This window comes from Lepidochelys olivacea, assembly GCF_965140295.1.
Source record: "Lepidochelys olivacea isolate rLepOli2 genome assembly, chromosome: 3".
In the NCBI taxonomy this organism is placed as follows: Eukaryota; Metazoa; Chordata; order Testudines; family Cheloniidae; genus Lepidochelys; species Lepidochelys olivacea.
Genome location: NC_140413.1, coordinates 85,434,042 through 85,578,220, shown reverse-complemented (window position 1 = coordinate 85,578,220; position 144,179 = coordinate 85,434,042). Strand labels below are relative to the sequence as shown.

The window sequence follows — 144,179 nt, the reverse complement described above, 5'->3', positions numbered from 1 at the left end:
CAGAAAAGGACCTAGGGGTTACAGTGGACGAGAAGCTGGATATGAGTCAACAGTGTGCCCTTGTTGCCAAGAAGGCTAAGAGCATTTTGGGCTGTATAAGTAGGAGCATTGCCAGCAGATGAAGGGACGTGATCGTTCCCCTCTATTCGACATTGTTGAGGCCTCATCTGAAGTACTGTGTCCAGTTTTGGGCCCCACACTACAAGAAGGATGTGGAAAAATTGGAAAGCATCCAGCGGAGGGCAACAAAAATGATTAGGGGACTGGAACACATAACTTATGAGAAGAGGCTGAGGGAACTGGGGATGTTTAGTCTTCAGAAGAGAAGAATGAGGGGGGATTTGATAGCTACTTTCAATTACCTGAAAGGGGGTTCCAAAGAGGATGGCTCTAGACTGTTCTCAGTGGTAGCAGATGACAGAACAAGGAGTAATGGTCTCAAGTTGCAGTGGGGGAGGTTTAGGTTGGATATTAGGAAAAACTTTTTCACTAGGAGGGTAGTGAAACACTGGAATGTGTTACCTAGGGAGGTGGTAGAATCTCCTTCCTTAGAAGTTTTTAAGGTCAGGCTTGACAAAGCCCTGGCTGGGATGATTTAGTCGGGGATCGGTCCTGCTTTGAGCCGGGGATTGTACTAGATGACCTCCTGAGGTCCCTTCCAACCCTGATATTCTACGATTCTATGATTCTGTGTTACTTTTCTTTTATGGACCTTATTTATTACATGTGAACCAGATATAACAAAGAAAAGTTCATAATTATACAGCCTGATAATAACACTAAGGTTTAATAATGCTTAAAGATACTCACATTTTGGATTTATAATGCTGAAATAATGACATTATTCTTTATTCTTTGGCACCAACAAACACAATTTTCCGCAGTATTCACTCGATTCTTAGCCATCTACCTGTGACGTGTGTTAAAATGACCATTTGACATGTATCAACTCATGATATCTCCATTCTACATGAATTTCCGACTATGCGATCTTGATGTATATTCGAGTTAGGTGTCACTAGTCTTGCTGCCGGCAGATGTGTTTCATTGTGGCTGAGTTGTTGCTTATCAAAATTGTGGAGTAGGTCATCTTGACCCTATGTCACAAATTGAAAAAAAATTTCGCTAAAATATTATTTATTTTTGCAGTAAATAAAATATTTGAATTATTAATAAATTCTCAGAAATATAGAGAAATTAATTATAATTCATATTCCCTCCATATGCACATGGGAATTGAAATAATGACATCGTCGTTATTTTATTTGTATTTTTTTCATCTTTTTCATTTAAAAATTTTTTTTTAAATTCGTTTTTTTTCCTCGAATTTGGTGCCCCATTTAACTTGGCACCCTAGGTGACCGCCTAGTTTGCCTGTCTGGACAGGCTGCCCCAATCATATAAGTATCTTAGATTAGAGGTGGGCAAACTATGGCCCTTGGGCCACATCCGGCCTGCGGGACTGTTCTGCCTGGCCCCTGAGCTCCTGGCCTGGGAGGTTTGCCCCCTGCCCCACCCCTGCTGTCTCTCATCCCCCGCAGCCTCACCTCACTGCACTGCCGCCAGCGCAATGCTCTGGGCAGTGAGGCTGCAAGCTCCTGGGGGAGTGCAGCTGCAGAGCCAGGCCTGACCCAGTGCTCTGTGCTGCGTGCTGTATGGCTGGCTCCAGCTGAGCAGCATGGCTGTCTGTCCTGGTGCAGCCTTGCCGCCAGCCACCGATGCTCCAGGCAGCACAGTAAGGGTGCAGGGAGCGGGGGAGGGAGGTTGGATAGAGAGCAGGGGAGTTCGGGGGGTGGTCAGGGGCCGGGGGTGTGGATAGGGGTCAGGGCGGTCAGAGGGCAGGGAACAGGGGGGTTGAATGGGGGCAGGGGTCCTGGGGGGGCAGTCAGGAAGGAGAGGAGGGGTTGGATGGGGTGGCGGGGGGCAGTCAGGAGCAGGGGTTCAGCGGGCGGTCAGGGAGCAGGGGGGGTGGATGGGGCAGGGGTCCCGGGGGACAGTCAGGAAGGAGAGGAGGGGTTGGATGGGGTGGTGAGGGGCAGTGGTGGGGAGCAGTTAGGGGCGGGAGGTCTGGGGGTGGTCAGGGGGAAGAGGTGGTTGGATGGGGCTGGGGTCCTGGGGGGGCAGTCAGGAAGGAGGGGGGGTTGGATGGGGCAGCGGGGGGCAGTTAGGGGCAGGAGGTCTGGGGGCGGTCAGGGGACAGAGAGTGGGGGTGTGGATGGGGCAGGAGTCCCGGGGGGGGGCTGTCAGGGGGTGAGAAGCAGGGGGGTCAGATAGGGGGCGGGGGCTGGGCCACACTTGGCTGTTTGGGGAGATAAAGCCTCCCCTAACTGGCCCTCCACACAATTTCTGAAACCTGATGCGGCCCTCAGGCCAAAAGGTTTGCCTGCCCCCGTCTTAGATGGATGGTGTTACATTGGGTAACTGAGATTAGAATTGGCCCTTGACACTTAGTATTTCACAGTGGGGGTTGATTTTTACTGGGGTGCATGTTCCTTACATGTCAGTGCAGTTTTTATTTTAATTTCACTGCACATCTGAGTATCACAGCATGTTTTTGAAATGCGGGTTCCAAGCACAGTAATTTAGAAGGGTAAAAAGATCCTGCTTTTTTCAGCTGTCTTAGATTCAGTTTCATTATATATATTTTTAAAGATGCTTATTTTAAAAAAGACTTCACTTTATCTAGTGCCATTTGCTCAAGAAGTCAGAGGAGGGAGGAAAAAAGGAGTCTTTCCTCTGGGGAGAAGGAAATTGTGTTGTACAGGTTTAGTGAAGAAGCAGACTACTTAATGACCATTCCAATACTTAGTGCTGAAAGCCTCTATGCCTATTTTTTCTAATCTCCAGTGTAACCAGGCAAACAGTTTAATTCTGCATCTCCTATCAGATGTACCCAGAGCTTCCTATGGAAATATTACATTCTAAGAAATGGTATTTGTGACAAAGAATGCACAGATTTTCATTAACTCTTTCCTAAACAAGGTTGCCATATATGTGGTCATCATGTTGTTAAAATCAACTACTGCATGTATTGATAGCCTGGTTCTTCAAATGTGGAAACAAATTTTCATTAAGCAATTTGTCTTTTGGCTGCAAAATGTTTGACTGCAGGAATGTTGTCTTTTGACTGCAAAATGCTGCTTATTTATGGCACGACATAAATTATGCATCATAATAACACTGATATTGATTGAGGTTTCCAATACTTGGTTTCCATAGATGCAAAAATATTTCTCTTGCCAACTCATTTTCTGCTTTTTTTTTGTTTTAGTCATGCTACAAAATGAATCCCCCACATTGCATTATGTGATTCAGAAGTTAGAGAGAAGTCACTTTTCTGCTGTATGACAGGTTTCAGAGTAGCAGCTGTGTTAGTCTGTATTCGCAAAAAGAAAAGGAGTACTTGTGGCACCTTAGAGACTAACAAATTTATTTGAGCATAAGCTTTCGTGAGCTACAGCTCACTTCATCAGATGCATTCAATGGAAAATACAGTGGGGAGATTTATATACACAGAGAATATGAAACAATGTGTGTTACCATACACACTGTAACCAGAGTGGTCACTTACCAAAAGAAACTACAGCATTTGCTCAAGAAACTCCCTGAAAAAGCACAAGAACAATTCCGCACAGACACACCCCTGGAACCCCGACCTGGGGTATTCTTTCTGCTACCCAAGATCCATAAACCTGGAAATCCTGGATGCCCCATCATCTCAGGCATTGGCACCCTGACAGCAGGATTGTCTGGCTATGTAGACTCCCTCCTCAGGCCCTACGCTACCAGCACTCCCAGCTATCTTCGAGACACCAGTGACTTCCTGAGGAAACTACAATCCATCGGTGATCTTCCTGAAAACACCATCCTGGCCACTATGGATGCAGAAGCCCTCTACTCCAACATTCCACGCAAAGATGGACTACAAGCCGTCAGGAACAGTATCCCCGATAATGTTACGGCAAACCTGGTGGCTGAACTTTGTGACTTTGTCCTCACCCATAACTATTTCACATTTGGGAATAATGTATACCTTCAAATCAGCGGCACTGCTATGGGTACCCGCGTGGCCCCACAGTATGCTAACATTTTTATGGCTGACTTAGAACATTGCTTCCTCAGCTCTCATCCCCTAATTCCCCTACTCTACTTCCGCTACATTGATGACATCTTCATCATCTGGACCCATGGAAAAGAAGCCCTTGAGGAATTCCACCAGGATTTCAACAATTTCCATCCCACCATCAACCTCAGCCTGGACCAGTCCACATAAGAGATCCACTTCCTGGACACTACGGTGCTAATAAGCGATGGTCACATAAACACCACCCTATACCAGAAACCTACTGACCGCTCTTCCTACCTACATGCCTCCAGCTTTCATCCAGACCACACCACACGATCCATTATCTACAGCCAAGCTCTACGATACAACCGCATTTGCTCCAACCCCTCAGAAAGAGACAAACACCTACAAGATCTCTATTAAGTGTTCTTACAACTACAATTCCCACTTGCTGAAGTGAAGAAACAGATTGACAGAGCCAGAAGAGTACCCAGAAGTCACCTAGTACAGGACAGGTCCAACAAAGAAAATAACAGAACGCCACTAGCCGTCACCTTCAGCCCCCAACTAAAACCTCTCCAACACATCATCAGGGGTCTACAACCTATCCTGAAGGATGACCCATCACTCTCACAGATCTTGGGAGACAGGCCAGTCCTTGCTTACAGACAGACCCCCAACCTGAAGGAAATACTCACCAGCAACCACACACCACACAACAGAACCACTAACCCAGGAACCTATCCTTGCAACAAAGCCCGTTGCCAACTGTGTCCACATATCTATTCAGGGGACACCATCATAGGGCCTAATCACATCAGCCACACCATCAGAGGCTCGTTCACCTGCACATCTACCAATGTGATATATGCCATCATGTGCCAGCAAAGCCCCTCTGCCATGTACATTGGTCAAACCGGACAGTCTCTACATAAAAGAATAAATGGACACAAATCAGACGTCAAGAATTATAACATTCAAAAACCAGTTGGAGAACACTTCAATCTCTTTGGTCACTCGATTACAGACCTAAAAGTGGCAATACTTCAACAAAAAAACTTCAAAAACAGACTCCAATGAGAGACTGCTGAATTGGAATTAATTTGCAAACTGGATACAATTAACTTAGGCTTGAATAGAGACTGGGAGTGGATGGGTCATTACACAAAGTAAACTATTTCCCCATGTTTATCCCTCCCCCACCCCCCACAGTTCCTCAGACATTCTTGTCAACTGCTGGAAATGGCCCATCTTGATTATCACTACAAAAGGTTCCCCCCCACCCCCGCTCTCCTGCTGGTAATAGCTCACCTTAAGTGATCACTCCCGTTACAGTGTGTATGGTAACACCCATTGTTTCATGTTCTTTATGTATATAAATCTCCTCCCTGTATTTTCCACTGAATGCATCTGATGAAGTGAGCTGTAGCTCACGAAAGCTTATGGTCAAATAAATTTGTTAGTCTCTAAGGTGCCACAAGTCCTCCTCTTCTTTTTTCTGCTGTAGTAAGTGGAAACACTTTAACAACTTCACCTGCTCTTATCAGAGAAAGTCAATCTAAAGTACCTCTGGCTACTGTGTAGCAAGCCCAGTTTAGACATTGCTTAGACAGCTTGCTTCAACATTGAAAAGGCGCTTCTAAGTTGTTTCCCTAAATACTCTTTTCCATTTGGAGTAAAGTAGCTGTCCTGTCTCAGATCCTATTTTAAGCCTGAAGACAGCTTCATTGAGTGTATCAGTTAAATTACATCATTCATCTATGCTCTACCATAGGAAACTGAGTTCTCATAGAGGATTATAAGAGGAATGACACAATGTCATTTCAAAAATAAGAGGCTGAGAAGTATTTCTTGCATGTAAGGAGCAAGATAACACCTAATTCAACGTACAGGGTCCTGACCAAGGGGAATTTTGAGAGAAAAGTAGACGAAGAATCTCTTTGCTTAGTAATAAGCGGGGGGAATTAAATTCCCTCAGACAGCGACTTTTGGCTTGGTGGGGAAGTAGGATTAGCACTAAAATCCTTTTATTCTACTTAACAAATCTCAAGCATTCCCAGTTAATTCAGGTAGGTTTATGGATTTTATTTTGTTGTTTGGATTGAAACTCTCGCAGAAAAGCTCCTTGTATGAAACTTTTAAAGATCAGGCACATTTTTACCCTGATGAGTTTTCAGTAGAATGTTCCCCAAGGAGTTAAAATGGCTACAGTACCAAATCAAAGGCTTCCCGGATTGCAGATATGGAAAAGAAAAATGCATGGGCCTACTTCAAGTTTTGCTCTTGAGTAGTTATTAAAGTTGACTGAAACAGGAAGGGGAACTTTCACTCTACCGGTGCAACTAGAAGAACTGTGGGGGTGCTTGCTTCTGCTTTTACCAGAGGAGCAAGAGTTGCTCTACAGTCTGTTTTCTCTTCTTTTAGCCCTGGTTCCTGAATTAGATAAAGAACAGTCAATCAAGTTGGTTTAATGCAGCTTTGCTTGGAAGGGAATAAAGGGGAAATGGTTCAAAAGCACCCAGGTGGAGAGGAAGAGTATTTCTGAAGCTGATGGTCTAGCACTGGAAGGACAGCTCTACTCTTTCTATTAACCAATTAATAATAACCTCATCTGCTGCTAGATTTGAAATGTTTCAGGGCCTGGTGGAATGTGCTGAGCATTTAGCAGATTAGGCCACTGCAGTCTTGGAAATTGAGACAGCAGATAGCTGTAACCACACAGGGTTGCATCCGATGAAGTGAGCTGTAGCTCACGAAAGCTTATGCTCAAATAAATTGGTTAGTCTCTAAGGTGCCACAAGTACTCCTTTTCTTTTTGTGGATACAGATTAACATGGCTGCTACTCTGAAACCACATAGGGTTAGACAGTTAAAGTTTTTCATCACCCTCAGGACTTCTTGGTCAACAGACCTTGGTCTCCTCCCTCTTCTGGAATTTCAGAGGGATGACAATGTAACTAATTAATCAGTGTATTATTGCATGTTTTGTCACTGCTTTGATTTGTCAGATTGTTTCCTTTTGCTTTGTGTTTTGAATAATCAGTAAAATATATGAAAACACAAAGGAAAGAAGTGGGGAGTGGCTCTCGGAGAGGAAGGGTGCCCAAAGCCGTAATTTTCTGTTTTGCTTTTTTGCCTGAAACCATAATCTGATATTTATCAAATAAATGGAAGAAAATCCCATAGCTTCAATACACAGTGCCACCCTCTGTTCTCTCTACACAGACTACAGTTGCTTAGCTTGTCTACAAGGGGCCGACAAAGCACAGCAGAAGGGTGTGATATGTAAAGCACTCAAACTACACCATATAAACCCCGCTGGCACACTCAAAAGGTACCTTGTTCATGTTAACATAGTCCTGTTTTGTTAATGCAAACGATCTACATTATTTAGAGCATTCCAGCAGGGTCTACAAGCGGCAGTTAGAGCATGCAGACAAGCCCTTAAGATGTTTTGGGCCTGATTCTCCTCTCATGTCAATATATATTAGGAGTAACTCTGCTGAAGTCCAGAGGGATGATATTTGAGATGTTCAGTTGAGAAATCTCATGGAAAAGTTTATCATACAGGTGAGTGTGCAAAATCCCTCTTCACTTGCAATAGGTGCTTAAATTACTTTTGTCAAAGATCTGTCTTTTGAAATTGAGTCCTTAATTTCCCCTTGTTTGTGCACTTTAAATGTCCTTTGAAAATTTAGCCTTCTGTTCAGTATCCTCCCTGCTCTGTTACAGATTGCTTAGTACCAAAGAGGTACTCAATACTCATACTTCACTGCTTTAAAAAATCATCTAGAGATTGTTGGAAATGTGTTAGCATACCCAGATCATCTTCAACCTCTACAAAGTTGGCCAAACAAATTCAAAACTAATAGCAACATTTACCCAAGTACAGTAGAACCTTAGAGTTCTGAATACCAGTTACGAACTGACCAGTTGTTAGGGTTCCCTCCCCACTTTGAACTTTGGGGTACAGATGTGGGGACCTGCATGAAAGACCCCCCCACCCCAAGCTTATATTCTACCAGCTTAGGTTAAAAACTTCCCCAGGGCACAAATTCCTTTCCCTTGTCCTTGGATGGTATTGTGCCACCACCAAGTGATTTAAAAAAAAATTCAGGGACGGGTCACTTGGAACCCCTACTCCTCCAAAATATCCCCCCAAGCTCCTTCACCACCTTTCCTGGGGAGGCTTGAGAATAGTATACCAACCAATTGTCTTTAATGTAAGTACAGACCAGACCCTTTATCTTTAGGACACTAAAATCAATCAGGTTCTTAAAAGAAGAACTTTATACAAAAGAAAAAAGTAAAAGAATCACACCTGCAAAATCAGGATGGAAGGTAACTTTACAGGGTAATAAAAAGATTTAAAACACAAAGGACTCCCCTCTGGACTCAGCTTCACAGTTACAAAAACAGGAATAAAACTACTTCTAAGCATAGGGAAAATTCACAAGCTAAAACAAAAGATAACCTAACGCATTTCCTTGCCTTACTTACAATTTTTGTAATCTTAGATGGATCATTTCAGGTAGGTTTTCAGGAGATGTTGGTACCTGCCTGCTCTCTCTCTCTGTCTGGAGAGGGAACAACAAAGAGAGGACAAACAACACCTCCCCCCCACCCAGATTTGAAAGTATCTTCTTTCCTTATTGGTCCTTTGGGTCAGGTGCGAACCAAGTTATTTGAGCTTCTTAACCCCTTACAGGTAAAGCGATTCAGTACAGCTGCAAGGAGGGATTTTATGCTACTCTTTCCTTTATATTTATAACATCAGTCAATCACACACCTCATTAGAAACCTGAAGTACGCACTTAAGCAGCAGCAGTGACAAAAAACAAATACAGCACAGTACTGTATTAAATGTAAACTACTAAAAAATAAAGGGAAAGTTTTAAAAGGCTTTGACAAGGCAAGGAAACTTTCTGTGCTTGTTTCATTTAAATTAAGATGGTCAAAAGCAGCATGTTTCTTCTGCATAGTAAAGATTCAAAACTCCATTAAGTCAATGTTCAGTTGTAAACTTTTGAAAGAACAACCATTCGGTCCCTAGTCTGAGGTGTTTGTAACTCTGAGGTTCTACTGTAATTAACATTTTCCACTCAATGTCATGCAGTCCAGTGTGATGGAGTGTAAAAGGAATACTAAGTAAACTGCTAATCCTAAAAACTTGGCAAGAACATTCTGAGACTACCTGCCTTACTGTGGTCTTTTAGCACATAGCAGACATTAATTAGCAGATCCAATAGCAGATAAACTAGGCCAAGTAAAACCAAAAGCTGCAAGACAAAATAATAAAAAAAACCCCTAAAAACTTAGGTAAGCAAGGTCATTTTCATTACAACATCACAGACCCAAGTGTATCAGAGAGAATGCAAAATAAACCTTTTTTGTCATGATGTTCAAAAAAGTATTCTCAGGATACTGGCTTTGCTAATGCTTTCGGTGAATAATACTTTGCACTTTCACCGCAACTTTCATCTGAGAATCTTCCAGCACTTTACAAACATTAAGGGATAGACACAATTTATTTCTGCATGGGAGCAAAAGTGGCCAGAGGAGCAGTTCTAAATGACGTTGACCTAAAACGTTAGTGCTAGCCATTTCAGAGTAGCTGTAAAGAGTGGAACAAAGGAAGCCACCAGCAATGAACAAGAAGTATTTTGGTCCTACAAAAGCCAGGATCTATGCTATATATTCTTGAGTGTCATCTACTGTCATCTTATCTTTCAACTATTTTAATATATATGCAGACATAGCCCTGGTCTACATTAGGACTTTAGGTCGCATTTAGCAGCTTTAAATCGATGTAAACCTGCACCCGTCCACACAATGAAGCCCTTTATTTCGACTTAAAGGGCTCTTAAAATCGATTTCCTTACTCCACCCCTGACAAGTGGATGAGCGCTTAAATCGGCCTTGCCGGCTCGAATTTGGGGTACTGTGGACACAATTCGATGGTATTGGCCTCCGGGAGCTATCCCAGAGTGCTCCATTGTGACCGCTCTGGACAGCACTCTCAACTCAGATGCACTGGCCAGGTAGACAGGAAAAGAACCGCGAACTTTTAAATCTCATTTCCTGTTTGGCCAGCGTGGCAAGCTGCAGGTGACCATGCAGAGCTCATCAGCACAGGTGACCATGATGGAGTCCCAGAATCGCAAAAGAGCTCCAGCATGGACCGAACGGGAGGTACGGGATCTGATCGCTGTTTGGGGAGAGGAATCCGTGCTATCAGAACTCCGTTCCAGTTTTCGAAATGCCAAAACCTTTGTCAAAATCTCCCAGGGCATGAAGGACAGAGGCCATAAAAGGGACCCGAAGCAGTGCCGCGTGAAACTGAAGGAGCTGAGGCAAGCCTACCAGAAAACCAGAGAGGCGAAAGGCCGCTCCGGGTCAGAGCCCCAAACATGCCGCTTCTATGATGAGCTGCATGCCATTTTAGGGGGTTCAGCCACCACTACCCCAGCCGTGTTGTTTGACTCCTTCAATGGAGATGGAGGCAATACGGAAGCAGGTTTTGGGGACGAAGAAGAAGATGATGATGATGATGAGGTTGTAGATAGCTCACAGCAAGCAAGCGGAGAAACCGGTTTTCCCGACAGCCAGGAACTGTTTCTCACCCTGGACCTGGAGCCAGTACCCCCTGAACCCACCCAAGGCTGCCTCCTGGACCCGGCAGGCAGAGAAGGGACCTCCGGTGAGTGTACCTTTTAAAATACTATACATGGTTTAAAAGCAAGCATGTGAAAGAATTACTTTGCCCTGGCATTTGCGGTTCTCCTAGATGTACTCCTAAAGCCTTTGCAAAAGGTTTCTGGGGAGGGCAGCCTTATTGCATCCTTCATGGTAGGACACTTTACCACTCCAGGCCAGTAACACGTACTCGGGAATCATTGTAGAACAAAGCATTGCAGTGTATGTTTGCTGGCATTCAAACAACATCCGTTCTTTATCTCTCTGTGTTATCCTCAGGAGAGTGAGATATAATTCATGGTCACCTGGTTGAAATAGAGTGCTTTTCTTCAGGGGACACTCAGAGGACCCCATTCCTGCTGGGCTGTTTGCCTGTGGCTAAACAGAAATGTTCCCCGCTGTTAGCCACAGGGAGGAGGGAAGGTTGAGGGGGTAGCCACGCGGTGGGGGGAGGCAAAATGCGACCTTGTAACGAAAGCACATGTGCTATGCATGTAATGTTAACAGCAAGGTTTACTCTGAAAGAGTGTAGCCACTGTTTTATAAAATGTGTCTTTTTAAATACCGCTGTCCCTTTTTTTTTCTCCACCAGCTGCATGTGTTTCAATGATCACAGGATCTTCTCCTTCCCAGAGGCTAGTGAAGCTTAGAAAGAAAAAAAAATACACTCGTGATGAAATGTTCTCCGAGCTCATGCTGTCCTCCCACACTGACAGAGCACAGACGAATGCGTGGAGGCAAATAATGTCAGAGTGCAGGAAAGCACAAAATGACCGGGAGGAGAGGTGGCGGGCTGAAGAGAGTAAGTGGTGGGCTGAAGACAGGGCTGAAGCTCAAATGTGGTGGCAGCGTGATGAGAGGAGGCAGGATTCAATGCTGAGGCTGCTGCAGGACCAAACCAGTATGCTCCAGTGTATGGTTGAGCTGCAGCAAAGGCAGCTGGAGCACAGACTGCCACTGCAGCCCCTCTGTAACCAACCGCCCTCCTCCCCAAGTTCCATAGCCTCCACACCCAGACGCCCAAGAATGCAGTGGGGGGGCCTCCGGCCAACCAGCCACTCCACCACAGAGGATTGCCCAAAAAAAAGAAGGCTGGAATTCAATAAATTTTAAAGTTGTAAACTTTTAAAGTGCTGTGCTTAAAGTGCTGTGTGGCATTTTCCTTCCCTCCTCCACCACCCCTCCTGGGCTACCTTGGTAGTCATCCCCCTATTTGTATGATGAATGAATAAAGAATGCATGAATGTGAAGCAACAATGACTTTATTGCCTCTGCAAGCGGTGATTGAAGGGAGGAGGGGCGGGTGGTTAGCTTACAGGGAAGTAGAGTGAACCAAGGGGCGGGGGGTTTCATCAAGGAGAAACAAACAGAACTTTCACACCGTAGCCTGGCCAGTCATGAAACTGGTTTTCAAAGCTTCTCTGATGCGTACTGTGCCCTCCTGTGCTCTTCTAACCGCCCTGGTGTCTGGCTGCACGTAACCAGCAGCCAGGCGATTTGCCTCAACCTCCCACCCCGCCATAAACGTCTCCCCCTTATTCTCACAGATATTGTGGAGCATACAGCAAGCAGTAATAACAGTGGGAATATTGGTTTCTCTGAGGTCTAAGCGAGTCAGTAAACTGCGCCAGCGCGCCTTTAAAGTCCAAATGCACATTCTACCACCATTCTGCACTTGCTCAGCCTGTAGTTGAACAGCTCCGGACTACTGTCCAGGCTGCCTGTGTACGGCTTCATGAGCCATGGCATTAAGGGGTAGGCTGGGTCCCCAAGGATACGTATAGGCATTTCAACATCCCCAACAGCTATTTTCTGGTCTGGGAATAAAGTCCCTTCCTGCAGCTTTTGAAACAGACCAGAGTTCCTGAAGATGCGAGCGTCATGTACCTTTCCCGGCCATCCCACGTTGATGTTGGTGAAACGTCCCTTGTGATCCACCAGAGCTTGCAGCACTATTGAAAAGTACCCATTTGCAGTTTATGTACTTGTCGGCTTGGTGCTCCGGTGCCAAGATAGGGATATGGGTTCCGTCTATGGCCCCACCACACTTAGGGAATCCCATTGCAGCAAAGCCATCCACTATGACCTGCACATTTCCCAGGGTCACTACCCTTGATATCAGCAGATCTTTGATTGTGTGGGCTACTTGCATCACAGCAGCCCCCACAGTAGATTTGCCCACTCCAAATTGATTCCCAACTGACTGGTAGCTGTCTGGCGTTGCAAGCTTCCACAGGGCTATCGCCACTCGCTTCTCAACTGTGAGGGCTGCTCTCATCTTGGTATTCATGTGCCTCAGGGCAGGGGAAATCAGGTCACAAAGTTCCATGAAAGTGCCCTTACGCATGCGAAAGTTTCGCAGACACTGGGAATCATCCCAGACCTGCAACACTATGCGGTCCCACCAGTCTATGCTTGTTTCCCGAGCCCAGAATCGGCGTTCCACAGCATGAACCTGCCCCATTAGCACCATGATGCATGCATTGGCAGGGCCCATGCTTTCAGAGAAATCTGTGTCCATGTCCTGATCACTCACGGGACCGCGCTGACGTCGCCTCCTCGCTCGGTATCGCTTTGCCAGGTTCTGGTGCTGCATATACTGCTGGATAATGCGTGTGGTGTTTAATGTGCTCCTAATTGCCAAAGTGAGCTGAGCGGCCTCCATGCTTGCCTTGGTATGGCGTCCGCACAGAAAAAAGGCGCGGAACGATTGTCTGCCGTTGCTCTGACGGAGGGAGGGGCGACTGACGACACGGCTTACAGGGTTGGCTTCAGGGAGCTAAAATCAACAAAGGGTGTGCCTGTACATCAAGGAGTATTTCAGGCAGGACTTCATGGAGGGTTCCAATAAGAAATGGTGCACCTAAGTTATTGTTCTTATTGGAACAAGGAGGTTAGCCTGGCCTCTGATTGATACATGGATAGATTTACCTCGCTGCACCTTCTCTGTGAGTGACTGCAGTGTGACCTAGAGGAATGAGTCCCCTAGACAGGGGAGGAGGCAAATGAGTACAAAACAAATCTGTTCTATTTCTTGTTCTGACCCACTCCATCTATCTTTTACATCTTTGGCTGGCAGCAGACGGTGCAGAAGGACTGCATGCCATCCACATCTCATGGCTGCTCGGCAGAAGATGGTACAGTACGACTGCTAGCCATCCTCATCTCTTGCCTGCCTGGCAGACGATGGTACAATACGACTGCTAGCAATCCTCATCTCTTGCCTGCCCGGCAGAAGATGGTACAGTACGACTGCTAGCAATCCGTATTGCCTGCCTGCTCACCATAAGACGGTTCAATAGGACTGACTGCAGGACTAAAGAGATGACCTGGTCAAGTCACTCCAAATTTAGTCCCTGCGCCCATGTCTGCCCAGGCGCTCCCAGCCTACGTGGCCAGGAGCACCTCGGACACGACGAGGACGACTACCAGTCATACTGCACCGTCTGCTGCCAGAAGGCAATGGGTTGCTGCTACTGTGTAGCAAAGCCATACCGCGTCTGCCAGCACCCAGGAGACATAGGGTGATGGTTACCTGAGCAGGCTCCATGCTTGCCATGGTATGGCGTCTGCACAGGTAACTCAGGAAAAAAGGCGCGAAATGATTGTCTGCCCTTGCTTTCACGGAGGGAGGGAGGAAATGGGGGCCTGACGATATGTACCCAGAACCACCCGCGACAATGTTTTAGCCCCATCAGGCATTGGGATCTCAACCCAGAATTCCAATGGGCAGCGGAGACTGCGGGAACTGTGGGATAGCTATCCACAGTGCAACACTCCAGAAGTCGACTCTAGCCTCAGTGCTGTGGAAGCGCTCCGCCGAGTTAATGCACTTAATGCACCTTAGAGCATTTTCTGTGGGGGGACACACACTCGAATATATAAAACCGATTTCTAAAAAACCGACGTCTATAAATTCGACCTTATTCCGTAGTGTAGACATACCCATAGAGCATTCTTGCAACATCTCTCTCCCTATAAAGGAAATCAAGTAATTAACTATATAGTCTTTGAAATAGCTAGGTAACTTTACTGTTCTTCCACTATATGTGGTTTTATTTTGATTCTTTTCCTCATCTCATGAGGGCAAACAGCAAAACTTCTGTACTGCAGGGTTTTCTGGCATCACCACTGCCAACTCACAGGAGGGTCATGGTCACTGCCAGTCTCCCCTGCACCTCATCCAGGTGAAGGAATCCACTTGAGTCATTCCTTGACTACTTGGTTGTTATGGAATAATGGTTGTGGCAATATAATTAACCTTTTATGAACATGTCAACGTGCATTGTCCGAGGTGGCACACTAAACTGCTAATGTGCAGAATTTTAGCCTGGAGTTGCTTTCCAGTAGTTTGGGGGATTTAACTTGCACAATTTTGCAGTAAGCATTAAATGTTGTTACGCTGCAAGTAGACCCACTGTCAGCAGAAGATTTGAATATCTGAGCTGGTGCTGTCTGAAGTTTTTGCTGTACAAAACACATTTTTCTTCGTTCTTCACAACCCAAATGCAATAGGTAGAGGTGAAACAAAATCACCTGAGAATGTATAATTGTTAGTTCCCTCCCCCCGCTTAGACTATATTGTAGGACTATTTCTGTCAACTGTTTGTAGACTTTTGAACAATGATTTCTTTTTTTGCAATAAGCATAATATGGCACCATATGATGGACATTGATCTCTTTCGTGTTCTCTCACAACACATGCATTAAATTTAACATCTTTGTAGGGGAGAAAATACCAAAGAAAACCATCACAATAGCATTTAACTTCAAAAAGTGGAATAACTCAAAAATGGGGAGGTTAGTTAAACAGAAACAGTCACAAGAGTCTAATACCTGCAAGCTGCATGGAAATTTTATTAAAATACCAAAGCAGAGGCTCAAACAATATGGATAGCCCAAATAAAAAAAAAGTAAGAGAACCAAAAAAAGCCACCTAGTTAAACAACAGAGTACAAGAGGCAGTTAGAGACAAAAAGATACCTTTTAAAAATTGGAAGTCAAATCCTACTGACGAAAATAAAAAGGAGCATAAACTTGGCAAGTCAAGAGTAAAAGTATAATTGGGCCAAAAAAAGAATGTGAAGAGCAACTAGCAAAAGATACGCACACTAACAGCAAAAAACTTTAAGTACATCAGAAGCAAGAAGCCCGCCAAACAGTCAGTGAGGCCACTGGGTGACCGAGGTGCTAAAGGAGCACTCAAAGAAGACAAGGCCATTGCAGAGAAGCTAAATTAATTCTTTGCACTGCTCTTACCCCGCAGAGGATGTAAGGGAGATTCTCGCACCTGAGCCGTTCTTTTTTGGTGACAAATCTGAGGAACTGTCCCAGACTGAGGTGTCAATAGAGGAGGTTTTGGAACAAACTGGTAAATTAAACAGTAATAAGTCACCAAGGCCAGATCATATTAACCGAAGAGTTCTTAAAGAACTCAAATATGAAACTGCAGAACTGTGGTATGTAACCCATCACTTAAATCAGTCTCTGTTCCAGATGAGTGGCTGATAGCTAATGTAATGCTGATTTTTAAAAAGGTTCCAGAGGCGATCCTGGCAATTACTAGCCAGTAAGCCTAACTTCAGTTTCAACCAATAGTAAAGAACAAAATGATCAGACGTATAGATGAACATGATAGGTTACGGAATAGTCACAACATGGCTTTTGTAAAGGGCAATCATACCTCAGCAATCTATTAGCATTCTTTTAGTGGGGTCAACAAACGTGTGGAAAGGGGTGATCCAGTTGATATCGTGTATCTGGTCTTTCAGAAAGCCTTTGACAAGGTCCAACACCAAAGGCAAAAAGAAAAATGGGCAGTCACGCTATAAGAAAGAAGGTCCTTTCATGGATCAGTAAACTGGTTAAAAGACAGAAAACAAAGGTAGGAATAATTGGTCAGTTTTCACAGTGGAGAGAGGTAAATAGCAGTGTCCCTCAGAGATCTGTACTGGGATCATTGATGTTCAACATATTCATAAATTATCTGGGGGAGAGGGGTAAACCGCAAGGTGGCAAAGTTTGCAGACAGTACAAAATTACTCAAGATAAGTCCAAAGCTGACTGTGAAGAGTTACAAAGGGATCTCACAAAACTGGGTGACTGGGCAACAGAATGGCAGATGAAATTCAATGTTGATAAGTGCAAAATTATGCACATTGGAAAACGTTCCATCTCTATATACAAAATGATGGGGTTTAAATTATCTGTTAACACTGAAGAAAGAGATCTTGGAATCATTGTGGATAGTTCTCCGATAAAATCCGCTCAATGTATAGTGGCAGTCAAAAAAGCTAAGAGAATGTTCGGAACCATTGGACAAGGGATAGATAATAAGACAGACAATACCACAATGCCACTATACAAATCCATGGTACGCCCACACCTTGAATACTGTGTGCAGTTCTGGTCACCCCATCTCAAAAAAGATATATTAGAATTGGAAAAATACAGAAGGTAACAACAAAAATGATTAAGGGCATGGAACAGCTTCTAGATGAAGATAAATTAAAAAGACTGGGACTGTTCATTATAGAAAAGAGAGGACTAAGAGGGGATATGACAGAGGCCTATAAAATCATGAATATGTGCAGAAAGTGAATATGTGGAGGGGTAAATAACACTTCTTGTTCTGTTCATTCCCTCTGAAGCAGTTGGCACCGAACACTGTCAGAAGACAGGATACTGGGTTAGGTGGACCATTGGTCTGACCCAGTATGGCCATTGTTATATTATGTGTTGCTTGTCTTTCTTTGCAGATGGTACTCTGTTTCTTGATTTACTCTGTATGTTTGCATATCTTCCACGATTTCTAATACTTTCAGTTTTTGTAGCTGTTTCTTTGCCTGTTTTGCTGCTGAAGCAAAGAGCAGCTTCGCAATTAAGTTCACTCTTGCTTCATTATCTTTGGTGCCTAAAACTACATGATCTCTAATAAGTTTGTCTCTAAGTATGCTAAATGTGCATGATATGTCTAACTGGCGTGACCTTGTTGCATATTAGTCTATAGCTTCTATTTCACTTTGATTATATACATTGAAAATACACCTCTGGTGATATTGCAATGCTTTTAAGCACAAATAATTTTTCTAGAGCATTTCAGATTACTTACACTTTTGCCTTTCTTCATCTGCTAGCTGTAAGTGCTGACAAACTAGGAATCAATCCTTACCCACTGCTTTATTCAGTGCATTATTCTTACAGCTACTTCCTACTTTATCCAGGAGTCCCTGAAGAAGTTCCAGTTTTCAGATATCTCCATTCATTTTCATCACGTTGATCACAGTCATTCCCAACATGATTCAGTGTCTCTAATAAGCTGCAACAGAGAATGAAAAGAGTAAAATGAATAGATTTTAAAGCTAGAAAAGGACCATGACATTATCTAGTCCTGAGGTGGGCAAACTACTGCCCGTGGGTAACATCCGGCCCACGGGACGGTCCTGCCTGGCCCCTGAGCTCCTGGTCTGGGAGGCTTGCCCCAGTCCCCTCCCCTGCTGTTCCCCCTCCAATGCAGCTACGCCACCGCGTGGGCAGCGGGGCTGTGAGCGCCTGCTGCTCTGAGCAGCATGGTAAGGGGGAGGTGATGGCGCACGTGCGACAGTGCGGGGTTGGGTAGCAGGTCCCGGGGGCAGTCGGATGGGGCGAAGGTTCTGGGGCAGTCAGTGGTCGGGGAACAGGGAGGGTTGGATAGGGCATGGGAGTCCCAGGGGGCCTGTCGGGGCGGGGGTGTGGATAGATCGGGACAGTCAGAGTACAGGGAGCAGGGGGGGGTTGGATGGGGGTAGGATCCCGGGGGGGTTAGAGTGGGGGGGTCCCAGGAGGGGGCAGTCAGGGGACGGGAAGTGGGAGGGGGCGAATAGGGGGCGGGGGCAGGGGCCAGGCAGTTTGGGGAGGCACAGCCTTCCCTACACGGCCCTCCATACAGTTTCGCACCCCGATGTGGCCCTCGGGCCAAAAAGTTTGCCCACCTCTGATCTAGTCTGACTTCCTATATTACAGAATTTCTATATATAGAATTTCATTCAGTTGCTCCTGTATTAAGCTCAATACCTTTTTTGACTACAGCACATGTGACCAAAGAACTTCTTGATGCCAACTGGCAGATGGCACAGAGGGTGAGTAGAGTTTTACAGGAAGCCCCTATGTCAGTTATATTTGTAACAATTCACTAAAAGGTGGCATGGAAGGTCTCCACTTAAAACCAGTAACAAACTTGTCATCATAACCATTGCAAAATGTATGTAAGGATAATATTTAAGAAGGTATGTGCCTATGCTGAAAAATATGTTCTTAAGTTTTACGGGTTAAAGCAGGTCACTAGGAGGTGACAAACATGCTTCTTTCAGACAGGCAGGAGACAATTATCTGTCTGATTTTATGAAAATTGAGTATTGTTTATTTCACGATACCTATTTTCTTACTATGCCACCAGCTAATCAAGATTAAGACATTAACAAGAGATTGTAAAATCTACAGGAAGGAATACAAACACGAGTGTTTCTAGTTTACGAATAAAGATCAAGATACATTTGGGATTGCAAAGGGACACCCTACTATGAAGTTAGCTGTCAGTGTGCTTGCTTCATGAACAGTAGATCACAGCCAAGCCAGGCTGTAATACACTACAAAGATTTAGAGTGAATTTTTGCTCTTATGACATTATTATGTCATATTGGTTAAGTTTAGGATCCAGTATGTGTGTTATGATTTTATTTTATATGTAACCCTTTCTTTGCAATATTCTGCTTGCTCTCATTTGAATCTCTGTTCTTTGTTAAATCAATTTATACTTGTTTTCTCTATAAACAAATCTAACTGCTGTGTGTTAAGCAGAGCTGTGTTCTGAGATAACTGTGAAGCTGGATGTACTGGTCCTTTGGGAACAGTGGATTTGGAAATTCTGTGAGGGTCCAATGTTGAAAAACCCTAGAGTAGACAGGGTTTAAGAGAATACTGCACATAAATGCTTCCCCTGATCCCTGCTTCCCCTGAGGAGGGTTTCTGATGATGTTCTGTCATCAGAGGGTGTTGGGTGATATGAAAGCCTGCCACAGGCAGGGAATAAACATTAAAAGAACAACAATAGAGATAAATATAAAATTTTTGAGGTTTTAATATGCCATGTTTGATAGTTGCTGTATTTGGGGCAATTTTTGGTTTCTCTTTGGATTAAATCTTTACTAACTGAGTTTTGTCCAAGAAGTCAATCACATTTCTCTTCAGGGGACTGAGAATGACAAAAATATCTCATTACTTACATAAGGCAGTCCTGGAGATATCTAATGAAGTGATTAAAGTATCCGGCCTCTGCTGCAGATAATCCTATCCTAGAGTGCCAGGGACAGTGTATGACAAAAAATATTATCCAGATAAGTTTCAGAGTAACAGCCGTGTTAGTCTGTATTCGCAAAAAGAAAAGGAGTACTTGTGGCACCTTAGAGACTAACCAATTTATTTGAGCATGAGCTTTCGTGAGCTACAGCTCACTTCATCGGATGCATACCGTGGAAACTGCAGCAGACTTTATATATACACAGAGAATATGAAACAATACCCCCTCCCACCCCACTGTCCTGCTGGTAATAGCTTATCTAAAGTGATCATCAGGTGGGCCATTTCCAGCACAAATCCAGGTTTTCTCACCCTCCACCCCCCCCACACAAATTCACTCTCCTGCTGGTGATAGCCCATCCAAAGTGACAACTCTTTACACAGTGTGCATGATAATCAAGTTGGGCTATTTCCTGCACAAATCCAGGTTTTCTCACATCCCCCCCACCCCCATACACACATGTTAATAAACTTTGAGTTAGTTTATTACAGGATTGGCTACACGTTTTGTCTTTGGTTTGAGATCTGAAGTGCAATTGACCTGGGATGACTGGTCATTTGGGACTGGCAGTAACCTGAATATTGGTGTGATTTTTGGTGTAAGTGATCATCTATCACAAGACCAGGTTGCCTCAGTGGCAAGATAGGCTGGAATGCCCAAAGGGACTGTCTGAGACTCCATGGTAAAACTGTTATAGTGTTTTAGGAGTTCACACCTGTTACTGGGTTGGTGAAATCTAATTAGAGAACATACCTCTGGTTTGGGGTGTCTGCCCTGCTTCTTGACAGTCTGCCCTGAGGTTGGCACTCAAGGTCGTGAACCACTCCACACAGCATGAAAGTGATGTCAGCTGGCATCCTGTTATTATTGATAATGTCAATGAACATGCATTTAGTTTTCACCACATTCAGGGATAGTCCATATTCCTCATTGACTGTTTTTACAGACTCCTACATTCATTGCATTGCATTGCATTGACGGTTGCAGCAAATAGTTTCGTATCATCAACATATCTGAGGTCAGTTAAGTGTTCGCCAATGGAAATCCCAGCTCTTTCCACTTTATCCAACTGTCCAGGCTTGCCTTATAATACATTCTGCATACATGTTGAAAAGACTTGGGCGGCACAGAATACACCATTGTCTCACACTGTGCCCGATGGAAAACCACTTGCTGGTTCCTGCTGCTGTCTGCACTGTGGTCTCTTGTTGACAGTTCAGAGTTGTGATGAGTTCAATGAAATGCTTTGGAATCTCCTCAATCTGCCAGTATGTTCAAGAGGCAGTGATGTTGGACAGTACCAAATGCTTTGGAGTCATCAATTCATAGCCAAATACACGACAGTAACTCTGAACTTTCTTGATCACTGAATATCTGTGACTTGAAGGGTGTTTCTGGTCCATGAGCACCTTGGTGGGGTAGCCATACGGCTGGATGCAGTAGCTCTGGAAGGCTTCTATGGTTGCTCTGGCTGTGATCTCCCCAAGGAGCCTGGCAACCAGGAATTTGGGGCATTGATCCGCAATGGTCAGCATGTAGGATGCACTGCTTTGGCTTGAGTTCATCCCCAAGTGATACAGTGCTTCCAATTCCGAGGGCGTGCTGGCTTCCATCATCTGGAGGGGGGGCCCTGTCTCCCACCCTGGAGTTCCTTCTGCTGGCGCAGACTGGACAGTTATCGTGCCACTCCTGAATGGCTTAGGCCATCCCCACCTAGTAAAACCTCATGTGAACATTCATATCAGTCTTCTTGGGGCCAAAGTGGCCCAAAGCATCATGATAGGCTTTGGAGAACCATATCGGCTGCCATGCGAGGCAGCACCATCTGGGTGATTTCTTCATTTGTCCTGGAGTCTACTTGCTCTCTCTCTATCTCAGGGGATAATGTGGGTCTCCGCGCTGACTGTGAAGCTTCAGTCCACCTCCAGCCAAGCCCCAAATGTCAGGTGTGGGTAACCCAATCCCAGCATGGGGGTGGCTGTCTAGTCCTGGCTCTCAGGTGTTTGCAACCCCACTCCCTCCACAACCTTCTCTTTAAAGTTCTCAAACTCCATATTGGGGTATTGGACTTGGAGGGAGCGCAAAGGCTGCTGAGCAACAGCATTACAGGTGCCTTCTGCCAATCATTGTGCCAGGTAATGTCCTAGGTCCTGGGCCAGGGAAGGCCTCATCTTTTTGATGGAGTGAAGGATCACTTGGAGGCTATTGCTGAAGTCCCTGAGTGGCTCGGAGGTTTCTGATCCTGAGCACAGAACAATTTCATCTGTTCGTGGGACTTGGGCCCATAAATCTGATCCAATTGCTTTAAAATATTTTCGACTGTACTTCTGGTCAGCTGGGCAGGTCTGTGCTTCCACTGGGAGACTCACCCCACATAGCCCAACAAGATCCGCACCATCTGGCGCTCAGTGAGGCAGTACCTATTAAATGTGGATTCCAGCCCTGCCTGGAAAGCTGTGAAGCTGATCTGGCCATTCCCTCTAAACTGAGGTAACTATAGGGTCTTCATGAGTGAAAGTCATTGGGGCAGGGCAGGCTTCCAGGAGGAGGGCAGGGTTTCAGGGCTTGCCTGAGAGCCTGTACTATTCAAAGATGTCCCTGGCCCTCCGGCTACTTGAGCCTCAGACACTGTCCCCAGGGATCCCTGTCTAAACTCCCCAAATCCTGTCAGGTGAGGGATTCCCAGAGTTGGAGAAGGGGTTCCAGGTCCCAGCCCTGTGCCTCTGCTCAAACACCAACCCTATATTTTAGGTGGGGACAGAGTTAACTTCTGTAACAAGCACCACACTTAACAGTAGAACACCATTTTTATCTAACCTAGGCAAAGTCCAGAGTAAACCCAGGGGAGGATCTCTAGCAGGGTTTACATAGACTTCCTGGCCCCTATTGCAGCATAGGGAATAAACCTTGTGTCTGGTGCAACATACAGTGTGCCCCCCATCTAGTCTTGCTACAGATGGAGCCTCTGTAGCTTCTTTGTTACACCACCAACCTTTACAGGTGAGGTCCCTGATCTGCCCCCTGGCATCAGCTCATTGGCTCAAAGCTTCCCAGTCTGTAGCCAATTCTGTGTCCTTGTTTTGGAGTGGCACTTGACCTCAGCCAATCAGGTTTGGTTGTCCAGGGGGGCAGGACAGGGGTAAGAAAGGGAAAGGAGCTCTAGTCCCACAATCACATCTGCACTGCATGTCTATCACTAAGGGTATGTCTACACTAAGGAATAAGGTCGAATTTATAGAAGTCGGTTTTTTAGAAATCGGTTTTATATATTCGAGTGTGTGTGTCCCCACAGAAAATGCTCTAAGTGCATTAAGTGCATTAACTCGGCGGAGCGCTTCCACAGTACCGAGGCAAGCGTCGACTTCCGGAGCGTTGCACTGTGGGTAGCTATCCCACAGTTCCCGCAGTCTCCGCTGCCCATTAGAATTCTGGGTTGAGATCCCAATGCCTGATGGGGCTAAAACATTGTCGCGGGTGGTTCTGGGTACATATCGTCAGGCCCCCGTTTCCTCCCTCCCCCCCGTGAAAGCAAGGGCAGACAATCATTTTGTGCCTTTTTTCCTGAGTTACCTGTGCAGACGCCATACCACGGCAAGCATGGAGCCCGCTCAGGTAACCGTCACCCTATGTCACCTGGGTGCTGGCAGACGCGGTATGGCTTTGCTGCACAGTAGCAGCAACCCATTGCCTTCTGGCAGCAGATGGTGCAATACGATTGGTAGTCGTCCTCGTCGTGTCCAAGGTGCTCCTGGCCATGTCGGCTGGGAGCGCCTGGGCAGACATGGGCGCAGGGACTAAATTTGGAATGACTTGACCAGGTCATTCTCTTTAGTCCTGCAGTCAGTCCTATTGAACCGTCTTATGGTGAGCGGGCAGGCGATACGGACTGCTAGCAGTCGTACTGTACCATCTTCTGCCAGGCAGGCAAGAGATGAGGATTACTAGCAGTCGTATTGTACCATCTTATGCCAGGCAGGCAAAAGATGAAGATGGCTAGCAGTCGTACTGTACCATCTTCTGCCGAGCAGCCATGAGATGTGGATGGCATGCAGTCCTTCTGCACCGTCTGCTGCCAGCCAAAGATGTAAAAGATAGATGGAGTGGGTCAGAACAAGAAATAGAACAGATTTATTTTGTACTCATTTGCCTCCTCCCCTGTCTAGGGGACTCATTCCTCTAGGTCACACTGCAGTCACTCACAGAGAAGGTGCAGCGAGGTAAATCTAGCCATGTATCAATCAGAGGCCAGGCTAACCTCCTTGTTCCAATAAGAACGATAACTTAGGTGCACCATTTCTTATTGGAACCCTCCGTGCAGTCCTGCCTGAAATACTCCTTGATGTACAGGCACACCCTTTGTTGATTTTAGCTCCCTGAAGCCAACCCTGTAAGCCATGTCGTCAGTCGCCCCTCCCTCCGTCAGAGCAATGGCAGACAATCGTTCCGCGCCTTTTTTCTGTGCGGACGCCATACCAAGGCAAGCATGGAGGCCGCTCAGCTCACTTTGGCAATTAGGAGCACATTAAACACCACACGCATTATCCAGCAGTATATGCAGCACCAGAACATGGCAACGCGATACCGGGCGAGGAGGCGACGTCAGCGCGGTCCCGTGAGTGATCAGGACATGGACACAGATTTCTCTGAAAGCATGGGCCCTGCCAATGCATGCATCATGGTGCTAATGGGGCAGGTTCATGCTGTGGAACGCCGATTCTGGGCTCGGGAAACAAGCACAGACTGGTGGGACCGCATAGTGTTGCAGGTCTGGGACGATTCCCAGTGGCTGCGAAACTTTCGCATGCGTAGGGGCACTTTCATGGAACTTTGTGACTTGCTTTCCCCTGCCCTGAAGCGCATGAATACCAAGATGAGAGCAGCCCTCACAGTTGAGAAGCGAGTGGCGATAGCCCTGTGGAAGCTTGCAACGCCAGACAGCTACCGGTCAGTTGGGAATCAATTTGGAGTGGGCAAATCTACTGTGGGGGCTGCTGTGATGCAAGTAGCCCACGCAATCAAAGATCTGCTGATATCAAGGGTAGTGACCCTGGGAAATGTGCAGGTTATAGTGGATGGCTTTGCTGCAATGGGATTCCCAAACTGTGGTGGGGCTATAAAAGGAACCCATATCCCTATCTTGGCACCGGAGCACCAAGCCGCCGAGTACATAAACCGCAAGGGGTACTTTTCGATAGTGCTGCAAGCTCTGGTGGATCACAAGGGACGTTTCACCAACATCAACGTGGGATGGCCGGGAAAGGTGCATGATGCTCGCATCTTCAGGAACTCTGGTCTGTTTCAAAAGCTGCAGAAAGGGACTTTATTCCCAGACCAGAAAATAACTGTTGGGGATGTTGAAATGCCTATATGTATCCTTGGGAACCCAGCCTACCACTTAATGCCATGGCTCATGAAGCCGTACACAGGCAGCCTGGACAGTAGTCAGGAGCTGTTCAACTACAGGCTAAGCAAGTGCAGAATGGTGGTAGAATGTGCATTTGGATGTTTAAAGGTGCGCTGGCGCAGTTTACTGACTCGCTGAGACCTCAGCGAAACCAATATTCCCACTGTTATTACTGCTTGCTGTGTGCTCCACAATATCTGTGAGAGTAAGGGGGAGATGTTTATGGCGGGGTGGGAGGTTGAGGCAAATCGCCTAGCTGCTGGTTACGCGCAGCCAGACACCAGAGCAGTTAGAAGAGCACAGGAGGGCGCGGTACGCATCAGAGAAGCTTTGAAAACCAGTTTCATGACTGGCCAGGCTACGGTGTGAAAGTTCTGTTTGTTTCTCCTTGATGAAACCCCCCACCCCTTGGTTCACTCTACTTCCCTGTAAGCTAACCACCCTCCCCTCCTCCCTTTAATCATTGCTTGCAGAGGCAATAAAGTCATTGCTGCTTCACATTCATGCATTCGTTATTCATTCATCACACAAATACGGAGATGACTACCAAGGTATCCCAGGAGGGGTGGTGGAGGAGGGAAGGAAAATGCCACACAGCACTTTAAGCACAGCACTTTAAAAGTTTACAACTTTAAAATTTATTGAATGACAGCCTTCTTTTTTTGGGGCAATCCTCTGTGGTGGAGTGGCTGGTTGGCCGGAGGCCCCCCCACCGCATTCTTGGGCGTCTGGGTGTGGAGGCTATGGAACTTGGGGAGGAGGGCGGTTGGTTACAGAGGGGCAGCAGTGGCAGTCTGTGCTCCAGCTGCCTTTGCTGCATCTCAACCATACACTGGAGCATACTGGTTTGGTCCTGCAGCAGCCTCAGCATTGAATCCTGCCTCCTCTCATCACGCTGCCACCACATTTGAGCTTCAGCCCTGTCTTCAGCCCGCCACTTACTCTCTTCAGCCCGCCACTTACTCTCTACAGCCCGCCACCTCTCCTCCCGGTCATTTTGTGCTTTCCTGCACTCTGACATTATTTGCCTCCATGCATTCGTCTGTGCTCTGTCAGTGTGGGTGGACAGCATGAGCTCGGAGAACATTTCATCGCGAGTGCATTTTTTTTTCTTTCTAAGCTTCACTAGCCTCTGGGAAGGAGAAGATCCTGTGATCATTGAAACACATGCAGCTGGTGGAGAAAAAAAAAGGGACAGCGGTATTTAAAAAGACACATTTTATAAAACAGTCGCTACACTCTTTCAGGGTAAACCTTGCTGTTAACATTACATACATAGCACATGTGCTTTCGTTACAAGGTCGCATTTTGCCTCCTCCCACCGCGTGACTACCCCCTCAACCTTCCCCCCTCCCTGTGGCTAACAGCGGGGAACATTTCTGTTTAGCCACAGGCAAACAGCCCAGCAGGAATGGGCTCCTCTGAGTGTCCCCTGAAGAAAAGCACTCTATTTCAACCAGGTGACCATGAATTAGATCTCACTCTCCTGAGGATAACACAGAGAGATAAAGAACGGATGTTGTTTGAATGCCAGCAAACATACACTGCAATGCTTTGTTCTACAATGATTCCCGAGTACGTGTTACTGGCCTGGAGTGGTAAAGTGTCCTACCATGAAGGACGAAATAAGGCTGCCCTCCCCAGAAACCTTTTGCAAAGGCTTTAGGAGTACATCTAGGAGAACCGCAAATGCCAGGGCAAAGTAATCCTTTCACATGCTTGCTTTTAAACCATGTATAGCATTTTAAAAGGTACACTCACCAGAGGTCCCTTCTCCGCCTGCTGGGTCCAGGAGGCAGCCTTGGGTGGGTTCGGGGGGTACTGGCTCCAGGTCTAGGGTGAGAAACAGTTCCTGGCTGTCGGGAAAACCGGTTTCTCCGCTTGCTTGCTGTGAGCTATCTACAACCTCCTCCTCATCATCATCTTCTTCGTCCCCAAAACCTACTTCCATATTGCCTCCATCTGCATTGAAGGAGTCAAACAACATGGCTGGGGTAGTGGTGGCTGAACCCCCTAAAATGGCATGCAGCTCATCATAGAAGCGGCATGTTTGGGGCTCTGACCCAGAGCGGCTGTTCGCCTCTCTGGTTTTCTGGTAGGCTTGCCTCAGCTCCTTCAGTTTCACGCGGCACTGCTTCGGGTCCCTGTTATGGCCTCTGTCCTTCATGCCCTGGGAGATTTTCACAAAGGTTTTGGCATTTCGAAAACTGGAACGGAGTTCTGATAGCACGGATTCCTCTCCCCAAACAGCGATCAGATCCCGTACCTCCCGTTCGGTCCATGCTGGAGCTCTTTTGCGATTCTGGGACTCCATCATGGTCACCTGTGCTGATGAGCTCTGCATGGTCACCTGCAGCTTGCCATGCTGGCCAAACAGGAAATGAGATTCAAAAGTTCGCGGTTCTTTTCCTGTCTACCTGGCCAGTGCATCTGAGTTGAGAGTGCTGTCCAGAGCGGTCAGAATGGAGCACTCTGGGATAGCTCCCGGAGGCCAATACCATCGAATTGTGTCCACAGTACCCCAAATTCGAGCCGGCAACGTCGATTTAGGCGCTAATCCGCTTGTCAGGGGTGGAGTAAGGAAATCGATTTTAAGAGCCCTTTAAGTCGAAATAAAGGGCTTCATTGTGTGGACGGGTGCAGGTTTACATCGATTTAATGCTGCTAAATTCGACCTAAAGTCCTAGTGTAGACCAGAGCTTACTAAGCTTCCAACATCCCGTCCCAGCATGAAGTGGGCTGAATATAAAACCTGGATAAATTTTCTTGGAGAGTCTCTCTTTCAGTTGTTCTAAAGCCCTGTTCAAGGAATCTGGGATGGCTGTAACTGTATTCATTTTTAACCAATAAAAGTTGTGATTAAGCATGGAAATCAAGTAGCTGTGCATGCAAATAGAAATGTATTTAACTAGCAAGTTGCCTGCATAAATATTCATTTACAAACACAATTATAGTCAGTCAGTGCACAGAAAATCATAGTAACCGCAACTGTGTACTTTTTTCTGCATGCATACTTTTTTTAAGTCAGGCCTGTAATGTCCCATTGTATGAACAAATACCATGCAAGAATTTTATTCTTGACCAGTGGTGTCTTTGATCCAGTCAGGCTCCCTGTGAGGTGGCCCACCAGACTGGTATGGGAGAATCCAGCCTCTGGATCCTTGGGTGTTTTAAGCCTTCAGAAGCTGAACAGACCCTAGGCTCTTTTCAGTTTTGGGGTCCCTAGGCATATTCTCTGCATGAAGACCCCCTCTCTAACCTTCCCTCCTGAAAACTGCAACCTCACGGTTACCTGTCCATGGTACCCCTGGAATCAATGCTGACCCATCAGACTCCCCCTTATCTTAAACACATCCTCTCCTAGAATCCCACCAAAGTTGTGAGCCTTCTGGTTTACCTCTTCAAAGGGCCACATGGTAGGGGTAGCAGTTAGCACACAGATGCTTAGCACAGAGTTCTCCATGCTGTTGCTCTTTACTTAATCCCATGAGAAATACAGAGATCTATGCAAAAATAATAAACCCTACACACAGTTTCCTGCTTCGATTTCCTCAGAGCATTCTTTGGACAGGGATCAGAGGCCCTTGGATCATTCAGGGTCCTTATGCTCTAGTGCATGACTTGTCCCGAAACATGGTAAGTTCTTCCTTAGCTCTGCTGTGCTCACCTGGACTGGTCCATGCCCTTCCTACCCAAACTTCCTGTGTCTCTCTTTTCCTCTTGCTGCCCGAGTCCTTATTTAAGCCCCTGATGGGTCACTTGGCATCCTTTCTGTGCCTGCTAAATTTCATCTCTCCCCTCCCCTCAGCGAGGTAGGGTAAAACCATTTTTTCCCCCTAGGCCTGCGCTTACCCATTATTCTAAAGTGTTGAGTTCTAATGATCCTCCATTGTACCTGGTCGAAGTGGACATGATACAGCCCCACAAGCCCAGGGGGTATACATAACTGGAGGTGTGTGATGAATTAGGGCTATATCCATACAACTTATGAATTCTGATTGATATTGTGAAATTGTATTATGAAAATCTGCTGTGTGATAAGTGCCCATATGCATGTGGACCATCACTATTAACAAGTCCTGTAGCATGGATACATCAGTTAGCTACAATAAGAAGGTACTTAAGACTTAATGACCCTATGTAGTCAGGTACAATCATCTGGGATGGTGGGTAAGCTGCATTCTTAGAAAACAAATTTAGCTGACTCCAGATAGGAAGAAGAAGGTAGGAGCAATAGAAAGTTACCAGATGGGAGTGCTTCACAACTTCTGCATGCCCCTGAAAGAGTTAAACTGTAAAGCAGAAGCTTCACACCTTTGGTATGGAGTTCTGGGAGAAGGGTGCGCTTAAGTACCAGGGAGTCTGAAGGGTCAGCTCTGTGCTCAAACGAGCTAGGCAGCTGGACAGAAGATTCCAATGCTCAGAGAGAGGTACCAGATAGAAGGTCTGCGCTCTGAGAGTAAGTCTCGGGACCCTGAAATTGGGGCACTGACTGGACCCATTCAGGCTCCAGAAACTGAATACACCCAAGGGATCCAGAGCATGGAGGCTTGGATTCCCTTCACATCAGTCCTAGTGGGTTGCCAAGAGGGGGTGCTTATGAAGATCTGTGACAGGGGGTACTTGCTCATAACACAGAAATTTGCATAGTAAACACTTCATAGTAACTTATAGTATCTACCACAATTCACAGATTGTACAGACATATTGGCAAATCTGGGAGGTTTTACCATACTGAAGATTTTAACAAATGAGACATCTGAGGGTCTAGTAAAGTGCTTATTTGCCTACAGGTCTCCAAGTTGAATGGTCAATAGGTGACTTTAAGTCACGGAGAAGTGACATTAAGCTCAAATCTCCTCTCAGTTGAATTAAGTGAATTTGCAGGACATTGAGGGCCAGCTTTTGCCTCATTGCTCTGCGCAAGTGGTGGAGGATGATATGAAAAGCCCAGCTCTTGTGTGTTTCTTTGGAGCGACTGGACACATTTCATACTGTGCTCCTTGAAATGCAGGAACTAATTCCTCTGTGTTCCTCCTTTATGGGTTGCAAGGCCCTGCAAAAGGAATGTCGAGTATGTGCAGCCACAGCCCTGCCCCACTTACGCATAGGCTAGCAAAGCTCTCTGGGCACATGGGTTTAACAAACAACAGGGAGCTCTAAGAGGAAAACTCTGTTACTCTCTGAGGCAGAATTCCTCCGGGAAAGGGGCAGCTTCATACATCCCTGAATGTGTGTGTGTGTGTGTGTGTGTGTGTGTGTGTGTGTGGTGGGGGGGTGTCACCATGGCTAATGACAATAACTGAAAGCCCTCCCTTTCAGCAGACTCAGAGGGAAGGAACACATACAAAGGCTTTGATGCAGGCAAAGGAGTGTGATACTGATGTTAGGTTTTGCTTGCCCTTGTATCAGAACTGTAGACAAGCATGCTATCCCTGGTAGAAAAAGATGTAACTAGTATTTATCCTGTTTGCAGATAAACATCTAATATAAGATAGGGCACGTCTACACTGGCAAAGTTACAGGGCTGGCACTTGCAGCGCTGCTCAGAGAGCGCAGAAGGGAAACCGCTGTTGTGTGTTCACACTGTTAGTTGCCTGTGCAATAGCATGTTCACACTTGCGGCACGTGCAGCGGTATTTGGAGTGGTGCACTCTGGGCAGCTATCCCACAGAGCTCCTCTTTCTCTTTTGCCGCTAAGACTTGTGGGAAGGCGGAGGGGGTTGCAGGGCATCCTGGTTCCTATCCCAATGCCCCATGATGCATTGCTTCGCATCCCAGCAACCCCTGTGCTTCCATCTGCATTTGGTGCCATCTTTCAACGGTTTGTGTACTGTGTGCCCTGCCTCTTTGGGCTGCAGGAATGGATCCTGAACTGTTGACCAGAATGCTGCTTGCTCTGACCAACATATCACGAGTGGCAGTGGAGTTATGCCTTAAACTACAAAGGCAAGAGGAGTGCGACATTGATCTTGCCACACGTACTAGCTACGACAAGAGATTGCTTGTGGCATTCATGGAGGCGCTGACCACAGTGGAATGCTGCCATTGGGCTCAGAAAACAAGCACTGAGTGGTGGGATCACATCGTCATGCACGTCTGGGATTATGAGCAGTGGCTGCAGAACTTTTGAATGAGGAGAGCCACATTCATGGGACAGTGTGATGAGCTTGCCCCAGCCCTGTGGTGCAAAGACATGAGAATGAGAGCTGCCCTGTCATTGGAGAAGCGCGTGGCATTTGCACTGTGGAAACTGGCTACTCCAGACTGCTACCAATCAGTTGCTAACCAGTTCAGAGTGGGAAAGTCGACCATTGGACTCATATTGATGGAAGTGTGCAGGGCCATTAATTGCATCCTGGTCTGAAAGACTGTGACTCTGGGCAACATCCATGACATTGTGGATGGCTTTGCATAAACGGGCTTTCCTAACTGCGGAGGGGCAATAGATGGCATGCACATTCCAATTCTGGCACCAGACCACCTAGCTACTGAGTACATTAATTGCAAGGGGGTATTTCTCAGTGGTTCTCCAGGTGCTTGTGGATCACCATGGACGTTTCACAGACATTAATGCAGGCTGGTCCGGAAAGATGCATGATGCATGCATCTTTCAGAACACTGGCGTGTTCAAGAAGCTGCAAGCAGGGACTTTCTTCCCAGAACAGAAGATCACTGTAGGGTAGGGGTTCCCAAACTTGGCTTGCGGCTTGTTCAGGGTAAGTCCCTGGTGGGCCACGAGGTGCTTTGTTTACCTGAGCATCCACAGGTACGGCTGCTTGCAGCTCCCAGTAGCTGCAGTTCACCGTTCCTGGCCAATGGGAGCTATGGGAAGCAATGGCCTGGCCTGCGCTGCTTCCCGCAGCTCCCATTGGCTGGAAACGGCGAACCGTGGCCAGTGGGAGCTGCAAGTGGCCGTGTCTATGGATGCTCAGGTAAACAAAGTGTCTTGCGGCCCACCAAGGGCTTATCCTGAACAAGCCACGAACCAAGTTTGGGAACCCCTGCCTTAGGGGAAGTCGAAATACCCCTTGTGATCCTGGGAGACCCTGCCTACCCCTTAATGCCATAGCTTATAAAACCATACATGAGGCAACTTGACAGCAGCAAGGAATGGTTCAACAACAGGCTGAGCAAGTCCAGAATGTCTGTTGAGTGTGCATTTAGCCATTTAAAAGCCCGTTGGCGATGCCTGTATAGGAAGCTGGACATGACTGGTGAAAATATTTCTATGCCTATAGCCACGAGCTGTATGATCCATAATATTTGTGAAGGGAAGGGTGAAAGCTTCACTTAGGGCTGGACTGCAGAGGCTCAGCACCTGGAGGCTGAGTTTGAACAGCCAGAGGCCAGGGCTATTAGAGGGGCACAGCCCGGGGCCATAAGGTTCAGGAATGCCTTGAGGCAGCAATTTGAAGCTGAAAGCCACTAATATTTGTTGCTATGCTCGGGATTGTAGTGCTTGTAATGCTAGGAGGTAATTGGTGCACATGATGCAGTAAGGGGGCTTAACATAATTGTACGTTGCTTTGCATTTTTGCTTTCACTTATTAGAATAAAGATTGCTTTCAAACCAACACAATTCTTTTATTAAAAGACAGCAGCCAGAGGAGAGAGTCATACGAAAAAAATACATCAGCAGGGAAGGGGATGGGGGAAGGGAAAGTCCCAGGAGGAAGAGGGGTCCCGGGACGGCTAAAGATTTGTGTATGTCCAGGGATCATATCCAACCTTCTCCTTTGGAGTACAATGCAGCAGGTACTGTATTTCAGCAGGGCCAAACTTCAGAGGGATGGGTGTTGAGTGCAGTGGGTAGTGAGAGTCCACAGTGCTGGACTGTGAGGAGGGAGGAGTGGAATGCTGTGGGTATAGAGTGAAGTCAGGAGGTTGATAAGAGTCTGTTGGCAGTGTGTGGGAGACGCATGGGAAAGAGTTTTGTGGCAGCGGCTGTAGGGGAGGGTGGGCACAGAGCTGCTCGGTTTGAAGAGCTAGTATCACCTGGAGTGTTTCCGCTTGGCACTCCATAACATTTAAGAGCTGCTCTGTGGCTTCTTTCTGGTGTGCCATGTTCTCCTTCCGGTCCCTCTTCTCGCTGTCCTGCCACTCATTCAATTCCTGTTTCTTGGTGTCGGAGTGCATCATAACCTCACGCAGAAAGTCCTCCTTAGTTCTTCTTGGCCGCTTTCTAATTCTGCGCAGCTGTTCTGCTGCCGATAACAAAGAGGGAGGCTGGGCTCCCAAGGTCATCACTGTGAAGTTTAAATGCAACATTTTACAGAAGCAGTATTGTTTGAAACATAAACAACACTGATTCAGTGCTTTAAAACACAGCCAATACTCACACACCTGTCACTACCTGGTTGACCCCAGGCAAGCACACATGAGCCACAAGACTCCCAAAATGGTGAGTTGCCACAGGGGCAAGTTAAATCACTGTTCCTGGATCCTGCTGTACACTGGGCACGTGGCTCTTGGGGAGAGCCAGCACTGTAGGGGAGGCTTGATAATCATTCCTGTCCCCACACTTTCCACAGGATGTGATCATAATGGAAGATATCTCGCGGCTGAGGTGAGCAGGGAATCAAGGGAGGGTCTTCTCCAAGTCTGCGGCTTCCACCCTGGCCTCTATGTGGCTCGCCTGTGTATAGTAATGGTGTCCCACCCCAGGACGGCACAGTGGCACGGGAAAGTTACCGTTTATGGGGCAAGAAACAAAGCAGCTCGCCAAAGAACCTGCGGCAGCGGATTGCCCAGTATCTCCACGAGAGTTTCCTGGAGATCTCTGAGGGAGATTCCCTTGAAGCGAGGGAGTCAATCAACAGCCTGTTTTGCCGCTCAGACTAGGCATGCAGTGGGAGACAAGCCTATTTTCTGCAACCCTCCTGCCCCCAACAACTCGTTTCAGAAATTCCCCAAATCAGATCCACTTACCAGGGGCCTCCTCTCCTGTTTGCGCTTTGCCAAGATCCGACAGCTGTGACTAGCTAGGATCCTCCAGTGTAGAAATGAACTCCTGGCTGTAGGCATCTCTGGCCTCCGAGTCATCCTCTGCCTCTGGGTCCCCTCCCCCTCCACATCCTCATCCAAAATTTAGTCCTCCTGGCTTGGTCCACTCTTGACTGGCACGTGAGCCAAAGAAGTATCCACAGGGACCTTTGCAGTGGAGGTGGGGTCACCACCGAGTATCATGTCTAGCTCTTTGTAGAACTGGCAGCTCATGGGCGCAGCATCGGAGTGGCGGCTTTCCTCCTATGCCTTGTGGTAGGCGTTCCGCAGCTCCTTCACTTTGACCCTGCACTGCAGTATGTCCCAGTCATGGCCCCTTTCTATCATGCACCGTGAAATCTTTCTGTAGGTATCATAATCCTGATGGCTGGAGTGCAGCTTTGACTGCACTGCCTCTTCTCCCCAAATGTTGATGAGGTCAAGTAGCTTGGCATTGCTCCAAGTGGGGGAATCGCCCGGTGTGCAGAGCAAGTGTGGCCACCTGGAAAGATGCGCTGAGACCCCTGCATGCATCACCAAGCAAACAGGAAGGGGACTTTCAACTCTGCAAAGGAATTTACGGGGTGAAGATGACAGTTGGTCACCTGAGGGCACGACAGTACAGTTCAAACCAATGATCAGAGAGATGAGAACAGGCATTGTGCAGCGCTGTAATCGCCATGGTGTCTACACTGGCATTGCAGTGCTGTACCCTCGGCACAGAAAGCTGTACACCTCTCATTAGGGTGTTTTTTTTAAAGCGCTACAACTGCGCAGTTTCTGCGCACTAAGGGGCTTTGCAGGGTGTACACCTCGGGAGTTACAGTGCAGAAAGCTGCTTTACTGCGCAGAAACTTGCCAGTGTAGACAGGGCCATAGAGACTATTAAAGTCCTCATGCTGTTGAGTGAAAACTCTGCTCAACAAGTCAGTCAGTACATCATCTTTCCATGGTAGATGAGACAGTGGATGCGTCCAATGAGGGTACTGAATTTTATGATCAAGGAATTTCTTGACACACCTGGCAGAGCATATATTTGGAATAATATTTTATTTATTTTCTTTGGCTTCTGGTAGTTTAATGGAAAATGTCTGGAATTTTTGTATAACCTTTTTTCATCCATGCTTTCTGAGAACAATAAAATGGTAAAGGGGGGAGAGGGTTAAATTGTGATTTGACTCTTTCTTTCTTTGGTGCTTTCCAAACAGTACATCTTTGGACAAGAACGCTGCTAGAGAAATTGAACTGAGAGCAAACACTGGACTATAGAGGTCTCCCTGAATGCAGCTTTACTAGTCATCATCAGGTCATTCAAAATTTATTATTTTGGCCTATGCTGGATTAAAATATAGAGTAAATTAAACTGAAATCAAAACAACACTATAATGACAGTATTGACAATACTCATGCAAATATAGAAAGTATTAGAGCTCTTTCTGGATCATAGAATCATAGAATATCAGGGTTGGAAGGGATCTCCAACATTATCCTTAAGAATAATGCTTTAGTATACTGCCAAGTTGAAAAACAGAGGTAAATTTAGTGTACTAGGCATAAGAAATGGAGCATATTATGAGAATCCTACTGAAAATAATCCTATTAACACTGGAAAATATTCAGGACAAAACACTGTTTTCACTTCCTTTAAATGAAAAATAGACTATTTTGTATCTTTATTAAATATATTAATGCCAGGAATATTTTAGAGTATTCTTTAATTCCACAGGAAGCTTATTAAGTATTTAAATATTTCCTTCAGTTCAGTTTGGCAAAAAGAATGGGTTATTAGCCTCTATTTTTGAATGTATCAATCTTCTTTCAGATTTTTATATTCCCAGCTATTGCACAAGTGACAAGTTTGGAAATGTAAACTTAACTTTTTAAAGAAAATGATATCTTTGTAGTACAGAAATTACAACTTTCTAAATTGTGTATTGTTTTGAAATGGCAAGAAGATATCTAGTTTGACTCTGAGAACATTAAACAGTCCTTGACTGCTCAACTACCAATGAAGTAAATAGACTATTTTTTTGAAAGTTCTTCACATTCAGAAAGAGATATCACTGCCAGCTTAAAGCAATGTAAATAATTTTCTGCTGTGTAATTAGTATGGGTTTCCACCACAGAGCTCTCCCCACCCTTGGGTTTTGGCTTATTTTCCTTTTCTGTGAAAGCATTGTACATTACAAACAACTGTGATTTTGGGTATGTTATTTAATGATCTTTTACACATTCTACTTACTTTAAAAGCTGTCATGCTTTTTTTCTTTCTCTGTTTTTAAGCTCTCACCCCCTTGTCCCACTAATACCTGTACGAAGTGAAAGCTGGTCTCCATTTTGGAAGAGAAGGCTAAAGGACTAGAGACCCAAGTATCAACCGTGTGTTGCATCAGAGAGAATGAAGACTTTCTGGATAGAAGCCAGCATTTGGTACTGCAGGCACAGCATGCTGAAGAATCAGAGAGGGCCGTGCAGAATAGGGAAGAATATTGGCAGCATGTGACCTCCAGAAGAAGAAAGAGGGGAAGCCATGTTTCCCCAATGCAGATAGAGGTAAGAAACTGTTTTCAGGTTCTCTGCACAGGTACTACAGTGGAGAATGGTTTGGAAGAGTTATCTGAGGGAAGGGATTAGAAGGACACCCCATTGACTGGAAGGCATGGGATGCATTGTCCTAGGAATGCGGATTCCATGACCACCAATCCAACGAGAAGGAGATGAATGGTGGTGGTTGGGGATTCCCTCCTAAAAGGGATGGAGTCATCATTCTGCCGTCCAGACCGGGAGACTCGAGAAGTGTGCTGCTTGCCTGGAGCTACAATTCAGGATGTGATGGAGTGTCTGCTGAAATTGATCAAGCCCTCGGACTGCTATCCCTTTCTACTTCTCCATGTGAGCACCAATGATACTGCCAAGCATGACCTTGAGCGGGTCACCACAGACTACATGGCTCTGGGAAGAAGGATAAAGGAGTTTGAGGCACAAGTCCTGTTCTCATCCATCCTCCCTGTTGAAGGAAAAGGCCTAGGTATGGACCATTGAATTGTGGAGGTATATGCATGGTTACGCAAGTGGTGTCAGAGAGAGGGCTTTGGATTCTTTGACCATGGGATGTTGTTCCAGGAAGAAGGATAGCTAGGAAGAGATGGGATCCACCTAACGAAGAGAGGGAAGAGTATCTTCACAGGCTGGCTTGCTAACCTAGTGAGGAGGGCTTTAAACTAGGTTCGCCGGGGGATGGTGATCTAAGCCCAGAGGTAAGTGCAGAAAAGTGGGATACCGGGAGGAAACACAAGGAGGTGGGTGCAACAGGGGAGGCCTCCTGATTCATACTGAGAAAGCAGGGCAATTGGCTAGTTAGGTGCCTGTACACAAACGCAAGAAGCCTTGGAAACAAGCAGGAAGAATTGGAAGTCCTGCCACAGTCAAAAAACTATGATGTGAATGGAATAACAGAGACTTGGTGGGGTAACTCACATGTCTGGAGCATTGATGCGTATAAACTATTCAGGAAGGACAGGTACAGGAGGAAAGGTGGAGAAGTTGCACTGTATGTAAGAGAGCAGTATGATTGCTCAGAGCTCCAGTATGAAACTACAGAAAACTCTTTTGAGAGTCTTCGGGTTAAGTTTAGAGGCGAGAGCAACAAGGGTTATATTGTGGTGGGCATCTGCTATAGACCACCAGACCAGGAGGAGCAGGTAGATGAGGCTTTCTTCGGACAACAAACAGAAGTTTCCAGATTACAGGCCCTGGTTCTCATGGGGAACTTCAATCACCCTGACATCTGCTGGGAGAGCAATACAGCAGTGCACAGACAATCCAGGAAGTCTTTGGAGAGTATTGGGGATAATTTCCTGGTGCAAGTGCTGGAGGAACCAATTATGGGTCATGCTCCTCTTGACCTGCTGCTCACAAACAGGGAAGAATCGGTAGGGGAAGTAGAACTGGGTGGCAAACTGTGCAGCAGTGACCGTGAGATGGTTGAGTTCAGGATCCTGACAAAAGGAAGAAAGGAGAGCAGCAGAATATGGACCCTGGACTTCAGAAAAGCAGACTCCCTCAGGGTACTGATGGGCAGGATACCCTGGAAGGCTAATTTGAGGGGGAAAGGAGTTCAGGAGTGCTGGCTGTCTTTTAAAGAAGCCTTATTGAGGGTGCAAGAACAAACCATCCCAGTGTGCAGAAAGAATAGCAAATATGGCAGGTGACCAGCTTGGCTTAACAGAGAAATCTTCTCTGAGCTTAAACACAAAAAGGAAGCTTACAAGAAGTGGAAACTTGGACAGATGAGTAGGGAGGAGTATAAAAATATTGCTCGAGCATGCAGGGGTGTAATCAGGAAGGCCAAAGCACAATTGGAGTGGCAGCTAGCAAGGGATGTGAAGGGAACAAGAAGGGTTTCTACAGGTATGTTAGCAACAAGGAGATCAGGGAAAGTGTGGGACCCTTACTGAATGGGGGAGGCAACCTAGTGACAAATGATGTGGAAAAAGATGAAGTACTCAATGCTTTTTTTGCCTTGGTCTTCACAGACAAGGTCAGCTCCCAGACTGCTGCACTGGGCAGCACAGTATGGGGAGGAGGTGAGCAGCCCTCAGTGGTGAAAGAACAGGTTAAGGACTATTTAGAAAAGCTGGACATGCATAAGACCATGGGTCCAGATCTAATGCATCCGACAGTGCTGAGGGAGTTGGCTGATGTGATTGCAGAGTCATTGGCCATTATTTTAGAAAACTTGTGGCGATTGGAGGAGGTCCTGGACAATTAGAAAAAGGCAGATATTGTGCCCATCTTTTAAAAAGGGAAGACGGAGAATCCAGGGAACTACAGACTGGCCAGTCTCACCTCAGTCCCTGGAAAAATCATGGAGCAGGTCCTCAAGGAATCCATTTTGAAGCACTTGGAGGACAGGGAAGTGACCAGGAACAGTCAACATGGATTCACCAAGGGCAAGTCATGCCTGACAAACCTGATTGCCTCTGTGATGAGATAACTGGCTCTGTGGATATGGGAAAAGCGGTGGACGTGATATATCTTGACTTTAGCAAAGCTTTTCATACCATCTCCAACAGTATTCTTGCTAGCAAGTTAAAAAAGTATGAATGGACTATAAGGTGTATAGAAAGATGGCTAGATCGTCGGGCTCAACGTGTAGTGATCAATGGCTTGATGTCTAGGTGGCAGCCGATATCAAGCGGAGTGCCCCAGGGATTGGTTCTGGGGCCAGTTTTGTTCAATATCTTCATTAATGATCTGGGTGATGGGATGGATTGACCCCTCAGCAAGTTTGCGGATGACACTAAGCTGGGGTGAGAAGTAGATACACTGGAGGGTAGAGATAGGGTCCAGCATGACCTAGACAGATTGGGCCAAAAGAAATCTGATGAGGTTCAACAAGGACATGTGCAGAGTCCTGCACTTAGGACGGAAGAATCCCATGCACCCCTACAGGCTGGGGACCGACTGGCTAGGCAGTAGTTCTGAAGAAAAGGACCAGTGGATGAGGAGCTGGATATGAGTCAGCAGTGTGTCCTCGTTGCCAAGAAGGTTAACGGCATATTGGGCTGCATTAGTAGGAGCATTGCCAACAGATCGAGGGAAGTGATGATTCTCCTCTGTTCGGCACTGGTGAGGCCACATCTGGAGTACTCTGTCCAGTTTTGGGCCCTGCACTACAGAAAGGATGTGGACAAATTGGAGAGAGTCCAGAGGAGGGCAACAAAAATGATCAGGGGGCGGGGCACAAGACTTATGAGGAGAGGCTGAGGGAACTGGGCTTGTTTAGTTTGCAGAAGAGTGAGGGGGGATTTGATAGCAGCCTTCAACTACCTGAAGGGGGGTTCCAAAGGGGATGGAGCTCGGCTGTTCTCAGTGGTGGCAGATGACAGAACGAGAAGCAGTGGTCTGAGTGGAGGTCTAGGTTGGATATTAGGAAAAAGTATTTCACTAGGAGAGTGGTGAAGCACTGGAATGGGTTACGTAGGGAGGTGGTGGAATCTCCTTCCTTAGAGGTTTTTAAGGCCCAGCTTGACAAAGCCCTGGCTGGGATGATTTAGTTGGGGTTGGTCCTGCTTTGAGCAGGGGGTTGGACTAGATGACCTCCTGAGGTCTCTTCCAACCCTAATCTTCTATGATTTTGTATATTAACTGTCTTACTAACTTGAGAATGTGATAGCATAGTAGTTGAAGTTTCTTTTTGTCCTTTAAGAAATGTTTAACTGTTGTTCCATCTCCTGGTAGCTACGATGTTATCTGAGAAAATTATTTTTTTTGTGGAAAAAATTCAAAATTTCCTGAATTTTCGACTACAAAAACCCAGCCTTTCCCCCCTCTTCCTCTCCCTATCCTTCTCCAGTGACAAAATGGGAAAAGGGAAAGAAAGTAAGGGAAAAATGAAAATTAAAACAAAACTATTTTTGGTTTTTGAATTTTTAATTTAAAGATGAAAAAATAAAAATGCTACAAATTTCAGTGACAAATTTTGTTTCCGAAAAAGGCCATTTTTTGCTGACAATGAATGAACAATTTCAATCAGCTTGAATTAAAATGTATAGAGTATATAAATCAATTAGTGATAATGTAATATTAATTATAAAAAGTATCCCAACGTGGCAACTTTTTAATTTTTGAGCTTTTATTTTTACCGTGAGAGTTTTAGATTAAACCTTTAAGATCAAGGTCCTGTCCCTCTGGACATAACTGTTTGTCAGAGGGAGAATTTTCTCCAATACCTTTGGTTCATGATGATTTTGATGGATTGCAAATTCCTTCCTCTCTTTCCCCTACCTCCCATTCTCCCTGTATCTTACTTTACACAAACAGATTAATTATTAATGGATGGTCACTGTTTCACTATACTAATTACACAGCAGAAAATTATTCCAGACTAGATAGCAAAAAAATTGCATGCGTCTGAGACTGCGCTTTCAAATGGTGCATCATATTTGCCTGAACTGTATTGTGTGTGTCAAATTTAGGTTGTAAGCTCTTTGAGGACAAGGATGTCCGCATTTTGGTGTCTTGTGCAGTGCCCAGAGCATTGTTGGCACTTACTAATGAGAACAGTCTGTACAGGGCCAAGCACACGGATGTGGCTCAGCAAATACAAATTAATTTCCAAATACAAATTAATGGCAGATAGAGCCTAGGTTCTTCTGAGAGAGGCAGGGCCGTCACTCGCTATTTTGGTGCCCTAAGCAGCGCCCCCGGGGGGGGGGGAAGGCTTAATATTAAATGATTAAATAACGGGTAAACTGTGATTTAACGAGGACCTCTTCCTGAGCTGTACTGTGGAATTGAGTTTAAAGGGCTGATAGCTTGTTGTACTTGATTAATGATTAGCATTGTTGCCCAAGTATGACATACACTATGGCTGCAAGGCCGTCCCTAGCTATTTTGGGGGGTGGGCTGTGTGGGGCCACAGGCCTCCATGGGGGAGAAGGGTTGGCCACTTCCTGCAGGAAGTGGAGTGACCCGGGCCCAGCCTGCTCTGCTCCCCCGGCTCCCAGGCTTGAGGGGACGGGAGAACCGTCCCTCAGCACTTGCCGGCACCGTGGCTGGGAGCCAGGGGAGCGGAGCAGGCTGGGGCTGGGTTGCTCTACTTACCAGTGAGTGCAGGGTCGACCGCTTCTGGAGTCCTTAGGGGAGTGAGGCTGGGGCAAAGCAGGGACTGGAGCTGCACGCAGCTGTGCAGGGCACCAGGAAATGTGGTGCCCCAAATTTCCTGGTGCCCTACCCAGTTGCGTACTTTGCGTAAGGATGAGGGGTGAGTGGGGAGCAACTCTGGGAACAGACGGGCATACCGGCCAAAAGCAGGAATGAATTATGTATACTGTGGTCATGCCTCAAGGCCTCATCCAGGTCAAGGGCCTATGTACATGTGTATAGTATGGTGACAGGTTTCAGAGTAGCAGCCGTGTTAGTCTGTATCAGCAAAAAAACTGAGGAGTCCTTGTGGCACCTTAGAGACTAACAAATTTATTTGAGCATAAGCTTTTGTGAGCTAAAATCCACTTCATCGGATGCATGGAGTGGAAAATACAGTAGGAAGATATATATATATATATATATACAGAGAGAATATGAAAAAATGGGTGTTGCCCTACCCACTGTAATTTGGTCTCCTTACACTTGGTATGGCAACACCCATTTTTTCATTTCATCTCTCTCTCCCCACTGTATTTCCCACTGCATGCATCCCATGAAGTGGGTTTTAGCCCACGAAAGCTTATGCCAAAATAAATTGGTTAGTCTCTAAGGCGCCACAAGTCCTCCTTGTGTACACTATGGAAAGTCCCTGCCCACCCTTGCTCACAGCCTGGCAGGGGCTCCAATGGACCCCTCACGGAGCGCAGGGGTGTAGAGGGTGCCCATCCCCGGGGTATCTGGCCAGGGCTATGGAGATCATTCGAGCGGGAAGCTGGAAGGCAGCGGTACAATTCTGTGGCAGCCCCTGGTGTCCGGGCGGGCTCGGGGGTGTCTCCGGCGCGGCGGTGCAGACCAGGGGGAGGAGTTAGCGGCGGCCGGGACCCGAGGCTCTGGTGGGCGGAGGAGCGGCGGGGGCCGGCCGGGCTGGGAGAATGACTCTCCCCGCGCCCGCCGCCGGGCCAGCAACGCGGCCCCTCTGCCCCCGCCATGGCTCCGCACTGGGAGCGCCTCTTCGACTCCGTGGGACACTTCGGCAGGTAGCGGGAGGGAACCCCAGCGCGGGGCCGGGCGGGTGTTTTCCAAGGGAAACTGAGTCTTCCTGAGCCTGCTCCCGGGCAGCGGGGGAGCTCCTGGGAGGCAGCGGCTGCCAGACCCACGGGCCAGGGGGAGCGTGGCGGGTCGCTGCCCTGCTGGCCCCCCTGGGGGCTGTCACGCTTCGAAATGCCGAGTCAGACCTACCTCCTACCCGCCCGGCTGGCTGCGAGCCGCGGGAGCGAGACCCTGCTGCCGCTGTGGTTCTTTTGGCATGTGGTCAGAGTCACACTAGCTCAGGTCAGGACCTCACAGGGATAAGGCCCACATTACAAAAACTTAGTAATGTGTTTTCAGCCTGAGCTATACACGTTTTCAAGAGGTTACAGCTGGAGAAACCGATAGTCGTGGCTTATTATGGCAGGTTTCAGAGTAGCAGCCGTGTTAGTCTGTATTCGCAAAAAGAAAAGGAGTACTTGTGGCACCTTAGAGACTAACCAATTTATTTGAGCATGAGCTTTCGTGAGCTACAGCTCGCTTCATGCTGTAGCTCAGGAAAGCTTAGGCTCAAATAAATTGGTTAGTCTCTAAGGTGCCACAGGTACTCCTTTTCTTTTTGGCTTATTATGGGTGTATAACCCCTTCCCCATAAATGTAAGTAACCTTTTCAAATGGTTTTATTATTGTTTTTAGGGTTGACATCATTGCCTAACAAGATTTTTTTTTTAACCCAAAATGATCTCCTTCATCTATCATGAAATGGCTGCTTTAATGGTGTGTTTTATTAGTTTTGAATCATGCATAGTACTACAGCTGAGAATCCTTGTTAGAAAATCAAATAGCTTCCTCAGTCAGCCTATTTTTATAAGCTCATATAAATCATGTGCTATATATGGTTGAAATAGTTCTTGCACAGTTAGATTCTGACCAGTCCAAATATGACTGATAGTATTTTGGAACTGGTTTGATTATTTTAAGCTCCAGATCATACAGTAAAGAATGGCCAACTGTTAATTTTTTTAAAAAATCACTTTTAGTTAAAAGCATTAAATTTGCCCAGTTAATGCTAATCCCTTTTTTTATTTGGCTCCCTTTCAAAATCTACTTTGGTGCCTACAGCCATTCAAATATTGGTTCTGTCATGTGCATACAAAATGTTGATATAAAAATAAATGACAATAATTTTCAAGCTATGGCATTTAACATTTCATTTAAAATATTTCAGCAGTTCCTCAATGTTTCATAGCTTTTATTTCCCCACCCCCCACTCCCGTTTGTTCAACTCATCCCAGTTTTTGTAAAAGTACGTTAATACACAGGTTTGTTATCACTGAAAAGTCAAAACATGGCTTTGTTCAAAGCCATTTCAAAACAAAATATGTCATTAAGGACGTAAAAAGATAATTTGTAATACCAATGTTAGAAAATTGCAATAATTAAAATAAAACATATGTTTGAAAAGAAACACCGAGCTAATACTACAAAAAAATTACATTTTCCCTGCTGCATATATGAATTATAGCAGTATGGTCTGCTGTTATCAACAAAAGGACTGTGTCCATTTGTGTTTGACTTGTGCCTAACACAATGGTGCTGTGATCCTGATTGAGGCTATCTGGCACTAACTGCAATAAAAATAAATAATAATAACCTGCATTCTCCCTTTCTGATGTCTATCAGTAATAGGAGAATCTGAAACCTATATTATGAAGGTGAGTATGTTATTGCCAGGGGGGAGTTGAGGTGGGGGAGGTTGTCTGTGGTTCATAAATTCAGGAAAGTTGGCTTAACAGTTGCTCTCTGGCCTGTATTTGGAGTGTGAAGTCTCTGATGGTTATTGGGAAGATAAATGGAGAAGAGTATGGTGTCTAGCCCATCACAGAATGGTGAATTGAGCCATGGTTTAGTCTGGAATAAATATAGAGAGTAATATATGAGCTATCCATACCAATAGGATGTATGAGAGTCAGGATTCCAGTCCCTAATCTGAACCACTAGTGGATGTGGGTTGCAGTTTACAAGTAGGTATGTAGAGCATTCTGTGGGGTTGTAGGGGAGTCTTGGCTTATACTTTAATTAAAACAGATGAGGAAAAATCAGGGCTGGCTCTACACTTTTTGCTGCCCCAGGCAGCGCGCCAAATTGCCGCCTGAAGAAGGGAACTGCCGCCTAATTGCCGTTGCGGGACTGTGAAGATACAAGCTGCCACGGCAAAAGAAACCATGCCGCTCTAACTACGTACGGACTGCCGCTCCTTTAAGATTGCTGCCCCAGACACCTGCTTGGAACGCTGGTGCCTGGAGCAGGCCCTGGGAAAAATGCCAGGGGAAAGGGGTCAGGATTTTCCCTATTTGTAGATTTCTTGGTGAAATATTTCTACACTTTCTGATGTATAGGTTTTTTTGAACTGCAATGATCTAAATTCCTGTCTTTCAAACACTTGATTTTAAATCTGACTCCAAATTTTCTAACTTTACGTTTTTTGCTTAATAAATGAAATGCTCTTACAGCATTCTTATCAATTAATAGTACAGTTGCTACCTTAGCTTTATTTTAACGAGATTTTTGGTTGATTTACTTCACTTAAAAAAATCTTTTTACACTGCTGGTGTGTGAAAACTTGTACTATGTTATGTGGAGTTGTTACAATTTGGAGCAAAGAGAAACCCAATGCAAGAACTACTCCAGTGTTTATAAATTCAGCAGGAGACTGTGTTGCTTATAAAAACTGCTTTGGACCAGAGATTCCTACATTGGAGCTCTGCCACATCCAGACCCCAGGTCTGTACTATTCCATCTAAGCTTTTATATGTGCTCATTGCCCTAGCAGCAGTATTTGAGTTCCATGTGCCAGGCCTTCCCTCTCCTTCCCACTTGTTGGGGCCTTATCTGTCTCCAGCCCATCCATTCAGTGATAGACTCTCCCTCTCCTTTTCACTCAGAGATTTTCTAGACTCCTCCTTCGCATATAGAGTCCTATATTCCCTCTCCTATGTCATAGCTCACAGATCTTGTTGTGGCCATATTCCCTCCTCTCCGCCCCCCCCCCCCCCGTTGTAAATTACTATATGTTCATAGGGCCTCATGGAATTCCCAATGTTCACAAAAGATTAATCAAATAACAAAAAAACCCAACCATCTCAAAAGTACTCAGACACCATTCCTTGCGTAGAGAAAAAGAAGATAATTGTACAGAGTGTATTTTTGATTTTCCAACCTCTCTTATCTCAAAAATGCCTTGAAAGATTACTTCCAGACTTTCTCAAAATACACAATTCTGGCAGATATGAATACACATGCTTAAGAAATTTAAGGACAATTGGTTTTGGTTCACTCAATTTACTGTGGAGAAACAGGTGGTCATAGTCCACTTTCTAACAGAGCTACACATAACCATAACAATGAAGAGACTACAGTCTTTCTATAATCTATATAATAAGATTCCAGGATTGTCACTGTGTGTGTCACTCTGAAGCTTAGAATGCCCATTGAGTCAGCGTGAATCAGTGGAAACAGCTACAAGCATCGTTCACAGCTCTTTTTGTTCAGAATAGATTGGATCATCACTGGATTTCACGGTCAGTTACCTTTCAGTTTTGAAGTTCTCAGCATTTTGACTTTATGAATTACACCTGTACGCCAGCATAGGCTTTCAGCTACTGTAAAGCATGTATCTATGCCATGCAAAGAGTCCTAGACCACTGTTTTCAGAGTAACAGCCGTGTTAGTCTGTATTCGCAAAAAGAAAAGGAGTACTTGTGGCACCTTAGAGACTAACCAATTTATTTGAGCATAAGCTTTCGTGAGCTACAGCTCACTTTATCGGATGCATACTGTGGAAACTGCAGAAGACATTATATACACAGAGACCATGAAACAATACCTCCTCCCACCCCACTCTCCTGCTGGTAATAGCTTATCTAAAGTGATCACTCTCCTTACAATGTGTATGATAATCAAGTTGGGACATTTCCAGCACAAATCCAGGTTTTCTCACCCTCTGCCCCCCACACCCTCCCCACAAACTCACTCTCCTGCTGGTAATAGCCCATCCAAAGTGGCCACTCTCTTTACAATGTGTATGATAATCAAGGTGGGCCATTTCCAGCACAAATCCAGGTTTTCTCACCCCCCCCACCTTTTTTTTTTTTCCCCAAAAACCACACACACAAACTCACTCTCCTTCTGGTAATAGCTTATTCAAAGTGACCACTCTCCTTACAATGTGTATGAAAATCAAGGTGGGCCATTTCCAGCACAAATCCAGGTTTTCTCACCCCCCCACCCCAAACACACACACACACAAACTCACTCTCCTGCTGGTAGTCGCTCATCCAAACTGACCACTCTCCTTACAATGTGTATGATAATCAAGGTGGGCCATTTCCAGCATAAATCCAAGTTTAACCAAAACGTCGGCGGGGTGGGTAGGAAAAAACAAGGGGAAATAGGCTACCTTGCATAATGACTTAGCCACTCCCAGTCTCTATTTAAGCCTAAATTAATAGTATCCAATTTGCAAATGAATTCCAATTCAGCAGTTTCTCGCTGGAGTCTGGATTTGAAATTTTTTTGTTTTAAGATAGCGACCTTCATGTCTGTAATTGCGTGACCAGAGAGATTGAAGTGTTCTCCGACTGGTTTATGAATGTTATAATTCTTGACATCTGATTTGTGTTCATTTATTCTTTTACGTAGAGACTGTCCAGTTTGACCAATGTACATGGCAGAGGGGCATTGCTGGCACATGATGGCATATGTCACATTGGTGGATGTGCAGGTGAACGAGCCTCTGATAGTGTGGCTGATGTTATTAGGCCCTTTGATGGTGTCCCCTGAAGAGATATGTGAGCACAATTGGCAACGGGCTTTGTTGCAAGGATAAGTTCCTGGGTTAGTGGTTCTGTTGTGGGGGCTGAAGGTGACGGCTAGTGGCGTTCTGTTATTTTGTTTGTTAGGCCTGTCCTGTAGTAGGTGACTTTTGGGAACTCTTCTGGCTCTATCAATCTGTTTCTTCACTTCCGCAGGTGGGTATTGTAGTTGTAAGAATGCTTGATAGAGATCTTGTAGGTGTTTGCCTCTGTCTGAGGGGTTGGAGCAAATGCGGTTGTATCGCAGAGCTTGGCTGTAGACGATGGATCGTGTGGTGTGGTCAGGATGAAAGCTGGAGGCATGTAGGTAGGAATAGCGGTCAGTAGGTTTCCGGTATAGGGTGGTGTTTATGTGACCATTGTTTATTAGCACCGTAGTGTCCAGGAAGTGGATCTCTTGTGTGGACTGGACCAGGCTGAGGTTGATGGTGGGATGGAAATTGTTGAAATCATGGTGGAATTCCTCAAGGGCTTCTTTTGCATGGGTCCAGATGATGAAGATGTCATCAATATAGTGCAAGTAGAGTAGGGGCGTTAGGGGATGAGAGCTGAAGAAGCGATATTCTAAATCAGCCATAAAAATGTTGGCATACTGACACTGGAGATAACTCAACTAATCACCACCTTATTCTACAGCTACCTGAACAGCACCTACCCTTCAGTACCTGTGTTCTAGTTATGACTACTATTCCATGTTTCTGTTGTCCCTATAATATCTGATTTCACTTCGTGCACCAATAGTCCTTGTTCCTCCATTTTGTTAACTCAGGCTTCTTGCATTGATGTACAGACATCTTATTTGTTTCTGCTTGGCTTCATGCGTATTCCTTGCCTAATTTAGGTAATCATTTTACTGCCATCATCACCTACCTGACTGTCACTGTCAGTAGTACTGGCTCTATCTTTCCTTTTGTTGTCTATTCTCCTACCCTCTGTTGTTCCTTTCTCTGTTGCTGTGCTCCTTTTACTTGATTTTCCTTCCACTCAATATTAGAATCGGGTGTGAAGATTACATGAGTATCTCCCAACCATCTCCCCTAAATTCTTAGTTTAAAGCTCTTTTAATCAGTTGTGCTAACCTCCATCCCAGAAATCTATTTCCTGCTCTACTCAGGTAGAGTCCATCCAATTAGAACCATTGTCTGTCTGTGAATGTCTCCCAACGGTTGAATATCCCAACGCCCTCCTTATAGCACTGTTGTCCGAGCCATTTGCTGATCATCATCATCTTGTCTTGCTTTTTGTTCTTCTCCTCTAGGGAAAGGTATAATCCCGCTGAAGATCACCTGAGCCTCCATTTCTTTAATTGTCTTCCCCAGCCTAGCACAGTCTTTTTTTAATGCATCCCAGGGAGAATCTAGCAGTATTGTTTGTTCCATCATGAAGAACAATGAGCGGATTCTTTCCTGTTCCCATTAGGATCCTCTTCAGCCTCATGTTCATATCCAGTATCTGTAATATTGTTCTAGTTTTTTAATCAAAAAGTTGTGCAGTAGCAAGTGAAACACTTTACAGAAGTTTAATTATATTATCTCAACATTATTGCCTTCATCAACCAAACTTCATATCTTTTTTTTATGAGACTACAAGTTAGTTTGACAAGATCTGTGTTCTATAAACCCATGTTGATTTCCATTAAATACATTACCCTCCTTTTAATTCTTTATTAATCAAGTCTCATATTGGACGCTCCATTACCTTACCTGGGATCGATGTCCAATTTACCCTTATTAAAAATTGGCACAGTGTTAGCTTGCTCCAAGACTTCTTCAAATTCAACATTAATGATCCAGCGATGCAAGTTATCCGGACCTGCTGATTTTAAAAAAACTGACTTTATTAGCTTCTGTTTAACATCCTCCAGAGATACTAGTGGAATAGAAAGAGTGTTATCACCGTATGATGAGACTACATAATTTATTTTTCCCCAAAATACAGAACAGAAATATTTATTGAACACTTCTGCCTTTTCTGTATTATTATTGATAAGACTTCCATTTTCATGTAGTAATGGACCAGTACCTTTGTCAGGATTCTTCTTGTTCTTAATATATTTAAGTAACTCTTTATTATCCTAACTCTGCTGGCCATAGATTTCTCTTTGAGTCCCTTTGCTTCCCTTACCAATTTTCTACAATTCCTAACTTCTGATTTATATTCATTACTATCAATTTCCCCTTTTTTCCATTTGTTGTATGTTGTGATTTTTTTTTTTATACCGGCTTTCACTTCCACTCTAAAACAGGTCATTTTTTCAACCAGTACCATCACCTTCCTTGATTGTGGAATTGTGGCTTTTTGTGCATCTAGTAAAGTGTTCTTAAATACTTCCCAATTATCAGTCACATTTTCCTGACTAAATTCTTCCTCCCAGTTGCTATGGCTCGTAATTGTTTTCAGCTTTGTGAAATTGGTCCTGTTAAAGCACTAAGTGTATATATTACTGTTCTGACCTTAATTCTGTGTGCACATTGTAAATGTGATCAAGTCATAATCACTTGTGCCTAAGCAACCGTTAATTTTTACTTCTGTGATCAGTTTCTCTTTATCTGTTAAGACAAGATCTAATAATAGAGATCGAAGAGGAGATACACAGTGCCAAATAAAGAGGTAATATAACCTTCTTACTCCTACTTGATATTTCCATTAATATAGCCAAGGATAACATTAGCCCTTTTCACTGCAGCATTGCTCTGGGAGCTATGTTCAGCTGATTATCCACCATGACCCCCAAGTCCTTCTGAGAGTCACTGTTTCCCAGGATAGAGTCCCCCATTCTGTAATAAGGATTACATTCTTTGTTCCTCAAAGTATGACTTTTCATTTGGCCGTATTAAAATTAAAGTTAAAAATATTGTTTGTTTGCACTCAGCTTATCAAGTGATCCAGGTCACTCTGTAGCATTTCTGTCAGTCTTCATTATTTACCACTCCCGCAATATTTGTGTCATTTGTAAACATTACCAGTGATGATTTTATATTTTCATGCAGGTCAATGATAAAAATGTTAAATAGTTAGGGCTGTGGGCTGTGTTTCACAGACTGGTAAGAATCTATAATTTTTACCAAACCCAAAAGCAGTTCAGACTCATGGGTAATTGGTCATGTACAACATTCACTTGAAAAAAGCCACAATGGCTGTCTCTACAGAATTATTAATTATTTTGTAATGTACGTGATAAGCTGCATCTGCAACATGGAACATGATGCAAATATTATATGAGCATGATGGATTATACCCGGTGCTGTATCTTAAGGGTGAAAATAACACAGTTTCCCTCAACATTTTAACCTGGTAGCTTCAAGAGTTTAGTATTGTTTCCTCTGATTTGCAGGAACTATTCCTATTTACTTGTATAGAGCTTTGGAAAATGCATATTTATGAACACCATCACCACATTTCTCTCAAATGATTGCTTCAAACCTTCTAGAAACTAAGTATCTCAAATCAGTGTCCACCTATGGGTTCTACTTGGGAGTGGATGTGTGACAGAAAAACTGCATCAGTGTAACATCTTAATTGTGCCAAGTGATAGCATCTGCACAGAACTGTTGCCCCAGCTCATATTGTCATGTAAAAAGTCAGTAGGACAAGTGGAACTTCAGTGATGATTGTTTCTTGTCTAGATGTCTTCTTATAAGGTCTATCTGCGTGCATTCATGTGTTTGATTCCTGTGGGGTACTTATTGTAGAAATGCCTGAATCTCATACTTGAAGAATTCTTCCAGATTGATTGAGCATGTTTGGCATGTGATGTCTGATGTGCCAGAGATACTCTAGTCATGCTGAATAGCTGCTGTGAGGATCTTCTCTGATGAATAATTCCCCTGAACAAGGGAAACTTGTTTTCTTTTTTTGGTTCTCTGATAGGTTCAAACAAAGCACCACATCTTTCTGTTATGATATAAATAGCTTCCCAGTAGGGGTCCCTTAGGAGCTGAGCAGGGAAACTTTGTTCCATGCAGTCTTCTGACTGACCTCTCTGGTGGATGCCTCTATCTCCTTCTGTCAGTGCCAAATTCATGGCAAACAGGGAAAGAAGGGAAAGGAGACCAGGGGACATGCCATGGTAGGGCGCATCTATCTTGTACATGGTTTCACTATTTGCACTTGTTCATGTACTTTTGGTTTGGAGATTTTTTTTTTCTTTAAGGTTCTGTTGTTACTGGTGTTTTGGTGTGGTATGGGCAGCTGACCGGCCTGCCAATAGGTGAATATTGCACTTTTCTAATACATGTTTATAAATAGAGTTTTTTATTTCATCAAGAAAATGTATTGCTATCAGTGCATTGCATCACACAATGAGTATTTAAAATCATAAAGGTAAACACAAGATCAGGGACAATTAGAAATTAGTATCTTCTGTAAAGTTAGCTAAATCAATCCATACTTCAATCACTTCCTTACATTGATCCATACTGTGAATCAGCACCCCACCCCCCATTTGATAAGCGGTCATGTCAATCATAAGTACATTGCCTGGCAATCAGTCACCCCCACAAGCACATTCATAAAGGTACTATTCTTCCTCTTCCATTGGGCCATGCAAGTCCATAATATGGGAGCACAAAGGGTCCTTGGCTTCTGTTGCCCAGGTGTATCCAACTTCAGCTGTGGCTGGTGCACTTTCTGGGCTCAGTGTACTAATTCAGCAGCCCCTTGCTGTCATAGGTCCATTCAGGAAATAATGGCTTACCTTTGGCTTCACAAAGATTGTAAAGAGCACAGGAAGTCTTAGTAATGTGGACAGAATTAATGTCACTCAAATCCAAATTGGTCCATAGACATCTACAGTGGGATTTCAGGTTTCAGAGTAGCAGCCGTGTTAGTCTGTATTCACAAAAAGAAAAGGAGTACTTGTGGCACCTTAGAGACTAACAAATTGATTTGAGCATAAGCTCTTGTGAGCTACAGCTCACTTCATCGGATGCATTCAGTGGAAAATACAGTGGGGAGATTTATATACACAGAGAACATGAAACAATGGGTGTTACCATACACACTGTAACGAGAGTGATCACTTAAGGTGAGCTATTATCAGCAGGAGAGCGGGGGGAAAAACCTTTTGTAGTGATAATCAAGGTGGGCCATTTCCAGCAGTTGACAAGAACGTCTGAGGAACTGTGGGGGATGGGGGGGGAATAAACATGGGGAAATAGTTTACTTTGTGTAATGACCCATCCACTCCCAGTCTCTAGTCAAGTCTAAGTTAACTGTATCCAGTTTGCAAATTAATTCCAATTCAGCAGTCTCTCGTTGGAGTCTGTTTCTGAAGTTTTTTTGTTGAAGAATTGTAACTTTTAGGTCTGTAATCGAGTGACCAAAGAGATTGAAGTGTTCTCCAACTGGTTTTTGAATATTATAATTCTTGATGTCTGATTTGTGTCCATTTATTCTTGTACGTAGAGACTGTCCGGTTTGACCAATGTACACGGCAGAGGGGCATTGCTGGCACATGATGGCATATATCACATTGGTAGATGTGCAGGTGAACGAGCCTCTAATAGTGTGGCTGATGTGATTAGGTCCTATGATGGTGTCCCCTGAACGGATATGTAGACAGAGGTGGCAACGGGCTTCGTTGCAAGGATAGGTTCCTGGGTTAGTGTTTTTGTTGTGTGGTGTGTGGTTGCTGGTGAGTATTTCCTTCAGGTTGGGGGGGCTGTCTGTAAAAGGACTGGCCTGTCTCCCAAGATCTGTGAGAGTGATGGGTCATCCTTCAGGATAGGTTGTAAATCCTTGATGATGCGCTGGAGAGGTTTTAGTTGGGGGCTGAAAGGTGATGGCTAGTGGTGTTCTGTTATATTCTTTGTTGGACCTGTCCTGTAGTAGGTGCCTTCTGGGTACTCTTCTGGCTCTATCAATCTGTTTCTTCACTTCCGCAGGTGGGTATTGTAGTTGTAAGAATGCTTGATAGAGATCTTGTAGGTTTTTGTGTCTGAGGGGTTGGAGCAAATGCGGTTGTATCGTAGAGCTTGGCTGTAGACAATGGATCCTTGGCTGTAGACAATGGATCGTGTGGTGTGGTCTGGATGAAAGCTGGAGGCATGTAGGTAGGAATAGTGGTCAGTAGGTTTCCGGTATAGGATGGTGTTTATGTGACCATCGCTTATTAGCACCATAGTGTCCAGGAAGAGGATCTCTTGTGTGGACTGGTCCAGGCTGAGGTTGATGGTGGGATGGAAATTGTTGACATCATGGTGGAATTCCTCAAGGGCTTCTTTTGCATGGGTCCAGATGATGAAGATGTCATCGATGTAGCACAAGTAGAGGAGGGGCATTAGGGGATGAGAGCTGAGGAAGCTTTGTTCTAAGTCAGCCATAAAAATGTTGGCATACTGTGGGGCCATGCGGGTACCCATAGCAGTGCTGCTGATTTGAAGGTATACATTGTCCCCAAATTTGAAATAGTTATGGGTGAGGACAAAAAGCACATTCAACAACCATTCTACATCTGCTGAGAGTGTAATTAAACTTTCTTTTGCCAGGTCCTCTGAATTCAGGGTACAGTTTCATAAGCCAAAAGCAAAAGAGGGTACACGAGGTCTCCCAGAATATAAAAGGGGACAGTAACTGTGTTTATGACCATATCATTTGGTGGGACTAGTATCCCAGCCTGTCCGTGAATGTATATGACCAGTGAAAAACTCTGGCATCATGGATTTTTATGTCTGCCGCCGTGGGGTAAACCACACCCCTGATTGCATCAGAAACTTCCACCAGCACTTCACCCCCAGTTGATTTTCCAAACCCAACCTGGTTGGCAATGGACCAATAGCAGTCTGAGGTAGACAGCTTCCAGATTGTTATAGCAACCTGCTTCTGGACCAGCAAGGCCTCTCTGATGCATGTATCTTTACCCTGGAGGGTTGAATCAAGTTGCTCACAAAGCTCCAGAAATGTAGCTTTCTTCATGTGAAAGTTCTGGACCCACTGCTGGTCATCCCAGGTCTGCATGACCATGTGATCCCACTGATCTGTGCTTGTAGCCCTGTGCCAGAAGCCCCAGTCTACGTAGGGGGGCATCAGCAGCTAAACTGAGTGTCATGAGCAGCATCAGCCAGTTCAAGTCTGCCACATCTCTGTCATCACCTACCTCTTTCTCCTTCTTTTCCTGCTTAATCATAAGCTCTGTCAGGTGCCTTTAGTGAGTCAGGAAGTGCCGCTGCAATGTCCACCAGTGCCTCATGGAAGTTCTGTCCATTTCCTGACATGGGAGTGAAAGAGCAAGCAAGAGAAGCTCTTCAAAAAGTTCCTCCTCCATGTTGCTGGCTCTGGGAGCTGAGAGCACACAGACCAAAAAGTCTGCTCAGCAGGATGTGTTGTCAGGCTGTTCAAACTTTCTGTAGTAGGCAGGTGAACTGTCAAGTTTTCCCACAGTGCACCACAGTCAAAGGGCTTTTGACTCAGATCTGTGTGCTACAGCATTGATGGCAGAGCCCCAGGTTTGAGACTGGTTTAGAAATTCTTACTGTAGGGTAAACAATCAGTGTAGATGCTCAAGCCCTGGGTTCGCTAACCAGGCTCAGGTGACTCAAGTCCCACTCATCCTGGCCTTGCATTGCAATGTAGACATACCCTTAGTGCCATATAGGCCACTTGGCCTTCCCTAGCCGCAGGGTCCGGGCTCCTCTGTCCCATCCTGCACCCAGAGCCACCATCTCAAAGATACCCTGGAATATAGTGGGGTCATCCATAACAGCCCATCTTCCAGGGCCCAGTCCCTGTGCACAGCTGCCATTCCCTACCAAGGGACTCACTATCCTTTGCAGTAACTGCTGCTGCACATTCTCTTGCTCTTTGATGACGCCCTGCAGACTCTTTTGCTGCTTTGCCTACCAGGCAAGCAATGTCGGCCTCTCCAGGTGGTGCTGGAAACCTTACAGAGTCTTCTGCATCTCCTCTTGCTGTTTCACTAGCCTTTGCAGGGTCTTCTCCAGTGTCAAGGCCACTGAACCCTCCTGCTGGCTATGACCCCAGACAAACCCCCCTTGTCTATCAGGGCATCATCCCGCTCATGTCTCTTTTCTAGCCACAAACTGCTTGGAGACCTTCTGGTCAAACACCTCATGCAATTTATTTTCAGTGTCCTTTCCACCACCCTTAGAGACTTGTGCAGCTCTGTATTTACAATGGCACACACTTCGCCAAGGAGTGGGAGAGACTGAAAGTATCTTTCCCCCTTTGAGATCTTTCCTGACTTCGACACTGAAGAGCCTGCCAATTTCTCTCCTCCCTGTCCCCTTCTTTGGTAATGGGATAATTAGCTTTTGGGGGCTCTCCTCAGACCATTCCAATCTATAAATTAGGCACAGCTTTCCTGCCTTAGGGATGACTCCTGAGCAATGTAATTGATGATTTAATGATCAGAGTGCTGGTACAGCTGCGGTTGGCCAGCACTCTGTCACAATTGCTGAAGTCACTGAACCCAAATTAAATGAACAGCACGTAGCCATTGAGGAGTCATGCAAGCTTTGCTTTTGCATAGACCCAAGCAATTGAAATAGAGCACTAAAAAGAGCTCAGTACAAATGCCTGCAATTGAACAAATCATGAGATCAATCTCATATGCCTTTCAGAAAGAGCCAGGGAAGTATATCTAATGTTGAATAAAACAAGATGAAATTGTGATGGACTGCAGTATTATACATGGGAAAACTTGCTGACCTCCCAAGGGCTACAACCTTGGGATAGATCGTAGTATTATAGTATTGGTGGGATAGCCAATAGTATTATTTCAGATCATGCCCCTAGAGAGGGACTATTGTACAATCCACTAAAAACGAGAAAAAACAAGGAAAGAACTCGATATTATACAATATCCTAGTGCAGAATACATAGGTAGTGACATTGAGTAAAAGAGAAATTCTGGAATATGTAAAATGAGATGATTACAGTACAATCTGAAGATAGAAAACAGGCTGTAATTTAGGGAGATGGCTTTAAATATCTAGCAATAAAGAAAAAAATTGTGAATTGGCTTCCTTGAAAGAGAAGAAACAAAAAGAATATCTGCTCTACATAAGGATACAAAAAGCCAAGAGCAATACAGAATATTAATAAATGTAAGGGGAAAATTCAGTTTTCTGCTGACTAAAGAGCCAAAGTCACAATAAAGCTAATCAAAAGATCCTGCTTTAGAAAGGTCAATAAACCTGATAATATTTTGTCTCATCCTCTTAGGAGAGTTCATGGGAAAGCTATCTGTCGAATTAAAAACCAAGGAAGGTATGACAAAAAATCCAATAGCTATTATACCAGCTTTCAGGATTTGAATACTAATTTATATGCATCACAATGTGTAAATCCCTCAGAACAGCTAGAGAAAAACAAAACACCTTTATTTTTGGAAGAAGATACAGTTAGTTTAGATGAACCAGTGTCTGGAGCTTGAAACAAAAAGTCCAGAACGAGACTGCTAAAAAGAAGCAAAAGCAAAACTTTTTAGAAGAACTCAATCATTTTATTGGGCAGGGTCTGTACTAAAATACAAGGGAAGGGTATATTCCCCGAAACTGTAGCATGCTATCACCACACCATTACACAAGAAGGAAAAACCAACAGTTGACTAAGGGCCAATTTCCCTTCTGAATGTACACATCACAAATTTTGCCAGTGTATTGCCAACAATAGTAGAGGCAGTAGTTAAACAATTGATAGATTCATAAAGAGCAGACATATTTAATCTCTGGAAAACAGTACTCAGACAATCTACGGTGTACATTAAATTCCATCCCCTCAGCCTGGATAAAGAAACAGAAATTTGATCTGAGTGGCCTTTTCTGAGGGCTTTCTTGAACTATATATTGATTTGGTCTAACAATTAGAAAACAAATATTTTATACTTACCCCAAAATATAATATCTTATAATAATAAAGGGCTCCTTTAATAAAGAAATATATAATGTAACTGGAATATGCTTCATCCAAAAAGTATCTTGTAAAGTATCATAACAAGCTTATAATCTGAGTGTGGTCATCCTATTTGTATAAATGTATCATTCTTGTATATGAAACTAGAAATATGAAATATAACTCTGTATATTGTAATTATGCAAAGTGTGGGCCATTAATGGTGGTTTGGAATCTTGATGGCTCCCATCAACTAGGACAACTGGTTGTAAATGGCTCCGTTTACTGGCAAGCCTATCTGTGAGTCAGGCTGGGAAGAATGAAGGCTTGGGGTCTCACAGGACATGTGACCATGTCACCTGGTACTGGAATTCATCTTAAACTTGGTGCTTTTCCACTTAGAAGGAGGGGTGGGAACCCAGAGAGACAAAAGATTCCCACCTTATGCCAAAGCTATAAAAGGGGGTGGAACAGAACAAAGGAGGCTGCAGTCATGAGAAATCCCCTAGTTACCACCTGAGCTGGAACAAGGACTGTACCAGGGGAAAGGATTGGGCCCAGACGAGGAAGGACTCCAGTCTGTGAAAGAAGCTTATTGGAACATCTCTGAGGGTGAGATTTTATCTGTAATCAGTTTCTTAAAGTATTAGGCTTAGAGTTGCATGTTGTGTTTTATTTTGCTTGGTAACTTTCTTTGTTCTGTCTGTTATTACTTGAAACCACTTAAATCCTACTTTTTATACTTAATAAAATCACTTTTGTTTATTGATAAACCCAGAGTAAGTAATTAATACCTGGGGGAGCAAACAGCTGTGCATATCTCTATCAGTGTTATAGAGGGCGGATAATTTGAGTTTACCCTGTATAAGCTTTATACAGAGTAAAACAGATTTATTTGGGATTTGGATCCCATTGGGAACTGGGTATCTGGGTGCTAGAGTCAGGAGTCCTTTCTAAGCTTTTTTCAGTTAAGTCTGTAGCTTTGGGGGCGCGGGTCAGACTCTGGGTCTGTGTTGCAGCAGATTAGCATATCTGGCTCCAAAAGACAGAGCACTGAAGTCCCAAGCTGGCAGGGAAAACGGGCTCAGAGATAGTCTCAGCACATCAGATGGCAGTCCCAAAGGGATCTCTGTGACCCAACCTGTCAGAACTAGTTTTACATGTTCCTAGTAAAAATACCAAAGATAATCTTGGAAAAATTAGAAAAAAATGCAAGTAGGGTTTTATGGATCTTTAAGAACCCTCAAGTCAAAAGGAAAATTTACATTTCTCTTCCATGCAGGGAGGAACTGGATTTCCAAACTATAAACAGTATTATTGGACAAAGTTCAGAATAGCAGACTGAAATAAAAATTAAAATAATTTACCCTAGATCCAAATGGAGAATGATTTGACTAAAACCAGATCTCCCTTTACTATACTATGGACAAAGATTAAGGAGCGTATTCTTAAGGGACAGTCTTTAATTATGGCAATACTAAGGCATAAGTAATTGGAAAAGTGTTCTTACAGAAAATGGATTGCTATATTATAACTTGTTTCAGAGTAGAGGATTTATATCACTGTCCAATATCAAAGAGAAGAGGGTTGGGGGTCTTCATAATATTTCTTTGTGCCTATATTTCCAGATGCATAGCTTTCCAATAGAAAAAAAATAAATAACTCAAGGCATCATGGACTTAGTTTCGTTTCAGGGTTCTCAGTGGAAAAAAGTTGCAAAGAGAATTTATTAAAGCTTACATAGTTTGAACAAAAATAATAAAATAAGCCATAAAGATAAACAGAAAAAGCATTCTACTAACCAAATAGAAAAGGAAGAATGAAACTAAATAATATTGTACACCTAAAGGAGTGCCTTATACCTGTAATTTGATGGAAACATGGTATAAACTCCTATTCTGTTAGACTCCTTTCAGTTTATGGGCCATGAAATTATTGCCTCATACACTGTGTTGGTGAAACTAGTATAATGTAAAGGGAACAGAAAATCTGGAATTGGGATGTGCTTCAAAATACAAACATAATGATAGAAAATAGTGTTACCAAAAGTAGTAGTAGTATTGAGTTCTCCCTGCAAGAAATAATATCTAGAAATAGATAATACAGAAGTAGCAAATGCTAAAACATAAATGGTTGTGAAAATGTAGTTCTTGTGCATAGTGGATGTTGGAAATGGAGCACTGGTTCTATTAATTTCAAAACAAATGGAAGAACTTTAAAGCTGTGCAGTTTCCTTTATTAAATTACATGACAAATATTCTCAAGATGTGTTATCTATAAGAGAGAGAAGTGGACAAATTAACAATTTATGATGAAATGGGACTGATTCCAGCTCTACCTTTGTGAAGTATTAGAGTCTTTTGTGGTTGCTTGCATATTAGTAGTGTAAGAAAAAATTATTTCATAATGATTTTCAAGTTTATCAAGTGCATGTTAGATATTTAATGTGTGCCATTAAATATTTGGCTTTTGGTTTTATGTTTGATATTTTCCCCCTTTTTTATTTTGTTTTTAGCTCTAACAGTTACAGAGCAGGTGTGTTATAAATAGGCTTGGCAGGATTTGAGTGAAATCGTTAGACATCTGTAAATGTCATTTTCACCTGACACACAGAAATAGACAAAAACAAATACATCGTTAACAGTCAATATGTACAGCCTCCCTCACGTATAGTGCCCCCCACCCCCAGGATCCAATGTCACTGGCTGCACAGGGAGCCCTCTGCAGCCCTGCTGTCATTGCCCTCATTCACCCACTGGCCAGGAGTAAAAGGTCTGTCTCTGGGCACGAGCCATTCAGCAGTGATGTGGCCAGTGGCTGGTCCTCCGCACTGCAGCCCTGGCTGGGGGTCTCTGCACCACTGGCCAGCACTACAGTCTACCCCACACCTTGCACCCACGTGTCTTGGGCCCCTTGATCACACTGGGAGCCCCCTGTAGTCTCACCTTCAGCACTGCCCTAAGCCCATCCTCCCTTATTTTCCAACAACTGTGAAATTTGAAATAGATAAAATTAGGAAAAAATGCTTAAAACCCATAATTTTGCACAACTGAGGAAATTAAAATAGTGTGACAGGGTCGGGCCAGATGGCTACAGGAGAGTAATAGAAGGCAGATATATTAGCCCCAGGTTAAGTAGATCCCTTTTCCCTGGGTAAGGTAACAGGGAAGGTTTTGTTTTTTTTTGAAACAGAAAGAAAATTTATTGGTAACGCTTACAGAATTACCAAAGGAAACAAAACAACTATGCAACAAAACAACGCAATCAGAAGGTATAACACAGCAGCTTTCAGGAGGGAGAAGTGTTCAGGCTAGCCTGGGCCCAGAGCGGGGGGGCTTCCTCGACACTCGTGGTCTTCCACCCTCCTGAGTTACCTGGTGGCCTAGAGCGGGGGGGCTTCCTCGACACTCGTGGTCTTCCACCCCCTCGAGTTACCCAGTGCCGCGCCCAGTGTCACCGATCCTCCCTCTCCTGAGAGTGCCCGGTAAGATGGGCACGGCTGCGGGGTGGGCGGTTTAGGGGGGGGGGTAGACACCCATGTATTATAGGACCCCTCCTAGATGACAGGAATGATGGTATCCACAGAGGCAATGGCTGGGGCTGGCGTCTCTCGCTCTTCCCCTCAATCAAAGGGTCAGACGGAGGGAACCGGACGGGGTCACCGAGCAGAGAACCCCAGACAGCACCCACCGCTCCTCAAAGGCTTCAAGGGAGTCGGTGGACACCGCCCAGAGGAACTCCGCTCGGATACGTGAGTGTACTGAGGATCGGAAAACGGCCCCACAATCGCAGGACGTTTCATGGGCCAACCTCCTCTCTCTGGTTTTATAAATGGCTGTTTTAGCCAAAGCTAGGAGGAGGTTGACCAGAAGATCCCGCGACTTTGTGGGGCCATGGATGGGAAGTGTATAGATAAAGAGGTGGGGGGGAAAATGAAGCCAGAAGCGTAATAGAATATTTGTGAGGAGCCGGAAAAGGGGCTGCAATCTGGCACACTCTAAATACACGTGCGCCAGGGTTTCCCTCACATTACAGAAAGGACAAGTGTCCGGAATGGGGGTAAACCGTGTCAGAAACACGCCCGTGCTCACAGCTCCGTGAAGGAGCCGCCAACTGATGTCCCCGACGGGCCTTGGGACCAGGGTGGAATACAGGCTGGCCCACCGAGGTTGCTCACCCTCCAAAGGTGGCAGGAGATCCCGCCACTTTGTATCGGGGCGGGACACCAGGGTGTGGGCGTGAAGGGTGTGAAGCGTAAGTGTATATAAATATTTCCGTGGAGCAATTTGAAAGCTAACCGGCTGCAATTCGTGCAGCCGGCTTGCAGTGAAAGGGTGAGGGGTTTGTTGGGATCTACGGGGTGGGGGCCCGATGGAAAGGTCCGGCGGGCCTGGGGTAAGGGATGGGCGGGGTGCGCCCTCGCACAAGGCTCGGCTAACATAAGCCCGAGCAGCGGGGGTCTAAATTTTGCCAGTTCTCCGGCGGAGAAGGGTGCGTGGCAGAAAGGTAAACGCCGAGATAGAGCAGAGGGCCGGCACTCCACCGGATGGTCTGAAGCGCGGGTGGGAGGGGGCTTACCTGCCGCCAGCCCCCCACCGCCAAGCCAGAGCTCTTGACCCAGTTGACTCGGGCGGAGGAGGCTGCCGAAAAGATGGCTTGGCATGCCTCCACTCGCGCCAAGTCGCCCGGGTCCTGGACCACGAGGAGGACGTCATCGGCGTACGCCGACAGGACCAGCCGCAGCTCCGGCTCCCGCAGCACCAACCCCGTCAACCTCCTGCGGAGGAGACAGAGGAAAGGCTCGATCGCCAGAGCGTACAGCTGGCCTGAGAGGGGACACCCCTGCCGCACCCCTCGCCCGAAGCTGACCGGTTCGGTCAGGGTCCAGTTGAGCCTAACCAGACACTCCGCGGAGGCGTACAGCACCCGGAGAAAACTCACAAACTGAGGTCCGAATCCAAACGCTCGCAGGGTGCTCAGGAGGTACCCATGGTCTACTCTATCAAACGCCTTCTCCTGATCAAGAGACAGGAGGGCGAACGATAGACCATCTCTCCGCCCGAGTTCCAAAAGGTCTCGGACGAGAAAGAGGTTGTCGAAAATGCTGCGACCCGGGACAGTATAGGTCTGGTCTGGGTGGACCACGTCCGCCATCACGGACCCCAGCCGCAGCGAGATTGCTTTCGCTACGATTTTGTAATCCGTGCTAAGGAGTGAGACGGGACGCCAGTTTCGTAGATCGCGGAGGTCCCCCCTCTTCGGCAGCAAAGCGAGCACCGCTCGCCTGCATGACAGAGGGAGGACCCCGCTCTGCAGGGACTCAGCCCAGACGGTGACTAGGTCTGGGCCGAGAATGTCCCAGAACGCGCGGTAAAACTCCACGGTCAGCCCGTCCATGCCCGGAGATTTATTGGTGGGCATGCGACGGAGGGCTTCCGAGAACTCGGCCAGGGTGAGAGGCAGCTCTAGTCGGTCTCGGTCGCCCACGCTGACCATGGGGAGTTCCTCCCAGAGCACCTCGCAAGCGTCAGGATCGGTCGGGTCCGGGGAGAAAAGGCTTGTGTAGAAGTCACGGGCCCTCCCACACATCTCCTCCGGACCCGTGAGGGGGGTGCCGTCTTCCGCAAGAAGGCAGGTGACGTGTTTCTTGGCCCCCCTCGTTTTCTCCAGGGCATAGAAGAAGCGGGAGCCGCGGTCCATCTCCCGAAGGAGGCGGATGCGGGATCGAACGAAGGCACCTCGGGCCCGGTGGTCCTCAAGGGCCCGGAGCTCCTCCCGCTTCTCCCGGCACGCTCCGCAGAGGGACGGGTCCTTGGGATCGGCGGCCAGGCGCCTCTCCATCTCTAAGACCTCCCGTTCCAGCTGCTCTATTGCCGCATTTCGCCGTCGGCTGGTGCCCCGAGTGTAGTCACGGCAGAAGAGCTTGGCGCGCACCTTCCCGAGATCCCACCATCGCCGCACCGAGGGAAAGGCACGCCACTGCTCTCGCCAGGCCAACCAAAACTCCCGGAAGGACATCACAAAGCTCTCGTCCTCCAACAGGCTGTTATTAAAGTGCCAATAGGCCGGCCCCGGTCTCTCTGCACGGAGGGAAACCGTTACAGCGACTAAATGATGATCGGAGAATGGGGCCGGCCGAATGGCGGAGGAGTGGGCCTGTGAAAGGTGGAAACGGGATAAGTAAATACGGTCCAACCGAGAGTGGTGTGACCGATGGGCCTCCACCCGGACAAAGGTAAACGTGGAGGTGTCATCTGGGTGATGGTCAGGCCAGACGTCCACTAGGGAATGATGGTCAACTATCCCTTGGAGAATATTCGCAGCGGCCGGACTCGGTTCGGCCCCTGAGCGGTCCCGTTCCTCGAGGGTGGTGTTAAAGTCCCCTCCCAGGACCAGGCACTCGTGCGAATCCAGGGTGCCGAGAAAGTCGGACACCTGCTGATAAAATTGTGGCCGCCTGGAGCTCATTTGCGGGGCATAGATGTTAACAAAATTAACCACGAGCCCCTCCATACGGACTCGAAGGTGCAGCACGTGGCCCGGCACGGCCTCATTGACCCCTAGCACCTCAGGCCGTAGGTTGGGGGAGAATAGGGTTGCCACTCCAGCCTGCCAGGTCACAAAGTGGCTAAAGTATACCCCGTCCCCCCACTCCAGCCGCCACCTGTCCTCGGCGGCCGGGTCTGTATGGGTCTCCTGCAGGAAAACTACAGAGTACCTCCCCTCCCGAAGGTAAGAGAGCACCTGGGACCTGCGGAGAGCCATCCTACAGCCCCTGGTATTCAGGGTCGCAATAATAAGAGGCATCATACGGAGGGCTGGGGGGGTGGGGGTCTTGTATTGGCGGGGGGGTTCAGGGCCCCCGGCGGGTTGCGCAGCAACCCATGACCCATCCCGTGGGTGAGTAGATCGCTTCGGAAGCTGCGGGCTCGCTCGTAGGCCGCAGCACCGCGCTTTCCTTGCCCCCTGCCCTCCTTCATAAGGGCCTTTGTGGCCTGGAGGAGTTGATCAAAGTCCCCCCATAGCCGAAGAGCCAGCTGTGCCCTATTGCGGGCGCCACGGGAGTGCTCTAGGAACTTCCGTAGCGCATGCCGCAGCTCATGGGGGGGTGGGGTTACAATTCCCGAGGTATTCCCTAATGGGCCTCTTAATACAGCCTCGTGGTCCGCTAAGGCAGGTAGACAGGGTGCGGACCACCGACGGGGCGTCTGACAGGCTGGGGTTATTAAATTCATTTCACGCCTTGGGGTGGAGGGGGATGGCAGGGGAAAAATTGCCACTCCTAATGGGTCGCGACTAGAAAGTGCAAAGACTGCTCCCTGGGGGGAGTCTGCAAAAGGCGGAAAGGAAATAACCCCAGGGGCGGCATTAACATTGCAGGAGGAGGGACCTTGGGCAGGGGCAGGGGTGGGGGCAGGGGTAAGGCTCTGGGGTGCAGGAGGCGAGCAGCTAAAGGAAAGTGCCTCCTGAGCAGAGTCAAGGGTTAAGGGGGAAGGGGAGGGGCTCCCAATAATGCTAGGTGCTGGCTCCATGGTGGTCTTAGCGGTCATGGCATCAGGTGGTGGACCGCCTCCTGCAGGGTGCTCACCCGGGAAGGCAAATAGGGGGAGGGAGCATGGGGAAAGGGAGGCTGGGGTAAGGCTGCCCAGCTCGAGGCCAGCCGGCAGCAAATCATCCCCTCCCTGGGTGACCGGGGTCAAATCTAGGGCCTCAATTTCCGCATACACGGAGGAGAGGCCAACTCCTGCCACCCCGGGGGCCTCTCCTCTAGGGCCCGCCTCAACGGCCGCCTCGGGGTCCGCGGGGGGTTCGGGTAGCGTCCAGGCAGAAGGGGTGTCCTCAGAAGTCTCGGAGGGGAGGGTCTCCCGTGGAGGGGGGATTCTGTCCTCCAATGCCAGTCCGTCTTCCCCTCCCAACACCGGCGGATGGATCTCGCTCGCGGCCGTGGCGGGAGGCTCGATAGCAGTGCCTCCTTTCCTGGTCTTCCGGGGGGCTTCCGCGTCGGGTGGATGCAGCGGAGCTCGAGCCTTCCGCTTGCCTCGCTTCCCCTGGACTAGGGTCCAGCCCTCCATAGCATCATCTGGGGGCTGGTTAGCAGGGGTCGTGTCGGGGGGCGGAGGCGACGGTTTAGGGGTTCGGGGAGGTAGCGGTGGGGCAACATGAGGGGTGGGGGCTTCTCCTTGGGGAGGGCCCTCTCTTGTACCCGATAATATCCTTGCCACACCCTCCTCCATGGGCTCTGTTGGGTTGGTACTAGCAAGGGTGGAAACCCCTTGCTCACCCGGGCATTGTAGGGAAGGTATCTCTTGGGCCCGGACGGGAGCAGCGATGGGTCGAGTAGGAGGAGGGTTGGTTTCTGGTACTGGGCAGCCAGGGGCGTCGGCAGCGACGGGGCCGATGTCCTGCCGGGTCTCGGGGGTTTCGGGTGCCCCTCCCCCCCGGGCCAAAGGGCAGTCTCTGCAGACATGCCCCGCTGAACGGCAGAGGTAGCACCGGGCCTCTCCGGTAGAATAAAAGACCCGATAGCGGGCTCCCTCGTAGGAGACTAGAAAGGACCCCTCGAGCGCCTCTCCGTCACGCGCCCCTGCCGGTGGTAGAAGCTGCACTTGCCGGCGGAACGAAAAAATGTGACGGAGGGTGGGGTCCTTGCAGCCCAACGGGAGAGGGCTGATGACAGAAACAAGTTTCCCCAGGGTGGAAAGAGCGGGTAACAGGGCAGCATTGGGTAAGAAGGGAGGAACGGAGGTAAGGACGAGGCGAACGCCCAGGTCTTCTAACGGTTCTAGGGGGACAAACACCCCCCCCACCGTCAGGCCCCTCTCCACCGCCTCCTGGGCGGCATCCTCCGAGGCTAAGAAGAAAACGACCTTCCCATACATCTTGGAGGCCGCCACAATAGCCGTGGGTCCTACCACCTTCGCCAACGCCTGCACGTATGTCTCCACGTGGGGCGAGGCGGGCACCAGGAGGCAACGGACGCCGTGCTTCCTGGTCAAGGCAGGGAAAGGGCCTTGGCCGCTGATGATGGTGGCGGAGGCAGGGGGGGGGCGAGATGACGAGGCGGCAGGCAGGGGGGAGCCCGCTGCCGCCCGGGCATACGTCCTGGGGGTCGGGGGAGGGACAATCGCAGAGCTGGTGGAGGGAAACGCTGGGAGGGGCGCCACGGTTGATGACGAGGCCGCAGCGGTGGGGGCAGCCCCTGCCATGGAGGGCTCAGTGGTTTTAGCGGGGCCCTTCCTTTCCACCCGCCCTGGCCCTTCCGGCGAACCGGGGGGGGGGTTTCCTAGAATCTGGGGGGGTGGTGGGTGCAGCAGCAGCAGCAATCACCCTGGTACCTCCTGCTACCGGTGCCCCAGCAGGGGGGGTGGCAAGTACCTGAACAATAGTAGTAGGGGAGGGACCTTGGGGGTCGGGCAGGGGTGGTGGTGGGGAAGGGACAACTAATTTTATTAAAGCAGTCTCGCCCCTCTCGTTCCCCGCCATTGTGAGCAGGGAGAGACAGGGAGACACCGGAAGGAGGAGGGGGGAGGGGAAAAGGCGGAATAGCCCCTCCTTCCGCTGGCTGCGGACGGGAAGGGAAAAATGCCGAGGGGGGGGGGCTGGGAGGAGGGGGGGGAACAAAATCGGGGTCCAGTAAAAGGGGCAAGTTGTGGGATAAGCAATCCGGGGGGGGGGGGTGCAGACCCACACACGTTTGTCCAAAGAGTCTCGGTTGGTCGGTTGTTAGGTCCGGTCCGGAAGGCAAAGTTCAAAGCAAACAGCTGGATCCGAAGGGAGATGGCAGGTTGCCAGCAGGGACAGACTGCGGGGGGGCCGTGACAGTTGTAATAACGATGGGGGGGTAGGGGCACCGATGGATCGGGGGTGGGGGTCTCCACGCCACACCCCCTGTGCCGCCACAAACGCAAGTAATCACAGTCAACCCCCCCCCCCACGAGAGTATAATTCAGAAAGTTCCTCAATCTTACGGCCTTCGTCACGATGATTTATATTATTTCTTCTGTCTGCTGAAATCTCCGTCTCCGGCTGTGTTGGCTGTGTTCCAAGGCTTCCGGCATGTTAAGAATGTTGTAAGGTCCGAGCTGCTGGCAAAACAGCTGGGTCTGGGGGTTTCCACTCCCCCCTCCGGACAGCAAAATCGGCAATCTTCCCCCCCCTCCTCCGGGGGCTCAGCTGAAGCAAATAGCTGCGCCCGAAAGCAGGCGTGGGGGGGATGGCCGGCAAAGGACGTAGACAAAAAAAAAACACAAAAAATGAAAAGAAAAAACAAAAAAGCATCTGACCCGGTCGGGGGGGGACTAAGGCAGGTGCAAAAAGTAAGAAAAATCCGGGCCAGGGGGCTTTAGGAAAGAACAGAAAGCAGATAGCTGAGGAGCAAGCAAAAGACGTTCCGTTTCCTAACAGGGAAGGTTTTTTTGAAACAGAAAGGAAATTTATTTGTAACAGTTACAAAGAATACAAAAGGATAAAAAAAAACTTAGCAACAAAACAACGCAATCAAAAGGTATAACACAACAGCTTTCAGGAGGGAGAGGTGTTCAGGTTAGCCCAGGCCCAGAGCGGGGGGGCTTCCTCGACACTCGTGGTCTTCCACCCTCCTGAGTTACCTGGTGGCCTAGAGCGGGGGGGCTTCCTCGACACTCGTGGTCTTCCACCCTCTCGAGTTACCTAGCGCCGCGCCCAGGGTCACCGACCCTCCCTCTCCTGAGAGTGCCCGACAAGATGGGCACGGCTGCGGGGTGGGTGGTTGGGAGGGAGGGGGGTACACCCATGTATTATAGGACCCCTCCTAGAAGACAGTAATGATGGTATTCACAGCAACTAACGGCTGTGACTGGCGGCTCTCGCTCTTTCCCTCAATCAGAGGGTCAGACGGAGGGAACCGGACGGGGTCACCGAGCAGAGAACCCCGGACAGCGCCCACCGCTCCTCGAAGGTGTCAAGGGAGTCGGTGGACGCTGCCCAGAGGAACTCCGCCCGGATACGTGAATGTACTGAGAGTCGGAAAACGGCCTCACAATCGCAGGACGCCGCATGAGCCAACCTCCGCTCTCTGGTCTTATAAATGGCTGTTTTAGCCAAGGCTAGGAGGAGGCTAACCAGGAGATCCCGCGACTTGGTGGGGCCACGGATGGGGAGTGTATAGATAAAGAGGTGGGGAGAAAAATGAAGCCAAAAGCGCAAAAGAATATTTGTGAGGAGCCGAAAAAGAGGCTGCAATCTGGCACACTCTAAATAGACGTGCGCCAGGGTTTCCCTCACGTTGCAAAAAGGGCAAGTCTCCGGAAGGGAGGTAAAACGTGTCAAAAACACGCCCGTGCTCACAGCCCCGTGAAGGAGCCGCCAACTGATGTCCCCGACGGGCCTCGGGACCAAGGTGGAGTACAGGCTGGCCCACCGAGGTTGCTCACCCTCCAAAGGTGGTAAGAGATCTCGCCACTTTGTATCGGGGCGGGACACCAGGGTGCGGGCATGAAGGGTATGGAGCGTGAGTGTATATAGATATTTCCGTGATGCAACTTGAAAACCGACCGGTTGCAGTTCATGCAGCCGGCTCGCAGTGAAAGGATGAGGGGTGTGTTGGGATCGACAGAGTAGGGGCCCGATGGAAAGGTCCGGCGGGCCTGGGGTAAGGGATGGGCGGGGCGCGCCCTCGCACAAGGCTCGGCTAACATAAGCCCGAGCGGCGGGGGTCAGAGCGGCCTCCACCTCCTGAAGCACGCGCCGGGGGGTGCGAAGGCTGGAGAGCCCCATGCGTCGAGCGAGCGTCAGGGGATCCAGCCAGTCCCCCCGGTCGTAGTCCAGGAGGTCCCCGACCCTCGTAACTCCCGCCAGGACCAACCTCTGGCGCACCGTGCGGGACTCCGCCGCCTGCACACAAAGTTGGGGGTTGTGTAGCAGGGGCTCCGTGAGGAGATCTGCCCCCACGATGGCCGCCACGGACCTGGTCGTTGAAAACAGTTTCCAGGCCCGGAGGAGGTCCTGGTAGAAATCCGGCAGCCCGGAGAGGTCTCGCGGAAAACCTCTCGGACAAAGATAAAAGAGCTGTCGGTCATAGCGGAGCCCATGGAAGCGGCGTAAAAAGGCATGCGCCAATATGCTCCACGGCGAACTACCTGCACTATAAAGGAGCCTCTGCAGGGCCTGGAGGCGGAAAACGCGGACCTGAGTGTACAGACACTTCAGGCCCTGCCCTCCTTCCTTCAGGGGCAAGTGGAGAACCCCGACAGGGGCCCAGTGCAATCCTGACCAAAAGAACTCCAGAATCAATCTCCGGAGGTGGGACAGGAAACCCGGGGCCGGGGCTAGGGTGTTGAGCCGGTACCAGAGCGTGGACAGGACTAGTTGGTTAAGCACCAGTGCTCTCCCCCGAAGGGAGAGACATCGGAGTAGCCTCGTCCATTTCCTGATCCGCTCAATCACGCCGCCTTCCAAATTTTGCCAGTTCTCCGGCGGAGAAGGGTGCGTGGCAGAAAGGTAAACGCCGAGATAGAGCAGAGGGCCGGCACTCCACCGGATGGTCTGAAGCGCGGGTGGGAGGGGGCTTACCTGCCGCCAGCCCCCCACCGCCAAGCCAGAGCTCTTGACCCAGTTGACTCGGGCGGAGGAGGCTGCCGAAAAGATGGCTTGGCATGCCTCCACTCGCGCCAAGTCGCCCGGGTCCTGGACCACGAGGAGGACGTCATCGGCGTACGCCGACAGGACCAGCCGCAGCTCCGGCTCCCGCAGCACCAACCCCGTCAACCTCCTGCGGAGGAGACAGAGGAAAGGCTCGATCGCCAGAGCGTACAGCTGGCCTGAGAGGGGACACCCCTGCCGCACCCCTCGCCCGAAGCTGACCGGTTCGGTCAGGGTCCAGTTGAGCCTAACCAGACACTCCGCGGAGGCGTACAGCACCCGGAGAAAACTCACAAACTGAGGTCCGAATCCAAACGCTCGCAGGGTGCTCAGGAGGTACCCATGGTCTACTCTATCAAACGCCTTCTCCTGATCAAGAGACAGGAGGGCGAACGATAGACCATCTCTCCGCCCGAGTTCCAAAAGGTCTCGGACGAGAAAGAGGTTGTCGAAAATGCTGCGACCCGGGACAGTATAGGTCTGGTCTGGGTGGACCACGTCCGCCATCACGGACCCCAGCCGCAGCGAGATTGCTTTCGCTACGATTTTGTAATCCGTGCTAAGGAGTGAGACGGGACGCCAGTTTCGTAGATCGCGGAGGTCCCCCCTCTTCGGCAGCAAAGCGAGCACCGCTCGCCTGCATGACAGAGGGAGGACCCCGCTCTGCAGGGACTCAGCCCAGACGGTGACTAGGTCTGGGCCGAGAATGTCCCAGAACGCGCGGTAAAACTCCACGGTCAGCCCGTCCATGCCCGGAGATTTATTGGTGGGCATGCGACGGAGGGCTTCCGAGAACTCGGCCAGGGTGAGAGGCAGCTCTAGTCGGTCTCGGTCGCCCACGCTGACCATGGGGAGTTCCTCCCAGAGCACCTCGCAAGCGTCAGGATCGGTCGGGTCCGGGGAGAAAAGGCTTGTGTAGAAGTCACGGGCCCTCCCACACATCTCCTCCGGACCCGTGAGGGGGGTGCCGTCTTCCGCAAGAAGGCAGGTGACGTGTTTCTTGGCCCCCCTCGTTTTCTCCAGGGCATAGAAGAAGCGGGAGCCGCGGTCCATCTCCCGAAGGAGGCGGATGCGGGATCGAACGAAGGCACCTCGGGCCCGGTGGTCCTCAAGGGCCCGGAGCTCCTCCCGCTTCTCCCGGCACGCTCCGCAGAGGGACGGGTCCTTGGGATCGGCGGCCAGGCGCCTCTCCATCTCTAAGACCTCCCGTTCCAGCTGCTCTATTGCCGCATTTCGCCGTCGGCTGGTGCCCCGAGTGTAGTCACGGCAGAAGAGCTTGGCGCGCACCTTCCCGAGATCCCACCATCGCCGCACCGAGGGAAAGGCACGCCACTGCTCTCGCCAGGCCAACCAAAACTCCCGGAAGGACATCACAAAGCTCTCGTCCTCCAACAGGCTGTTATTAAAGTGCCAATAGGCCGGCCCCGGTCTCTCTGCACGGAGGGAAACCGTTACAGCGACTAAATGATGATCGGAGAATGGGGCCGGCCGAATGGCGGAGGAGTGGGCCTGTGAAAGGTGGAAACGGGATAAGTAAATACGGTCCAACCGAGAGTGGTGTGACCGATGGGCCTCCACCCGGACAAAGGTAAACGTGGAGGTGTCATCTGGGTGATGGTCAGGCCAGACGTCCACTAGGGAATGATGGTCAACTATCCCTTGGAGAATATTCGCAGCGGCCGGACTCGGTTCGGCCCCTGAGCGGTCCCGTTCCTCGAGGGTGGTGTTAAAGTCCCCTCCCAGGACCAGGCACTCGTGCGAATCCAGGGTGCCGAGAAAGTCGGACACCTGCTGATAAAATTGTGGCCGCCTGGAGCTCATTTGCGGGGCATAGATGTTAACAAAATTAACCACGAGCCCCTCCATACGGACTCGAAGGTGCAGCACGTGGCCCGGCACGGCCTCATTGACCCCTAGCACCTCAGGCCGTAGGTTGGGGGAGAATAGGGTTGCCACTCCAGCCTGCCAGGTCACAAAGTGGCTAAAGTATACCCCGTCCCCCCACTCCAGCCGCCACCTGTCCTCGGCGGCCGGGTCTGTATGGGTCTCCTGCAGGAAAACTACAGAGTACCTCCCCTCCCGAAGGTAAGAGAGCACCTGGGACCTGCGGAGAGCCATCCTACAGCCCCTGGTATTCAGGGTCGCAATAATAAGAGGCATCATACGGAGGGCTGGGGGGGTGGGGGTCTTGTATTGGCGGGGGGGTTCAGGGCCCCCGGCGGGTTGCGCAGCAACCCATGACCCATCCCGTGGGTGAGTAGATCGCTTCGGAAGCTGCGGGCTCGCTCGTAGGCCGCAGCACCGCGCTTTCCTTGCCCCCTGCCCTCCTTCATAAGGGCCTTTGTGGCCTGGAGGAGTTGATCAAAGTCCCCCCATAGCCGAAGAGCCAGCTGTGCCCTATTGCGGGCGCCACGGGAGTGCTCTAGGAACTTCCGTAGCGCATGCCGCAGCTCATGGGGGGGTGGGGTTACAATTCCCGAGGTATTCCCTAATGGGCCTCTTAATACAGCCTCGTGGTCCGCTAAGGCAGGTAGACAGGGTGCGGACCACCGACGGGGCGTCTGACAGGCTGGGGTTATTAAATTCATTTCACGCCTTGGGGTGGAGGGGGATGGCAGGGGAAAAATTGCCACTCCTAATGGGTCGCGACTAGAAAGTGCAAAGACTGCTCCCTGGGGGGAGTCTGCAAAAGGCGGAAAGGAAATAACCCCAGGGGCGGCATTAACATTGCAGGAGGAGGGACCTTGGGCAGGGGCAGGGGTGGGGGCAGGGGTAAGGCTCTGGGGTGCAGGAGGCGAGCAGCTAAAGGAAAGTGCCTCCTGAGCAGAGTCAAGGGTTAAGGGGGAAGGGGAGGGGCTCCCAATAATGCTAGGTGCTGGCTCCATGGTGGTCTTAGCGGTCATGGCATCAGGTGGTGGACCGCCTCCTGCAGGGTGCTCACCCGGGAAGGCAAATAGGGGGAGGGAGCATGGGGAAAGGGAGGCTGGGGTAAGGCTGCCCAGCTCGAGGCCAGCCGGCAGCAAATCATCCCCTCCCTGGGTGACCGGGGTCAAATCTAGGGCCTCAATTTCCGCATACACGGAGGAGAGGCCAACTCCTGCCACCCCGGGGGCCTCTCCTCTAGGGCCCGCCTCAACGGCCGCCTCGGGGTCCGCGGGGGGTTCGGGTAGCGTCCAGGCAGAAGGGGTGTCCTCAGAAGTCTCGGAGGGGAGGGTCTCCCGTGGAGGGGGGATTCTGTCCTCCAATGCCAGTCCGTCTTCCCCTCCCAACACCGGCGGATGGATCTCGCTCGCGGCCGTGGCGGGAGGCTCGATAGCAGTGCCTCCTTTCCTGGTCTTCCGGGGGGCTTCCGCGTCGGGTGGATGCAGCGGAGCTCGAGCCTTCCGCTTGCCTCGCTTCCCCTGGACTAGGGTCCAGCCCTCCATAGCATCATCTGGGGGCTGGTTAGCAGGGGTCGTGTCGGGGGGCGGAGGCGACGGTTTAGGGGTTCGGGGAGGTAGCGGTGGGGCAACATGAGGGGTGGGGGCTTCTCCTTGGGGAGGGCCCTCTCTTGTACCCGATAATATCCTTGCCACACCCTCCTCCATGGGCTCTGTTGGGTTGGTACTAGCAAGGGTGGAAACCCCTTGCTCACCCGGGCATTGTAGGGAAGGTATCTCTTGGGCCCGGACGGGAGCAGCGATGGGTCGAGTAGGAGGAGGGTTGGTTTCTGGTACTGGGCAGCCAGGGGCGTCGGCAGCGACGGGGCCGATGTCCTGCCGGGTCTCGGGGGTTTCGGGTGCCCCTCCCCCCCGGGCCAAAGGGCAGTCTCTGCAGACATGCCCCGCTGAACGGCAGAGGTAGCACCGGGCCTCTCCGGTAGAATAAAAGACCCGATAGCGGGCTCCCTCGTAGGAGACTAGAAAGGACCCCTCGAGCGCCTCTCCGTCACGCGCCCCTGCCGGTGGTAGAAGCTGCACTTGCCGGCGGAACGAAAAAATGTGACGGAGGGTGGGGTCCTTGCAGCCCAACGGGAGAGGGCTGATGACAGAAACAAGTTTCCCCAGGGTGGAAAGAGCGGGTAACAGGGCAGCATTGGGTAAGAAGGGAGGAACGGAGGTAAGGACGAGGCGAACGCCCAGGTCTTCTAACGGTTCTAGGGGGACAAACACCCCCCCCACCGTCAGGCCCCTCTCCACCGCCTCCTGGGCGGCATCCTCCGAGGCTAAGAAGAAAACGACCTTCCCATACATCTTGGAGGCCGCCACAATAGCCGTGGGTCCTACCACCTTCGCCAACGCCTGCACGTATGTCTCCACGTGGGGCGAGGCGGGCACCAGGAGGCAACGGACGCCGTGCTTCCTGGTCAAGGCAGGGAAAGGGCCTTGGCCGCTGATGATGGTGGCGGAGGCAGGGGGGGGGCGAGATGACGAGGCGGCAGGCAGGGGGGAGCCCGCTGCCGCCCGGGCATACGTCCTGGGGGTCGGGGGAGGGACAATCGCAGAGCTGGTGGAGGGAAACGCTGGGAGGGGCGCCACGGTTGATGACGAGGCCGCAGCGGTGGGGGCAGCCCCTGCCATGGAGGGCTCAGTGGTTTTAGCGGGGCCCTTCCTTTCCACCCGCCCTGGCCCTTCCGGCGAACCGGGGGGGGGGGTTTCCTAGAATCTGGGGGGGTGGTGGGTGCAGCAGCAGCAGCAATCACCCTGGTACCTCCTGCTACCGGTGCCCCAGCAGGGGGGGTGGCAAGTACCTGAACAATAGTAGTAGGGGAGGGACCTTGGGGGTCGGGCAGGGGTGGTGGTGGGGAAGGGACAACTAATTTTATTAAAGCAGTCTCGCCCCTCTCGTTCCCCGCCATTGTGAGCAGGGAGAGACAGGGAGACACCGGAAGGGGGAGGGGAAAAGGCGGAATAGCCCCTCCTTCCGCTGGCTGCGGACGGGAAGGGAAAAAATGCCGAGGGGGGGGGGGCTGGGAGGAGGGGGGGGAACAAAATCGGGGTCCAGTAAAAGGGGCAAGTTGTGGGATAAGCAATCCGGGGGGGGGGGGTGCAGACCCACACACGTTTGTCCAAAGAGTCTCGGTTGGTCGGTTGTTAGGTCCGGTCCGGAAGGCAAAGTTCAAAGCAAACAGCTGGATCCGAAGGGAGATGGCAGGTTGCCAGCAGGGACAGACTGCGGGGGGGCCGTGACAGTTGTAATAACGATGGGGGGGTAGGGGCACCGATGGATCGGGGGTGGGGGTCTCCACGCCACACCCCCTGTGCCGCCACAAACGCAAGTAATCACAGTCAACCCCCCCCCCCACGAGAGTATAATTCAGAAAGTTCCTCAATCTTACGGCCTTCGTCACGATGATTTATATTATTTCTTCTGTCTGCTGAAATCTCCGTCTCCGGCTGTGTTGGCTGTGTTCCAAGGCTTCCGGCATGTTAAGAATGTTGTAAGGTCCGAGCTGCTGGCAAAACAGCTGGGTCTGGGGGTTTCCACTCCCCCCTCCGGACAGCAAAATCGGCAATCTTCCCCCCCCTCCTCCGGGGGCTCAGCTGAAGCAAATAGCTGCGCCCGAAAGCAGGCGTGGGGGGGATGGCCGGCAAAGGACGTAGACAAAAAAAAAACACAAAAAATGAAAAGAAAAAACAAAAAAGCGTCTGACCCGGTCGGGGGGGGACTAAGGCAGGTGCAAAAAGTAAGAAAAATCCGGGCCAGGGGGCTTTAGGAAAGAACAGAAAGCAGATAGCTGAGGAGCAAGCAAAAGACGTTCCGTTTCCTAACAGGGAAGGTTCCAGAACAATCAGGAACCTTCTGGAGACAATTAAGACGACAGGCTGATTAAAACACCTGCAACCAATCAAGAAGCTGCTAGAATCAATTAAGGCATGCTAATCAGGGCACCTTGGTTTAAAAAGGAGCTCGCTTCAGTTTGTGGTGCACGTGTAAGGAGCTGGGAGCAAGAGGCGCTAGGGGCTGAGGGTGAGAACGTGGACTGTTGGAGGACTGAGGAGTACAAGCATTATCAGACACCAGGAGGAAGGTCCTATGGTGAGGATAAAGAAGGTGTTGGGAGGAGGCCATGGGGAAGTAGCCCAGGGAGTTGTAGCTGTCGCACAGCTGTTCCAGGAGGCACTCTAGACAGTTGCATTCCACTGGGCTGGAACCCGGAGTAGAGGGCGGGCCCAAGTTCCCCCCAAATCCTCCCAACTCCTGGTCAGATGCAGGAGGAGTTGACCTGGACTGTGCGTTCCCGAAAATGGCCAAATTGAGGGCTGCCGTGAAGCTCCAAGGCGAGCAAATCTGCCAATAAGCGCAAGACCCACCAAGGTAGAGGAGGAACTTTGTCACAATAGATAAAAATTGAAAAATAATGTTTAAAAATAAAAAATCGTTCTCTGTGAAAACTACAAAAAAAATTTATTCTTGCCAAGCCAAGTTATAAAGAAATAAATGGTGAAGTTCAGTCAATATATGTAATGAGAGAGAGAGAGAACATATTTAAGATGCTTTTAAATATGCTTATTAACAGTGTGTGTTTATATATGACATATTGATAAGACTTCACTAAAAAGCTACCTTAATAAAACCTGTCAATCTGTTCATGTGCCTTACCAAGGGGTATAGGCCGAGAAGTAAGGTAATGTCTTGTGTGCAACTAAAGCTCTGTAATGGAACAGCTGACAGACCTAAAAATGCTTATCAGTTAGATTATCATTTGCAGGTGTTGCAGCACAACATTGGGAGCAAAGGCGTATTCAGGCCTGAGTCTATTCTGGTAATATGTAACAGCTCAGCATAAGCAGTTCTGCACACGTTTAAGAAATTGCAGAGTAATCATGGTTAGTGTTGTGTATGTGTAGGAGAGACATAGAGTAATCATGTTTGTGAGGACAACAGACGATGAAAGCAGTTAGAGAGCTGAAAAAGACCTGACGGGGTGGGAAATTATACATATTCATAAGAAAAGATAACAAAAGTTATAAATAGTCATGATAGGCAGAGCCTTTCTTGGGGGTCACACTCAGGCAGCTTCTGAGCCGTTCCCCCTTTCAAAGGTCTTTTTGGGTTTTGGTAAGTCTTTGCGGGTGGCTACTCTGTCACAAGAGTCAGCTCCTTCTAAGGCACAGCAGCTTTCCTCCTGGTTGCTGCCCCTTCCTGTGACCATATCTCCTTTTTCAGCTTTCTTCATCCAGCTGGAGCAGATTCTGCAGGTATGTTTGTTTGGTAGAGACTGAGCCCAGAGGAGCTCATTCGCCTTCTCCAGATTGGGATGGAGGTATGCCTCTTCACACTCAGCCTAACAAAGGGAAGCTAAAGCTAAAGCTGACTGGTCCTGGAAGTGTATGTGGTGGTGGTCTAGTGAGCTTCCCATGTGTAAAGTAACTGATCATTGCTTGCTTTGGTGTTTTTCCTTAGTAAAGATTTGTTACCCTGATCTGCTGAGTGGTGATTCTCAGTCTGCATAATTTGGGTGGCCTAGTACAAATAACTGTGTCATCAGTTATAAAAGTCAATTGATATGTGTGCATAGCAGAGGTGGGCAAACTACATGCGGCCCACGGGACCGTTCTGCCTGGCACCTCAGCTCCTGGCCTGGGAGGCTAGCCCCGGCCCCTCCCCTGCTGTCCCCCTCCCCTGCAGCCACGCCGCTGCATAGTAGCACTCTGGGCAGCCTGGCTGGCTCCGGCCGGGTGGCGTGGCTCCAGACATACTGCTCTGAGTGGCATGGTAAGGGGGCCGGGAGGTTGGATATGGGGCAGGGAGTCCTGGGGGTCAGTCAGGGGACAGGGAGCAGGGGGCGGTTGGATGGGGCGGGGAACGGGGGGCTGGATAGGGGGTGGGGTCCTGGGGGGGCGGTTAGGGGTGGGGTGTCCCAGGAGGGGATGGTCAGGGGATAAGGAACGGGGTTGGATGGATTGGGAGTTCTGAGGGGGGCAGTCAGGGGGCGGGAAGTGGGAGGGGGCCGATAAGGGCAGGGGCCAGGCTGTGTGGGGAGGCACAGCCTTCCCTACCCAGCCCCTCCATACAGTTTCGCAACCCCGATGTGGCCCTTGGGCCAAAAAATTTGCCCACCCCTGGTGTATAGATAAAGATTGCTTCATGCAGTGAATGCACAAACTGGAAAATGTTTAACATAATTAAAGGCAAGGTTGTCCATTAACTTTGTTAAAGGAAAGATTATCCAGTAACAAAACTCTCATGAGATACCAATCAGTGACCTGAAGTGCACTATCATCTTTCTCTGTAGTATCTAGATACTTGGCATGAATCTGCTGAAGAATGTACAAACTAGCATTGACAATAAATATGTAGGATGTTCAAATAAGAGGAGGTGTTTGAAGGAAGAAGTCCATTGTGCCTGTTGCTGTGTCAGCTTAAACTGTGGAGCTATGCAGCCACTATCTTTTGGTCAGCCACCAAGAGTCTTGAATGTTGCCATCTCTTAATGCAGACTGTCCAACAGAATCCCAAGGGCCTTGGCATGGCGAAATACTGAAATCATCACTCATGCAAAGCTCCCATTGACTTCATTGACCAATGAATCATAGAAGTGTAGGACTGGAAGGGGCCCTCAGTAGGTCTTCTAGTTCAGTCCCCTGCACTCAAGGCAGGACTAAATAATAACTAGACCATCCCTGACAGGAGTTTCTCTAACCTGTTCTTAAAAATGTCCAAAGATGGAGATTCTACAATCTCCCTAGGCAATTTGTTTCAGTGCTTAACTACCCTGACTGGTAGGAAGTTTTTCGTAATGTCCAACCTAAACCTCCCTTGCTGCGATTTAAGCCCATTGCTTCTTGTCCTTGCCTTAGAGGTTAAGGAGAACAATTTTTCACCCTCCTCCTTGTAACAACCTTTTCTGTACCTGTCAACTTTGTCTACACTGCGCATCTTACACTCTTTGTCAACAGGAGAGAGCTCTTCTGCCAACAAAATAAAACCACCCTCAACGAGGGGTGGTAGCTTTGTTGGCGGGAAAGCATCTCCTGCCGAAAAATCACTGTCCACACTGGCGCTTTTCATTGGTAAAACTTGTGTCGGTCGGGGTGTGGGTTTTTTTCACACTCCTGACTGACAAAATTTTACTGACAAAAGTGCAGTGTAGGCACAGTCTCAGTCTTCTCTTCTCCAGACTGAACAAACCCAGTTTTTTCAATCTTTGCTCCTAGGTCATGTTTTCTAGACCTTTAATCATTTTTGTTGCTCTCCTCTGGACTTTCTTGAATTTGTTCACATCGTTCCTGAAATGTGACACCCAGAACTGGACACAGTACTCCAGTTGAGGCCTTATCAGTGCTAATCTGCTTTTCTGTTTCAAAGACTGGCCAGTCCATTGTGAGGACTGGAAGCTGACTTAGGATCAGGTGCTTCCCAAGACTTTGACAACATAGTGTCACAGTTCAGGGCAACTGCACCTGTATTTCTACCCTGTGGTCAAGCAAAGGCATCCACTTTAGGCTTCCGGTTCCTCAGCTATCCCCTCTCTTGGGTGGAGACCTGTGTCTTTCTCCCTCCTGACCTGGGTTTTTGCAGGATGCACAGTTCCCTGTCTACACTGTGAGTTCCCTAGCAGGTCAGACTGCCTAAGCAAGCCTGCTTTGCTTTCTCCTAAGAGATTATAAGCTATGTAATTGCCCCCAGTTACACGTTTCCACTCACCTCTTTCTAAACAAGCGTGTTTATTCTTAAGGTGAAAACATTACAGGAAAAACATTTTAAAAACAATAAAAGAACCTACATGCATGCTAATAAGCTTACCAGTGATCACCCCAACCCCTCAACTCCAGAAGGGGTTCTGGTAGAGGATCAGTTCTTCAAAACTTTTAAGGATTGAGATCCCCCTTGGACAGAATGTCCTGTTTGTTTTCTGGATCAGAAGGAAGGCCCTAAATCAGTTTAAAGTGAGGCTGTTTTTCCAGAAGTCCTTTCTTTGTCTGTTGATTTCTGGAGAATCCAGTTTGAACTAGTAACCTGAATCAATTTGCCTAATCACGCTCCATTGTTCTTAATTCCTGGAGGGCTTGGCCCACAATGATACGTAAACTTTATATAGTACCATCTCCTAAAGGTACTGCAGAAAATTGCCATATCTGTCACACAAAATATGGTTGATCACTGTGAGTGAGAACTTCAGCTGTTCTAATGAATTCTGTTAGCAAGTTAATGATCAGAGGCTGACTGACTTGCTTGCTTCTTATTATCACAAAACTTATACCAGGTTGTTTCATGAGCTATGAGTACAGCATCAGTAGCTGACCCTTCACTGCGTCTTGATAAGTTTTTTTTATTAAGTTTATCTGCAACCCACTTCATCAACACATACATGCTTTTCAGCCAAGGATGTGTACCCAGCATTAACTTCCTTGGTGTTACATTTCACTGGGACATTTTTCAGAGTAACAGCTGTGTTAGTCTGTATTCGCTAAAAGAAAAGGAGTACTTGTGGCACCTTAGAGACTAACCAATTTATTTGAGCATAAGCTTTCGTGAGCTACAGCTCACTTCATTGGATGCATCTTAAATCACCTTTTGACAGAGCACTTCAGTCAGTAGGACAGGCTGCTATTGACGCAGTAGAGATAAGTACATGATGTGTAAGGTTAGACACCTAGCACTTCACTTTGGCAATACAAAGAAAAGATCTTCATTAATACAGACTCATATACAGGGCCCTTTTAAGGACTTCTGATTAGCTCTGACTAATTTTGGGCTTTCTCATGTAGAAAATAAGTAGTCAGTTGTTCTGGAGCAGGGCTGTTTTGTTTGTGCCAGGACATTTCTCGATTAAATATATTTTAAAAATCAAATGTTAATTATTCCTAGTATTAAGCAAATGTTTATGTAAAACATTAGTTTATTGGTTTAAGTACAAATGCATATGGTCCTATTAGCTTAAAATTTCACCTCTCCTATAGAAAGGGACAGAATTATTTTTACAGGGATTCAATGTTTTTCAGTGGAATTCACCTTGCAGAGCAGGAAGCCCCCATTTAAGACTCCAGGATTGCACACAACTACTTGCATTAGCCTTTTTTCTGGAGAGTCTGCAAAGTACATGACAAATGAGTCATGCAAAGATTTAAAAACATTAACCTAGATACATAGCATTATGATGTTGACTACTTCTACATCCTAGCTACCTGGAGACTTATTTCTACCTTGAGTTAGATGTTAAAGATCAAATTCTTCAAGTGCTTGTGCACATGTATATTCCATTGTTGGTGCCCGTGTACCCAATATATTCAAGACAGATTCTTTTGGCAGCAGTGTCCATTGGGGTAGTGCTGTATCCTGAGTGTCCTTGTGCTTTCAACTGAGAGCATAAAGGGTGGGACAACTCTAGTGGCCCCTCAGTTCCTGCTCACCATCCATTGCTGTAAGTTGGAGCTTGAAATTACTGTCACTTTCATATTTGTTTAAACAGATAGTTGGATATTTAGGCTACACCTAGGAAATAGGGGTGTGATTCCCAGCTCATGTACACATACTCATGCTGACTCAATGAGAGCTATTGCTAGAAATAGTAGCATAGTCATGGTAAGATGGGCAGTGGTGGCATGGCTTAGCCATGCTGAATGCAAACTCTCTTGAACCCTGTGGCTTTGTATTCGGCCATGGTAGGCTGAATTGTAGGAATTCTGTGAACAAGTAAAAAGAAGAGGAGTACTTGTGGCACCTTGGAGACTAACAAATTTATTTGTTAGTCTCCAAGGTGCCACAAGTACTCCTTTTCTTTTTGTGAATACAGACTAACACAGCTGCTACTCTGAAACCTGTGAACAAGTAGCAGACTTCATACAGCAAATTCTATTTCTGTTTACCCAATTAGGTCTTAAAGTAAACATGGACATGCCAATACTGATCCCACAACAAAAAAAAAATAGAATTCATTGGGGGTATTCTGGACTCTGCAGCACTGATGGTTTATCTACCTCAGACTTCAGAGCCATAGGTATCTCGCATCTTCATGACTCAGCATACCAGATTTCACCTGTGCTGCATGCGAAAAGGGTGGTTGAAGCCTTTACAACAGCCATGCAAACATCATCTGGGTATGCTAGTTCCCATTCCATGTGTTGTCATTAAAGTGGTGGATGGACGCAAAAATGTCTACTTTAGAAATGTTGACCCCAGGCATTCCCTTTGGCATTGGCCACAGTCAGAAGACAGATACGGGGCTAGATGAACCTTTGGTGTGACCCAGTATGACCATTCCTATGTTCTTATGATATGCACAAATCCTGTTCTATCAAAAGGAGTTTCTCAAACACTTCATTCCAAGCACACCAATTCAGATAAAACAAGTTTATTAACTACAGAAAGATAGATTTTAAGTGATTACAAGTAATGAGGCATAAAAGTCAGAATTGGTTAAAAGAAAATAAATGCAGCTAATACTTAACTTAACATGCTAAGTGAATTCAAAGCAAAAGTCTCTCTCACCACATGTTCTAGCATAGTGGTCACCAATTGGTTGATCGCAATAGACTGGTCGATCCTAGAGGATCTCCCCATCGTTTGCTATCTCTGTCAGTGAAGTGTGGCTGCCTCTAAGGCAGACTCCCTGCCTACCCCAGCCCCATGCCGCTCCCAGAAGCGGCCAGCGCAGCCCCACAGCTGGGGGGGGGCAAGTGTCTCCCTCCGTGCGCTGCTCCTGCCTGCAAGCACCACCCCCGCAGCTCCCATTGGCTGGGAGAGCTGCGGGGGTGGTGCTTACAGAGACCTCAGGCTCTCCCAGGGGCCACAGGGTTGCGTTGGCCCCTTCCGGGAGCCGTGTGGGGCTGGGGTAGGCAGGGAGCTTGCCTTAGCCTTGCTGCGCTGCCGACCAGGAGCCACTGAACATAAGTGCTGCTTGGCAGGAGGCTGCACCCCAACCCCCATCCCTGAGCCCTCTCCCAGAGCCTGCACCCCAAGCCCCATCCTGAGCCTCCTCCCAGAGCGAGCACCCTGTACCGCCTCCTGCACCCCAACCCCCTGCCTCAGCCCTGATCCCCTCCCAGAGCCAGCACCCCATACCCCCTCCTGCACTCTAAACCCCACCCTGAGCCCCCTCCAAGAGCCAGCACCCATGCCCCTTCTTGCACCCCAAGCCCCAGCCCTGACCCCCCTCCCAGAGCCAGCACCCTGTACCCCCTCCTGCCCCCCAACACTCTGCCCCAGCCCTGACCTCCTTCCAGAGCCAGCACCTTTAACCCCCTCCTGCACACAAACTCTCTCCTAGAGCTTATACCCCTCTTCCCTTCCTGCATCCCAACCCATTGCCCCAGGCTCCTTCCCACACTGCGAACCCCTCGGCCCCAGCCCAGAGCCCACACCCCCTCCTGAACCCCAAACCCCTGCCCACCCCGGTGAAAGTGAGTGAGGATGGGGGAGGGAAGGCGACAGAGAGAGTGGGGGATGGAGTGGTTGGAGCTTTGGGGAAGGGCCAGGGCCTCGAGGAAGGGGCGAGTTAGATGCTGGGTTGCCCTTAGATTCAAAAAGTGATCTTGGGCGTAAAAAGAGACCACTGTTCTAGCATGTTCTTACTGGCTGAATTCCTTTCTGCCAGGATCTCTCCCCAGTCCAATGATACTTCCTTTTTCCTTCAAGTGCTGTGGGTAGAGATGAAGGGAGAGATATCTTGGGGTTGATCCGTTCCCCATTCTTATACATTTTCTACTTCTTTGAGAATCATCTCCAGCTGGGGTTCAGGAGACATCACAGAAAGTATGTGGGGATGGGAACCTCCAGCTGTTTCTTTGCCAAGACGTAAATTTCTCACTCACACCTTTTTCTTGCCAAAGAACAGCCATTTAAACAGGTAATAGTCCATTTGATTTTGTTGACACCTGTGAGGTGTCAGTTTGCCTTTGTCTCTGAGGAAATGGTTTTTGGCTGCTTCCCCAGATGTGAACTGTGTCTGAGTAACATCATACAGTAATATCTTATAACTTTACATACAATAAGAAAAGGAGGACTTGTGGCACCTTAGAGACTAACCAGTTTATTTGAGCATAAGTCTTCGTGAGCTACAGCTCACTTCAAGCTGTAGCTCACGAAAGCTTATGCTCAAATAAATTGGTTAGTCTCTAAGGTGCCACAAGTCCTCCTTTTCTTTTTGTGAATACAGACTAACACGGCTGTTACTCTGAAACTTTACATACAATGTTGCCACACACATTTTACCAGGAGAATAAATCTCAGGAAATCATGAGTTTTTAGATGATACCTTAGAAGGTCTACTTTGTACACAATTTATCATAGTCTTAAAATGGGGGTGAACATAGGGATACACTGTCACACCCACATCCCCAGATCATCCCAACAATAACTCATCTCTGCCCCAACTTTCCTTTGAGAGTGTTATCTAATCAGTTTCTGAACATTTCCAGTGATGGCACTTCAGTGACCTTTCTTGAAAGACTGCTCCAATGTCAACTTGCTCTCTTAAAAAATGTTTTATTATATCGAATCTTGATGTCCCCTTCTTTAGTTTGAGGCCATTAACTTCTTGTAATACATCCTTGGGCAACCTTGAATAAATCTTTCCTCACTATCATTTCCATGTATGGTGCTATTAAATTTTCCCCTCTGCTTATTTCTTTCAACTGTATAAATTACAGTTCCTTAACTTTTCCACATTCTTCTTTTTATTCTGTAAAACAGCACCCATCTCTTTAAAAAGCAATAAAAAATTTACTTGAAATAGAAATTTGTGTCATTTTTCATTCCCTCAATCTTTCGAGAGTTTAAATTAGAACTGGATACAACTGATTCTTGTAAGTGGAAAGGGAATTTTCACAATGTATTATCCAAGCCACTTCAGTTTTAATAATAACAACTCTGCTATCATATCCTTTTTCAAAAAGAAAAGGAGTACTTGTAGCACCTTAGAGACTAACCAATTTATTTGAGCATGAACTTTCGTGAGCTACAGCTCACTTCATCGGATGCAACTTATTATTTTTATATCCTTTTTATAATTATTATCATCATCATCATCTATTTGGAGAACCCAAATGTGGAGTCTGCATAGTCAGGATAGTGGATAGATCAGGAGGTTGGTAAGGTTGGGATCCAGAGACTTTAAGATTTGGGCAGCTGGTCTATATTTACCCCAGATTGGTAACACCCAATATTTTTACCATCTAATGGTTGTTGAGAGAAGTGGCTCTCAACTTTTCCAAACTACTGTACCCCTTTCAGGAATCTGAATTGTCTTGCATACCCCCAGGTTTCACCTCACTTAAGAACTATTTGCTTACAAAATCAGATATAGAAATACAAGTGTTACAGCACATTATTATTGAAAAATTGCTTACTTTCTCATTTTTACCATATTATAAATTGATTGGCATATAAATAATTTACTTATATTTCAATGTATAGTATATAGAACCATTTAAAGTCATTATCTGTATGAAATTTTAGTTTGTACTGACTTCACTAGTTCTTTTCATGTAGCCTGTTGTAAAACTAGGCAACTATCTAGATGAGTTACCCCCTGGAAGGCCTCTGTGTACCCAGGAGTACACGTACCCCTGGTTGAGAACCACTGGTTTAGAGGCCTTTATAGTAGGAATTGGTGGCCCCAGTGTATTTCCTGATGCACAAGTGCCCAGAGTACAAAATAATACCAACATTTTTACAACCTTTTTGGCAGTCTTAGCAAAAAGTCAAATGAAATATAGACCATAAGGAAGTATATGTAATGTAGATAAGCTATGTCTTCATGGCAAAAAAAGGTGTTTTTACATCAAGATAACAATCTCAGTGTAAAATCCTAGAGGAGACAAGGCATTCCAGTTTTTAGTGTCAAGCTAGTCAAGAAGAGGAAAGAGGGTTGATCTCAACTAGCTATATTGAGGTGAAAACTACTTGTGTCTTGTCTCCACTAAAATTTTACTTTGAGATAGTTATAGTGTAAAAAGAAACTTTTATTGCAGTGAAGACAGAGGCATTGATGGCTGCAATTCAATGTTATGAAATTAACACTACAGATATACAATTTAAGGGCCCAATTCTGTGAAATGCTAAGTACTTCCTGTGATGCATTAAGGCCCCATCATGTTCAGTGAGAGTTGGGGAAGCTCAGCAGCTTTCAGGATTACTTCCTAAAAAGGTGTTATTGGGTAGTCAGTGACTACTGCCAGGTTCCCTCCTCTGGGTCTTATGATGTGTCCACTCTCATGTGCAGGATGGTTGTGGGATCCTCAGTAAATACAGCATCCAGTGCAACATAAAAGCAGCAGGTCTGGGGGCAGCTCCAGATTTTCTGTTGGCCTCCCTTATTTTTTGAAAGGGCTGCCAGAGTTCCTTACCCTTCACCTTGCTTTGCTGCTTATCTTGGCCATACCCGATGAGTTGTTGCATGCCTTCTGCAATGTCTGAATATACATCTTTATTACTGTGATTATTTCTCATCTGAGCTTGCACTGCTCCTTCTCCCCTACGGTGACCAGGGGGAATGAACAGAATAGGTAATCATCAAGTAATCCATCCTCCGTCACCCATTCCCATCTTCTGGCAAAGAGAGGCTAGAGACACTATCCCTGCCACATCTGCATGCAGTATTCAAGATGCGGGCGTACCATGGATTTATATAGAGGCAATATTATATTATCTGTCTTATTATATAGCCCTGTCTTAATGATTCCCAACATTCCATTCACTTTTTTCGCTGCTGCACATTGAGTGGATGTTTTCAGAGAACTATCCACAATGACTCCAAGATCTCTTTTTTGAGTGGTAACAGCTAATTTAGACCCCATCATTTTATATGTATAGTTGGGATTATGTTTTCCAAAGTGCATTACTTTGCATTTATCAACATTGAATGTCATCTGCCATTTTGTTGCCCAGTCACCCAGTTTTGTGAGATCCTTTTGTAGCTCTTCACAGTCTGCTTTGGACTTAACTATCTTGAGTAGTTTTGTATCATCTGCAAATTTTGCCACCTCACTGTTTACCCCTTTTTTCCAGATCATTTATGAATATGTTGAATAGGACTGGTCCCGGCACAGACCGCTGGGGACACCACTATTTACCTTTCTCAATTCTGAAAACTGACAGTTTATTCCTACCCATTGTTTCCTATCTTTTAACCAGTTACCGATCCATGAGAGGATCTTCCCACTTATTCCATGATAGCTTACTTTGTTTAAGAGCCTTTGGTGAGGAATCTTGTCAAAAGCTTTCTGAAAATCTAAGTACACTGTATCCACTGAATTCCCCTTGTCCACATGCTTGATGACCCCTGTCAAAGAATTCTAGTAGATTGGTAAGGCATGATTTCCCTTTACAAAACCCATGTTGACTCTTCCCCAACAAATTATATTCACCTATGTGTCTGACAGTTTTGTTCTTTACTATAGTTTCAACCACTTTGCCTAGTACTGAAGTCACGCTTACTGGCCTATAATTGCTGGGATCACCTCTGGAGCCTTTTTTAAAAATTGGCATCACATTAGCTATCCTCCAGTCATTTGGAACAGACGTTGATTTAAATGATAGGTTATAGACTTCAGTAAGTAGTTCTGCAATTTCACATTGGCGTTCCTTCAGAACTCTTGGGTGAATACCATCTGGTTCTGGTGACTTATTACTGTTTAGTTTATCAATTTGTTCCCAAACCTCCTCTAATGACACCTCAATCTGCGACAGTTTCTCAGATTTGTCACCTAAAAAGAGTGGCTCAGGTTTGGAAATCTCCCTCACGTCCTCAGCCATGAAGACCAATGAAAAGAATTCATGTAGTTTCTCCGCAATGGCCTTATCGTCCTTGAGTGCTTCTTTAGCATCTCAATTGTCCAGTGGCCCCACTGGTTGTTTAGCAGGCTTCCTGCTTCTGATGTACTAAAAAAAAATTGTTATTACTTTTTGAGTCTTTGTCTAGCTCGTCTTCAAATTCTTTTTTGTCCTTCCTAATTATATTTTTACACTTCACTTACAGAATTTATGCTTATTTCTAATTTTCTCTCTCAAATTTAACTTCCACTTTTTAAAGGATGCCTTTTTGTCTCAATTTGCCTTTTTTAATTTGTTGTTTAGCCACGGTGGCATTTTTTTGGTTCTCTGACTTTGTTTTTTAATTTGGGGTGTAAATTTAAGTTGAACTTCTATTGTGGTATTTTTAAAAAGTTTCCATGCAGCTTGCAGGGATTTCACTTTTGGCACTGTACTTTTTAATTTTTGTTTAAGTAACTTCCTCATTTTTGTGTAGTCCCCCTTTCTGAAATTAAATGCTACAGTGTTGGGCTGTTGTGGTGTTTTCCCCACCACGGGGATATTAAATTTAATTATGTTATGGTCACTATTACCAAGCAGTCCAACTATATTCACCTCTTGGACCAGATCCTGTGCTCCACTTAGGACTAAATCAAGAATTGTCCTCCTCTTGTGGGTTCCAGGACTAGCTTCTCTAAGAAGCAGTCATTTAAGATACCAAGAAACTTTATCTCTGCATCCTGTCCTGAGGTGATGTATACCCAGTCAATATGGGGATAGATGAAATTTTTATTTTTATAGCCTCTCTAGTCTCCCTGAGCATTTCACAGTCACTATCACCATACTTGTCAGGTGGTCGGCACTGTTCCCTCTAATTTTTTCCATCCATGTGTGGAATAAATTTTGTTATGTGAACTGATGTATGTGCCTATGTGCTCCACGAATAGAGACAAAAAACCTAGATATAATATATATTTTTTTAAAAGTTACCATCAGGATAATTACTGCAGCCAGGACAGGTTCAGCATTTTAGAACTCACTACGCAGAGAATTACATTTAAGTGTAAGAGAAATAAAAATTATGAAATGCATAGAATAGTCAAAACACTAAAATAACACTTCGAAAGAATAAAATTACAGAGAATATATGTGTACTGCAGGACGTACCAAGAAGTAACAACAACAATAATACAAGTATGTGCTGGGAGGGGAGTGCAAAAGAGACTCTGTGTGTGTGTGAGAGAGAGAGACAGACAGACTCTGTGTGTGTGTGTGTGTGTGTGTGTGTGTGGCTTTTGTAGTTAATAAATTTGTTTTGCTTTATCTAAACCAATGTGTGAAAATTATAACTCAGGGGCAGGAAGCTGTTGCATATTCCTCTCCACATTGAGGGGAGGGAGTGAATTTTGTGATCTTACGCTGTACTGTTCCCTGTGCAGCTCAAGACGGTATAATTTTGGGTTTATACTCCAGAGGGGGGGTGTGCCTGAGGAGCTGGGAGGTGCCCTAGCTGAAGCCTTCCCATGCAGGGGCTGGTCAAATAGCCTGCCTGCATGGAACTGCAGCTGGGTATGTCCCTACCTGTATGTATGCTGATGAAAGTGCAGGCTGAAGCCTGGAGGGCTTGTTAGCTTGTCACAGCAGTACCGTGTAAGAGGGAGCCCAGGCTGGTGAATCAGTGGTACCCCAGTTTCAGGTGGCACCGCAGAGGGAACCCATCACAAAAGTGTACTCTGATATTTCTTGGGAACCGAGAACATTACTTGTGTGGCACTCTGCTGGTGTTTGGTCTCTTGCAGGATTTAATTAATTTAGAGGAACCGCTACAAAACAAACCACTAGATAGCTAATTATGACTCCTTTTACAAATTTTTTAAAAATTACTAGATTCATATTAGCCACCAAAATTATTTAGTTGTCCTTTTCTTTTGTCTATGGAAATCTCAGGTATTTTTCCCTATAAACTTTTTTTTTCTCATTACAGATTCCAAGCATGTGTCTATTTTGCATCTGTCTTTCAATCTATCTCATGTGGCATTCATTACTTGGCTTCCGTATTCATGGCTGTTACTCCTAAATTTTTATGCAGTGTCCCTGGAAATGTGACTAGTATACTGTTGAACAATTCCTCTAGTTCAAGAATAGAGGATATTTGGACACTGTGGACATCAGCAAAAAATTACATTGTGGTCCAGCTGGAAAATGGAGAAATTTGGGAACTTGATCAGTGCAGCAGGTCCAAGCGGGAGGACAGTTTGTATCTTGCATATGAATATAGTGGCAACAAGTCTGTTTCTTCTTGTTCTGATGGCTATATCTATGATCACACAAAATGGAAGAGCACCATTGTTACAGAATGGGATTTGGTCTGTCACCGAGAATGGCTTGCAAAATTAACTCAGCCCACATTCATGTTTGGAGTCCTGTTTGGAGCAGTGATTTTTGGTGGTATGGCTGACAGGTACAGTGCCATCCTCTTAATACTGTAGTTTAAGAGTGCAATAACTCTGTATGTGCCTAAATGCTTTGCTCTTCTATTAGATATTAATTTAAAAGAAGTTTAATCTAATTGCCATTTTATTAACAAATGTGTTCTTCAACAGAGCTTACATTTATTTTTCTCTGATACAGATGATTTGTGTTTTTCTATCAGAAAATTTAAAAAACTGTTGATAGAAAATTAATTTTTTTTAAAATGCCCTGCTTTATATCAAATATAGGCTTTGATCCTGCAAGCTACCCCCTATAGGTGGAACCTTGTACCTAAGCAGAGCTTTCTGCAGGATCAGAGTCAAAGTGAGTTTCCCTGGTAATGGTTCCCTCTTCCCCCTACCCATTCTCCTCATCTTATAATAAAAAAGAGAAATGTTTATGATGGATATGATGAACAGTTAAAGCTATGCTGTAAGGTTAAAAAAATATAGTTTTTAAAAAACAGATTTCCTGACCTCTGTCAATACTACTACTTTATGGGACTGCTGCAAAGACTTCAGGATTTGAATCCAGTCCTGTATTACTAAAACTAAAAATCTACTGTATTTTTCACCATTATTGGTTTACCTTTTTTTTGCATTTCAGTCTGCATGAAGAAAGAAAATAGACCAATCAGTTTCCCTTTAGTTTCCTGTCAGTTTCACTTCCTCCAGCAGTAATAAAATGCTGAAATATTTCAGTTGTAAACACATTATGTAAATGCATAAAGTAGATCTTATTTTTTCAGTTGGATTTTATAAAAGTATGGAATTTGTTCTCTTAATCTAAGGTTTTGTAAAACTTTCTTTAATACAAAACCTGAATTTAGAGCCTAAATTGAACTGACAGTGTCTCTTTTTAAATCAGTTATAATATTTTCAGTTAATATGCAGACACAGATAATGACATTATAGTCACATAATTCTCAGTTAGATTAGCTCAAGCTGTAGACATCCATTTAAGAGAATAAACATATTGTATTTTATGGAGTTACAACTAAAAGTTTTACATCTGAAAGTTACTATCTGACAGCTTTTGATTGGTGGGAAATAAGTTGGTAATTTCAGTCCAACTTCCAGTCAACAGATGTTCCCAGCACAAGAATGACCACAGCTGGCTCTAATTAGCATCTCTGCTGAGAATCTTGACAGAGATTAAGGATTGAATGGGCATGAAGACAACTACCTCCTCCATTCTTCCGAGGCCTGGTCTACACCACATAGGTAGATGTAAGGCAGCTTACATCGACCTAATTATGTCAGTGTGCACATTATAGCCTTGTCCCACCTATGTAAGTGCCCTACTAATTGACATCATAATGCCAGCTCCATGAGAGGCATAGGGCTTAGGTTGGTGTAGTTAGGAAAACTTAGTGTCTGTGCAGACACTGCAATGCTTACATCAGCTGTTGGCTGTCTTGTCAATTTCAGGGCTCCATGCTGGAGCCGTGAAATTGACAAAAAAGCCAGGCCTCTGTTTTCCCAGTCGCAGCCGAGCTGTGCTCGCCTGGCTCCCCCACTCCGGCTGGGAGCGAGGAGGTGAGCTGAGCTGAGAGCTCTGGCTCCCCCCACCCCAGCCCCTCTTCAGTCAGTTGAAGTGATACTGGTGAGGACTCACACCACTGCCAGAAGGAGGGTAGTGTGGACATGAACCATTACTGCGGTGGCTCTAAATTGATCTAACATAAGTCTGTTGTGTAGACGTGTCCTAGGTCAGGGTTGAAGCACATTGGCAGGGCATTGTAGGGAAATTTGCAGAGCAGCTGTCTGGGCTATATCTGTTCTGTAAGACTTCACATTCCAGTATTATTTTAATGTGGTACCAAATTCATGTACAAACCCAAACCCAAATCTCCAAAAGCTGCTGCTGCTGAAGACAGAAATAATACATCTCTACGTTAGAGAATAAAAATGAAACAGGGCCTGTTCATTATTTAGTTGACACCTGAAACATACTCTATATTAATGAACATTGTTAAACAAAATAGGACAGAGTTAATTCATAAATAGATTTTATTTCTGTTAGAGTTTGTTTTCTCTTCAGTTGAATTTATTGGTGTTGACTTCTGGTTATTTGTTTATATACAGCATGTTCTGGTAGATCAACATGTTTTCTATCTGAGATGATATGGAAACTGGACAAACAAATTTAGGATTCCTTTTATGTTAAAGACCTTTGATTCAGAATGAGGAATGACACATAATTTAAGACCTGACTTGTAATATTTATAATAAGAAGATAAAATTTCACATAATTTTATTTCCCTGCTAATGTACTTATTGTATATGTGACATTTAACATGTGTGGGCATTCCTGGTAATGAGTTTGTGTGTACACTTATGAAATCAGAGAACTCTGGGGGAGTATCTGATTACCATTTATTAGATATTTTATCTTAATGTAATTGGAAGGAATTAAGGTAAAAAACCTTTCATTGGAATCCACGTTATATTTTGAGATAGCATGAGTTATTGCATGCTAACCTGTGCTGGAACATGTTAAGTAGCTGTTACTTAAAATAAAATGTCCAAGAAAGAGAGAAATAGAATGGAGTGAATCTGTGTAAAAGGGCAAATTACAGATGCGGAAGTTAAACGCAAAGCTCAATATGAACATACAAAGTGCCCTTTTCTATGGAGACCTTCCTTCCAGTCATGGAAAGTTGGGTGGGGTTCCCTTTCATCAGTACTACTTTTATATTGGTCACAGTGATAGGTACAGAAAAAATAAAAGTTTTTCCCTCACCTAGAGAACAATATATCAGAGCTAAGATCAAACCTGGGGCTACTGTGATAGTGCAGTGCCCTAAATACAGCACTAGTGATACTTTTCATATTTACTATAATTCTTATTGGTAAGATTTCCAAAGTTGCAGTTGCTTTTTAGTACAATATTTATCACATGCCACCCCATTGTTCACTCTGTGTGTTTGTTCTATCCTTCCCTCACCTTGTGTCTGTCTTATCTATCTCCATTATAAGCTCTTAGGGGTAGAGACAGCTCTGTGTTTGTACAGTGCCTAGCACAATGGGGCCGTGTTCTTGGTTGGCCCTCAGGCACTCTCATCATAAACATGGTTAATAATAAATAATGATGATGTTTTTGTTGTAATGTGCAGAGTGGGAAGACGGTATATAATGTGGTTCACAAGCACTGGTCAGTTTTTATTTGGTGTGGCAGTGGCATTCACATTTGACTACTACAGCTTCGTGATCATACGTTTTCTCCTTGCTATGGTAAGTATAGATGCTCATCCTAATTCTTTTTAAATGCAGTTTCCTAACCTTCCTCAGGAAAGCCCTCCATAATTTCTCCCTATTCCTTCTCTTCTCCAGTTTTTAAAAGCCCCATGTGTTGCCACAACACTCTGTTTAGCAAAGGAGTGAGAATTCGAACACTGCTTCTTCACCTTTCAGTGCCCTTCTCTTTGTTTTAACCAGAAAGGGTGCATATGAAGCAATATTTGGTGCTTCCTTCATCAGGGGCTGACAATGCTTCTTTTAGCACAGTCTCAACCCCAGCTAGGCTGGTAATTAGGTGAGAGACGAAGTATGAGTAGCAAACTCTGGTTCCTGCATTGCAGCTTGCATTGCACCGTTATTCAGGGTGTATTACTAGAAATAGACTTTATTTTTGGTAAAATGCAGTCATGGTTTTACCCCAGCTATGTTCATTGATAGGGGATAGTTGCCCTTTTTTCTCATGTTTCAGAGTGGTAGCCGTGTTAGTCTGTATCAGCAAAAAGAACGAGGAGTACTTGTGGCACCTTAGAGACTAACAAATTATTTGAGCATAAGATTTCGTGGGCTAAAACCCACTTCATCGGATGCATACACTGGAAAATACAGTAGGAAGATATATATATATATATATATATATATGCAGAGAAAATGAAAAAATGGGTGTTGCCATACCCACTATAATGAGAGTGATCAGTTAAGGTGAGCTATTATCAGCAGGAGAAAAAAAAATCTTTTGTAGTGATGATCACGTTGGCCCATTTCCAACAGTTGACAAGAAGGTGTGAGTAACAGTAGGGGGAAAAATAAGCATGGGGAAATAGTTTTACTTTGTGTAATGACCCATCCACTCCCAGTCTTTATTCAAGCCTAAGTTAATGGTGTCCAGTTTGCAAATTAATTCCAATTCAGCAGTTTCTCGTTGGAGTCTATTTTTGAAGTTTTTTTGTTGTAGTATTGCCACTTTTAGGTTTGTATTCGAGTGACCAGGGAGATTGAAGTGTTCTCCGACTATGGGTACCCGCATGGCCCCACAGTATGCCAACATTTTTATGGCTGACTTAGAACAACACTTCCTCAGTTCTCGTCCCCTACCGCCCCTACTCTTCTTGCACTACATTGATGACATCTTCATCATCTGGACCCATGCAAAAGAAGCCCTTGAGGAATTCCACCCTAATTTCAACAATTTCCGTCCCACCATCAACCTCAGCCTGGACCAGTCCACACAAGTGATCCACTTCCTGGACACTACAGTGCTAATACGCGATGGTCACATAAACACCATCCTACACCAGAAACCTACTGACCACTATACTTACTGACATGTCTCCAGCTTTCATGCAGACCACACCAGACGATCCATTGTCTACAGCCAAGTTCTATGATACAATTGCATTTGCTCCAACCCCTCAGACAGAGACAAACACCTACAAGATCTCTATTAAGCGTTCTTACAACTACAGTACCCACCTGTTGAAGTGAAGAAACAGATTGACAGAGCCAGAAGTCATCTACTACAGGACAAGCCCAACAAAGAAAGTAACAGAACGCCACTAGCCGTCACCTTCAGCCCCCAACTAAAACCTCTCCAGCGCATCATCAAGGATCTACAACCTATCCTGAAGGACGACCCATCACTCTCACAGATCTTGGGAGACAGGCCAGTCCTTTTACAGACAGCCCCCCCAACCTGAAGGAAATACTCACCAGCAACCACACACCACACAACAAAAACACTAACCCAGGAACCTATCCTTGCAACGAAGCCCATTGCCAACTCTGTCTACATATCCATTCAGGGGACACCATCATAGGACCTAATAACATCAGCCACACTATCAGAGGCTCATTCACCTGCACATCCACCAATGTGATATATGCCATCATGTGCCAGCAATGCCCCTCTGCCATGTACATTTGTCAAACTGGACACTCTCTACGTAAAAGAATAAATGGACACAAATCAGATGTCAAGAATTATAACATTCAAAAGCCAGTTGGAGAACACTTCAATCTCCCTGGTCACTCGATTACAGACCTAAAAGTGGCAATTCTTCAACAAAAAAACTTCAAAAACAGACTCCAATGAGAAACTGCTGAATTGGAATTAATTTGCAAACTGGACACCATTAACTTAGGCTTGAATAAAGACTGGGAGTGGATGGGTCATTACACAAAGTAAAACTATTTCCCCATGCTTATTTTTCCCCCTACTGTTACTCACACCTTCTTGTCAACTGTAGGAAATGGGCCATCCTGATTATCACTACAAAAGTTTTTTTTTTCTCCTGCTGATAATAGCTCACCTTAACTGATCACTCTCGTTATAGTGGGTATGGCAACACGCATTTTTTCATGTTCTCTGTGTGTGTGTGTGTGTGTGTGTGTGTGTGTGTATATATATATCTATATATCTTCCTACTGTGTTTTCAACTGAATGCATCCGATGAAGTGAGCTGTAGCTCACGAAAGCTTATGCTCAAATAAATTTGTTAGTCTCTAAGGTGCCACAAGTACTCCTTGCTGTTTTTTTCTCATGTGCATCCTGTCTGTCTTTTAAACTATATCTAAAATACTGGATTTATTTGTAAATAGCTAGGCTTGGTAAACATCCTAAAAGCTTCTACTATACTTGTATGTATGTCAGCATATTTAATTTTTTAGCAATCAACTTCAAATTCCTACCCTATATTCAAAGGTATGCGTTTTGTGGATTTTGCTTTTAGAATGCTTTGACTAATGAGAAAGATGGTGGGAGAAAAATGAAATAAGTGGTTTAAAATAGTTTAGAAGTCAGAAACTAAAATTCACTCAAGAATAAAGCATCAAATATTATTCTCTTTACTTGTTGCTGGCAAAGCATAAAGCAAGAGGGGTCCTTGACTCTGGAATTCACTTCCCTCCTTTGCCTGCCAGAGCTTCGATTTATTCACTACCGGGAATGCTGCAAAGCCTATCTTTTCTCGCAGGCCTTAAGAGCCTGGTCCAGTGCACAGTGATCAGTGTGTAATGTGTGCCTGGGTGTGCCATGTCTGAGTGCCGGCACCTCCAGGCTTGGCAGTTCATTGCTTTGGTACCTCTGGGCTTGCTTAGTCAGAATGTAAAAAAATTGCTTGAGCCCTGGCACCTCTTTCACTACAAATTAAATACTGCCAGTGATGTCAATAGGAGTCTCTGTAGTGACTTCACGGGGCATTGGATGAGGTTTGAGCGAGGCTGAGGGGGTTTATAAATGGAAGTGCTGGAGATTAAGACTCTGCTCAAACAAGTAGACTCTGCGTGGGCACAGAGCCACACTGAATTCAGTGAAGCTCTGCAGAGGCCTAAGTATCTGGCCACAGGAATCCACTTCCAGGACTGGGGCTTAAAAACCCTAATCTTACACCATTGAAAACAATGGAGGCATTCCAATCACCTCCATTGTGTGCAGGATCAGCTCTTAAAGGATGATTTAGATGGTTGAGTATAATGCATATATATTTTTCACTTTTGTATGGGAATTTATTAATTGGAGTTTTTATAACTGGAGATTTGATTAATCAAAATATTATATGGGAAGCATCTTTAGATTTTCTAATTGTGTGTTTTGAAATGTTTTCAGATGCCTAAAGCCCTAGATATGTGCCAGAGAAATAGAAATAAGTATATTCACTAAATAAATACTTTAATGTAGAACATTAGTATGGTTAGAAAACTTATGGGAGCCTATAAAAGTGTAAGGAAGATTCTCTTTCAGCTTGTAAAATACGATTTAACAGGATAATCTACCACGGGGTGGAAAATCATTATTTTGAAATATGCATTTCTATAGTATGCAGGGTATTATGCTTAAAACTATGCTTAAAACTAAGGCCAAGATTTTCAGAATGACTGTTGGTTTTGGGTGCTTCAATTTTTCGAGTGTCCAACTTGTTTCACCTTCAAGGGGCCTGATTTTTAAAGGCTTTTTAAAAAGGTATTACCCACAAATGGAGGTATCCAAAGTCACTAGCCATTTCTGAAAATTGTGACCTGATATTTTACAGATCTGAAATCAGTTTTACCTAATGTTGATTGTTTTTTTCAGGATTACTGTTGCTCTCTCTGAGTGCATCATACTCCAATACAGGGCAAGCTAGGGGGCTCTTAAGACTTCCAACATAAACAAACATGAAAGTATTGGCCATTTGTTTTGGTATTGTCACACAAAGGGAATAGACATCAGCTTTTCTCTGTTTTTTCCCCCACAGGTTTCAAGTGGCTATCTGGTTGTGGTTTTTGTTTATGTAACAGAATATGTTGGCATTAAAGCTCGAACATGGGCATCCATGCATGTCCATGCTTTTTTTGCTGTGGGAGTCATGGCTGTGGCACTGGTAGGATTTTTGGTGAGGACCTGGTGGATCTATCAGATATTTCTTTCCATAACAACTCTCCCCTTTGTCTTGTGCTGCTGGATGCTCCCAGAGACACCTTTCTGGCTACTGTCAGAGGGAAGATACGAAGAAGCACAAAAAGTAGTGGATGTAATGGTGAGATGGAATAAAGTAAGCACTCCTTGTAAAATTTCTGAACTGTGTTCAGTCCAACAAGATGATCTAGTCAGTTGCAGAACGGGTGATAATGACATTTCTACAGTGAAGAAGCACAATATCTTAGATCTGTTTTATAATTGGCACATTGCAAGAAGGACCATTACAGTCTGGATGATTTGGTTCACTGGGAGTTTAGGATACTACGTATTCTCCCTGAGTTCCGTCAATCTAGGAGGCAATGAATATTTAAATCTATTTCTCATAGGTAAATATCTATTATATTTTATTCTGCTTATGACAGAACTAGAACTTCTAATTTATAAATGTTTAAAGATCTGACAGTCAATTTCCTGACCCCCAATTACCTGTACCATCAGCAACTCCATTTACAATTGCAGATTTAATTCTTGTCAACTTGAAATGTAGTTATTTTACAAAAGCAAGCTTAGAGTATGTTAAGGTACTATATTGTCCTTGACATCTCCTGCCAATTTTTGTGCTTGTAAAACCACATTTTCCTAGTTTTAAAATTGTTTCTCTCTGCCCGGTTGTTCTGTGAAAGAACCACACAAACAACAGGGAAAATTGACTAACCGTACAGGGGAAACTCTTAAATTGATGAAATACTATTCCAGTAAACAAACTGAGAAAAGTAGAGATTTTCTTCACTAATATTTTTAGTCATAATAATATTCGATTATACTGGTAACACTATTAAGCTCATAATTTTAAAGTTTGTTCAAAGTGTGTTTTTTAAATCTAGGGGGCAATGTTTCTTTAATTTAGTCTTTAATTTAATGTGGTTGCAAATTTTCTCTTGACATGATAAAATTGGTCAGCACATATAGGGCCTGATCTAAAGTCTATTTAAGGTCATTGGAAAGATTCCCATTGAGTTTGGTGGACTCTGGATCAGGCTCCAGCCCTGTAAGGGACTTAAGCTCATGCTAGTTTTAAGCATATGAGTAATCACAATAGAGTCAATGTGACTATTCATGTGCTCATAAGCACTTTGCAGGATTGGAATACTAGTGAATTAATTTTAAGTTGCCATATATTATTACATGTTAGTAACTTGACTGTTGTGTTGAAAATAGGAGGCTAATGTTGCTAATATAACTAAGTTGTTATGATACTGTAAATAAATTACTATGTTAGCAAATTTCAAAACTATTTTCTTTGTCTTCTGTGACCCACCTCACAGGGTCCAAGAGCCTGGGCTCCAGCCTGAGCTGCAGTTAAACAGCCCCTTAGCCCAAGCCCAAGTCAGCCTGCGGGTTTTCAACTGCAGTGTGGACGTATCCGTACAGGCCTATCTCCCCATCAGAAGGGCAGCTGCAGCTGCCTTGTGCCTTATAGCCTCTTTCCCTGGTGCATTTTTTATTCCCCACAACCATATTTATGCCAGTGTAAGCCCTCCACTGGCATTTTTGCCACCAGTGGGTTTATCGCAAAATGTTGGTGAAATACATCTTTCACCTAACACCTATATCTTTTAAAACCAGTTTAATCAGTAGACTAAATAAATGCTCATAAAAAGCAAATCAGAATTATTTTAAAGGGCATTTGCAGTCATATTATCATGGTTTAATACCAGATAAATTCATAATGACAGGTGCCGTGGAGCTTCCTGCGTATGTCGTTGCTTGCATTGGGATGGACAAACTAGGAAGGAGAAACACATTGACTCCATTTCTTATATCAAGTGCAGTGATCTGTGTTTTGATTATGCTGATCCCTCAGGTTAGTCACTTACCATTTAAAATATACCTATATTGTGGGGAATGTGAGATATGTTAATGCAACATCTCTTTCTAAGGCCCGAGATTAATTAAATGTAGTTTAGAAATGAAGCTGGAGTTCTTTACAGTAGATTTTCCATATTTCTGTTAAGGGTCCCAAACTAGCATTCCTAGCTCTTAATTAAACAAAGGGTTCGAAATAAGCTGTTCAGTAAACAAAGCCACGTTCAGCCATTATTTATTGGTGGAAATAATCAGGAAAGTATGGAATAGGTATTGCTCACTGTTTACAGAAAGATCACAGTTACGGTCTAAATTTTTCAAAATAAATGAATGGCATTGAATTTGGAATGGTGAAGTTTTCTGGTGCTTTATATATTTGTACTCTCTTTTAATAGGATTTCAGCATATTATCTGTCTTAGCAAATATGGCTGGAAAGTTTACAATTGGTGTTGCATTTGGCCTCATTTACCTTTACACAGCAGAACTGTATCCAACAGTTGTACGGTAAGAACTTTAATGAAAAACACATGGCAAATTATTTTATTTTGCTATTTCTTCCCTTCATTTGTTATACTTTTGGGGCCAAATCCTGTACCCTCTGAAGTCAATGGCAGTGCTCCAAGCGACTGCACTAGTGTAAGATCAGTCTCTTTTCTGTTATAGAATTCTCTGGTTTTGGCTCTGCAGTAAATGCATTTATTTTCTGTTCCCTTCTACATAGACTGGTCCCACTGAGGTACTGGAAAAATGCTCAGTATTCTTAGCATTCAGTTCCCTCTTTCTGAATGTTCATGGTCATTAGGAATATGATTTATACTGAATGCTCAGTATACTTTTTATTCTATTTATAGAAGCAACCAAGGTCACTGTAAGATAAATTTAGATTAACATAACGATATTTTTATAGCATCTCTGCATTTCTAATTAATTGGTATATCTGATCTCACTCTCATTGGGCCTTGTGTCTTCTTGTCTTATCTCCAGGTCACTTGCTGTAGGAAGTGGGAGCATGATGTGTCGTGTCGGGAGCATAGTTGCTCCTTTTTGTGTTTACCTGACGAGTGTTTGGATCTTCATGCCACAGGTACGTGTTTATTTTGATAGTCAAAAAAATTGTTATCCATTTTACTGAGATTTAAAGTTGAAATGTAGATAAGTTCAAAAGGAAAGAGTGTTAAATATTCTCATTCTTAATTTAAATTCTCAGTTTTTTAGCTATATATTTTTAAGAATATGAATCTGAACTCAGGAGTGAGCCTTGAGGCACTGAAATCTTCTGAACAGTTGATATTACATACACTTTAAAGATGACAGACATATCTTATATGCATTGAATACTGGTATAAAATAGTAACTATCTTTTGTACAAGGCCGTACTGTATCATTCATGTAATTTGGAGTAAGTGTCTCATTCCTAAATTGAAAGTGTTGTATTTAGTCAAGATCTTCATTGAGCAACCATCTTTTCTCGTTGCCATCAATCTCCTTTTGAAGAAGCAGAATAGCCTAACACAGATAATGGGGGAGAGAGCAAACGTTAAATCCTGCTGATGACGACAAGATCCTCCATCTCTATCAGTCAAGTGAAACACAGATGCCGTGTTAGATCACATGAGATGAACTGGAGCCCCCTCTATGGAGAACAAGCCTAGCAAATCTAAGCTCTCATTGGACTACCAGCCTAACTATGATCAAAACATCCTGCTGATATGGAGAGCTAAAAAGAATAAGGTCAGAAGCAGCCAAATAGTGGGGCAGTGAGATGTTGAGGAGGTGGCATAGATGGGATAGTAAGAGCATAACCAGGTGAGAAATAACTCAAGAGGTGACTACAGAAGAAAATGATGCTGTCATGATGATCATTAGGACTCTCAACAAACCTTGGATTTAAGAGAGATCTTCTTTTTGTAGAAAAAACAATGAGGAGTCCTTGTGGCACCTTAGAGACTAACACATTTATTTGTGGGTGGCTGCAACCTCATTCCATCATGTGATCCAACAGTCATCTCTAACTTTAACTGTCCCATGAAGATGAGATAGGGCAGTTTCTTTGTAGAAGAAAATGGGCACTTTCTTAGCATTACATGGATTTTGGAGTTCATTTTGCCCAAAATATTTTTAACTGTATAGTTATATTCAGTGCATACAAGTTATCCCCTATTCTCTTTATGAAATCTATTATGTGTGCTGCTCAGAAATTCTACAATTGCTCAATCTTCCTTTTTCAGAAGGATAAGTTTAGGTTCATGTACATAAATGGTGAGAAACCTTATACTGAGGAGTTAAACTGATAATGAGCTTATTTTACCCATTTAACATTTTTTTTAATTTACTTTTACTTCTTTGAAAAAACTTTACAACTCACCTTTAATATCACAGCTTGTATGTGAATTACAGATGTAAAGAAGGTGAAAGCGTATTGGCCTGAATTTTCAACCCAACCTCTCTTCCTGTGTGTGTCTTTTTGCACACACACAGTTGGGTTTTCCTACAAAGGTAGAGTCGTGTCCATTTGATTTTAAAAATATAAAATCTACATTTGTGAATGCTAGAGACTGGTTTGAGAGACTGTCTGAAAACTTGGCCCATTATGTAAGTAACCTCTGTCCAGTTTTTTAGGATTCATTTGTGATGGTGGGGAAACAGAGTAGGAATAAATCAATAAAGTTCCTAACAAGCACTCTTATCACACCAAAGAAATGCACCTAGAAAATACATGAAAAGCAAGATCTGAAGAGCACAGTAATCATGGGAGAACAGTCTCCTTTGACTCTTCTTCCCTTCAGAGTTTTGCTTTTCACTAGCAGTGATAAGGTTTATCTGTTCAGAACTCCTGCACTTAAAACACAGCTGGGGCAAAGTTTAAACATTTGAGAACACTGTAAGTAGCACTGCAAATATTTCAAATATGGATAACTCTCAGTACATTAAAAACACTCACATACAGTGTGAAACTTTGTTACAATAGTGACTGTAAATGTGTGTTTTCATGATAAACTTCTACCATCAGGCATTTGTAAGTTCACTAAAAACTTGCCTTGGGCTGAAGCTTATCATGCAAGGTCTCAGCTAACATACACATTTTGGGGTAAACTATGAACAAAATAGATTAATATTTTGAAATAGACTGACATAGGTTATGTTGATACAGTATATTATTTATGGTACACATCCTATATTCTGTTAAGTTTTTATTGCTACTCATTTTCACCATAACTCATTTGTGGCTCTGTCTCCCAAGAGTAATACAAACCATCCCAAAGAATGCCAATAAATCTTGAAATAATACCCACAGTTGTCTTGTTCATGCCACACATCGTAGAGAATTTGCGGTTTTAAAGTTTAAATTAAGGCCCCAGTTCAGTAAAGCACTTAAGCATGTGCCCTAGTGCCTTGAATATCAAGAGAACTTAGTTAGCAAAAGTGTTTATGGACATGACTAATAGATTTTATTCCATATTTATCATAAAAATTTAAGGCATATAATATGTATGAGACACATCACCGATCTCTGTGTTATATGAATAATAACAATACACAAAAAGGTTTAAAACATTTATTATGAATAACAAAAGACCAGATTGTGATCCCCTCCCCCCCATGCAATCTCACTGGTTTAAATAATAAATTCTACAGCTTGCCATTTAGATGACATTTTAAAAGTCAATTCATTAATCCAGTATCATCCAATTTATTTTTCTATTTTATCCTTTCTAGGAAATACCTCAAAAATACTTTATAGAGAGAGGTAGAGGAAGAGAATGCTTTACAGCTCTGGGTACAGCAGCTCTCATATCAGTAGGGGAAACTGACACATGAGGATGGAATAGAGTAAATAGCTGACAGTAAAGAGGAAGTGAGTATGCTTGTGGAGTAGTTAGAGTAAGGAGGGGAATAGATACATGCAGGGGCAGATTAGCGTATGGGCCCATGGGGCCCATGGCCAGGGGCCCCGGCCAATTGGGGGGCCCCCCCGCAGGATAGCTGGAATTCCACCCCATCCCCTGCTCTTCCTCTCTGCTCACAGGGCCCTACCGCCCTGTTCCTCCTTGTCCTCTTCCTCCTGAGGCCCTGCCCCCTGGCTAGGCCATAAACAGGAGTTGTAGGATGAGCATGTTCCCCCCCCCCCAAGCCCTCCCTTCCATGTGTAGCCTACCCCCAGCCAGGGGCAGCTCTAGCAATTTTGCCGCCCCAAGCAGTTGCCGCTGAATTGCCGCCGTGCCAAGAGTGGCGGAGCTGCCACCCAAAAGCCGCCGTGGCAGGAAAAGTTGTGGAGATGCTGCTGAATTGCCGCCATGGGACACGGACTGCCACCCCATTCTAATTATCGCCCCAAGCACCTGCTTGGAAAGTTGGTTCCTGGAGCCGGCCCTGCCCCCAGCCCCTCTCTTTCCCCCCTCCCTCCTGTGCAGAGCTGCCCCCACACCTCCAGCCCCTCTCCCTTCCATGTGGAGCTGCCCCCCACAACCCCTCTCCTTCCCCTCATTTTACACATGGGTATAGTGAAACACAGAGAGGTTAAGTACATTGCCTACAGTCAAGCACAAAGTGGATCAAGTATCACTGCTAGTTAGAGAACTCAAAAGTCCAGCCTGCCAGCCTCCAACTCTTACCAATAGACAATACTGTTTTAATAGAAAACCTCATGTCTCAGCTATTCCAATATTTGGCCCTTAGGCAGAGTTCTCTGGCATAATGCGGTATTACGTGTATAGACAGACGCAGCTGTCCACAGAATCATAGAATGTCAGGGTTGGAAGGGACCTCAGGAGGCAATCTAGTCCAACCCTCTGCTCAAAGCAGGACCAATCCCCAACTAAATCATCCCAGCCAGGGCTTTGTCAAGCCTGACCTTAAAAACCTCAAAGGAAGGACATTCCACCACCTTCCTAGGTAACGCATTCAGTGCTTCACCACCCTCCTAGTGAAATTTTTTTTCCTAATATCCAACCTAAACCTCCCCCACTGTAACTTGAGACCATTACTCCTTGTTCTGTCATCTGCTACCACTGACAACAGTCTAGAGCCATCCTCTTTGGAACCCCCTTTCAGGTAGTTGAAAGCAGCTATCAAATCCCCCCTCATTCTTCTCTTCCGCAGACTAAACAATCCCAGTTCCCTCAGCCTCTCCTCATAAGTCATGTGTTCCAGTCCCCTAATCATTTTTGTTGCCCTCCGCTGGACGCTTTCCAATTTTTCCTCATCCTTCTTGTAGTGTGGGGCCCAAAACTGGACACAGTACTCCAGATGAGGCCTCACCAATGTCAAATAGAGGGGAACGATCACGTCCCTCGATTTGCTGGCAATGCCCCTACATATACATCCCAAAATGCCATTGGCCTTCTTGGCAATAAGGGCACACTGTTGACTCATATCCAGCTTCTCGTCCATTGTAACCCCTACATCCTTTTCTGCAGAACTGCTGCCGAGCCATTCGGTCCCTAGTCTGTAGCGGTGCATGGGATTCTTCCGTCCTAAGTGCAGGACTCTGCACTTGTCCTTGTTGAACCTCATCAGATTTCTTTTGGCCCAATCCTCCAATTTGTCTAGGTCCCTGTGTATCCTATCCCTACCCTTCAGTGTATCTACCTCTCCTCTCAGTTTAGTGTCATCTGCAAACTTGCTGAGGGTGCAATCCACACCATCCTCCAGATCATTTATGAAGATATTGAACAAAACCGGCCCCAGGACCGACCCTTGGGGCACTCCACTTGATACCGGCTGCCAACTAGACATGGAGCCATTGATCACTACCCGTTGAGCCCGACAATCTAGCCAGCTTTCTATCCACCTTATAGTCCATTCATCCAGCCCATACTTCTTTAACTTGCTGGCAAGAATACTGTGGGAGACGGTGTCAAAAGCTTTGCTAAAGTCAAGGAACAACACGTCCACTGCTTTCCCCTTGTCCACAGAGCCAGTTATCTCGTCACAGAAGTCAATTAGATTAGTCAGGCATAACTTGCCCTTGGTGAATCCATGCTGACTGTTCCTGATCACTTTCCTCTCCTCTAAGTGCTTCAGAATTGATTCCTTGAGGACCTGTTCCATGATTTTTCCAGGGACTGAGGTGAGGCTGACTGGTCTGTAGTTCCCAGGATCCTCCTTCTTCCCTTTTTTAAAGATGGGCACTACATTAGCCTTTTTCCAGTCGTCCGGGACTTCCCCCAATCGCCATGAGTTTTCAAAGATAATGGCCAATGGCTCTGCAATCACATCCACCAACTCCTTTAGCACTCTCGGATGCAACGCATCCGGCCCCATGGACTTGTGCACGTCCAGCTTTTCTAAATAGTCCCGAACCACTTCTTTCTCCACAGAGGGCTGGTCACCTCCTCCCCATGCTGTCCACACTCACTCACCTGAAACTCAGGTTCCAAAACTACTGTTACAAGTATCAGCGGGGTTATTAATTCAAAACCAAGCAATTTATTGACAAGATGACAACGAGGAGCTGGGGTGCCCGAGAGCAGCGCACGGCCCGTGTCCCTGCCCCCGGGGCATGCCATCCAGGACAGGTGGAGGGTCCAGGGCTCCCCACAGAAGCCCAGGCTCCCTGGGCAGCTTTTACCATGGCTCGATTTCCAGCCTGGCCAAGAGGCAGGGCCATGTGGGGAAGGGAGGAGCAAGGGCAGGGCCCCATGGTGGGATGTGGGGGGAGGGAGCAATGTTCCTTGTGCCCAGGGCCCCAATAAATCTTAATCTGCCTCTGGATAGATGTGCTTAATGGGGGGAAGGGTGAGTATGATTCAGAATGAATTGGAGACTAACTGGAACTGGTTAGTCTAACTGGTGGGATTTCCAAAAGCGTTCAGCACTGACCTACTCCTGTTCCCACTGAAGTGATGGGAGCCTGATTCGCATTTATACTAAGGCTCTTTTGCGCCACAGTGGTCGTATAAAGATGCTTTAAAGTGGGAGTACATTTCATTTACACCCGCTTTCAGCCCTTTGCACTGTGTAAAGAAGCCTTAGTGTAGATGAGAATCAGGCCCTAGAAATTTTACCATTGACGACAGTTTGACCAGGAAAAGGCCAAACCTGAGCGCTTTTGGAAATTCCACCTAACAGTTTTAAGGCAAAATCTAAAAAGAGGCAGTGTCGGAGATTTCCAGACAGTCAATGTGGCAGCACAGGTCAGAATGACTGTTAACTATGGAGAGTTGACTACAGATAAGTGAACAATTTCCAACTGCAAAAGCATCCTTTGGATGCTTTTATAGATCGTGTTGTTTTTCTCAAAATTTGTGGTATAACAGTAACATTATGGTGGCTGAAAAAGTGAGGGAGCTGACAGCTCTTTTCAAGGAAAATATTGAAAAATATTAAAGATGGGATCCAGTAGTTAGTGTATACAATTAAGCCTCCTCTTGAAACACTCTCTCCTATAACTCTGTACCTGCCTGCAGAGACCTCCACCAGTCTGGCCTTCATTCCTACTGTAGTAGTGATGATTGCCCTCTTTTCTAATTCTTCATTGTAGGAATGTAACGGTTTTACTTTCATTGTAGTATGTAGCATTCAACAGTATTTTGCTTAGTTTTTTACTCTTAGCTTCTGCACTCAATATGAGTGTAACAGAATTTGTTAGTCTCTTAAGGTGCCACAAGTACTCCTTTTCTTTTTACAGATACAGACTAACATGGCTGCTACTTTGAAACCTTTGAAACAGATATAATTCTGCTTCTCACAGAGGATTGCTTAAGACAATTGGTGGCTCTGGCCCTGAGGGATCATAAACAGCTTGGTGTTTTTAACGGAAAATAACTCTGCCAAGTTACAGCTGAGACTTCAAATTTGAAATCTCTTTTCTGACTTCCAAAGAGCTATTTTCATTTAGAATTAGGGGGTGGTTGCCTGCCAGTGTACCCATATCTGTCTGAAAGTGCTGTGTTATGAAAGTCATAACCACAGCCATTTCATATGTTCTCTCTCATGTTTAGAAGGAAAGTATTAAAAAAAATGGATCAGAGGTTGGGATCAGTACAGAGCAAGTTGAGGACATCACAGTATCAAAATGCACAAAGTAACAGTTATAAAATAGAAAAAGAAGCCTGCGAGAAATGGTGTATTAAAGACATGTATTTACAGAGAAGTAGAGTAAGAGCACAGGGAGCATAATGGGATAAGATTGAAGATTAGTGTGTTAATATCTGTACAATGCTTTGAACATGTTAATTGCTAAGTATTATCATCCTTATCAAGCAATAAAAATTAAAGAAAAGAGAAAACAAGGAAGAATTTTTAAAAGTGCCGATTGTCCAGAGCAGTGGTTTTCAACCTGTGGTCTACAGATTGTATCTAAGGGGACCATGAAAGGTGACTATGAAAATAAAGTTTCAGATCCAAGAAAAGGAATTCCGTTTTTCTGATGGATCAAAAGTGCAGTATGTGAATTCCCCCACCTATAGGTCAAAACCTGGAAGTGTTGTTACCATAGAAGCCCACAGTTCAGCGCCCTTTCTCAGACTGCATCAAATGCCATGCTGAGCACCTGCAATATTTATAGTTGAATTCTGTTCAGCCAGTTTTCAGTCTTAGACTTCTATGGTAGGGGTCTGCAGGCCACAGGTTGAATTTTCACAGGGGTCTAACCATCCATTCAGAATGTTTTAGGGGTCTGCAAATGAAAAAAGGTTGAAAATCACTGGTCCAGAGCAACAAATTGATGGGAAATCTTCTATTGTTCTTTGGGACAGCATCTTCCTGCGTGTGTGCACCTAGCACAGTGGAGCCCGATCCTGACTGTGGCTTTGGCTACTACCACAATAAAATAAAACGATAATAATAATAGTACACACTGAAATCACAGTGTACATATCCAGATCATAGACACAACACACGGGTCAGTTAGAAGCTGGGCCCCCATCAGCTTTCTCTCTCTGACTCAGGACATCATACCTATTCAGAACATTATGCAAGTATGTACTTAAGCATCTTCCTGCATAGGAATGGACTTAAACATGTGCTGAAGTGCTTTCTTTAATCAGGATCTCTATGATCCCAGTTAAGAGATCCTGACCTACAGCTTGCATTGGAGAAAGGTGCTCAAATACTATGATGATAGGTAGAGTAGGTAGACGAAGAGCCAGGTCTACAGCTTCTTTTCCCCCCTCTGTGTGACAGCAGGGAAGTTGTAGTCCAATAAAAATAAATGTAAAATGAATTTAAGCAATCTTACAATTACTTTTAAAATTACTATCTGCTAAAGAGAATAATTTTTCAATGAAGTTGCATGCATTCTATTCACTTCTGCAAAGTTGTTCCTGCTTACGCTGGGGCTGTATTTAGCTCATTGTGTAAAACATTTGACTTGGTCTGTGTTAACTTTGCTGGACAATCTGTCAGTTTATTTATGTATTGATTTTTGTTTTATTTTAGCAATTGCAACAGGGAACATTTAAGACTTTTGATCTTTGGTTTTCATTGAAGTTCACTGTGCTCCCAAATTTTAAAAGTATTTTCGCAAGCAAGACCAATGTTTTCCATGAACCCAAAGACATGTGTAACCCTTACATTAATTATTTATTTCTTCCAGTTGCTTGTTGGAATCATGGCCTTTCTGAGTGGAATGCTAACATTAATGCTCCCAGAAACTCTTGGAAAACCATTGACTAATACTTTGGCAGAAGCTGCAGAACTGGGAACAAACAAGAACAGCTGTTTGGGAAAATCACCCCCCGCCCAGAGTGGTGTAGTGTTAGAAAAGATAGATGCTTAGCCAAAAGTCACACAGCACTGAAGAATAAAGCAACATCAAGATTGCTGTCACCAGTTTTAATCCTCATTAATTCTATAAGACCATTTTATTAGAGCAACCTGATCATGGTTTTAATGCACGCATCTTTTAATTTGTATGCAATCTTGCCTTTTCTAGAGGGAAAATATAAAAATGTCTGGTAGAAAATTTAAAAGGATTTTAGAGCCACTCGCAAACTTAATCATACTTTTAAAAATCTGTTTCATTTGCTTTGACTAGTTAGAGTGATTATTGTTCATTTGGAAAATACCAGGTTTTCCCAGATTCACGTATTTCCTTTCACTGCTGTAGATTTTCTGCAGCTCTGCTTGTAATCTCATCATGAAATCCCCTGTCAATAACTGCCATATTACAACTGACAGACACAGACTTTTGACTTATTAACATGGTAAGCTCAAGCACACAGTACTAATTCAACAGAAAAGGTTCTTAATTACTGTGAAAGGTTAAACAGAAATAAAGATTTCTGTTTTTCAAATTTTCTTCTGGAGAGACTGCCATTGCTAAAAAATGAAAATATTCTATGCAACAGCTTCTGACAAAAAAAATCATTCTCAATTTGCAGAATGTTCAAATAGTATGAATACTATTCATTTTGTTTAATGTCAAATGTATTTTTTGTTATTGATTTAGAGAAAAAACTGCTTTGGGACTCTGTTGAAGTATCAGTAAAGTCTATGTATACAGATAAAATCTGGTATTTTTGAAAACCTTATTCATTCCAAACTGTTACGTTAAATGACCCTTTCCCATTAGTTTCCGTTCAGACCTATCATCAGTTTCTTTATATCATCCGAGGGTAAAACCAACCCCTGTGCAAAGCAACCACACAAGGCTTATGTATCTTTTTAGTGCTCAAAATAGGATTTAAGTAGAGCTTAAGTAGTGCATAGGCCTGTGCAGTGCTGGGCGCTTAGGCTCAGATCCTCAAAAGTATTTAGGTGCCTGATTCCAATAGGAGTTAGGTGCCTAAATACATTTGAAGAGTTGGGCCTTAGTAAATAAGTGATGTATAACTGCTAGCATCAAAATGTTATTTTTTTCATGGACCATCCATTTGTAGCTCCATTTATTCAACACTGTACAGAACCAAATACTAAAAAAAAATTATTTTTGATGGAAGAAACTTATCAACCGTTAGAAATGGATGCAACAGTCACTGATTCCTGCAGATGCCTGTGAAACATCCAGAGCTGGTGCTAGCCCTAAGCAGAAATATTTTTGTTCCCGTCCCCCCCCCCCCCAACACTAAAACAGGCAAGTTCTTATGATAAAAAGTGAATGAGAGCCCCCCTTGAGCTGCTTGGGACCCTACGCAATTGCTTAGTCTGCTTATGCCTAGTGCCGGCTCTGAAAACATCCCCCTGTTATATCACTCGTGCTGATACACATGAGTGATGAAGACTGTAGAAAACACTAACAGGGATAGATTGAGGACATCATTTCACTCTAGCTGCTATTTTTTATAATTTTCTATCCCAGCCCTCCCTTTTTAGTCTACTGTAGAGCTAGCCATTTCTTCCATACCTGTGCAGCCTTCCGTATTGTGCATAAAGATTCTACATTCTATGCAAGTAATGGTTTGGACTCTGCTCTCAGTTACATCTGTACAGCTCCTCTGACTTCAGTGAGTTCTGAAAGAAGAATATGATTCAATATCTCTATGCCTCTCTAACAGGAAACAAAGCATCTCTCTTCAGTTACAGCACTGTCCTGGAGTTCAAAGTATAGAATCATAGAATATCAGGGTTGGAAGAGACCTCAGGAGATCATCTAGTCCAACCCCCTGCTCAAAGCAAGACCAACTCCAACTAAATCATCCCAGCCAGGGCTTTGTCAAGCTGGGCCTTAAAAACCTCTAAGGATGGAGATTCCACCACCTCCCTAGATAACCCATTCCAGTGCTTCACCACCCTCCTAGTGAAATAGTGTTTCCTAGTATCCAACCTAGACCTCCACCACTGCAATTTCAGACCATTGCTGCTTGTTCTGTCATCTATCACCACTAAGAACAGCTGAGCTCCATCCTCTTTGGAACCCCCCTTGAGGTAGTTGAAGGCTGATATCAAACCCCCCTCCACTCTTCTGCAGGCTAAACAAGCCCAGTTCCCTCAGCCTCTCCTTGTAAGTCATGTGCCCCAGCCCCCTGATCATTTCTGTTGCCCTCCTCTGGACTCTCTCCAATTTGTCCACATCCTTTCTGTAGTGTGGGGCCCAAACTTGGACGGAGTACTCCAGATGTGGCCTCACCAGTGCTGAATAGAGGGGAATCATCACTTCCCTCGATCTGCTGGCAATACTCCTACTAATGCAGCCCAGTATGCTATTAGCCTTCCTGGCAATGAGGGCACTCTGCTGACTCATATCCAGCTCCTCATCCACTGTAACCCCTAGGTCCTTTTCTTCAGAACTGCTGCTTAGCCAGTCGGTCCCCAGCCTGTAGTGGTGCATGGGATTCTTCCATCCTAAGTGCAGGACTCTGCACTTGTCTTTGTTGAACCTCATCAGATTTCTTTTGGCCCAATCTGTCTAGGTCACACTGGACCCTATCTCTACCCTCCAGCATATGTACCTCTCCCCCCAGCTTAGTGTCATCTGTGAACTTGCTGAGGGTTCAATCCATCCCATCATCCAGATCATTAAAGAAGATGTTGAACAAAACCAGCCCCAGGACTGACCCCTGGGGCACTCCGCTTCATACTGGCTGCCAACTAGACACTGAGCTGTTGATCACTACCCATTGAGCCCAACAATCTAGTCAGCTTTCTATCCACCTTATAGTCAATTCATCCAATCCATACTTTTTTAACTTGCTGGCAAGAATACTGTGGGAGACCGTATCAAAAGCTTTGCTAAACTCAAGATATATCATGTCCACTGCTTTCCCCATATCCACAGAGTCAGTTATCTCATCATAGAAGGCAATCAGGTTGGTCAAGCATGACTTGTCCTTAATGAATCCATATTGACTGTTCCTGGTCACCTTCCTCTCCTCCAGTTCCTTCAAAATGGTTTCCTTGAGGACCTGCTCCATGATTTTTCCAGGGACTGAGGAGAGGCTGACTGGACTGTAGTTCCCTGGGTTCTCCTTCTTCCCTTTTTTAAAGATAGGCACTATATTTGACTTTTTCCAATCATAGAATCATAGAATATCAGGGTTGGAAGGGACCTCAGGAGGTCATCTAGTCCAACCCCCTGCTCAAAGCAGGACCAATCCCCAATTAAATCATCCCAGCCAGGGCTTTGTCACGCCTGACCTTAAAAACTTCTAAGGAAGGAGATTCCACCACCTCCCTAGGTAACGCATTCCAGTGTTTCACCACCCTCCTAGTGAAAAAGCTTTTCCTAATATCCAACCTAAATCTCCCCCACTGCAACTTGAGACCATTACTCCTTGTTCTGTCATCTGCTACCACTGACAACAGTCTAGAGCCATCCTCTTTGGAACCCCCTTTCAGGTAGTTGAAAGCAGCTATCAAATCCCCCCTCATTCTTCTCTTCCGTAGACTAAACAATCCCAGTTCCCTCATTCTCTCCTCATAAGTCATGAGTTCCAGTCCCCTAATAATTTTTGTTGCCCTCCGCTGGACGCTTTCCAATTTTTCCTCATCCTTCTTGTAGTGTGGGGCCCAAAACTGGACACAGTACTCCAGATGAGGCCTCACCAGTGTCGAATAGAGGGGAACGATCACGTCCCTCAATCTGCTGGCAATGCCCCTACTTATGCATCCCGAAATGCCATTGTCCTTCTTGGTAACAAGGGCACACTGTTGACTCATATCCAGCTTCTCATCCACTGTAACCCCTAGGTCCTTTTCTTCAGAACTGCTGCTGAGCCATTCGGTCCCTAGTCTGTAGCGGTACATTGGATTCTTCCGTCCTAAGTGCAGGACTCTGCACTTGTCCTTGTTGAACCTCATCAGATTTCTTTTGGCCCAATCCTCCAATTTGTCTAGGTCCCTGTGTATCCTATCCCTACCCTTCAGTGTATCTACCTCTCCTCTCAGTTTAGTGTCATCTGCAAACTTGCTGAGGGTGCAATCCACACCATCCTCCAGATCATTTATGAAGATATTGAACAAAACCGGCCCCAGGACCGACCCTTGGGGCACTCCACTTGATACCGGCTGCCAACTAGACATGGAGCCATTGATCACTACCTGTTGAGCCCGACAATCTAGCCAGCTTTCTATCCACCTTATAGTCCATTCATCCAGCCCATACTTCTTTAACTTGCTGGCAAGCATACTGTGGGAGACGGTGTCAAAAGCTTTGCTAAAGTCAAGGAACAACACGTCCACTGCTTTCCCTTCATCCACAGAACCAGTTATCTCCTCAGAGAAAGCAATTAGATTAGTCAGGCATAACTTGCCCTTGATGAATCCATGCTGACTGTTCCTGATCACTTTCCTCTCCTCTAAGTGCTTCAGAATTGATTCCTTGAGGACTTGTTCCATGATTTTTCCAGGGACTGAGGTGAGGCTGACTGGCCTGTAGTTCCCAGGATCCTCCTCCTTCCCTTTTTTAAAGATGGGCAGTACATTAGCCTTTTTCCAGTCGTCCGGGACTTCCCCCAATCGCCATGAGTTTTCAAAGATAATGGCCAATGGCTCTGCAATCACATCCACCAACTCCTTTAGCACTCTCGGATGCAACGCATCCGGCCCCATGGACTTGTGCACGTCCAGCTTTTCTAAATAGTCCCGAACCACTTCTTTCTCCACAGAGGGCTGGTCACCTCCTCCCCATGCTGTGCTGCCCAGTGCAGTAGTCTGGGAGATGACCTTGTTCGTGAAGACAGAGGCAAAAAAAGCATTGAGTACATTAGCTTTTTCCACATTCTCTGTCACTAGGTTGCCTCCCTCATTCAGTAAGGGGCCCACACTTTCCTTGACTTTCTTCTTGTTACTAACATACTTGAAGAAACCCTTCTTGTTACTCTTAACATCTCTTGCTAGCTGCAACTCCAGGTGTGATTTGGCCTTCCTGATTTCACTCCTGCATGCCCGAGCAATATTCTTATACTCATCCCTAGTCATTTGTCCAATCTTCCACTTCTTGTAAGCTTCTTTTTTGTATTTAAGATCAGCAAGGATTTCACTGTTCAGCCAAGCTGGTCGCCTGCCATATTTACTATTCTTTCTACACATCGGGATGGTTTGTCCCTGTAACCTCAATAAGGCTTCTTTAAAATACAGCCAGCTCTCCTGGACTCCTTTCCCCTTCATGTTATTCTCCCAGGGGATCTTGCCCATCTGTTCCCTGAGGGAGTCAAAGTCTGCTTTTTCTGAAGTCCAGGGTCCGTATTCTGCTGCTTTCCCTTCTTCCTTGTGTCAGGATCCTGAACTCGACCATCTCATGGTCACTGCCTCCCAGGTTCCCATCCACTTTTGCTCCCCTACTAATTCTTCCCGGTTTGTGAGCAGCAGGTCAAGAAGAGCTCTGCCCCTAGTTGGTTCCTCCAGCACTTGCACCAGGAAATTGTCCCCTACATTTTCCAAAAACTTCCTGGATTGTCTGTGCACCGCTGTATTGCTCTCCCAGCAGATATCAGGGTGATTGAAGTCTCCCATTATCATCTGGGACCTCCCCCAATCGCCACGAGTTTTCAAAGATGGTGGCCAATGGCTCTGTAATTACATCAGCCAATTCCCTCAGCACCCTCGGATGCATGTGTGACAGGTTCGGTCACAGAGACCACCTTGGGACTGTCACCTAACGTGCTGAAGTTAACTCTGAGCCTAGTTAACTCTGCCAGCTTGGGATTCTAGAACCCTGCCTTGTTGAGCCAGACACGCTAGTCTGCTGCAGCACAGACCCAGGTCTGGTCCACACCCTTAAAGCTGCAGACTTTAACCAAAAACTGCTCAGCGGGTCACCTATCTCCAGCACCCAGACACCCAGCTCCCAATGGGATCCAAACCCCCAATAAATCCGTTCTACTCTGTATAAAGCTTATACAGGGTAAACTCTCTATAACACTGATAGAGAGATATGCACAGCTGTTTGCTCCCCCAGGTATTAATCACTTACTCTGGGTTTGTCAATAAACAAAAGTGATTTTATTAAGTATAAAAAGTAGGATTTAAGTGGTTCCAAGTAATAACAGTCAGAACAAAGTAAGTTACCAAGCAAAATAAAACAAAACACGCAAGTCTAAGCCTAATACATTAAGAAACTGATTACAAGTAAAAATCTCACCCTCAGAGATGTTTCAGTAAGCTTTTTTCACAGAATAGACTCCTTTCTAGTCTGGGCCCAATCCTCTCCACTTGTTAGTTCCAGCAGGCATCTTAGGTGAAAAGCAGGGGGTTTCTCATGACTTGGACCCCCCTTATTCTGCTCCACATCTTTTATAGCTTTGCCACAAGGTGGGAATCCTTTCTCTCCCTCTCCTTCTAAATAGAAAAGTACCAGATTTAGGATGGATTCCGGTATCATGTGACATGGTCACATGTCCTGAGAGACCCCCAGCTTCCATTCTTCCTGGGCTGGCCTACACATACACAGGAAGGTTTGCAAGTAAACAGAGCCATTTACAGCTGATTGTCCTAGTCAATGGGAACTATCAAGATTCTAAAGCATTAATGGCCCACACGTCGCATAATTACAATAGGACCAGTGGTGAGCTGGAGCCGGTTTGAACTGGTTCGCTGGAACCAGTTGTTAAATTTAGAAGCACTTTTAGAATCGGTTGTCCCATGAGGGACAAAAAGGGCTTCTAAATTTAACAACCGGCCAAAAGTGGCGCCTTAGGCGCCGACTCCGTGGGCGCTCCGGAGCTGGAGCACCCAGGGGAAAATTTGGTGGGTGCAGAGCACCCACTGGCAGCTCCCCTCCCCTCCCCAGCCCCAGCTCACCTCCACTCCACCTCCACCCCTGGTTACACTCCGCCCCGCTCTGCTTCTCTGCCCCGCCCCAGCTTCCCGTGAATCAGCTGTTTGCACGGGAAGCCTGGGCGGGCTGAGAAGCAAGCAGCGTCTTCGTGCTCAGGCCCAAGGAGGCGGAGCGGAGGTGAGCTGGGGCGGGGGAGCATGAGGAGGGCCTCCCACGCCGCAGCAGGTAACCCGGGGTGGGGGGCAGGGGAACTGCTCCCCGCCCCAGCTCACCTCTGCCTCCCTGGGCCTGAGCATGAAGCCACCGCCTGCTTCTAAGCCCTCCCAGGCTTCCCGCGCAAACAGCTGATCCACTGGAAGCCGGCCGGGGGGTGGTGAAGAAACAGAGCAGGACGGCGCATTCAGGGGAGGCAACAGAGGCAAGTTGGGGCCGGGCTTGGGGCGAGGCACCCACCAAATTTTCCCTGTGGGTGCTCCAGCCCCGGAGCACCCACGGAGTCGGCGCCTAAGGCGCCACTTTTGATGTGATCAGTGGGGGGAGCAGGTGCTCCCCCTCAACTATGCTACCCTGCCCTTAGTAGCCAGAGGGACATGCTGGATACTTCCCCGGAGCCACCCCAGGTAAGCACCGCCGGGACTCCCCACCTCACCCCCGGCAGGTCCCTCTGGCTCTTAGGGGCGGGGCGGGGTGGACACCCACTACAGTGGCTCACAAGACCCTCCTGCCCGGTTCTAAGGGCAGTCAGGGGAGTGGGGTGGATGGGGCAGGGATCCGGGGGGGCAAGGGCGTCAAAGAACACGGGGTTTGGATGGGGCAGGTGTCCCGGGGAGCGGGGGTGGGCCACGACCCCCTCGTGTGGTGAGGAGGGAACAGGTTGTTAAGATTTTGGCAGCTCATCACTGAATAGGACCTCGGAATTATACTTCATAATCCTAGTTTCAGATACAAGAATGATACATTCAGTAGATTATAAGATTTGTAATTATACCTTACAAGAGACCTTTTGCATAAAGCATATTTCAGTTACATCATATTCACACTCATAAGCATATTTCCATAAAACATTATGGAGTGCAATGTCACACCATGGACTTGTGCATGTCCAGCTTTTCTAAATGGTTCTTAACCTATTCTTTCACCACTGAGGGCTGCTCACCTCCTCCCTATACTGTGTTGCCCAGGATAGCAGTGTGGAACCTGACCTTGTCTGTGAAGACCAAGGCAAAAAAAGCATTGAGTACTTTAGCTTTTTCCACATCATCTGTCACTAGGTTTCAGAGTAACAGCCGTGTTAGTCTGTATTCGCAAAAAGAAAAGGAGTACTTGTGGCACCTTAGAGACTAACCAATTTATTTGAGCATAAGCTTTCGTGAGCTACAGCTCAGCTCATGAAAGCTTATGCTCAAATAAATTGGTTAGTCTCTAAGGTGCCACAAGTACTCCTTTTCCTCTTGTCACTATGTTGCCTCCCCCATTCATTAAGAGTCCCACAGTTTCCCTGAACTTTTTCTTGTTGCTAACATACCTGTAGAAACCTTTCTTGTTACCCTTCATATCCCTTGCTAGCTGCAACTCCAGTTGAGTTTTGGCCTTCCTGATTACACCCCTGCATGCTCGAGCAATATTTTTATGCTCCTCCCTACTCATCTGTCCAAGTTTCCACTTCTTGTAAGCTTCCTTTTTGTGTTTAAGCTCACTGAAGATTTCACTGTTGAGCCAAACTGGTTGCCTGCTCAACCATCTCATGGTCACTGCTGCCTAGGTTGCTTCGCACTTCTACTTCCCCTACCAATTCTTCCCTGTTTGTAAGCAGCAGGTCAAGAGGAGAACGGCCTCTGGTTGGTTCCTCCAGTAGTTGTACCAGGAACTTATCCCCAACATTCTTCAAAATTTTCCTGGATTGCCTGTGCACTGCTGTATTGCTCTCCCAGGAGATGTCAGAGTGATTGAAGTCCCACATTAGAACTAGGGCCTGTGTCCTGGAAACTTCTGTTAGTTGTCCGAAGAAAGCCTTGTCTACCGCCTCCTCCTGGTCTGGTGGTCTATAGAAGATGCCCACCACGACATCACTCTTGTTGCTCTCGCCTCTAAACTTAACCCAAAGACTCTCAAAAGAGTTTTCTGTAGTTTCATCCTGGAGCTCTGAACAATCATACTGCTCTCTTACATACAGTGAAACTCCTCCATCTTTCCTCCCCTGCCTGTCCTTCCTGAATAGTTTATACCCATCCATGACAGTGCTCCAGACATGTGAACTACCCCACCAAGTCTGTTATTCAGGTCACATCATAGTTACTTGACTGTGCCAAGACTTCCAATTCTTCTTGCTTGTTTCCCAGGCTTCTTGCGTTCGTGTACATGCACCTAAGATAACTAGCTGATTGCCCTCCTTTCTCAGTATGAATCAGGAGGCTCCCCTTGTTGCATCCTCCTCCTTGTGTTTCCTCCCAATATCCCTTCTGCACTTACCTCTGGGCATAGATCACCATCCCCCGTAGTACCATAGTATTCTGGGTTCAAACTTAGGAACAAATCATGTCCTGTGTGAGGAAAAAACATGCCTAGAAGCCTGGAAAAATCAGCAAGTCAAAATTTAGGGAGTTTCTATGGGATAATCATGTATGAAGTAGAAAGGGGACTTAGTGCTCTTCCCATCACATAGATGTCCTGATATATACAGGGAAATCCCACAGAATTCAAGATATGCAACTAGGAGTGGGGCTTTTGTTTGGAGACCTAGGCACTAACTCAACTCTTACACATTTTTACCACGTGAGTAATCCCATCTCTACTCAGCAAAGCACGCACTTACCTGCTTTCCTGAACAGGAATGGCATTATTCACATGCTTGGGGCAATGTGTTTTGCTGAATTGAGGCTCCAGTGCTTTTGCACTGCTCCCTGGCCATACAGCTTCCTCAGTAGCTGTACTTACCAGCAGCTCTTTCCTCTTTACAGGGTGTTTTATAGTGCAGGAGGGAAACAGCATAATATAATTGTGACAGGGAAATAAACTGATATTTTCTGATATTACAGCTGCCAGTGCCACTGTTAATTAAAAGTTTCAGGTTGTTACACATTGCCAAATGCTGTCTTGGAATACATGATCCACTGTATAATGATATCTTGAGGACTAAGAGTACTAAAGCTACTCCTTAATCCTGACCGTATATGGAGCATTACAATGTACTTCTAACAAGCTATTAGAATAAAACTAAAGTTAATTCCAGGACTAAGGTGACTATATGAAAAATCAATTTAGGTCTGCTCCAATCAAAGTCAGTGCATGGCATAAATTCTGTTGACATGGGTGATTCAGGACCAGACCCTTGTTCAAAATGTGTAAAATAAAGAAGGAAATTCAATGCAGTACTTAAATACCCAAACATGTTTACACATTTCCATTGCTGTTAACTGGAAATCTGGGTAAATCATTAGGGGCTACAATTTTAATGCTACTTGCAACAGAAAATGCAGCCTGGTGTCAAAGTACTGGTATCAAGATGGGAAAGTCAGAACTTCAGTAAGGAGCACAGACAACAGAATGATCATTCTAGATCTATTTTTAGCTAAGAAATTTAAGCATTTTGTGGATGTAAATACACCAAAACAACTTCAGAAAAATGCAGGGACTCAATCATCCTAGGAGATGAGCATGAGCAACTTCCATTGATTTCAATGGGAATTGTGCATGGACATCTCCCATGGATGATGGGACCTCAGAACTTGTCTTAAAAGAGCTGTAGGAATCTCCTGTTGTTCCCTGTGTCTTTGGCTGCAACTCTCATCTTCCTATCTTGACAGACTGACAGTGTGGTTGCTTCCTGCTTCACTGTTTCATATTTATATTATGGACATGGTCCAATACACTTTAACAAAGTAATCAACTGGGGGTTTAATGCTCTTAATGCTCATGAAAAAAATCCCATTAACCGTGTCTCTTATTTTCTCCTTAACCTTGATAGTGGGTCAATTATATCTTACTAATTAATGGTTCTGATTGTTCCTGATGATTTATAAGCTATCTCCTTTTAATTGTGGTTCATCATAATTGCCAGTCATTTTGGCTATAAAATGTTTATATCCTAAAATTGATATCACATTGTATCATACAACAGTGAGGGTTATCAGACTAATACTTCCTGGGTGAATGAGTACAATGATTAACATTTGTTGACTTCTAACTGAAGAACAATAATAAGGTGATATGCTTGATATTTTAAATCAAATGCATTTTTTAAACTAAGCTTTAAGATGCATTTTCTAATTTAATGTCTGACTTTAATGTCTTTTTATACATTTTGGTAGTTTAAATCAACTATGGGAAAAGTAGCCATGCAAACTATGTATGCTATGGGCCAAGTCCAGTGGGCTGTGCACTGAACATGTCAAAAGCAGATGGAATCTCCCCCCTAAACATTGTTGTGTAGCTGGTTCACAGAGCCTGAAGAAGGCCCATATTCCCAGCTCTGGGGCGGGTAGGACCAAAGGATTCTTTGGCCTTGCCCTGCTGCTCCCTCAGCTTATGCCAACCCATCCCGTGTATTCTGCCATGCAGGGACCCTCTGCAGGGTTTGGCTCTGCACTGTCTCAGGGCTATTCACCCATTTTTATGGCCTTCCAAAATCCAGCCTCACCTTGTACAGCAGATTTATGCTGCTGGAGGCCTCTGTGGATACTGGATTTGTCCTATATATGTGTGTCAAAGGTACTTCTAAGATACTTGCCTAGATCTCATAACAAGTATAAAGGATAGAAAAGATTAAAAGACTAGTTATGAATTTAAACAATAACAAGGTTATCTGTGATATCAAAAGAAATTCCTGTTGTATGCAATAAAACAACACCCATATTGTTGAATCACTCATGAAAAAAGGTTAAGGGAAATCCATATATGGTAGTTATTCTTACAGTTGGTTTGTGATACCAGATTCTATACACCAGGCAATTTACCCATTTTGATAATAGATGCGGGGCATATATACTGTTCTAACTGACCTGTGTTAAATGCAGCATACATGATTTTAATACTATATGCATTATTCAGTCAATGGAATTTTGTTTTTCCATGTATGTATTTACTATCTCAAAGTATGTAGAACAATAAAGTGGAATATGCATTTAATCTTTATCACCATGGCTTCAGAGGCAGTCGTGCACTTTTATTTTTCCCTTTATATAGTCATTCGTATGCACTGGTGTTATAAACTCGTTCTGAGGAGCTATATTAACACCTGGAAGATCTTTTGAATGATTTCCTTTAGGGACACTGTACTGTATTAAGGTTTTTGCATGTTTTGGGTTGACCGTTACCACTTGTGTGTCTCTTTGTCATTTGTGTTAGCTGTTAAAAGGCAGTGTCAGCTGGGAGCTATACAATATAATAAGATTCAGGATTGTCACTTTGTGTCACTCTGAAGCCTATTATGTCTGTAGAGTCCTCGACCATTGTGATGTCAGAGGTAACTCAACCAATTCCCACCCTTTCTCTTCAGCTAATCTGCATGTGACTGTTTCTTCAGTTTTATGAGGGACACTGCACAGATGGTCGATTGGTTGGTCCAACTGCCACACCCATGTGCCCAACTGTCACCCACACAAATCCACACAACTCTTCTAGCACAACTCTCCTTACACACAAATCAACACAATCATCCATACATCACAACCAATACACATACCACAACCAGCACACAAAATAACCCCCAGAACACACAGCCCCTCATTCACCAGCTGCACAAATCAACACACATCTCCCAGCACAAGGCCTCCTAGACAAAGATCAAAACAACCACCCATCCAAGATAACCAGCATACAAATGGGATTCACACTCTTATTGTCAATTTTTTAAGTTTTTCAGTTATTTTTAGCTTTTTTTACACACAACTTTATTATTTACACCCATGTGATTGTGTGGGCTTTCAGCTACTAGTAGAATGTGATCCTCTTCTGCCAAGACTTGATATAAACTTGCCATGGTAGAAGTCTCTCAGCCAAATTCAGTAGTGACAAAAATGGCTGTATTGTTGTATGATGGGTTTGAGTTGGCCAGAAAGCATCAATCTAGCATTCAGTGGGTGTGGAAGATGTATTACTTAAACACAGAGGGGCAAGAGGGAGTGTGATGGCACATCTGCCCCACACTGGCGGACAAGGGGTTAATAGAGCCCTAGGGAGGCTGCGCAAAAAGCAGCCAATAGGAAGGGAGCTATGAGGAGTGGCCAATCAGGGCCCAGCAGACCCATATAAAAAGAGTGCAAGGCAGAGCAATGTCAATAGCTACCTGGAGATTGGGGAGGGAGGACTGTCTGGAGTAGGCTGCAACTCTGGAGCACTTTGGACAGAGCAGTGCAGGCAGGAGAAGAGAAGGAGCTCCAGATGGGCTGCTGAAACTGAGGAGGGTGCTGTGGCCATGGGGAGGTGGTCTGGGGAAATGCAGCGATAGTAGAAGCAAAGGAATGCAGTAAGTGACTGCGGTCTGGAGGGTCCCTGGGCTGGGACCAGAAGTAGTGGGCAGGCCCAGGTTCCCCACACTCGCCAGTGGGGAGATGGCAGGACAATTGACTCCAGTTGCCACTGGGGAAGCATCTGGACTAGGAGCTATACTACCCCAGAAGGGGGGGAAACATGGTCAGTGACACAGCTGGGAGGCCAAGCCACAAAGAAGACACTGTGGTTCCTGAGGTTGCGAGAGGGGCTGTAGGCAGAGGGCAGAGATTGGGTGATGGTGTGCAGACCATGGATGGGGGCATCGGCCTCAAGCTAATCCCCAAGACTGCCAGCAGGAGGTGACAATCCAGCATGGTGAATGATACACACTGTGATGCCGGGATATATGGTAGCAGGAAAACGAGAGTGTAAGATAAAGCAACCTGTAGATCTACCTTTCCTGCTATCCCTCTTTAATCCAGCAGTGCATAAGTTACATTTATTTCCCACTGAATGCCAAATTGGTGTATGTTATAGTACTTTCCACTGACATATACTTCCAAGTGTTTGTGTCATCACCCAATTTTGTCCTTACTGTTTTATCTGTACTTTATCTGTACTTGCCAGATGCCAGTTAGTGGTGATTAGGTTCAACTCCTGAAGTAAACTGAAAGCTACTTGTAGGAAAAATGTATGTAGAAGACAAAAAGTATTAAGTGGAGCAAATATCTCAAGCCTGTTCAGAGACCTGTTTGTTAAGGATTAGGGCCTTGATTCTCCTCTCACACCGGTTTAACACACACAATTCCATTGAGGTCAGTGATATAACTGCTGATTTACATCAGTGTAAATAAGAGGAGACTCAAGCCCAAGGAATGTACCTCAATTAGAAAAGTTCTCATTGAAATACACCGAAGACAGCAACTGCAGAGTAACAGAATTTAGCCTGGACTGCCAGTGCTTAAAGCATGCCCGGTTGCAGACCTGGGTAATACATTTTTGAAAAAGCTAGCCAGGTGTCTGAGGGGCACACATGTTCAGTACTGCCTAGGGGAAAACTCCCTTGGATTGACTGCTTTCCCCATTTGCTACCTCCTGGGGAAAAGCAGCCAATAAGGGCTGCTGCAGAAGGCAGACAGAGCTCTCTCCCCCTCCCAACTCAGGAGCCAACAACATTCTCACGGGAGGGTATATTGGAGGAGTGAGCAGAAAGAGCCCACCAACTCAGAGTGACTCCACTCCCTCTTCTCTCTGCCCCTCCTGTGAGCAATGGAGGCAGAATGGCTCGCTGCTCCTCCCCACTCCCTGCAACATCCAGCCTGGCAAGAGGGGTGCCTGCTACAGCTCCACCTTGCTGGGCACAGGGGATGAAGAACTCCAGATGTGAAATAATGAGACATAAAGGATAAGACATAGTGGTAAGTACAGTGGTAGTTGGGTATGGTGGTCAGTGTGGTGGCAGTTGGATGAAGAACTGGAACCAGAGGTTGGAGCCAGAGTTAGGAGTAGGTTCAGAGCGAAGCAAGAGTGGGTCTGGGAGCTACGCTGGAGCAGGGCTCGAGCAGGCCAAGGTCTATGAAGTCTGTCACCACTATCAGGCAGGGGAGAGTTCCAAGCCCTGTAGTGACATTGGGCAGACTGAGGGGCTGTTGCTCCTGTGAGGCTTATATACTTGCCCTGAGAATCAGCAGACCAGCTCTTAGTTTGTGGATTGGCTGGAGCCTAGCACAGGAATGACAAATCACTGCATGTGGATTAACCAGATTGTAGTTCAGGGATGACTCATCACTTCACATCAGAAGTTGCTTGAGGAGCAGAGTTGATGCTGGGGCACCGGCAGAATTTATGAGAGATTGGAGGGGAACAGAATAGATGTGGAAACAGAACTAATGTTGGGCTAGAACTGTGGGGACAGAATTGATTTGGGCATTGGGAGCAGAATTAATTGCTGAACTAGATGGGCAGACATGAGGGTAATGATAGTCCCTATGTGCTTTTTTCAGGCCACTTTATGCATGCATACTGCATCATAGAAAAGACATGAGCAGCAATGGAAGACATAGGATCTGTGGAACTGGTATGTATAGCTAATTCTTGACAAATAGTGCAGAAATCTTTTATGAATGACTGTTAGAAGAATCTTTATGCTCAAGAAAACGTTACACTTTCATTCATTAATATAGTTTAATCACAAAGGTTTCTGAATACAAATGACCCTTTCAAAGAAATTCTACAGATAGTTTAAAAAGTCATATAGATTGTGTGACTGTCAGAAATAATATAGTAGGGCTCATCTAAAGCAACATATTGTTTAGCTGCATTACTTTCTCCTATAGAATCTTGTATAATACTCAGATGTTTGTTGCAGATAAATAGGATCCACCCAGAGGAGTCTGGTTGTTAGTGCTCCCCTCTAATATGTCTTGTGGCAGATGAACTGACTGTCACTGTTGTTTGTAGTGTTGTTGTAGCCATATTGGTCCCAGGATATCAGAGCGACAAGGTAGGTGAGGTAATCTCTTTTATTTAGAAGTTGGTCCAATAAAAGATATTCCCTCACCCACCTTGTGTCTCTGACTACCAGAGGACAGAACAGACTCTCACAGCTTTAAGGGAAATTTTATAGCATCCTGTCACCACTTGATTAGAAAGAAAAGTATCTTCTTCTTGATTAGAAAGAAAAGTATCTTCAGTTATACTGACCATGATGCCTAAGAAGCTAAGAATCACCAGATCTTTGTGTTAAATACAATCATAAGTCATCTTATTATGTAAGGCAGTATTCCTATTCTCTCACCCAGTCTTGAATAAATGCCATCTGCAAGTGAACAGTAAAATGAACAGCGTTGGAATCTTAGTGGGAGCTACTCTTCTAAAAATAACTAGCCACTCATGTTGACTTTCATGATCTTGGAGCTGCTCAAAGAAGAAATGGCACAGAAGGACTCCATTCTCTTCCTGGGGGTTAGAAACAGGTTCACAGACTCTCATATATGTACTGGTGACTAAAGAACACAAGGAAGAAGAGGATCAGAAAGTTGAACTGCACCCGTCTGAAGCACTGTCCCAGCTGAGTTAATAGTCACTGTGGTGCTCAAACATTTCAACACTCAAATATTGTTCAGAAACAGAATCTCAGCCCCACATGCTATCAGTCCTACCATTGAGGCATATGCCCACCTAATACCTGGCTATCTACCCTGAATGATCCAAAAATGACTTGCATTTAGTCAATGAAGGAAGAGCCACTATTATTGATCTTGGCATGAAGTTTAAGTGTAGGTACATCCATAGATTCCAAGGCCAGAAGGGACAATTGTGATAATCTAGTCTGAGTTCTTGTATAGTAGGGGCTGTGATCCTCTTGACCTACTGCTCACAAACAAGGAGGAATTGGTAGAGGAAGTAGAAATGGGTGGCAAACTGTGCAGTGGTGACCATGAAATGGTCGAGTTCAAGGATCCTGACAAAAAGAAGAAAGGAGAGCAGCAGGATATGGACCCTGGACTTCAGAAAAGCACTTTGACTCCCTCAGGGAACTGATGGGCAGGACCACCTGGGAGGCTAATATGAGGGGGAAAGGAGTCCAGGAGAGCTGGCTGTATTTTAAGGAAGACTTATTGAGGGTGCAGGAACAAACCATCCCAATGTGCAGAAAGAATAGCAAATATGGCAGGTGACCAGCTTGGCTTAACAGAGAAATCTTCTGTGATCTTAAACACAAAAAGGAAGCTTACAAGAAATGGAAACTTGGACAGATGACTAGGGAGGAGAATAAAAATGTTGCTGGAGCATGCAGGGGTGTAATCAGGAAGGCCAAAGCACAACTGGAGTTGCAGCTAGCAAGGGTTGTGAAGGGTAACAAGAAGGGTTTCTACTGGTATATTAGCAACAAGAAGGAGGTCAGGGAAAGTGTGGGACCCTTATTGAATGGGGGAGGCAACTTAGTGACAGATGATGTGGAAAAAGCTGAAGTACTCAATGCTTTTTTTGCCTCAGCTTTCACAGACAAGGTCATGTCCCAGACTGCTGCACTGGGCAGCACAATATGGGGAAGAGGTGAACAGCCCTCAGTGGTGAAAGAACAGGTTAAGGACTATTTAGGAAAGCTGGACATACACAAGTCCATGGGGCTGGATCTAATGCATCCGAGTGTGCTGAGGGAGTTGGCGGATGTGATTGCAGAGCCATTGGCCATTATTTTTGAAAACCCGTGGTGACTGGGGGAGGTCCTTGACAATTGGAAAAAGGCAAATATAGTACCCATCTTTAAAAAAGGGAAGAAGGAGAATCTGGGGAACTACAGACCGGTCAGCCACACCTCAGTCCCTGGAAAAATCATAGAGCAGGTCCTCAAGGAATCCATTTTGAAGCACTTGAAGGACAGGAAGGTGATCAGGAACAGTCAATATGGATTCACCAAGGGCAAGTCATGCCTGACCAACCTGATTGCCTTCTATGATGAGATAACTGGCTCTATGGATATGGGAAAAGTGGTGGACGTGATATATCTTGAGTTTAGCAAAGCTTTTGATATGGTATCCCAAAGTATTCTTGCCAGCAAGTTAAAAAAGTATGGATTTGATGAATGGACTATTAGGTGGATAGAAAGCTGGCTAGATCGTTGGGCTCAATGGGTAGTGATCAATGGCTCAATGTCTAGTTGGCAGCCAGTATCAAGTGTAGTGCCCAAGGGGTCTGTCTTGAGGCCGGTTTTGTTCAACATCTTCATTAATGATCTGGATGATGGGATGGATTGCACCTCAACAAGTTTACAGATGACACTAAGATGTGGGAAGAGGTAGATATGCTGGAGGGTAGGGATAGGGTCCTGAGTGACCTAGACAAATTGGAGGATTGGGCCAAAAGAAATCTGATGATGATCAACAAGAACATGTGCAGAGTCCTGCACTTAGGACAGAAGAATCCCAGGCACTGCTACAGGCTGGGGACCGACTGGCTAAGCGGCAGATTTGCAGAAAAGGACTGGGAATTATAGTGGACGCGAAGCTGGATATGAGTCAACAGTGTGCTCTTGTTGCCAAGAAGGCTAATGGCATATTGGGCTACATTAGTAGAAGCATTGCTAGCAGATCGAGGGAAGTGATTATTGCCCTCTATTCAGCACTGGTGAGGCCACATCTGGAATACTCCGTCCAGTTTTGGGCTCCCCACTACAGAAAGGATGTGAACAAATTGGAGGGAGCTAATTGTTAAATCATTCTTGAATTGCGGTCTCCAGAACTGGACACCGTACCCCAGCAGTGGTTGCACCAGTGCCAAATACAGAGATAAAATAACCTCTCTACTCCTAAGTGAAATTCCCAAATTTATGCATCCCCGGATCGCATTAGCTCTTTTGGCCACAGGGTCACATTGTGGAGCTCATGTTCAGCTGATTATCCATCATAATCCCCAAATCTTTTTTCAGAGTCACTGCTTCCAGGATTCAGTTCCCCATTGTGTAAGGGTGGCCTGCATTCTTTGTTCCTAGATAGGTACTGTGATGAGTTCCCCCTGGGGTGCCACCTGGAACTGGGGTACCGCTGAGTCTGTTAGGGGAAAAGGGAACTAAAAGGGATATTAAAGGACCCCTGCTAATGATGGAAGTTTGGGTAATCCCTGATTTAGGGTCTGTCACCTATCGTCTCAGTGAAACAGAAAAGAGACAAAATCAAAAGTGAATGAGAAGACAGTTTATTAGGTACAAGTAAGTAAAGAACACTCAGTGGTTTGGAATCAAGGGCGTGAAGTCCAGGCCCTCTAGCCCTTACAGATGTTATGGACTAACAGTCAAAAAATCTATTCTTTATAGATGAGACATCAGTCACGGAGGGAGGGTCATGTCTGACCGATTGCCTCAGCTCTGGTGTGACGGACAACCCGGACCTTCTTCTGTGCCTGGTGACGGTGGCATGCACAGGAGGAACACAGATCAAATCAGCTGCTGAACCAGGATCCCTCAATCTCAGGTAAGTAGGGATGAGTTGGGGCATTGCCTTTTGGAGACTGCTCACAATGACTGATGATATGACATGGACATGGGCGGCCACCATGATGGACAGCCATTGCTTATAGGCTGGCCAAAATGTTCACAGGAAGGTTAACTTCTTCCAGGGTCCATTGTCTTTGCTGATGAGCCATCAGTACTGTCTGGCTTCTTCATTTTTTGTACCAGAAAGTCTAGTTGTGGGTGTCACTCAGAGTAAGCATGATTGAAATAGATACACAGTCAATATTCTTAACTTTAGGTACAAAAATGATACATGCATATAAATGGGATAATTACATTCAGCAAGTCATAACTTTTTCAACGACACCTCACATGACCCGTCTTGTACAAAATGCATCATAATTATGCTATAACCATATAATTATATCACTATGAAGACTATAGGGTGCAGTGTCACAAATACATTTAGCCATTTTAAAATGTTTATTATTTGCTTGAGCCCAGCTTACAAAGCTATCCAGATCACTCTCTATCAATGACCAGTCCTCTTCATTATTTACCAATCCCGCAATTTTTGTGTCCTCTTCAAACTGTATCGGTGATAATTTTATATATATATTTTTACCAGGGCATTAACAAAAATGTTAATTAGCATAGGGCCAAAAACCATTCCCTTTGGGACCCCACTCAAAACACACACATTCAATAATGATTCCCCTTTTACAGTGATATTTTGACCTGTCAGTTAGCCAGCTTTTAAGCCATGCCATGTTAATTTTATATTATTCTTGTTTTTTAATCAAAATGTTATGCAGTACCAAGTCAAATGCCTTACAGAAGTCTAAATATATTATATTTGACACTATTACCTTTATTAACCAAACTTGCAATTTCATCAAATAAATATATCAAGTTAGTTTGACAGGATCTATTTTCCATGAACCTATGTTGATTGGCACTTAATTATATTACCCTCCTTTAATTATTTATTAATCAAGTCCTGTATCAGATACTCCATTGCCTTGCTTGGGATCAACGTCAGACTGACAGACCTGTAATTACCCAAGTCGTCCTGTTTACTCTGTTTAAAAATTGGCACAATATGAGCTTTATTCCAATTTTCTGGACCTTCTGTGGTATTCTAAGACTTATTGAAAATCAACATTAATGGTCCAGCAAACACCTCATCCAGCTCTTTTAAAACTCTTGGATGCCAGTTATCCAGACCTGCTGATTTGAAAATGTCTACCTGTAGTAGCTTCTGTTTAGTATCCTCTTGAGATACTCGTGGATTAGAAAGAATGTCATCATCTGATATGACTATATCATCTGTTTTCTTCCTAAATGTAGAACAGAAATAGTTATTGAACTTTTCTTCCTTTTCTGACATATTACTGACAATTCTATCATTCTCATCTAGTAATGGACCAATATCATTGTTAGGATCTTTTTGGTCCTAATATTCATATTAGTTGTTGTCCTTAACTCTGCTGACCAAAGATTTCTCCTTGATTCCCTTTCCTTTCCCTTATCAATTTCTATAATTGCTAACTTCTGATTTATATTAATTACAATAAACTTCCCCTTTCTTCCATTTTATTTATTTGTTTTATTTTATTTATATATATTAGTTTTGTGGCTGCCTTTACTTCTCTTCTAATTTAGGTTGTCATAGCTGATGCAGAATACCACCTAGGATATCATTAGTTAAGACAAAACTACTTAGTATGCACAGAACATCCCACAATAAAAACATTCATGTTCCTGAAATTTTAATGTTTGTGCAGTTATCCTGAAGAGTGAAATGGCAGCTCTCTCTTGCTATATCACCCTTCCCCAGTATTTTTTGGAAAGTACTGACTGGCATTTACAGTACTTTTGTCTAATCTTCTGAAGGCATCAGTACAGAACCAACAGTTTTCTGTTAAACAGCTTGTTGATCCTCCAGAGCTAGACCAAGGAAGTACTGTGTTGTGCAGTTGATTACAGTAAAGGATGGACATAAGAAAAATAACAGTAGCATTAAGAGTTGGAAGGGCACTTTCTGGTAATTGTCAGGCATGAATGAGCAACATTGTAATGAAATGTTATAAACCTGGCTCAAGTATACACAGAGGACAAATGTTTCTTCATGCTAAACTATGGTTGTGTATTAAGTACCAGCACCTCAACAAGAGTAGTGTGTGTATTTCTTCAGCCTCCTATGAATCCAAAATCCAAGACCACCTCCTAGATCACTGGTTTTCAAACTTTTTTCTGGGGACCCAGTTGAAGAAAATTGTTGGTGCCCATGACCCAACAGAGCTGGGGATGAGGGGTTTGGGGCATGGGAGAGGCTCATGGGAGAGGGTTGGGGTATGGGGGTGAGGGCTGTGGGGTGGGGCCAGGAATGAAGAATTCAGGGTGGGGTAGGGGACTTTGGGCTGGGGCAGGGGGTTGGGGTGTGGCAGGGGGTCAGGGCTCTGGGTTGGCGGTGCAGGCTCTAGGGTGGGGCTGGGATGAGGGGTTTGGGGTGAGGGAGGGGTTCCGGGTTTGGGGGGGCTAAGGGTTAGGGGATTGGGGCACAGGATTGGGGCACAGACATACCTCAAGTAGTTCCCAGTCAGCGGGACAGCGGGGGTACTAAGGCAGGCTTCCTGCCTGTCCTGGCACCGCAGACTGTGCTGCTCCCCAGAAGCAGCCAGCAGCAGGTCCGGCTCCTAGGTGGAGGCACGCAAGCAGCTCCGTGCAGCTCTCATCCCCAGGCATCACCCCCCCCCAGCTCCCTTTGGCTGGTTTCCGGCCAATGGGAATGCAGAGTCAGTGCTCGGGGTGGGGGCAGCACACAGAGCCCTGTGGCCCTCCTGCCTAGAAGCCGGACCTGCTGCTGGCCACTTCCGGGGTGCAGCATGGTGTCAGAATAGGTGGGCACTAGCCTGCCTTAGTTGGGCAGCACCGCCAACGGGACTTCAATGTCGCGATCGGCGGTGTTGATCAGAGTGACCCAGTGCCTGACATGCCGCAACCCAGTGCTGGGTCACAACCTGAACTTTGAAAAACGCTGGCCTAGATATTATCATAGTACAAATTAAAAAACAATGTTAAAAGAAGGTAACAAAGTCAAGTACTCAGAAGTTAGGAAATGCCAAAATTCAGGCTGCCTGTGCCATCTTAATTCAGCTCCCACCTCCTTCTGTACTCCCACCCTCTGGAAATGGCTTGGAAAAATTGAGCTACAACTGCTGTAACTTCATTGATTTCAGTGGAGTTATTCCTAACTTACTTCAGTATGAGAGGAAAATATCAGGACCTATTTATGTTAAAAGGTCAAATACTGAGACAAATTCTGTCCTCTCTTTCGCTAGTGTAACTTATTTTTTGAGGGGGAAGAGGTGGAGGGGTGGATAAAGGGTGGAATTAACTTTTTTTGTAAGTTAACATTAACTTTTTGCCCTTGGGATTTTTGGAACATGCTTTGAATTTCAAATCTCTACAAACTAATCTAGATCAATAGAATTTTTTAAGAACAGACTAATCTAAACAGAAAATCCAATGTAAAAGAGTCATGTTTCTTGCTAGGTATATTAATGGCCATTGGCTATTCAAATATGGATATCATAAGAGGTTGTGGCTTTGTAGATTTTGCAGGATTGATTTTTCACAGTGAAAGATTCCCAGCCACGGCTGTATGTTTTTTCACTCATCTCCTTCCCACTCAAAGTCAGGCCCGATATTTTGTAATTACATGTGTGCAACTGTGCAGCACACAACACTGTTTATGCAGTATTGTGTTCACAAAAACTGAGTTCTTGTGACCAGTTGTAAAACGCACATACAATCATCCCATTAGATGCTTGTTTCTTTGTTTACACAATTATGAAAATGTGGACCTCAGAATGGAAGCTTCCTGCCAAATGCTGCCTGACTGGCTTTATTTGAACCATTTCATGTCACTGCACTCACCTGAGTGTTGAGTGATACATGATCTGGTGCTCAATTGTCAGACAAAATGCCATGTCAGAAAGGAATGATAAAGTCTGAAAGTGGCCAGTCCACCCACCATACTTGCTAACATGCTGTGTCACAAACATGAAAAACATAATCTCACTTATGAATTAGTAAATCATGGAGATTCAATATCACAGCACCTAGCAAGGAGCTGATTATGCCTATCTGCATTGAGTTGGTTCATTCAGTATGCAGATAGGCACACATTCCATCTAAATGACCTATGTTCTCTGTGTGTGCACTAGTAGAGTTTAGTATTTAATCTAAAGAGGAGACTGCATTTGCTTTGCATCCTTTTCTTTAATCTGGAGCTGGAAGGCTTTGAAACACTTCTGCTTTAAAATTTTCATGTTTGCAAACATTAGCTAATTATTCCTCACAGCCATCCTGCGAAATAGGTATTATCCCCATTTTACAGATGGAGAAACTGAGACAGGAGTGACTTGCTGTAGCTCACACAGGGAGATAATAGAAGAGTTGGTCAAATGAAATAAAAGCAAAATGCATTCTAAGATGATCTTAACACTTTCAGTGTCCTTACAAACTTAGATGCTTCTCACCACAGGCTGGCTCTTCAGCGAGGCTCTCCCCTTTGATCAGTGCTTCAGTTGCTTGGTGGTGGTGGTATCTATAGATGTAGGTGGAAGAGAGAGAGCATGGCAAAATGTCTCTTGCTTTTATCATGTCCTTTTTTGTCTCCTGGCTTCCCCCTCCCCCCCGCCCCCATTCAGAGTCAGGTGAGCATTACCTCATCGCAGTCCCAAACTGTCGAAGGAAGGGGGTGACTCCCTCAAGAGTCCAACAGATTATTTTTTTGCTGCCTAAACCAGTGTCCATTGTTCCTGTGAGGCTGGGCTGGGTTTGTCCCATCCATGCTCTGATGAGATGTGAACTGCCCCCTGTTCTTGGAGAGTTTTTGCATGGGCTTGCTTTAAGCCATGAGGATACATTTTCAGCCTCATAACTATATACATGAAATTATAACCTTACTATAACATTACTGTAACAATTACTATAACATCACTATAACAACCATGCTCAGTGCATTATGAGCCTTCCGAGGACACCCAACATGAGAAACTTTGCATTGGATACCACACAATTATTTTATAAAGATGAATATGCGGGTGTAGGGTGTTCCCCCGCGGTACAGAGTGTCACAACCCAATCTTAGCCCACACTAATGTCAATTTGTGCTGTCAGAACAGTGCTAAAAGATTTAAAGCTGCCTTCAATGGGCACTTGAGGATTGGGAAATGCTCAGCTGCCATAAAGGCAGGGTAAATCCAGCTCATGCTGAAGTCCCTAGGTCTCAACTGAGCATTGACAAATTCATAGCTGGAACCAGGCTGGTTCACCTGTGGGTTAGTATTGGTAAAATAGGTATTTGAGTTATAAAATTGTGCTTAGGGTTTAGACCTTACTGAATGCTTGTAAATTGCTACATGCATTAATCTCACTTAACATCTGTATCGCACATTGTAAGGATACTGCTGTAAGTCTCTGTAACTGTGTAAATCACCAGACAGGAAAGAGACCTGAATTAGGACTTGTCTACACTTGAAATGCTGCAAGTCAGTGTAGACACTACCTCTGCCAATGGAAGGGTTCTCCTGTATGTTGAGGTAATCCACCTCCCGATAGGCAATAGCTATGTTGATGGAAGAATTCTTCCATGGACATAGCACTGTCTATGTTGCGGGTTAGGTCAGCTAAACTATGCTGGTCAGGGATGTAGATTTTTCACAACCCTAAATGATATAATAAAGCTGACTTAATTTTCCAGTGTAAATCAGGCATCAGTGTGAAATACTGGCTTCAAACAAAGTGTTGGGCTTTTTGCTGTTGGGCAGGACCTATTAACACCAGATAAACTATTGTGGAATATCAGAGGACAAAAGACTGTGGATTGCTCCATGAAGGGGGAACATACAAGTGAATTCCTCCTATCAGCAGAACTGGCAGCTCAGCCAAGGGGGTAGAGGAATAAAAATCTCTGACAAAGGAGAAAGTGTATCTCTATGTTGCTTGGACTCTCAAGGGCAAGATTTTCTAGGCATCGGCAAGAGATCCCCAGTATTTAGCTGGTTAGCCCTAAGGGACGTATATAGCTTGCTTATTATAAAAGCTTCTATTACCATTTGCAATTTAAGACTATAACTCATTTGTATGTGTATGTTTACCTGTTTTAACCCTTGTAAATAACTCTTGTTCTCTTTTTGTAGTTTATAAATCTTTAAATAGTTTGTTATAGAAATGGCTACAAACATTGGCTTGATGTGAGATCTAAGGTGCAATTGACCTGAGATAAGTGACTGGTCCTTTGGGACTGGGAGTAACCTGAATATTGTGACTTTTTTTTCTATATAAGGGGCAATCTATCATAAAGGCAAGCTTGCCTAGGTGACAAGATAAACTGGAGTACACAAAGGGACTGTTAGTGACTCCACAGTTAGGATGTTTATAGTGCCTCAGGAGTTTACATATGATATCTGGTGACATCTAAGTATAGAATTCACATCCTATTTGGGGTTTGTGCCCGGCCTCCTAATAGTCTGCCCTGAGGTTGGTAACCACACTCTTGAGCCACTGAAGGATAGCTTGACAGTGACATTTGAGGGAAGGGAGGGGACAAGGCCTGAGTGCACTGCACTCCAGATTCCTCAGCAGTGTAAAGGCCCCAGCAGCCATTATAAGTCAATGCAAGTTAGAACAGACCAGTGGCTGCTCTAATTTGCACCAGGAGCCAGTCTCAAGATCTGTGTCTTAGAACCACCTTTCCCTCCCCCCTTTCAGAGGCTCTGAGCTCTAGATTTAGACTATTATGGGCTAGTCTAAACAAACACTTAGTTTGCAGCAAGCTGGGGTGTAAATCTACCTGGCACTAGCCTGCCGTGCACTAAGTGTCTCTGTGGGCCCTGCTGTCATGCACTTAAAAAAAAGTTCCACAGTGCACTTTGATCAACACTGCTTTGAAATGGGAGTAGATCAAGGCACACTTGGGAAATTTTGGTGCACTTTAGAAGGGACCACATGCACACTTATTGCACGACAGACTAGTGTGGGGTAGATTTACACCCCAGCTTGCCTTAAACTAAGTGTTTGTGTAGACAAGCCCTGTGTCTTGTGATAAAATCTTTAGTAAAAGGTATACATCTCTCTGCCACACACAGACACAATGCTGACCCAAGAGGCTCATAGTGACCTATAAAAAAACATTATAAATCAACTGCTATCTTTTTCCCTTCTCCTTCCTTGACTCCCAGGTTGACTGTTCCCTATGTTGAAGGACATGCTGGAGCCTGAGTTCTACGCTGCTAACCATTGAACAGATACGTTATCCCCCAGGCTGTTTTGAAATAACAGTTTTGTTGCTGATGGAGAAATTATTCATATGCGTAATTCTGAGCCAGTATGTTTATTATCATTCACATACTATTTTCCCCTTTTGTGCTAGAAAAAAAAAACAGCGAAAACTGATGTCCAGCCTCCTGAATTATCCATCACTATCTCTGGAACTTCTTTCATGAAACAATACCTCCTCCCACCCCACTCTCCTGCTGGTAATAGCTTATCTAAAGTGATCACTCTCATTACAATGTGTATGATAATCAAGGTGGCCATTTCCAGCACAAATCCAGGTTTTCTCACCCCCCACCTTTTTTTTCCAAAAACCACACACACAAAGAGTGAGTTTGTGTGTGTGGTTTTTGAAAAAAGGGGGGGGTGAGAAAACCTGTATTTGTGCTGGAAATGGCCCACCTTGATTATCATACACATTGTAAGGAGAGTGATCACTTTAGATAAGCTATTACCAGCAGGAGAGTGGGGTGGGAGGAGGTATTGTTTCATGGTCTCTGTGTATATAATGTCTTCTGCAGTTTCCACAGTATGCATCCAGTGAAGTGAACTGTAGCTCACGAAAGCTTATGCTCAAATAAATTGGTTAGTCTCTAAGGTGCCACAAGTACTCCTTTTCTTTTTGTTAACAGCAAGGTTTACCCTGAAAGAGTATAGCCACTGTTTTATAAAATGTGTCTTTTTTAAATACCGCTGTCCCTTTTTTTTTCTCCACCAGCTGCATCTGTTTCAATGATCACAGGATCTTCTCCTTCCCAGAGGCTAGTGAAGATTAGAAAGAAAAAAAAACGCACTCGAGATTAAATGTTCTCCGAGCTCATGCTGTCCTCCCGCACTGACAGAGCACAGACGAATGCGTGGAGGCAAATAATGTCAGAGTGCAGGAAAGCACAAAATAACTGGGAGGAGAGGTGGCGGGCTGAAGAGAGTAAGTGGCGGGCTGAAGACAGGGCTGAAGCTCAAATGTGGCGGCAGCGTGATGAGAGGAGGCAGGATTCAATGCTGAGGCTGCTGGAGGACCAAACCAGTATGCTCCAGTGTATGGTTGAGCTGCAGCAAAGGCAGCTGGAGCACAGACCACCACTACAACCCCTGTGTAACCAACCGCCCTCCTCCCCAAGTTCCATAGCCTCCACACCCAGACGCCCAAGAACGCGGTGGGGGTCCACCGGCCAACCAGCCACTCCGCCACAGAGGATTGCCCAAAAAAAAGAAGGCTGGCATTCAATAAATTTTAAACTTTTAAAGTGCTGTGTGGCATTTTCCTTCCCTCCTCCACCACCCCTCCTGGGCTACCTTGGTAGTCATCCCCCTATTTGTGTGATGAATGAATAAAGAATGCATGAATGTGAAGCAACAATGACTTTATTGCCTCTGCAAGTGGTGATCGAAGGGAGGAGGGGAGGGTGGTTAGCTTACAGGGAAGTAGAGTGAACCAAGGGGCGGGGGGTTTCATCAAGGAGAAACAAACAGAACTTTCACACCGTAGCCTGGCCAGTCATGAAACTTGTTTTCAAGCTTCTCTGATGCGTACCGTGCCCTCCTGTGCTCTTCTAACCACCCTGGTGTCTGGCTGCGCGTAACCAGCAGCCAGGTGATTTGCCTCAACCTCCCACCCCCCCATAAACGTCTCCCTCTTACTCTCACAGATATTGTGGAGCACACAGCAAGCAGTAATAACAGTGGGAATATTGGTTTTGCTGAGGTCTAAGCAAGTCAGTAAACTGTGCCAGCGCGCCTTTAAACGTCCAAATGCACATTCTACCACCATTCTGCATTTGCTCAGCCTGTAGTTGAACAGCTCCGGACTACTGTCCAGGCTGCCTGTGTACGGCTTCATGAGCCATGGCATTAAGGGGTTGGCTGGGTCCCCAAGGACAACTATTGGCATTTCAACATCCCCAACAATTATTTTCTGGTCTGGGAATAAAGTCCCTTCCTGCAGCTTTTGAAACAAACCAGAGTTCCTGAAGATGCGAGCGTCATGTACCTTTCCTGGCCATCCCACGTTGATGTTGGTGAAACGTCCCTTGTGATCCACCAGAGCTTGCAGCACTATTGAAAAGTATCCCTTGTGGTTTATGTACTCGTCGGCTTGGTGCTCCGGTGCCAAGATAGAGATATGGGTTCCGTCTATGGCCCCACCAAAGTTAGGGAATCCCATTGCAGCAAAGCCATCCACTATGACCTGCACATTTCCCAGGGTCACTACCCTTGATATCAGCAGATCTTTGATTGCGTGGGCTACTTGCATAACAGCAGCCCCCACAGTAGATTTGCCCACTCCAAATTGATTCCCAACTGACCGGTAGCTGTCTGGCATTGCAAGCTTCCACAGGGCTATCGCCACTCGCTTCTCAACTGTGAGGGCTGCTCTCATCTTGGTATTCATGCGCTTCAGGGCAGGGGAAAGCAGGTCACAAAGTTTCATGAAAGTGCCCTTACGCATGCGAAAGTTTTGCAGCCACTGGGAATCGTCCCAGACCTGCAACACTATGCGGTCCCACCAGTCTGTGCTTGACAGTCATCAACTTGGGAAAACACAGCACGAGAATTATATGCAAAGAAAGAGTAAAATATCCACTCTTTAGCAACACCACCACCACCAACATGTTGCAAGGAAAGATTTGGCAACCTGCATGGAAGTTGGATGGAGGAGCCCAGGCTGCGGGAGAGAGAGAGTTTGGGGGATGCACCAGGAAGTTAGTCACATGGCTTCAATGCTAGCTGCAGTTGTAGCACCTCTATAAATAGTTCTTTTAAGAAAGGGCCAGTTTCTTTTTACAAGCAAGGAGTCCTCTTGTTATTGCCCCATACACAGTATATGAAACTCCATTTTCAATAACATTGGTAGTAGTTTGTCTAACTCCCTTTCCACCCACTGATAGTAGTCCCTTGACTGCACTACCTCACTAAACCCCTGTACAGTTTAGATCAATGAGAAGCAGTAGTCCAAGAGTTTCTCAGCAAGTCTGACTCCAGTCTCAGGGGAGTCTGGTCCAGCCTGGAGGTGCCACCATTTATCTCAACTTAATGATTCAGTTTTATTAAGATGTTGAGTAGGCAGGGCCTCAGTGGCGTCCACTCAGTTCTGCTGATGTCCTCTTTGTCATCTCTCGCATTGAAGTCCTCATGGGAGGGGAGCCAGGAGCAGTTAGGGCACTTGAGCAGAGACCTGGGGGCTTAGAAATTAGCTTTTCACCATGTGATAAAAACTCTTTCCTCGCTTTGAGCCTTTCTGAGAGCACATAGCCCCCTAAATCCAACTTCCTGTATAGTTATGGTGACTGCTCAAGTGTCACTAGAGGAATGGTGGGTAGGTAGCCTTTGCAACTGAAGTGCTTTATGGCAGGACTTTTCCCTTCTCCCCAAAAGTGAGAGTCCAAATCTCTTTCATCTCTGGAGCATCTGGCCATAGGGCTTACATTAATAAGAATAACCTTAATATTATTTGTCACTTCTTTAGCTTCCTTTATAAAATTTTCTAGTAGTTGAAAGCCCATGCTAGCACATGGGTGTAAGTCACAAATTCACATATGTGTGAAAAAGCCAAAAATGGCTGAGACCTTCAAAACTGGATGGTAACAGACCATGGATCCCAAGTATATGCTGGAGTGACTGGATGCCTGGGAGGGACCACATTGAGGGCAGACTGCATGAAACAGGGCAGACAATCCCCCAAAAACTAACTGGTGGTTTATTTTATAATTAGATTCACCAAACCAGTATCAAAAGAGCTTCTGTAGCACCATGCTGGTTACAAGAAACCAAACACAGTCCCCTTTCGGCCTTCCAGCCCTTGGCTCCCATCCAGACAAACAAGTCTAATATAATGAAAGGTTACTGAATACCCATTTCCCCATACATGAGGTTCTACCAATCCCAAAGGATCAGGCATTTACCCCAGATCACTTTGTATCTCAGATCTTACCCAAATATCATGCTGTCAGCCAATCCTCGGTAAACTATCCAAAGATTTTATGAATAAAAGAAAAGAAGAGAGTTATTGAATGGTTAAATAATCATATACATATAAATTATTTTCCATGTGCATAGATCTGGATCATAGCAGTGATGGAATAGACTGCTGACTTGCAAAAGTCTCTCTGGTAACTTCCAAAAGATTGGAAGGTCCTCAGTCCATAGTTCAAAATATTTCTTTTAGTTGTAAATCCACAGTCCAGAGAATTGGAGCAGGAATGAGGCAAAAAGAGATGGCTCAATGGTCTTTTATATCCTCTGCCACGTGCATGGAAATTTACTGTCCCAAACAAAGCCCACAGCCCCCGTGTATGGAAAGTTACTGACAAAGATGGAGTCTGAAGTCACATGTCCTTATCACATGACCTTACGTGTTTTGCTGAATCACAGGGCTGGCCACTGTCCCTTGGCTGTCTGAGGCACCCGCAGGAAGACTCACTGAAGAGCTGATCTCCCATAATGGCCCATCACCACCTGAATGGTCCATCTACAATTGAATGGTTCACCAACACTGGGCTGGCTAGATGGGATGTAAAACTACCTTGTGAGCGTAACCCAAGAACAAAACACATGTTTGAGATACAACTACATAGCAAATATTCGTAACTTTAGACACAAAGATGATACATACATATAATACCTAACATGACATATTTTGCATAAGATTTGTAGCAATTGTATAACAGTGGTGATATCAATGGTCATCTTAAATCATACAGCATCACAGTTGGTTATGTTGTTGTTTGGGTGGTTGTGTTAATTTGTGTCTAGAGGGGATTGTGCTGGGAGATTTGTGTGGGTGGCGAATAAAGGGCGTGTGCTGCAGGGAGAGGATGTGTGTGTTGAGGTTATTGTGTTATGTTGATGGTTGTGTTGATTTGTGCTGGTTGTGCTGGGATAGTTGTGTGGATTTGAGCGGGTGGCACAGGGACACATGCGGAGGCAGCTGGGTCAAGCAATCCACCATCTGCGCAGTCTCCCTCATGCAACCAATGAAATTGTCACATGCAAATTAGTTGTAGAGTAAGGATGGTGATTAGCTGAATTACCTCTGATATCACAATGATATCAAGAACTCTTGGCATGACATAGAGACATGCTTTATTGTCACTGCACACTGTACAGATATAATGCATAAAGTCAAAATGGCTAAGAACTTAAAAATTGGATGGTAACAGATTGCAAAACCTATTGATGATTCAACCTGGTGATATTCTGAACAAAAAGAGCTCTCAATCATGCTTATAACTTCACTACACACGGACTCAACTCAGACATTTTAGGCTTCAGAGTGGCGTTCCTGGAATCTTCTTATATAGCTAATACAGGGTGCATTCAAGACATTCAGTATTAGGCAAATAGATGTTTTCATCAACAAGGGGCAGTGAGCTGCAGAAGTAACACACTCAGCCTCTGTGGAAAAGATAGTGCCTTGTTTCCTTCAAGGGTGCAACTGTGCAGCCAGTCATGCAATTCATTTCTATTCAGCAGGAAGGATAGTGTTGCTAAGTGAGGCTGCAAGGGTGAGATCCAAAATGGTGGGGGAAAGGAAAAGATCTCTGAGAATGTCATTAAACTTAATGTCAGATGGTATGGTGACAGGGCCATTTCAACAAACAGATCATCCCTCTATTTTCTGGGAGAAACATGCTCCATGTCAGTGTTGCCAGTTTTAGTGATTTTAACATGAATCTTGAGATATTCGGTGTTTTTCTTAAAGTCCTGGCTTCTGGAGGCATGTTACTGTGTGAACATTTCAGCTTTAATTTTTAAAAATTAAGTTTCTAGCCCTCATGGTTGCAGAGAAAAGCTAGAAAACATGAATGCTAAAGACTCAAAAAACAGATATGTCCAATATCAAGATTTAAAAATTATTATTTTTAAGTAAATTCCATAATTTTGGGGTGCCTGGCTCCTGATTTGTTTGTGTGGTTACCAATACTGGAGGGCTCATTTTTAAATGATCTGCTTTATACTTTGTAGTCTTGTGGTAGCCGTATTGGTCCCAGGATATGAGTGAGACAAGGTCCCTGAGGTAATCATCTTTTACTGGACCAGCTTATGTTGGTGAAAGGTACAAGCTTTTGGACTACACAGCTCCCCTCTTCAGATCTGGGGAAGAAAGCAGAAGGTCTGAGCTAAATACAAATTGGGACAGATTGCTAAGCAAATAGGGTAATTGTTGGAGGCAGTCACTTGAAATGAGATGGACAGTTGGGGATTAGATTGTTCGGCAGAAAGGCATTGAAATGAACAATTAAAGGTAGCAGGTAATGTGGTGTGTTGCAAATTGTTGTAATGAGCTACAAAATCAGTGCCCCTGTTAAATCCATGGCTTTTGGTGTCTAGCAGAGTTATAAATTTAAGTTTGGTGATGTATTTTGGGTGGATTCTGAGCATTGTGCATTACTTAGTATGTATCTGAGACAGGCAGCTATGTATGGGTTGTGGAGTTATTGTAACTGGTTCCACTTTTTAAGTTGGATGGCTGTCAGTAGCTTTTTTTTTAAAAAAAACAGCAGCAGGGAGTCCGGTGGCTCCTTTTTTTTATAGTGTTTGGTTTCCTGCATGATTTCTATGTAGATTTCCTGAGTGTCTTGTTCCAGTGTGAGGGGCGAAAAGCATGTGAGGATTTCATAACTCTGCTAGATATCAAAAGCCATGAACTTAAACAGGGACACTTGTTTTATGGCTTATTACAATAATTTGCAACACACCACACTGCCTGTACCCTTAATTGCCCACTTCGAACCTTTTATGCATAATGATTGCTTCACCCCTTCTGCTTAGCAATCTGTCCCAACTTGTGTTTAGCTCAGACACTCTGCTTGCTTCCCCTGATCTGAGAAGAGCTCTGTGTAGCTTGAAAATTGATATCCCATAGAAGTTAGTCCAGTAAAAGAAATTACCTAACCTATCTTCTCTCTCTCAAACTTTCTTTTTTCAGTCCATATGCAAGAGCAAATAAAGGGGTAAGATTTTCCATTTACAAATAAATAAATGAGTACAGCAAGACTAAAATTTTGTAGTACTGTGTATGCCCTTGAACACAACCAGCTATGACGTCTCCTACAATAAAAGATGGCATATAGCTCTTTCCTTTCAAACAAGAAGAGATCATTCCAGTTTCCACCATAAGAGGGCAGAAAGCAATTTAGGATTTTAGATGGCTTTTCATTTTTTCAATGTTTTTCATTTGTGGGGGTGTTTATGACAGTGTAAGGCTCTCAATTTTGTCCCTTCTGCTTCTACTTACTATCATTTCCTATTTATCTCTGATAATAAAACCAGTGCACTGTATATGACATTTACTAAATTAGTAGCAAAGAACAGCTTTCCAAGTTGGAACCTCAAGATATTGTTAAATAGTTTGAAATGATTTTAATTGTCTTGCTAATATCTCTATTTTATATCGTGCTAGCAGGTTTTAGCAAATCCTACTCGTTGCCAAAAGAACTTGTTGATTTAATAATGGGTAAACTGGGATTTAATGAGGACCTCTTCCTGAGCTGTACTGTGGAACTGAATATAAAGGGCTGACAGCTTGTCGTACTCGGTTAATGATTTGCATTGTTGCCCAAGTATCCTGGCAGCCATGATGAGATTCACTATAGCTGTAATAGTTGCTCACATCTAGGGAGAAGGCAAGTTAATTCTAGGCGAGATACTCTAGGCTCCCAGAGTATCGTCTCCTCGTTAATGCATCGAGGAATT

General features: G+C 45.5%; 1 protein-coding gene and 1 long non-coding RNA gene across 3 annotated transcripts; both read left to right on the top strand.

Moving 5' to 3' along the window:
• Positions 1 to 43,032: 43,032 nt before the first annotated feature.
• SLC22A16 (solute carrier family 22 member 16) lies at positions 43,033 to 110,445 on the top strand. 2 transcript variants are annotated; one of them, XM_084623921.1, is made up of 8 exons: positions 43,033 to 43,172; positions 90,169 to 90,645; positions 93,775 to 93,892; positions 98,128 to 98,677; positions 100,028 to 100,155; positions 100,553 to 100,662; positions 101,143 to 101,242; positions 109,697 to 110,444. In XM_084623921.1, exons 1-8 carry the CDS (start codon positions 43,123 to 43,125, stop codon positions 109,877 to 109,879), a joined length of 1,716 nt encoding a protein of 571 aa, XP_084480047.1. In that variant the 5' UTR covers positions 43,033 to 43,122; the 3' UTR covers positions 109,880 to 110,444. The 2 variants fall into 2 exon arrangements, with proteins under 2 accessions (XP_084480047.1, XP_084480048.1); XM_084623922.1 differs by having other exon boundaries at positions 43,035 to 43,172; positions 90,274 to 90,645; positions 109,697 to 110,445.
• A 12,221-nt stretch (positions 110,446 to 122,666) lies between these two features.
• LOC311518116 lies at positions 122,667 to 137,738 on the top strand. Its single transcript, XR_014710897.1, has 3 exons — positions 122,667 to 125,261; positions 129,000 to 129,156; positions 137,203 to 137,738. It is a non-coding gene; the product is annotated as an uncharacterized lncRNA (long non-coding RNA).
• Positions 137,739 to 144,179: the final 6,441 nt, after the last annotated feature.

Excerpts from the sequence above, each read along its gene's own strand:
- SLC22A16 (XM_084623921.1), top strand. The coding sequence starts at position 43,123 with ATGGCTCCGCACTGGGAGCGCCTCTTCGACTCCGTGGGACACTTCGGC. Across the intron at positions 93,893-98,127 it reads TACGTTTTCTCCTTGCTATG|GTTTCAAGTGGCTATCTGGT; the intron begins GTAAGTATAGAT and ends TTTCCCCCACAG. Across the intron at positions 100,663-101,142 it reads CTGTATCCAACAGTTGTACG|GTCACTTGCTGTAGGAAGTG; the intron begins GTAAGAACTTTA and ends TCTTATCTCCAG.